Genomic DNA, 144,179 nt, shown 5'->3' with positions numbered 1-144,179 from the left:
TGAGGGTAATGATCTGTGACATTGAACACTGCAGACAATGAAGATCATTGGTTCATCCATGGACAGTGATGAGAGTGTTAGAACTGGTCTGAGTGTCTCTGTATTAGAAGAAAATCCAATCAGCACAGCTCCCTGATTCTGATCACCATCCTGTGCAACTTGCTGTAAAATACAAGGTGTGGAAGGTTAGTGGGGACAGGATTGGGATCCTGATCTTCAGATCAGAGGAAACAAGGTCCATTGAAAGATCAGCATTATTCACTCCACACCCACACTTCAGACCAGACAATGTTTACTCCAATATGCAAATCGGGGTTTGGTTTTTGCCCACGTTGTTGGATTTTGATTCAAATTCAGATACAAATCAGTGGAGTTTGCATCTTACAGGCTTCACCCAGTTACACCCTACAGCTCAGCAAAAGCTTGATCAGAAATTGTCATTTTGAAGAATGTTTTGAAGCAGAGGGAAACAGATGCTAAGATGTTGTCCCCGTGTTCACCACAAGGGCAAACGGCAACTTGACGCAAAATATCGCGAGAGTCAGAAATCCAGAAACCCGCAGACAACATCTCGTTTTCCAAGTCTCCCTGCCCCCCACTGGTCACATAACGAGGTTCAAAGGTCGGGAATCACATGCAATGAAATTATAGTATAGTTGAAGGACTTTCCCACCATTTGTTGTTTAACGGCCTCGCCGCGCCCAACTCGGTGACGCGACGAGACCGTTAAATCTCCCGAGAGGGTTTTTGCAGGGATTGTGGCCAAGGCAGCTGAAATCGGTGATTTCTGAATTTTGATTCCTAAATCTCTCTACTTTGGATTCACAATTCCCTGACGCTCTGAAACCACAGTGCTAACCACTATGCTACCGTGCTGCTTGTGCCTGTCCAAAGCCTTTCGGTGATTTCTGAGTTTGGATTCCTAAATCTCTCACAATTTACACATTTGCGCTCGAACCAAAGCCGTTGAGTGTGTAACTTTCACCTCCCTCAGCATCAACTTGTTAAATTCCTGTGTTGCTGCCATTGAGCCTCGTGATCTCCAGATAGAATTGTAATTTAAATTAAATGAAACTCCACAGACACCTCTGAGCAGTGGTCTGTCAGTATGATAAATCTGTTAGTGTGAATGTGGTCACTTTGCAATGCCATGGGCTGCAGTGACTGTCAATGTCTGTGCTGACAGCTGTTGTATGGATAAATATTGGCGAGAACAGGAGAAACACCAAATAATCCAGAGAGCGTTCGTTCGAGCACAAACCCAGCTCAATATCAGCTGATAAACACAAGCTGCTGGTATTGTAATTTGAAGCCACAATACGATTGGTTCCATGTAATCAGTGTGAGTGTCCCAGTCACTGGTGTTTGGGATCAATCCCTATCAGGAGATCATGCACATTTAGCAGGAGTTTGTAGTTTTATTGTTCACATTCTGTAAAAGAACAAAGTTTCAATCTTAAACATATTTCGCAAAACAATTGAATATGTTCAATGTAAACAGATAACAAGGTACAATTGGTCTGTTTCTATTTAAAGCTGCATTGTCAAACTCTGGGCCCAGGCAGCCATCTTGCCTCCATACACTTCGAGACTCAAAATTCCTTCATTGGAAAGATGGTGACTGAAGCCCAGGGAAGTGCTGTCCGAACTTGGATTGGTTTACATGACTTCTTCAAGGTAACGTTTCTTGAGGTGATTCATCTTATTACTTATGGTAAACAAATTCTACATTTTTTAATGTAATTTAATTTTACATTTCCACAGGAGGGGACTTTCCTTTGGACTGATGGATCTTCAATAGATTTTACTAAATGGAATCTGGGTGAACCCAATAATAATTTAGGAAATGAAGACTGTGCGCATTTTGGATGGAGTAAGTTGATGTTGTGAATTGTGACTGTGTCCTAGGGGAAAGTAATTCCAGGCAAATAGATCAGTGGATGAGATTCTGAGTGGACTCCATGTGGTTGAGTTTTAGACTTTGACAGATCTCTACTTCCTGCCCCTCTGACAGTCACCTTCCAGGTAAAACTGTTTCCTGGGGGAAAGTACATGGGTCACATGCTGTGGATAAAGGAACATTCACTGGGAGTGACACTAAAGTTTCTCCTTCTGCTCAATTGTGCGTCACTGTGGGTTCTGCAGTGATGAGGTTCGACCAAGAGCAGCTTCATAACTGCACATTTACTGAGCTGATCCTGACATGTCCCAGGCCGCAGCCATGCTCCCGGTGAGCAAGACTCCACTCTATGTTTATACAACATTCCGACGCAAAAGATTCAACCTTCCTGTATCCAGCCCTCACTTTACTAATGCACCAAACAGACGTCCACCATTCCGCAGGATTCAATTCCCAGATTGGAGATAATGTAATCGAGACAGATATTTGAAAGCTGAATTCTAATTGGGAATGTTCCAATTGTGTGAAGTTTGTGCAATGGGGAAGGAGACAGTTTAACCCCTGGTGGTGAGGCCGTGCTGTCCACCCACACAGGAGAATCTCACCCAGGGTAAACTCCGCATCTTCACTCAGGAACTGCCCAAACCCACACTAAATATCACCAGGTTTTCAGATTTCAGTGACTCACACACTGGGCGGGATTCTCCAATCCTGGGGCTAAGTGTTGACGCCGTCGTAAACAGCGGAGCGTTTTACGACGACGTCATCTGGCCCCTAGGGGCAGCGATCCTGCGCTGCACAGGGGGCCAGTGTGGCACTGGAACACTTCATGCGGCTCCAGCTGCCGAAACGGGCGCCAGCACGGCCGGCGCGAGTTCACGCATGCGTGTGGGTTGCTATCTCTGCGCCGGCCCCCAGGAAACATGGCGGAGCCCTACAGGGGCCCAGCGCAGAGGAACATAGTGCCCACCCCCGGGTTACTCATGGATTAAGAGATGGTTAAAATGAGAAGATCATTGACACTCTCAAAACAGAAAGAATCAACTAATTAGAACAATAGCTGCTCACTTCACTGAATTCAACCTTTCTTTCTACAGGGAATCAGTTTGTTTGGAATGATGGACCTTGCAATATAGAATATTCTTCCATTTGCTCCTACAAGTTGCCCTATTGCTAGAAGAATCTGCTGATGCTCCGTGATCCTGTCCAGGAGTGGATTCAATGTTTTGATTTGTTTGTAGACACAATCACTGCCTCTGTGACTGTACTTAGTCTCTGAATCAATAATAAATAGAATTGCATCACGAGCTGTGTGAGTCTAGTTTATAGCAGCCTTCCTGTCCCACTGTCGCTTCCTAACCACCCCTCCACTCAATACTCCATGGGGAAGCAGACAGCACAGACTTGGATGACTTTTTAACTTATTCATGTGATAGGAAATTTGCTGACAAGGTCCATATGGATCCCTCTTTGAGAAGGTGGTTGTAAGAACAAACAAAAGAACAAAGAAACGTACAGCACAGGAACAGGCCCTTCGGCCCTCCAAGCCTGTGCCGACCATGCTGCCCGTCTAATCTAAAATCTTTTACACTTCCTGGGTCCGTATCCCTCTATTCCCATCCTATTCATGTATTTGTCAAGGTGCCCCTGATTCCACCACCTCCTCCGGCAGCGAGTTCCAGGCACCCACTACCCTCTGTGTAAAAAAAACCTGCCTCATACATCTCCTCTTAACCTTGCCCCTCGCACCTTAAACCAATGCCCCCAAGTAATTGACCCCTCTACCCTGGGAAAAAGCCTCTGACCATCCACTCTGTCAACAACAAACAAAGAACAAAGAAATGTACAGCACAGGAACAGGCCCTTCGGTCCTCCAAGCCCGTGCCGACCATCTGCCCGACTAAACTACAATCTTCTACACTTCCTGGGTCCGTATCCCTCTATTCCCATCCTATTCATGTATTTATCAAGATGCCCCTTAAATGTCACTGTCGTCCCTGCTTCCACCACCTCTTCCGGGAGCGAGTTCCAGGCACCCACTACCCTCTGTGTAAAAAAACTTGCCTCGTACATCTACTCGAAACCTTGCCCCTCTCACCTTAAACCTATGCCCCCTAGTAATTGACCCCTCTACCCCGGGGAAAAGCCTCTGACTATCCACTCTGTCTATGCCCTTCATAATTTTGTAGACCTCTATCAGGTCGCCCCTCAACCTCCGTCGTTCCAGTGAGAACAAACCGAGTTTATTCAACTGCTCCTCATAGCTAATGCCCTCCATGCCAGGCAACATTCTGGTAAATCCCTTCTGCACCCTCTCTAAAGCCTCCACATCCTTCTGGTAGTGTGGCAACCAGAATTGAACACTATACTCCAAGTGTGGCCTAACTAAGGTTCTATACAGCTGCAACATGACTTGCCAATGCTTATACTCAATGCCCCGGCCAATGAAGGCAAGCATGCCGTATGCCTTCTTGACTACCTTCTCCATCTTGTTGCCCCTTTCAGTGACCTGTGAACCTGTACACCAAGATCTCTCTGACTGTCAATACTCTTGAGGGTTCTACCATTCACTGTACATTCCCTACCTGCATTAGACCTTCCATAATGCATTACCTCACATTTGTCCAGATTAAACTCCATCTGCCATCTCTCCGCCCAAGTCTCCAAATGATCTAAATCCTGCCGTATCCTCTGACAGTCCTCATCGCTATCCGCAATTCCACCAACTTTTGTGTAGTCTGCAAACTTACTAATCAGACCAGTTACATTTCCTCCAAAGCACTGATCCCTGCAGAACACCACTAGTCACAGCCCTCCAATCAGAAAAGCACCCTTCCATTGCTACTCTCTGCCTTCTATGACCTAGCCAGTTCTGTATCCATCTTGCCAGCTCACCCCTGATCCCATGTGACTTCAAATTTTGTACCAGTCTGCCATGAGGGACCTTGTCAAAGGCCTTACTGAAGTCCATACAGACAACATCCTCTTTCTTGAACTGTTTCAGTCCACCTGACGATAGGGTGTGAGTTCTCGGATTGTGATTCTGTGACAGTGAAGGAATCATAGCGTTTACAGTGCAGAAGGAGGCCATTCAGCCCATCGAGTCTGCACCAGCCCCTACAAAGAGCACCCGACTGAAGCCCATGTATCTACCCTATCCCCGTAACCCAGTAACCCCTACTTAACTTGTTTTGGACACTAAGGGCAATTTAGCATGGCCAATCCACCTAATCCGCACATCTTTGGACTGTGGGAGGAAACCGGAGCACCCGGAGGAAACCCATGCAGACACGGGGAGAATGTGCAGACTCCGCACAGACAGTGACCCAGCCGGGAATCGAACCTGGGACCCTGGAGCTGTGAAACAACTGTACTAACCATTATCCTACCGTGATGGAACAATATAGGTCCAAGTCAGGGTGGTGTGTGATGTGGAGGGGGAATTGCAGGTGGTTCACTTGTTGCCCTTGTTTTTCTGGGCAGTGGAGGTCACAGGTTTGAAAGGTGCTGTCAAAGAAGCCATGATTTGTTTTGCTTCTTGACGTAGCATAAGCTGCTTCCTTGATGTACACTCTGACAAAGGAAGGTTCAGACTTGGAGATAGCTTTAACACATTTATTAAACTGTTCACGAGTCTCCTACTTGGATTCGACGCTCCTGTTAATCCTGCTACAGCTACTCAGACTAACTAACCAGTCTGCTACAATCCACGTGTGGGTATGATGTGTTGAATCAACCCTGCCTGTACTCACTAAGTGTCGCCACTGGAAAGAGACACTGTGCTGTGTCCTTGTATATGGGTGTGTGTAATGCCCCCCTGTGGTAGTGTTGCGTCTGGGTGGCTTGGCTAGCCATTGGTTATGTCCTAATCTACTGTCCCATTGGCTGTATGTCTGCATGTCATGATGTCTCTGGTGCTCCCTCTAGTGTCTAGCTAGGTGTAGTGTATTTATATTCACCCCTTGTTTATTTACAGTGATGCATATCACCACAGATGATGCGCATTGCTGCCATCCTGCACTGCTGTTATAGGAAGTGTCAAACAAGCAGGTTGCTTTGTCCTGGAAGGTGTTGGGTCTTGTTGAGTTTGGTTGGAGCTGCACTCATCCAGGCAAGTGGAGATTATTCCACCATATTCCTGATTTATGCCTTGTAGATGTGGACAGGATTTGGGGAGTCAGGAGATGAGGAGGCAATTCCCAACCTCTCAGCTGTAGTTATATGATTGGTCCAATCTTCCTCAGGTATGACTCCAATATGTGGGGATTATTCCCACTGATTCCAATTATACTCGAGCCCTTTGGTCCCAAAGCCTCGATGTGAAGGGCAGTGACCCTCACCTCATCTCTGGATTCAGCTCCTTTTTTATCCGTGTTTGGACCGAGGCTAAAATGAGGTTTGGTGCTATTGCCGTCAGGAGGTAGAGTTACAAAAAATGTCAATCCACAGATCATCAGTTTGACTTTAAGGGTTCAATACAGTGAGTTTATTAATTTCAGTATAGTCCCAAAATCACTGGATCTTTAAAGTTCAGGCCCTGCCTGCTGCAACCTCTGACCCTGATGGCAACCTGAACACCCTGACACCAACATGTCCACCATGACTCCCGACTCTTGTCCCTCTGTCACTATCTGCTGCTCCTACCACCAAAACTGGGCTCCCACTGACAATTCCCGAGGCATTTGGTGAGTTGCCACGTCCAAGGTTATTGCAGAAACTGACAGCTCATGGTTTGCGGTTTAGCATATTACCCTGGATTGAAGACTGGCTGGCTCATCGAAAGCAGAGAGTATGTATAAATGGGTCGTTGTCTGACAGGCAGGATGTGACGAGTGGGGTCCACAGCGCTCAGTGCTGGAGCCTCAATTAATGTACATCAATGACTTTGATGAGGGGCACAAATGTTGTGAAGAAGACATAAAGGAATTAACAGGCCGTTATGGAAAGATTGAGTGAGTGGGAAAAAAATGTGGCAAATGGAATATAATGTGGCAAGAAGAATAAAAAAGCAGAGTAATAAATGAAGGGAAAATAGAGAACAAAAATAAGAGAATAACATCACTCTGTCTGCTCAAACGCAGTGGTTTGAAGTGTATTTGTTTCAACGCCATAAGTATAGCGGCTGAGGCAGATGAACTTAGAACACTTATTAATATTTGGAACTATGTTGTTGTGGCTATCACATTAATGTGGTTGAAGGAAGGGCAGGTTTGGCAGCTGAATGTAGGAGGATATAGATGCTTCAGGAGAGATGGGGGGGATGTAAAAAGGGTGGGGGAGCAGCATTGCTGGTTAAGGAGAATATTATAGTCGTACTGTGGGAGGACACCTTGGAGGGCTCATACAATGAGGCAATCTGGGTTGAGCTCAGGAACAGAAAGGGAGCAATCACAATGTTGGTGGTTTATTACAGGCCCCCCAACTGCCAGTGAGAGAGAGAGGGGCAGATAGGAAGAGAGATTTTAGATAGGTGCAAAAGTAACAGGGTTGTTGTGGTAAGGCATCTTAATGTTCCCCATTATTGACTGGAATTCACTTAGTGCTAGGGATGAGGCAGAGTTTCTAAGGTGTATCCAGGAAGGCTTCTTTTAATTAAAAAAAAATCTTTATTGTCACAAGTAGGTATCCATTAACACTTGTAAAGTAAAAATGAGAAAATATGTCATTTGAAACATAGAAGTCTGGAAAAACCTGACCTGAGGGTACATGAGAAAATGTAGGGAAAAATCCCACAAAGGGTTAACGGCAGCTGCAAAGAAGGTTTTTAAATGCAGATAGCCTTTATCAAACAGGTGTTAAGAAAACAGCTTGTAACAGCTCATGCTGTAAAACTGATGCCTGTCTTTCAAGTTAAAGCAGATTGAACTTTTAGTTACATGAAGAGAAACAATATTTCACACCTTCTTTGAAGTTAATTATTTTAGTAAGCAGCTAAAAAAGAATTGCCAGGATCTTCAGTTGCATTGGTGACAAATGTTTAGGCGTGAAATCCTGCTGACACCAGTTGAATATGGGAAGCCAGAGACGACGTGTCCACGAAAGCACAGGTTAACACCAAATCGGGGTCAGAGTTCCGACAAGCTAAGGGCACTATTGGGTAATAAAGCAACTTTAGAAGTGACAGGAACCAGATGTAACACCCCTCTGGGATCAAATCACTTTTGAACATGACAAGGGAAAAAATATAATCAGAGTTCGATGAACTAAAGTCATTAGAAGTAATTAAGATTAAAGGTACATTGAACAATCAAGAGCAAAACAAAGTTACTTTACGATAATGTCAACCAAAAGATAAAGAAGAGAGATTGTCAAGGCAGACCTGAAGGTCTTTTCAACCAACCAGGAGAATCCAGAAGCAAGATCTTTTTACTTTTTTGTAAAGACAATGATTTTATCATTTAAAAGAAAAAATAATAATAAAATTACAAAGTTTTAACCTGAAACTGTGGATTATTACAAAGTCTACTTTACTTACATAGCAACGCGGGGCCCAGACTACCAGGTGGTAAGTAGATGAAATCTTCTCTGAAGATATGGGTTAACTTGAAATTATAGATTGACCCGAATAGCACCCACCTAAGTCTGCATAGGAGTCAGGGAGTGAGAATCCCTGTTCACCATTTAGAATGTCTTATTGATCCTTTTTAGTATCGGGGGAATTCTAAGAATATTGCTGAGTTTTTTACTTCACACTGCAATGAAGTTACTGTGAAAAGCTCCTAGTTGCCACATTCTAGCACCTGTTCGGGTATACAGAGGGAGAATTCAGAATGTCCAAATTATCTAACAGCACGTCTTTTGTGACTTGTGGGAGGAAACTGGAGCACCCGGAGGAAATCCAAGCAGATACGGGGAGAACATGCAAACTCCGTACGGTGACCCAAGCCCGGAATCAAACCTGGGACCCTGGCGCTGTGAAACCATAGTGCTAACCAATATGTGGGTAGTCCAACTAGGGAAGGGTCAGTACAGGAGCTGGTTTTGGGGAATGTGCCTGGACAGGTGGTTGAGGTTTCAGTGGGGGAACATTTGGGGAGTAGTGACCACAATTGCGTAAGTTTTAGGGTACTTCTGGATAGGGATGAGGGTAACCCTCGCGTTAAGGTGCTAAACTGGGGAAAGGCAAATTATGATAACATTAGACAGGGATTGAAGAATTTGGATTAGGTGTGGCTGTTGGAAGGTAAATCAACAGCGGACATGTGGGAATCTTTCAAGCGACAGTTGATTAGGATTCAGGAAAGTCACATTCCTGAGAGAGCGAAGGATATATATGGGAAGTTGAGGGAACCTTGGATAATGAGGGATATTGTGAACCTTGTCAAAAAGAAAAAGGAGGTATTTGTATGGTCGAGAAGGGTGGGGACAGTCAAAACCCTTGAGGAGTATAAAGAATGTGGGAAGGTATTGAAATGGAAAATTACGAGGGCGGGGAGGGGTCATTAAAAGTCCAGTAGGATTAAGGTGAATCCCAAAGCTTTTTATTAATATGTAAAAAGCAAGAGAGGGTGCAGTGGTTAGTACTGCTGCCTCACGGCACCGAGGAACTGGGTTAGTCCCGGGTCACTGTCTGTGTGGAGTTTGCACAGTCACTGTCCATCTGGAGTTTGCACATTCTCCCTGTGCCTGCGTGGGTCTCACCCCCACAACCCAAAGCTGTGCAGGGTAAGTGGATTGGCCACGCTAAATTGCCCCTTAATTGGAAAAAAATGAATTGGGCACTTTAGATTTTTAAAAAGCAAGAGGTGTTGCTCTTTTTAACCTTAGTCTATTTGCTCTGTTTAGGTCACCTTTGCTCATGAATCGCCAGGTATCTTTATGATACCGCCACGTGGTTCAAGTTCAGGTTATGATTAATAACACAGCACACCGCTTAGTAAGGATTAAAACAATGGTCATTTATTATATACAACAAGCAATATTAATACCCTAATACTACTTTCTATATAATAAACCTATCACTACTGGCCAATACTTAACTTAGGAAGAGCCCACCAAGTCAGGGAAACGAATGGCTTGTCCAATCAAATCTGGCCCGCGGGATTCAAAAGGCTGCTACAGGTCGGTGGCTAGGTGTCTCTACCGGATAGCGATCGCTGGATTCAAACTTACTATACACGGTGGCTGGTCTTGCGAAGGTCTTGAGCAGGCGAAGATGAGAGAGAGAGAGGTCTGAACTTAGACCTTCACTTTTATAGGGCCCAGGGACTTCCCGCCTCCCGGGGCGGCCCTTGACCCTGAGTCCCAAGTGATTGGATTCTGTCCCCAATCTCTGGGGTCGATGTGTCCAATGGTAAGGCGATTCCTCGATCGGGGGGTGGTCGCTCACCTGTCTTTGTTTCGGCCACTGCAGGCGCCGACAGGTCTGGCCCGGTATTCAATTGCTAATATGTTGCAATTGTTCCCAGGGATAGCCGATTTAACTGTGGATGTCTGAATAGATTGGCTGCAAACAGTCCTGAATGCAACTGTGAATACCTGGGTTGATGGGCTGTTGATAGCCCTGAGTATCGATCTGGGCTACCTTCCCAGAGCCGAATATGCAAAACTGTCTGCAGCTGCCTGCTTGTGTCTTCTTGGCTGCTTTTCCCAGCAGTCTTTCGGGTTAGCCGTTTTAAACTGGGTTTTGGCCAGATTAAACGGAACGCAGCCATTTTACATGGCTACAGAGGGCAGCCAGGGAAAGGACAGTGGGGGGAATCTATATGTTGAGCCAGAGGAAATGGGCGAGTTATTAAATGAGTACTTTGCATCAGTGTTCACCAAAGAAAATAACTTTGTGGAAGATGATTCTTGGGTCGGATGTGTGGATAGTCTGGGTCATGTTGACATCAAAAAGGAGGAGGTAATGATTGTTTTAAAAGTCTCTTGGGCCAATGGGATTTACCCCACAATACTGAGGGAAGCAAGGGAGGAAATTACTGGGGCCTTGACTGACATCTGTGTATTCTAATTTGCAACAGGAGAGATCCCAGAGGATTGGAGAATAGCTAATGTGGTATCGCTGTTTAAGAAAGGTAGCAGGGATAATCCTGGAAACTATAGGCCAGTGAGTCTCATGTCGGGAGTTGGTAACTTGTTGGAGAGAATTCTCAGGGACAGGATTTATACCCATTTGGAAACAAATGGACTCATCAGCGATAGACAGCATGGTTTAGTGAAGGGGAAGTCATGCCTCACTAGCTTCCTCGTGTTTTTTGAGGAGGTGACAAAGATGATTGATGAGGAGAGGGTAGTGGATGCTGTTTCCATGGACTTCAGTAACGTCTTTGACAAGGTGTCTCATGGCAGATTGGTATAAAAGGTGAAGTCACACAGGTTCAGAGGTGAGGTGGCAAGATGGAGACCGAACTGGCTCGGTCACAGAAGACAATGAGTAGCAGTAGAAGGTTGTGACTAGTGGTGTTCCACAGGGATCTATGCTGGAGCCTCTGTTCTTTGTAGGATACATAAACGATTTGGAGGAAAATGTAGCTGGTCTGATTAGTAAGTTCGCGGATGACACCAAGGTTGGTGGAGTGGCAGATAGTGTTGAGGATTGTCAGAGGATACAGCGGGGCATAGATAGGTTGGAGACTTGGGCAGAGAAATGGCAAATAGAGTTTAATCCAGACAAATGTGAGGTAATGCATTTTGGTAGGTCTAACAGAGGGAAAATATACAGTAAATGGCAAAACTCTTAGGAATATAGAAAGTCAGAGAGATCTGGGCATGCAGGTCCACGAATCTTTGAAAGTGGCAACACAAGTGGACAAGGTAGTCAAGAAAGCATCCGGGATGTCTTCATTGGATGGGGCAACGTGTTTAAAAACTGGCAGGTCATGCTGCAATTCCATAGAAACTTGGTGAGGCCGCACTGGAAATATTGCACACAATTTTGGTAGCCACACTACCAGAAGGATGTGGAGGCTTTGGAGAGGGTGTAGAGGAGGTTTACCAAGATGTTGCCTGGTCTGGAGGTTGTTAGCTAAGCGGAGAGACTGAATAGATTTGGACTGATTTCATTAGATTGACAGAGGTTGAGGGGTGACCTGATGGAGGTTTACAAGATTATGAGGGGCACGGATAGAGTGGATGGGCAGGCACTCTTTCCCAGGGTGGATGGGTCAGTCACCAGGCTTAAAGTCCGTGGGGCAAAGTTTAGAGGCGATGTGCGAGGCAGGATTTTCACACAGAGGTTGGTGAGTGCCTGGAACGCGTTGACAAGGGAGGTTGTGGAAGCAGATACTTTAACGGCGTTCAAAAGGCATCTCGACAAACACATGGATAGGATGGGTATAGAGGGATATGGCTCTAGGAATTTCGGAGGTTTTGGCCAAGGGTCGTATCAAGACCGCTACAGGCTGGGAGGGCCGAAGGGCCTGTTCCTGTGCTGTATTGTTCTTTGTTCTATTACATAAACTGAGAATGACTGCTGAATTCTGAGGTGCAGAGGGAGCTAGGTGTTCTCGTGTATCAGAGACAAAAGGTCATTGTGCAGCTAATCAAGAAGGCGAATGGAATGTTATCCTTTATTACGGAGGAATTGAACATAAATGTAGGGATGTTATGCCTCAGTTATAAAGGGCATTAGTGAGACTGTATCTCGAATACTGTGCGCAGTTTTGTCTCCTTATTTAAGGAAGGATGTAAATGTATTTGAGGTGGTTCAGAGGAGGTTCATTAGATTGAAACCTGGAATGAAGCGGTTGTCTTGTGAGGATTCGTTGGCCGGGCTGTTCTTGTTTCCATTGGAGTTTGGAAGAGTGAGGGGTGACTTGATTGAAGTGTATCAGATCCTGAACGGTGTTGACAAGAAGGACGTGGAAAGGATCCCAGAACTAGGATTCACTGTCTTTAAATTAGGGATCGCACTTACGGGGCAGAGATGAGGAGGTTTTTTATCTCTCGGAGGGTTGTGCGACGTTGGAACTCTGCCTCAGACTGCAGTGGAAGAGGAGTCACTGAATATTTTTAAGACCGAGGTAAATAGATTGTTCTGAGGGAAGAGAGTCAAAGGTCATTGGGGCAGATGGGAATGTGGAACTCGAAACACAAACAGATCGACCATGGTCCTATTGAACGACATAGCAGGCTCGAGGGGCCGAATGGCCTCCATCTTCTCCGGTTTCATTTATTTGTTTGTGACAGGAATGGGAAGAGACTCTCAGCCTTTGGAGTGTTTGAGCCCTTTGTAAAGTATTATTTAGGAAAAGAGATTCTCCACCTTAGTGCCCATTGCTGCCCTTGTTAAAGGTTTCTAAGTCTTGTGGTGTAATTCTACACATGGACAAGGACACACCCTGGTGATAACTACCTATGTCCCACCCCCTTCCACAGCTGATCAATCAGAGCTTTTCCATGTTGAACATGACTTGTCAGAGGCACTGAGGGTATCAAGGGGGCTGGTTTAGCACACTGGGCTAAATAGCTGGCTTTTAAAGCAGACCAAGGCAGGCCAGCAGCACGGTTCAATTCCCGTACCAGCCTCCCCAAACAGGTGCCGGAATGTGGCGACTAGGGGCTTTTCACAGTAACTTCATTGAAGCCTGCTTGTGACAATAAGTGATTTTCGTTTCATTTCATTTCAATATACTCTGGGTGGAGGAACCTCCATCTTCATCATCAAGAGTAGCTCAGTAATACCACTTCTCAGGTCCTCAGGTGAAGGTGTTAGACTGGGGAAGGCTAATTACAACAGCGTTAGACAGGATCTGGAGAGTGTTGACTGAGCGAAGCTGTTTGAGGGAAAATCAACATTTGACATGTGGGAGGCTTTCAAATGTCAGTTGATTTGAATTCAGGACTAGCATGTACCTGTGAGGATGAAAGATAAGGGTGGCAAGTATAGGGAATCCTGGTTAACGAGGGACATTATGAATCTTGTCAAAAATCTTGTCTAAAAGGCTTAGGACAGATGAAGTCCTTGAAGAATATAAAGCAAGTAGGAAGGAACTTAAGGTAGGAGTTAGGAAGGCTAAAAGGGATCATGAAATGTCATTGGCAAACAGCATTAAAGAAAAGCCTAAGGCGTTTTACACATATGTAAAGAGCAAGAGGGTAGCCAGAGAAAGGGTTGGTCCATTCAAGGATATTGGAAGGAATCTATGTATGGAACCAGAAGAAATGGGAAAGATACTAAATGAATACTTTGACTCAGCATTCACAAAGAGAAGGACTTGGTGGATGAGGAATATAGGGTAGAGTGTGTAGATATTCTGAGTCATGTTGATATTAATGAAGTTGCATCTTAAAAAGCAAAAAGTAGATAGGTCCCCAGGGACTGACGGGAGGCAAGGAGGAAATTGCTGGGGCCTTGACAGTAATCTTTGTATCCTCATTGGCAACAGGTGAATTTCCAAAGGACTGGAGAGCAGCCAAAGTTGTTCCATTGTTTAAGAAGGGCAGCAGGGATAATCCAAGAATTTATAGGCTGGTGAGCCTTACGTCCGTGGTAGGGAAATTGTTGGAAAAGATTCTTAGGGATAGGATTTACTCATATTTGGAAACAAATGGACTTATTAGTGATGGACAGCATGGTTTTGTGAAGGGGAGGTCATGCCTCAATAATTTGATCGAGTTTTTCGAGGAAGTGGTAAAGATGATAGATGAGGGAAAGGCAGTGGATGTTGGATACATGGACTTCAGGAAAGCCTTTGACAAGATACCTTATGGTAGACTGGTACAAAAGATGAAGTCACACGGGATCAGAAGAGAGCTGGCAAGTTGGATATAGAGCTGGCTTGAGCACAGAAGACAGAGGGTAGCAGTAGATGGTTGTTTCCCTGAATGGAAGGCTGTGACTAGCGGCATTCCACAGGGATCAGTTCTGGGGCCTTTGTTGTCCGTGGTGTATATAAATGATTTGGAAGAAAATGTAGCTCACCCCCCGATGAGGAACGCGGAAGTGGCCAAGGATCGAGCAGTGACCACCGTGGAGGTCGGCGCACGGCGCAGAGGTGAGGATCCACCGGCTCCACCCAGATGGCTGTCAAACGTGGTAATGCCATACAGACAGACCCATCCCTCCTACTGACCACATGTCTATTCTCCCCCAGGAACTGCAGCTGGCCCATCTGGGGACCCTCCCCCCCAACTGCCCAAGAGAACAGAGAGGGAAGAAGAGATCTGAGGATGCCACCATGATAATCCCCACCCTCCACCAGCACAGAGACACAAAACTCGGCGGGGGAAAGTAGTGGACATGCTTCTGGGGCACATTCTGGTGAGCACCACACTGTTGCTGATGTACATCTGGTGGCGGCAGGAACACCGAGGCGAGACAGCAGTCGGGGGTCTGCTGGATCCCAGGACCCAGCTGTGTCCAAGTCAGTTCCTGAGCCTCTGGAACAGGTTTACCCGGAGCTGATGCAGACAACAGGGAGCAGCCGTGAGATTCAGAGGGTAATGTCGGCGACACTCCAGCAGGTCCATACCGATTGGAGGAGTCCCAGAGGCTACGAGTGCAGGAGATGGCACCGGCAATGCGTGGCACCGAGGCCAACACCGACCGCAGTGGAGAGCCTGGTGAACAAGGCATAGGTGCAGTCAGTGACAGCCATGGCTGAGGGTCCCGACAGCATGTCCCAGTCGCTGGGGGACGTGACACAGTACCAGGTGGACCTTGGTGAGGTGCTGAGGAGTATGTCCCAGTCTCAGGTGGGCATAGCCGAGGTGCTGCGGATAGCATGTCCCAGTCTCTGAGGAGCCTGTCCCGGTCGCTGAGGATCACCGCCAAGGGCGTCCACACCATGCTGCAGACATTGGGGAGCTGCCACGGCTGGCAGAACCAGATGATGCAGGAACAGCCGGGGTTTGATCCAGCTGCCCTTCTGCCCCAAGGGGAACCCCAGGGCTCTTAGGGCACTGACCGGGAGGAGGGGGCGCTGGGTGTCAAACCAGAGCCATCCTATGGAGTGGCGACGGTGGCCACCAGCTCCCCTGGGTTCCACCCCCTGATAACGGCGCCTCTCGCAGTCAGTACCCAGTACAGTGCGGCATGTGCCGCCGGCAAGTGTGCCGGGGCCCTCTGAGACGCCCTGCCCTTGCGCACCCGGCCGCAGCGGGGCCCCTGGTCACCGGACCCCAGACTCTGTCCCCCAGCCACTCGCACATAATGTTACCTGGAGTGGGCGCTGGTCCCCCGTGCACACACCCACCCTCTGGTGGGGGAGATGTCTCCGGTTACCGGGCCCCAGCACCTGGGTAATCGGATGTTGGCCGTTGCCTCCCACAGTGTTCAGGCATCACGGTCTGATTGGGATTCTGGGTAATAACTCACCTTGCTACGTGGCCGCCTACCCGCAGGAATTTATGGGGGGTTGGTGGGGCAGGCAGGGACCAATGTTGGGACCGCACGGTCCATGGGTTGGCATGGCAAACCTGCGGGCGATGAGACATTCTTCTCCCCTGCGCCCCACCCCAAGCCTAGCCTAGGCCATGGGTGTCCACCCCCCGCATGCTCAGCAACCCCTGCCTCCCCGATGGCGGCCCATCCTGACTGAGGCTGTCCCCCCATGGCTGCCCCACTCCCCCTCCGAGCACCGGGGCAGCAACTCCAGGCCCCGGGCTCTTTGCCTGTGAGTGAAGATGGATACTCACCTCCGCAGGGCCCCGCAGCAGCCCTCCTGCCAGTTTCATGTTTGAACCAGGAGTACTATTCAGCGCCCATGTGACCAGTTGCTGGGGAGGCGGTTAGATCACGGGAGGCTGTTAGACAGGGCGTCGCGCCCGTTAATTGTGCAGAGATTGGGCTTAAGTGGTGATTATTGGTTTCTGGCCATAGCGGGATCCTGATTTCCCTAACGAGAGCGGGCCGGTTAGATGACAAACCGATCGGCGACCAGCGCGGTTCTCGATTTTGACCTCACGTGTGATTTAACGTCCTCGTCGCACTCTCGCTTAAGCGCAACGCGCCCATTAAATCGCGGCCGTAGAGATTAAAATGAAACATAAAAGGGAGGTTTCTGATAAATGTTCTTTTCAGAGTTCAGAAGAGAGGCAAGATGGATACAGAGTACAGCTGAGAAAGAATAGAGGGACAAATGGAAAGTATAAAAATCGATTGCTGGGTAACATATTCGGAACCAAAGTTTGAAAAACATCTAATTGGACAAAGGAGCGGGAAAGGAATGATGGAGCAGTCCGAGGGGGGAAAAAGAGATCTTCTTGTGGAATCAGAGGGTGTGACTGAGATACAAAATGAATACTTTGCCTCTGTCTTCACTGAAAAGGATGTTGGTAAAGTCACAGTGAAGGAGCACAGATTGAGCATCATCGCAGGAACAGACTGAGAATTTTCAGCGACTCAGACAGAGGCTCTTCACAATAATGATGCTGCAGTCAGGCAGCTTGGAATGTTTTTATTAGGTTAAAGGTGTTATATGAAAGTGGATGTTGTGTTGTGAGGCCGCTCACTTTGAGCGGTAATCGTGCAACAATTTTACAAAGTTACTAATTTTCTAATGCTGGAAGTGAAGGTGCTGTAGTTCCAATGTAGACCACCTGGTGACACTGCTGAGGCCAAATGGTCCTAAAGCTCAACACTATCATCTGCAGGCCTCACGCGGTACTGCAAGTTCACTGAATTAGCATCATCAACATTTACAGCAGCAAACTCGACCATTTGGCCCATTCTGAGTCCTGCAGCTCTTAGAAAGAAACATTGAAATGGGACTGAATTATTCTGTCCTCATGGAAACTGAGCTGGAAGGGAGATTTGGGAAATTATGGTGAAGCTTCGATGGCAGTTTCCTGCTCTCGGAGTGGTTCCTTGCCAAGTTGGTGTCCGCCACTTCCTTGGTGGTGGCCTCTTTATGGGAGGTAAATGGACATTTGCAGGGGTGAGGGTCACAGCCTAGGGGATCAGGAGCAACCACAGGCATTCTTCCAGAGGGCTTATCCCTCTCCCCTGAGGCCACTCACACTAATTGTGCCTCAGCTGAAGGAGATGGTCATTGTTCATGCCTCCTTTTTGGGGTTCAGTCGAGCTCTCCCTCACCTCTCTGGGTGGGACTGCTCACTGGATCACTCGGGACCCTCATATTGGGCTTCCCACTTCCCTCATGTACCCGCCATTATTCAATGGATGGGCGTCTGGGAGATAGCATCTGAATAAAATAAATAATCTTTATTGTCACAGGCCCTTCGGCCCTCCAGGCCTGCGCCGACCATGCTGCCTGTCTAATTTAAAACCTTTGACACTTCAGGAGTTCGTATCCCTCTATTCCCTCCCTATTCATGTATTTGTCAGGATGCTCCTTAAACGTCACTATCGTACCTGCTACCACCACCTCCTCTAGCAGCGAGTTCCAGGCATCCACTACCATCTGTGTTAAAAATTCCCTCGCACATCTCATCTAAACTTTGCCCCTCGCAACTTAAACCTATGGCCCCGAGTAATTGAGTATTCCACTCTGGGAAAAGCTTTTGACTGTCCACTCTGTCCATGCCTTTCATCATTCTGTAGACCTCTATCAGGTCGCCCCTCAACCTCCGCTGTTCCAGTGAGAAAAAACTGAGTTTATCCAACCTCTCCTCATAACTAATGCCCTCCATACCAGACAAGATCCTGGAAACCTCTTCTGCACCTTCTCCAAAGCCTCCATCTCCTTCTGGTAGTGTGGCGGCCAGAACTGAACACTATATTCTAAGCGTGGCCTAAATAAGGTTCTATACAGCTGCGGCATGACTTACCAATTTTTATACTAGAACTGGGAGAGGGCATCAGCTCCATGCAGGCGGACTGGATGTTTTCCCGACGGACTTCTGTAAAAGATTTGCGACAGCAGCGGCCCTGCACCTGAGTGAGATGTTTAGAGACTCACTAGGGATGGGCACCCTGCCTCCAACACTAGTACAGGCCACTATATCATTGATACCCAAGAGAGACAAAGACCCAACCGAATGCGGATTCTGCAGACCCATTTCCCTGCTCAATGTGGATGTGAAAATCCTCGCAAAAATGCTGGCCAGGCAACTGGAGAACTGCATACCCGAGATGGTCTCAGAAGATCAGATGGGCTTTGACAAGGGATGAAAATGAACAGCGAACATCAGGCACATGCTGAAAGTGATAATGATCCCATCCAGGGAGGGGACACCAGAAGTGATCATCTCCCTGGACAGAGAAAAGGCCTTTGACAGAGTCGAGTGGAAGTACCTCGTTCGAGGTACCAGAGTGGTTTGGGCTGGGGACAGGGTTCACCTCCTGGGGGAAACTCCAGTACAACGCTCCCAAAGCGAGCGTACGCACCAGCCCTGAATACTTCCAGCTGCACAAGGCAGAGATACCCGTTCTCCCTATTCCTCCTGGTAATCGAGCCATTGATAATTTCCCTCAAAGCGGCAAAAAATTGGAAGGGAATCCAAAGAGGAAACAGAGAGCACAGAGTCTAGCTCTATGGGGATGACCTGCTCCTGTCCGTCTGAGACCCACAAAGCAGCATGGAGGGGAGCTTGAAGCTCCTGAGAGAGTTTGGAGCCTTAAATGAAAGCAGCTTTGACAAAGTCATCAGACTCAAAACGTTAGCTCTTTTCTCTCCCTACAGATGCTGCCAGACCTGCTGAGATTTTCCGGCATTTTCTCTTTCGTTTCAGATTCCAGCATCCGCAGTAATTTGCTTTTATCCAGAGTTTGGCGCCTTCCTGGGCTACAAACTCAAGCTGAGCAAGAGTGAGGTATTGCTGGTGAACCCGAGAGGGGGAAGGGCAGAGCTGGAGGGACTGCCATTCAAGCGAGCCCAATGCAAACTCCGCTATCTGGGGATCCAGATTGCCCACGACTGGACACGGATCCACAGTGGAACCTGGCCAATCTGGTGGAGGAAGTAAAAAAGGACCTGCTGGCAGCATGGCAATGCAGTGGTTAGCACTGCTGCTTCACGGAACAGAGTCGTAGGTTCGATCCCGGACCTGAGTCACTGTCCATGTGGAGTTTGCACATTCCCCCTGTAGAGAAAAAGAAACATGCCCCTCCAAAACGTACAATACTACCACTGGGTAGCCACAGCAGAAAAAGTGTGGGGATGGTGAAAGACCTGGAGACGGAATGGGTGAGGATGGAGGAGAGCTCCTGAACGCCTCCCCCCCCCCACGAGCCCTCGCCATAGTGACTCTCCCATCCCGCCAGCCAAGCGCTCAACAAGCCCAGTGGTGGCAGCCACACTCCGAACCTGGAATCAAATCAGACAGCACCTCGGCTTAAACAAAATGTCCACTATGGCCCCAATCTGCGACAACCACAGGTTCGTGCCAGCCATGGTAGACACCACCGTTAAGAGGTGGAGACAGGACTGGATGGGACCCTGAATGTTAGGGACTTCTACACGGAGGACAGACTAACGGCGTTAGAAGAACTGACAGAAAAACTAGAACAGCCCAAGAGGAATGAACTGTGACACCTACAGACAAACAACTTCCTCCGCAAGGAGAGGACAACATACCCACAGACACCGAGACATTCAATGTTAGAGAAACTACTGGATGTGGGCAGTTTGGGTGGGGGGGAACTGCGGGGACTTGTACGGAAGATTGCTAGAAGGGGCATGCTCCCCTGGAGGAGATACGGGACAAATGGGAGGAAGGACTACGGTAGGGACTCTGGAGCGAAGCACTGAGCAGGGCCAATTCCACCACCACATTCACAAGGCTCAGCCTCCTGCAGTTCAAAGTGGTGCACAGAGCACACCTAACCAGAACCCGAATGAACAGGTTCTTCCCGGAGGTGGAAGACAAGTGTGAACGGTGCCAGGGAGGCCCGGCCAACCACACCCACATGACTGGGCATGCCCCTGACTGGTCGGGTACTGGACAGCCTTCTTTGAAGCAATGTCCAAGGTTGTGGGGGGTGAGGGTGGAGCCAAGCCCGAAAGTGGCAGTCTTCTGGGTATCAGACCAACCAGAACTATTTATGGGTTGGGGGGGGGGGGGGGGGGGGGGGGCGGCACCCTGGTCATTGCCTCCCGAAACACTCGCCGAAGAATCCTGCTCAACTGGCGATCAACAGCCCCACCCAAAGCTGCAGACTGGCTCTCCGACTTGTCGGACTTTCTCCATCTGGAGACAATCAAATTCACCATCCGAGGGTCGAAAGAGGACTTCCACAGAACATGGAAGCCATTTACAAACTTGTTCCAAGACTTGTTTGAAACTAATAACCGATAGGGCAAGGGGGGGAGGGGGTGCACATAGGGGCCACCAAGGCACCAAAGAAAAGGGAAAGGGAGGAAAGGAGGCCGGCGAGGGGCGGGCGGGGGGACAGAAACAGCCGGGATAAATAACGGAGGGGGAGGGTCAATAACAAGGCCACAAAGATAGGGCCCTGTGGCAGGGACAAAGGTACCAGGTCAGAACGGGGGCTGCTTCAGGCCAAGGGGCACCACCCTCGCCCCCCCCCACCACCACCACCCTCGCCCCCCCCACCCCACCCCCACTCCCACCCCCACCCCACGCACCCCCCAATCCCCGGGTGGCAAACTCCATTCAGCAGAACCAGTTGCACCACCTTAAGAGTAAAGGAGAAGAGATGGAGGGCGGGGCCATCTGTCAGGGGGGAAGGGGAGATGGAGGGAGAGGGGTTTATTCCTGTGTAAATACATGATGATCTCTTTCTGTAAACTCTGTAAAAAATCGCAAAAGCCTCAATAGAAAATACATTTTTTAAAATTCCGTCATATCCAGGTCACAATTTGAAAGGTGGAGATGAATCGGCGAACGTTGTCTGGCACGAGTGTGTGAGGGATACCATGTGTGGTGAAGTGTCGCTTGAGCTTGATGACGACTGTGTTACTCGTCATGTTCGGCAGGTGGTCGAGTTCAAACCAGCCGAGATATGAGTCGACAAAGACTAAATGTTGTTTACTATTCCATTCGATTATGTCAGCTGTTGTCAATGACCATGGGAGGGCCAGAACCACATGTGACTACAACGGTTCTTTTGTCGATGTGGCTTGACTGCGATGCATGGTGCACATCTGCAACGTTCCCATTCCACATCTGTGCACATGGAGGGCCAGTACAGTGATTCCTTGACCCTGCACCTGGCAACTTCCAACCCTGTGTGACCCTGGTGAAGCTGTTGGGTGTAGTACCTCTGAAGAATAGTAGGGATGACGAATCGCTGGCCACGCAGGATCAGTCCATCCCGTACGGTCAGTTCACCTCTGAAGGCGAAGAATGTCTGGAGCTCGTGGGGAAGCTCCCTTGAAGATTTTGGCCAGTGCCTCATGATGATGTATATAATAATAACATAATAATTATTGTCACAAGTAGGCTTAGATTAACACTGCAATTAGGTTACTGTGAAAAACCCTTAGTCACCACACTCTGGCGTCTGTTCGGGTACACAGTGGAAGAATTCAGAATGTCCAAATCGCCTAACTGCATGTCTTTCTGAACCTATGGGAGGAAACCGGAGCACCCGGAGGAAATCCACGCAGACACGGGGAGAACGTACAAACTCCGCACAGACAATGACCCAAGCCGGAAATCGAACCTAGGACCCTGGCATTGTGAAGCAACAGTGCTAACCACTGTGCTACTATGCCGCCATGCTGTTGTGCAGTTGTTTGCATTTGAGGTCTGTCTTTGATTTCATGGATTCTGCAGGAGTACAGCACTCTATTTTCATGATGTCTATGTCTTCCGCATGATCTGTCTGGTCACTGATGGGTAGCAAGGATCTGGAAAGGGCATCAGACAAGTTCAGCTCCTTACCACGTTTGCGGAGGATGCTGAGATGGAAGCATTGTAGCTTTAGCATCGCACATTGCACCTCAGTGACTCTCCTTGTTCCTGAAAGACCAAACATCTAATCCATTGTAGCTCCTTCATTTCAAATAGAAAATCAACTCTAACCAGCATTCTGCTTGGTTGCTAACACAAGAACAATCTTTCTTTGCTCTTTACAGTAAGTGCTACATTGTCTCATTCCCATTCTCCCCCTGTCTCTATCTGCAAATAGTAACTCTCTATTTTCTATGTCAAGGAGTGAAAACTGTCACTTAATTTTCAATAGACCTCAGGTTGGGCTTCTTTCCCCTTGCCAACCAGATCCATCTGCTTGTCTCCAGGCAGGGCTATAATAATATCACAATTCCCCTGTCAAGAACATTTTATTTCAGCTTAGGGTCAAGGAGACATTAGAAACATAATTGTCTGTAACACCGTATATATTAATCACAAACAGCCAGTGCACACGGAGTGGAAATAATGAAAAACTATTGGAACGTTGGCCGTTCTCTCAAGATTGCTGAAAACAAAGGAGAGGAAATGACGTCCAGAGTCTTGATCAGATCCCAACCGCAGAACTGTGTTCAGTTCTGAGCACCAACCCTTAGCAGTGATTGGCCCGGATTACGGTACAGTTGAGAATCACCAGAATTGTACCAGGGTTACTGTTAGATCTGAGATAAGCAGCCAGGCATAAGCAGTTGGTTGGAGCACAAAGAGGTTTATTATTACTAACAGTCAAATCACCACCACTCCCCAGAGGGTCTCCTTCCCAGGTTGGGGTTTAGATACTGGAGGGACTACACCTGTTAAGGGGAAGTCCCGCCCCTTTACCGAGGAGGTTCATATCCCCGGAGGGCACAGGTAACCTGAAGGTTCCTATCCTGTGACCTCCGCTGGGGTTACAACACCTACACTATGAGGACAGGTTGTAGAAACTGTTTTTTATTCCCTCGAGTTTGATCTGATCCAGGTGTTTAAAACCAGAAAGAAATTCAATAGGATGGGTATAAAGAAATTATTTTCTCTTCTGTGGGTATCCAAAACATGGGGATTAATCCAAACATTAAAGCTCGGCTGTTTTGGGGTGATGTGAACAAGCACTTTTTCACACAAAGGGCAGTGGGAATCTGGGATTCTCCTTCCCAGAAAACAGGCTGCTGGGTGGATTATAATTTTGAAGACTGAGCTGAATGGGGATGAACAGTGAGGGATAAGCAGTGAGGGTGAGTCAATGGAGTTGAGGCCAAGGGCAGAAGAGGATGAAGAGCTGAATCCTTTTCCCCTTCCAGCAAACCCCTCCTCCCAGTAACTATTCGAAAGTCTTCTTACTGCAAGTGTTAAAAACGTAGAGTGCATTGTGGGAGCTGTTGAGTTGAAGACTGTAAATTTCTTTGATACTGTTTACAAGCTGGGCAGCGGAACAACTGTTCACTTTGAGTTCAATAATCACACCCACTGAACACATACTCAGCCTCCTTGCTGTGTGGAAGCTCAAATGTTTGCACAGTTTGGCCGTTCATTGATCTAATGTGTATTTGGATTTATGAGTCAAATAATGTGATCCTTTCAAGTGTTGCTGCAGGAGTGAGTCTGTCACCTAGACTGACTCTTCAATCCACACTGAGGAGGTGTCACATTGGCAAAGCTACAGTCTTTCAGATGGGATGTAAACATCCCCATGGCGATGGCTGGAGAAGAGCAAATGAGTTTTCCAAGTGTGCCAGGCCCAACCTCCATCAACAAAAATGATGGTAGTGTCACCTGTGAGTTATTTCATTCCCAGTCATCTTGTGTGCAAACTGCCTGCATAATCACACTTCAAAATGTAATTCCTTTGCAATGAGGTTAATTAAATAGAAACCTGGAGCACTGGCTGCATGGAAGAAGCCCATTCAGTCCAGGGGCAGGGGCCCCCAAAGATGCGGAGCATTCTGCACCTTTGGGGCGGCGCGATGCCCGTCTGATTGGCGCCGTTTTGGGCACCAGTCGGCGGACATCGCGCCGTTTCGGGAGAATTTCACCCCAGAAGAGTCATCTGGCCAACTCCCAATTAGGAGCTCACTCGGTCCCTGCCGTAGGTTATGGCACTAAGTGCAGAACAAAGAACTTTTCCTCAATGTGATGAGGATTTCTGCATCGACCAAGCCAAGTGAGAAATGAGCTATCGAGCTTCTGTAACTGTCTCCATTGAATGGTTTGTGTGAGAGCTCAGTCAAATTGAAGCCATGATAAAGTGTGGGAAAGCGTTCCTGTTAACACTGGCTTCATGGCAACTCCTTGGTTGAGTTGAGGTGAAACCTGTGGACGTTCAGACAGGGCAGAGCAACGGAAGGATTTAAAACAAAGGTGTTAGAACAGATACTTCAGATTTTAATCAAAGTCTAAACTCTGTCGTGATCTGTACATCTGTACATACATCTGCACATACACCAGGGACTGCAGACAGATGTAGCAGCCACAGCACCACTGGGGGGCATCAGAGACGGGCATAAAGGGTCCAGCCCAAGGTAGGATCCGCCTCTTTCAGAAGCACAGGGCTAGTGAGCAGCAGCAGCAGACAGAGACAGCTCAGCATAGGCCGCTTACCTTAGCTTCACTGGTCATACCTCTTGACTGTATTGCATCTAGTTAAGCTCTGGAAACAGAACAAACCTACTGAATAAAGTATTTGTGTTAACTGGAAATCTACCATCTTTATTCAGACTTAGAGAATAATATATGATACCAGGAGTGATTTCAGAAAGCTAGCTAGACATCAGCAAGAGAAGAAAAACTTAAACCGGATATTCGACTGTGGAAGACTTTGCAGCAAATGGATCCTCGACGACTAACTGATTCGATGGAACTTGTTGGAACAACCGGTAATTTAAGATATAACTGAAAAATGTTTGAACAGATGTTCCAAATATTTATCACAGCTAATGATTTAAGCTATGCCTCTGATACAATGAAAATAGCCCTACTTTTCTCAACAGGAGGTAATGGTGCTAGAGAAATCTATAATTGCTTTAATTACTTAGAAGATGAAGACAAATCCAAAGTAGAAATCATACTCAAAAAATTTGCTAAATGCTGTAACAGTCAGGCTGGTGAGATGCTGGAAAGATTTAACTCTTGTCAGAGAAATGGAGGGCCCATCTCTGATTTTATGACAAATCTCAAGTTAATACCACAAGGCTGTGATTATGCTGGTTTCAGAGACACTGTGATAATGCATCAATTAATTTCTGGACTATCTCATAAAAATTTGGGGGAAGAACTATTACAAAATAAGCATCTAACTCTAGAATTCGCTGTACAAAAGTGCCTTACTCATGAACAAAAACAAAATCAATACTGTCAGTCTTTACAAACACAGAATCAGTGTCTAGAAAAGAAAATCGGAAAAAACGGCGCCAAAACTTACCACGAGGCAGGGACAGGATTGAAGGACGTTCTGAGCGGCAGCCATTTTGAGGAAGGAGCCGCACATGCGCAGTTGTGCCAAGAGCGCATAGTAAAGGAAACTCGAATTGCGCATGCGCAATCGAGTATGGCCCATGACGTCACTAGCGTCATGACGTCAGAGAACCAGGACCACGCCCACTTAAAAGGGAAATGCACAAAAATGAACAAAAATAAATTTAAAGCTGCAACACCCAATTTTCTTGCCTCAAAAGACAGAACAATGCCCGAACTTCCAACTGCAGTTAAAAATAACTTTCACAACACCCTGGAACAAGCAGTTAGCACCGCCCTAGAAGATGATATGGTCCTTGTAGACTACGACTCAGACGAAGATTTCATCTTGGGAGATGGCTACCCCAGTACCAAATCCGAACCGCAACTGGAGGTGTTGTACAGTGAAGACCCCGACGATGAGTTCTTCGGAATGGGGAATCTTCAGCCCAGCATATATGACATCCCGACTCGTGAGTGCAGGATTATGCTGAGGCCTGATGTCAAGAAATGGAGAGTGGTCCACGCACCACGAAGGGTCCCAGCCTCCACACAAGAAGATGATTTGTTCATTGAACATGAAGAGAACGGTCACAACTCCGAAACAAAAAAACGATGATTTGTCTATCGAACAATACACACAATACTGCTCAGACATGGCTGAGTTATTCGGAGATCCTAATCACAGCATCAACAACACGGTTGAACAGTTTAATACGAGTCTTCTCATGGTAGATGAATCTAACACCATGATGCCATGGCAGATCGTCGATACATTGGATGACAGCAATACCCTAGATGAAGACGACCCATCACGGAGAGCACAGAAATACTCCGTTGAGAGAACACAGATTGACTCTACAGTGAGAACACTGCACGACTCCACAAAGAGAGCAATGACAGACTCCACAGAGAGAGCGATGACAAACTGCACAGAGAGAGCGACGAAGGACTCCACAGAGAGAGCGATGAAGGACTCCACAAAGAGAGCGACACAAGCCTCCACAAAGAGAGCGTGCAAGCCTCCACAAAGAGAGTGACGCAAGCCTCCACAGACAGCTCGGTGACAGACTCAAAAATGGAAGCAAGCAAAGACTCCATAGTGAACGCCATGCATGTACAAGACCATGAAGATCTATCAAGCTTATTTGAGCCACCAGAAGAAGACACTGAATGTCTACCCACTGTATGTGAGACAAGTGACGAAGAAATCACAATTCCCATACAGGATGTGCAGGATCACAGCGAGACTGACATATCTCAGCTCGTCTGCACGGAAGTATTCAATAATCAGAGGACGGCCATCCATGAGTCCAGAGAGACCATGTCAATTGAAATCTTGAAGATTTTGACTCCAGAAGAGGAGCACCAAGAGTCCAGAGAGACCACATCAATAGAAATCTTGAAGATTTGACTTCAGAAAAGGAGCACAAAGAGATCACAGATGATTCAAATGAATCTGAAATGACTCCAAAAGAGGAGCACCAAGAACTCAATGATAATTCAAGTGACCCTGAAATGACTCCAAAAGAGGAGCACCTAGAAATCAATGATGATTCAAGTGAACCAGAAATGACTCCAGAAGAGGAATACCAAGTAAGCAAAGAAGAGGAATCAAATCCACCACAAATGACTGATGTCACCAACATCAATGCAACATCAGATCATTCTCACAATTCTCAAGAAGATATGCTCAATGTAGCAGAGACCACAAAGGACACGGACACGAATAACTGTGACAATAACTCAAATCATCCACATGGCACACTCATTGAGCGCAACAAGAACAACAAAAACCGCACGAAGTACATCAGAAACAAGAACAACAGCAACAACAAAAGCAACAAAAAGCATCCCAGAAACAACAAGCACGACAAGAAAAAGAGCAAGAATAAAAGCGAAAACAACGAAAACAGATCAACAAGCGTGACAAAAAGAACAACAAGAATGACAACAATGAAACAACGATCTGCACAACATGGTACAACTCTGCACGTGAAGGACAATGCCCCAGCACACTGCGAAACACTGACAAGACTGCAAACATGCCAGGGCATGATAAAGAATCTCACAAATTCACATCTGCCCCAGAACAAACAAGCAAAACAGCTTTCACGAACGATGACATACAGAATCAATACCACAAACACAAGGAAAAGTCGAGGTCAGACAATGGTGCATCACAGAATCGCTACCCACAATCAAATGGAACAGGGGAAAAAGGTGTCCACATCATTAAATGGCTCATCAGCAAAGCAGCCAAGTCACGTTCCGACATCAACCTAGCTCTGTTATCGTACCAAGCAACCCCATTGAGCTCAGGACTGTCACCAGCGCAAATGCTCTTCAGCAGAGACATCCGGACAACCCTACCGGCAAAGCAATTCCGAGACCCCGGCAACACACCGGTTCTCGACGACATGTGGGCAATATGCTCCAAACAAAAACTATACTACGATCAACATGCGATCCCACTCAAGCCACTGACAATAGGTGACACCATCAGAATCAGGGACCCAGGAGGCGGATGGTCTGAGTCAGCCACGGTGATCAGGCAGGAGGCACCGCGGTCCTACATTGTCAAATCGTCTGCGGGAGTACTTTTTTGCCGTAACCGCCGGGATCTATTAGAGATTCGACCTGCAACACCAGTATTTCCCACACTGGACTTGACCGAGTCCATTTGTCCACAGGACGTTCCTCGCCACACAACGCCAGACAGTAATCTTGATGACATCACACCATCATCCCGACCACCACCGTTAAGACGCTCCAGCAGAAGCCGCAAGGCACCCGACCGGCTAGATTTGTGACGACACTTCAACGCATGCACAAGACGATTATGGACATTTCTCACGATGGACTCACAACACAGTTAATTGTTTCTGTATTACTATTATCATTTTCACAATGTGCAGATTTGCATATTCTCACCACTTGTTATGTACAGTTTTCTTGAGGCCAGTCTAGAAAACATGTCCAATAAAAGGGGGGGGGGGGAATGTGGTGATCTGTACATCTGTACATACATCTGCACATACACCAGGGACTGCAGACAGATGTAACAGCCACAGCATCACTAGAGGGCATCAGAGACGGGTATAAAGGGTCCAGCCCAAGGTAGGATCCGCCTCTTTCAGAAGCACAGGGCTAGGGAGCAGCAGCAGACAGAGACAGCTCAGCATAGGCCGCTTACCTTAGCTTCACTGGTCATATCTCTTGACTGTATTGCATCTAGTTAAGCTCTGGAAACAGAACAAACCTACTGAATAAAGTATTTGTGTTAACTGGAAGTCTACAATCTTTATTCAGACTTAGAGAATAATATAAATTCCACAACAACTCAGCACAAAGTTCCCAATTTTATTTGACGTCTTGACTATCTCCTGATGTGGGTAGCAGCGTCACAGGAACAGAAAGGTGGAAGAGGAATTACAGTGAGAAAGAGTGTGAAACATAAATAGAGATCTTGAATAGTTTACTTGTGACTGTGCAAAGCATTCGGAATAAAATTGGTCAGTCAAATGCTCATATTGCGGTGAGCTGGTTATGATATAAAAGTGTGAATAAAGTTTTGACTAGGGCAGGACAGGGAGCTATAGCGGGTTACAGTAGGAAGAGGGGTAAGGATGGGTGGCAGAATTAATCAATGATGCAGCTACAACCTGGAACTTAGAAATAATGTGCAAAAGCTGAAACTATTTGTTAACGTTAAGTAATAATTATGCGGCACGGTGGCACAGAGGTTAGCACTGCTGCCTCACAGTGCCAAGGACCCGGGTTCAAATCCAGTCTTGGGTGACTGTGTAGAGTCTGCACGTTCTCCCTGTGTCTGTGTGGGTTTCCTCTGAGTGCTCAGGTTTCCTCCCACAGTCCAAAGATGTGCAGGTTAGGTGGATTGAACATGCTAAATTGCTCCTTAGTGTCCAAAGATTTGCAGGTTCGGTGGGGTTATGGGTTAGAGGTTAGGGTGGGGGTGTGGGCCGAGGCAGGTTGCTCTTTGTGGGTCATTGCGGACTCGAGGAACCAAATTTCCTCCTTCTGCACTGTAGGAATTCTGTGGTTAATAACGAGGATCCACTAATCTATTCAGAGTGTATTGTAAACCACCAAACAATGGAAAAGCGAGGAAAGAAGGGATATGCAGGACAATTAGAGGATAATACAGAAGCAGTGGCTGTTGCGGGGAAAATTTGCATCAGTGCATTGCCGTCACTGCATCCAGAAAGTGTACCTGAGCAAGACACCCTAGGTGTTCAAGTCAAGGCAAGCATCCAGCAGAGGGCAGAGAGCGGAGCTGCTGATTGGCAATTTCCAGTTGAATCCGGTCGGAGTGAGGACAGAGTGACTGCTGGTGAATGAGCGCGAGGAGAGGGGCGGAGACTCAGTGAAAGTGCGTGAGGAGAGTGGCGGAGACACAGGATAAAAGAGCGCGAGGAGAGCAGCGGAGACTCAGTGAAAGAGCACGAGGAGAGCGGTGGGGACACAGGATAAAAGAGCGCGAGGGGAGCGGCGGAGACTCAGTGAAAGAGCGCGAGGAGAGCGGTGGGGGCACAAGATAAAAGAGCGCGAGGAGAGCAGCGGAGACTCAGTGAAAGAGCGCGAGGAGAGCGGTGGGGACACAGGATAAAAGAGCGCGAGGAGGGCGGCGGAGACTCAGTGAAAGAGCGCGAGGAGAGCAGTGGGGACACAAGATAAAAGAGCGTGAGGAGAGCAGCGGAGACTCAGTGAAAGAGCGCGAGAAGAGCGGCGGGGACACAAGATAAAAGAGCGCGAGGAGAGCGGTGGGGACACAAGTTAAAAGAGCGCGAGGAGAGCTGCGGGGACACAGGATAAAAGAGCGCGAGGAGAGCAGCGGGGACACAGGATAAAAGAGCACGAGGAGAGCTGCGGGGACACAGGATAAAAGAGCGCGAGGAGAGCAGCGGGGACACAGGATAAAAGAGCGCGAGGAGAGCGGCGCGGACACAAGATAAAAGAGCGCGAGGAGAGCTGCGGGGACACAGGATAAAAGAGCGCGAGGAGAGCTGCGGGGACACAGGATAAAAGAGCGCGAGGAGAGCGGCGGGTACACAGGATAAAAGAGCGCGAGGAGAGCGGCGGGTACACAGGATAAAAGAGTGTGAGGAGAACGGCGGGGATACAGCTGCCGGAGAAGCGGCCTTCAGATTTTCGGCGGGAACAGTGGCCAGGGGCCTGTCGGGAAGGTAAGTTTTCCTCTTTAAAAACTTCCCTTGAAGAGTGACAGCACAGCAAAGCAGTGACCTGATTGGCTGGTACGGAAAGTGCTCCAATTAGCAGTAGCTGGGAGAAATTTAACTCTTCGTGTGTTGGTAAGTATTGTGATTGGTAAGTAATATCTTTATTCCTTTCACTTATTCATTATTTGATATTATATTTGTAATCAGTTAAGGTAAAGTGTAAAAATGGCAGGAGATCCCAGACCCGTGTTATGCCCCTCGTGCTGAATGTGGGAGTTAAGGGACGCGGCCGATGCCCCTGACTCCTTCATGTGCAGGAAGTGTGTCCAGCTGCAGCTCCTGTTAGACCGCATGATGGCTCTGGAGCTGCGGATGGACTCACTTTGGAGCATGCGCGATACTGAGGAGGTCGTGGATAGCACGTTCAGTGAGTTGGTCACACCACAGATTAGGATTGGTGAGGGAGACAGGGAATGGGTGACCAAAGAGCAGGAAGGCAGTGCAGGTGGTGTCCCCTGCGGTCATCTCCCTCCAAAACAGGTATACCGTTTTGGATACTGTTGGGGGAGATGACTCACCAGGGGAAGGCAGTAGTAGCCAGGCTCATGGCACCATGGCTGGCTCTGCTGCACAGAAGGGCAGGAAAAAGACTGGCAGGGCTATAATCATAGGGGATTCAATCTTAAGGGGAGTAGACAGGCGTTTCTGTGGTCTAAAACGAGACTCCCGAATGGTATGTTGCCTCCCGGGTGCACGGGTCAGGGATGTCTCAGATCGGCTGCAGGACATATTGAAGAGGGAGAGTAAACAGTTAGTTGTCGTGGTGCATCTAGGCACCAACAATATAGGTAAAAAACGGGATGAGTTCCTACAATCAGAATTTAGGGAGTTAGGAGATAAGTTAAAAAGTAGGACCTCAAAGGTAGTCATCTCAGGATTGCTACCAGTGCCACGAGACAGTCAGAGTAGAAATTCAAGAATAGTCAGAATGAATACGTGGCTTGAGAGATGGTGCAGGAGGGAGGGGTTCAGATTTTTGGGACATTGGAACCGGTTCTGGGGGCGGTGGGACCATTACAAATCGGATGGTCTACACCTGGGCAGGACTGGAACCAATGTCCTAGGGGGGGCTTTTGCTAACACTGTTGGGGAGGTTTTAAACTAATGTGGCAGGGGGATGGGAACCAGATTAGGAAGTTAGAGGTCAGTAAAGAGGCAGCAACTAAAGCCAGTAAGGTACTAGATAATAAACTCAATGTGACTAAGGGGAAGAGTAGACAGGGAAGAGATGATGAACGCAAAGGGACAGGATGTCTGAGGTCCATTTGTTTCAATGCGAGAAGTGTAGCAGGTAAGGCAGATGAACTTAGGGCTTGGATTAGTACCTGGGAATATGATGTTATTGGTATTACTGAGACTTGGTTGAGCGAAGGGCAAGACAGGGTATAGATGCTTCAGGAGGGATAGAGAGGGAGGTAAAAGGGGTGGAGGAGTTGGATTACAGGTCAGAGATGATATCACAGCTGTGATTAAGAAGGGCACGATGGAGGATTCGAGCACTGAGGCAATATGTGCAGAGCTAAGAAATAGGAAGGGTGCAGTAACATTGTTGGGACTTTACTACAGGCCTCCCAAAAGCGAGTGTGAAGTAGAGGTACAAATATGTAGACAGATTATAGAAAAATGTAGGAGCAATAGGGTGGTCGTGATGGGAGATTTTAACTTCCTCAACATTGACTGGGACTCATGTAGTGTTGTAGGCGTAGATCATAGAAATCATAGAATTTACAGTGCAGAAGAAGGCCATTTGGCCCATCGAGTCTGTACCGGCTCTTGGAAAGAGCACCCCACCCAAGGTCAACACCTCCACCCTATCCCCGTAACCCAGTAACCCCACCCAACACTAAGGGCAATTTAGGACACTAAGGGCAATTTAGCATGGCCAATCCACCTAACCTGCACATCTTTGGACTGTGGGAGGAAACCGGAGCACCCGGAGTAAACCCACGCACACACGGGGAGGATGTGCAGACTCCACACAGACAGTGACCCAAGCCGGAATCGAACCTGGGACCCTGGAGCTGTGAAGCAATTGTGCTATCCACAATGCTTCCGTGCTGCCCACAAATGGAGCAGAACTTGTAAGGAGCATCCAGGAGAGTTTTTTAGAGCAGGATGTAAATAGTCCAACTCGGGAAGGGGCCATACTGGACCTGGTATTGGGGAATGATCCCGGCCAGGTGGTTGAAGTTCCAGTCAGTGATTACTTTGGGAATAGCGATCACAGTTCCGTAAGTTTTAGAATACTCATGGACAAAGACGAGAGTGGTCCTAAAGGAAGAGTGCTAAATTGGGGAAAGACCAAGTATAACAAAATTCGCCAGGAGCTAGGGAATGTAGATTGGGAGCAGCTGTTTAAGGGTAAATCCACATTTCATAGAATTTACAGTGCAGAAGGAGGCCATTTGGCCCATCGGGTCTGCACCGGCTCTTGGAAAGAGCACCCTACCCAAGGTCAATACCTCCACCCTATCCCCATAACCCAGTAACCCCACCCAACACTAAGGGCAATTTTGGACACTAAGGGCAATTTATCATGGCCAATCTACCTAACCTGCACATCTTTGGACTGTGGGAGGAAACCGGAGCACCCGGAGGAAACCCACGCACACACGGGGAGGATGTGCAGACTCCGCACAGACAGTGACCCAAGCCGGAATTGAACCTGGGACCCTGGAGCTGTGAAGCAATTGTGCTATCCACAATGCTACCGTGCTGCCCCAATTTGAAATGTGGGAGTCTTTTAAGGAAAGGTTGATTAGAGTGCAGGACAGACATATCCCTGTGAAAATGAGGGATAGAAATGGCAAGATTAGGGAACCATGGGTGACGGGTGGAGACTAGCTAAGATGAAAAAGGAAGTATACATAAGATCTAGGCGACTTAAAACTGATGAAGCTTTGGAGGAATATCGGGAAAGTAGGACAAATCTCAAACGCGCAATAAAGAGGGCTAAAATGATCATGAAATATCTTTGGCTAACAGGGTTAAGGAAAATCCCAAAGCCTTTTATTCGTATATAAGGAGCAAGAGGGTAACTAGAGAAAGGATTGGCCCACTCAAAGACAAAAGAGGGAATTTATGCGTGGAGTCAGAGGAAATGGGTGAGATTCTTAATGAGTACTTTGCATCGGTATTCACCAAGGAGAGGGACATGACGCATGTTGAGGCTAGGGGTGGATGTTTAAATACTCTAGATCAAGTCGCCATAAGGAAGGGGGAGGTTTTGGGTATTCTAAAAGGCATTAAGTTGGACAAGCCCCCAGGTCCGGATGGGGTCTATCCCAGATTACTGAGGGAAGCGAGGGACGAAATAGCTGGGGCCTTAACAGATATCTTTGCAGCATCCTTGAGCATGGGTGAGGTCCCGGAGGACTGGAGAATTGCTAATGTTGCCCCTTTGTTTAATAAGGGTAGCAGGGATAATCCAGGGAATTATAGACCTGTGAGCTTGATGTCAGTGGTAGGCAAACTATTGGAGAAGATACTGAGGGATAAGATCTATTCACATTTGGAAGAAAATAGACTTATCAGTGATAGGCAGCATGGTTTTGTGCAGGGAAGGTCATGTCTTACAAACCTAATAGAATTCTTTGAGGAAGTGACAAAGTTAATTGATGAGGGAATGGCTGTAGATGCCATATACATGGACTTCAGTAAGGCGTTTGATAAAGTTTCCCATGGCAGGTTGATGGAAAAAGTGAAGTCGTATGGGGTTCAGGGTGTACTAGCTAGATGGATAAAGAACTGGCTGGGCAACAGGAGACAGAGAGTAGTGGTGGAAGGGAGTGTCTCAAAATGGAGAAAGGTGACTAGTGGTGTTCCACAGGGATCCGTGCTCGGACCACTGTTGTTTGTGATATACATAAATGATCTGGACGAAGGTATAGGTGGTCTGATAAGCAAGTTTGCAGATGATACTAAGATTGGTGGAGTTGCAGATAGCGAGGAGGACTGTCAGACAATACAGCAAAATATAGATAGTTTGGAGAGTTGGGCAGAGAAATGGCAGACGGAGTTCAATCCAGGCAAATGCGAGGTGATGCATTTTGGAAGATCTAATTCAAGAGCGGACTATACGGCCAATGGAAGAGTCCTGGGGAAAATTGATGTACAGAGAGATCTGGGAGTTCAGGTCCATTGTATCCTGAAGGTGGCAACGCAGGTCGATAGAGTGGTCAAGAAGGCATACAGCATTCTTACCTTCATCGGACGGGGTATTGAGTACAAGAGTCGGCAGGTCATGTTGCAGTTGTATAGGACTTTGGTTAGGCCACATTTGGAATATTGCGTGCAGTTCTGGTTGCCACATTACCAGAAGGATGTAGATGCTTTAGAAAGGGTGCAGAGGAGGTTCACCAGGATGTTGCCTGGTATGGAAGGTGCTAGCTATAAAGAAAGGTTGAGTAGATTAGGATTGTTTTCGTTGGAAAGACGGAGGTTGAGGAGGGACTTGATTGAGGTCTACAAAATTATGAGAGGTATGGACAGGGTGGATAGGAACAAGTTTTTTTCAAAGAGTGGGGGTGTCAATTACAAGGGGTCACGATTTCAAGGTGAGAGGGGGAAAGTTTAAGGGAGATGTGCGTGGAAAGTTTTTTACGCAGAGGGTGGTGGGTGCCTGGAATGCTTTGCCAGCGGAGGTGGTAGAGGCAGGCACGATAGCATCATTTAAGATGCATCTAGACAGATATATGAACGGGCGGGGAACAGAGGGAAGTAGATCCTTGGAAAATAGAAGACAGGTTTAGAAAAAGGATCTGGATCGGCGCAGGCTGGGAGGGCCGAAGGGCCTGTTCCTGTTCTGTAATTTTCTTTGTTCTTTGTTCAGTGAGGTTTCTGCAATGTGGCCAGGGCTGTCCTCTACATTACAATGTTCAGAAGGGAGCAGGGCTCGGTGTAATTATACAAAATAAAATGGGGCAAAGAGGTGCTGTAAGGATTGGGGAATGGTATCCATAACAATGAGATTTGAAATGAAAACTCAAAAGAAAGGGGACAGTCAGAGACAAAAGTACTTGGACAACAAAACTGCAAATTCCAAACTGGTATAAAAGGAATAAACCCTGATAAACCCGTAAGACAGATTAAAACAGTGGATGAACAACGTGAGGAGACATTGGTCGGAATTCTCCGGTCAATGTGATTCACTTTTCCTGCTGTCAGTGTATCCCCACGTGGGGTGGTTACCTTGGGAAATCCCATTGAGAAGTGGCAGGAAGATAGAATCCCGTCGCCAGCGAATGGCGCGCTGCCGAGAAACATGTGACTGGGTGACTGGAGAATCTCGCCCTTTGTAACAAGAGTAGTTCAGGTTCTAATCTAGATACTATCCCTTCTATCCTTCTTCATCCATTCATGACATTTCAGGAAACATTCTGCTCCATCTTTTACATTGAACCATGTTTAAGAAAAGTCACAGAAATCTTCGCTTTCCAAATATACATCAGACTGTAGTTGGGCGTTACGTATTCCAGAGGAACCACAGAAGCAGATTTAACTATTCCAAACCTCAGCTCACTTAATTTAAATTCACCCCAAAGGCTGCCTAAAATTTCCCAGCTAAACTCTGAGACCTCAAACCCAAGAGTGTAGATTCCTGACCTGGAATATTACCACATATTTTCCATAGAATGTTGTTCCGTTGTCAGTGAAGATCAGTCTCGATCTTTCTCTCCCTTTCACAGACCTTCCAGCCACATTTTGAATCAGATGATGTGTTCCCATCTTTACGGAAAGTCACTCCACACGGGGATTTATTTTGGAATGAAAGGGTGCTGGATGAATGCAAGTTGTTGTTGTAAGGGCATCATCAGTGCCTCCAACTCAAACACTGCTGGGCGGAATTCTCTCAGCCCAGTGCTGGGCCGGAGAATCCCCACAAACGGCGCGAATCGCGTCACACCACCCCGACACGCGATTCTCTGCAGAGCAGAGAATCGCCACCATTGGCGCTGGCGTGGTTGGCGCGGCACCGGTCGGGGGCCGCTCAACGCAGCCGGCCCACTGATTCTCGGCCCGGGATGGGCCGAGCGGCTGTCGTAAAAAAGCCGAGTCCTGCCGGCGCCGCCCATATCTGCTCTCAGCAGCAACTCGGCGTGGAAGGGTCAGGGGGTGGCCTGTGATGGGGGGGGGGGGGTCCGAGCCCGGGGGGGGGGGGCTTCCGATGTGGCCTGGCCCACAATTGGGGCCCACCTATCGGCGGGCCGGCCTCTCTGGCTGGGGGCCTCCTTTCTTCCACGCCAGCCCCTGTAGTCCTGCGCCATATTGCATCGGGGCCGATGCGTTGAAGGAAGCCACTACGCATGCGCGCATTGGCACCGGTGCCACTGCGCATGCGTGTATTCCGCAGCACCCATTTGACACTGGGATCAGCAGCTAGAGGGGCATGAACCACTCAAGTGTCGTGCTGGCCCCCTGTAGGGGCCAGAATTGCTGATCCTGAGGCCGTGTTGACGCCATCGAGAAATGCGACGGTGTTTCCGACGGCGTCAACTCTTAGCCTCAGGATCACAGAATCCAAGCCAAGCCTGCTGTCACTGACTCAAAGCCCCCTCCTTTAACTGGGGAAAAGCTACACCCACCCTTCATCTGGTGGGTGTATGTAGCAGCACTCCATAGAAATCCAGAGTGTGCCAGTGGTAAGGGTTGACAGGACTGGACAGGAACACTGGGAAGAGAATCACGGAAGTGGTGCCTAATGCTCCAAATCAATACACCCCTGATATTGTAGCTAAATCCAGGAAAACCGCTTCTCAGCATCCACCCTGTCACCACCTTTAAACATTGTTGTCAGTATCAGTGCAATCAGCCCACATTCTTCTCTTCTCTTAGGAACATAGGCCTAGTCTACTCAATCCTCCTCACACGACAATCCCCTTAACACAGGAAGCAGACAAGTGGGCATTTGTTACATTCCCTCTTGGGCAAGTCTGTCCTTCTTGGGCGAGGTGATCAAAACTGTACACAGTGCTCCAAGTGTCGCCTCACAAATGACAGACGTGGGCCGGGAATCTCCTTCCCGTCAGCCCCGTTTTCCAGCACGGCCCCCGCCAGCAGCCAGATTCTCCATTCCCACAGTCGGCCAATGGGGTTTCCTATTGTGGCCACACCCACGACATCGGGAAACCCACGGGTGTGGATGCGCTGCCGGCGAAGCGGAGAATCCCGCCGACGGAGAATCTCGCAGACGGAGAATCCCGCAGACGGAGAATCCCACCGACGGAGAATCTTGCAAACGGAGAATCCCGCAGACGGAGAATCCCACAGACGGAGAATCTCGCAGACGGAGAATCTCGCAGACGGAGAATCCCACCGACGGAGAATCTTGCAAACGGAGAATCCCGCAGACGGAGAATCTCGCAGACGGAGAATCCCGCAGACGGAGAATCCCACCGACGGAGAATCCCGCAGACGGAGAATCTCGCAGACGGAGAATCCCACCGACGGAGAATCTTGCAAACGGAGAATCCCGCAGACGGAGAATCCCACAGACGGAGAATCTCGCAGACGGAGAATCCCGCAGACGGAGAATCTTGCAAACGGAGAATCCCGCAAACGGAGAATCCCGCAGACGGAGAATCCCACCGACGGAGAATCTTGCAAACGGAGAATCCCGCAAACGGAGAATCCCGCAGACGGAGAATCTTGCAGACTGAGGATCCCGCAGATGGAGAATCCCGCAGACGGCGAATCCTGCCGATGGAGAATCCCCCAGACTGAGGATCCCGCAGACGGAGAATCCCGCAGACGGAGAATCCCGCAGACGGAGAATCCTGCCGATGGAGAATCCAGCAGACTGAGGATCCCGCAGACGGAGAATCCCGCAGACGGAGAATCCCGCAGACGGAGAATCCCGCAGACGGAGAATCCCGCCGAAGGAGAATCCCGCAGACGGTGGAAATCCCAGACGGAAAATCCCGCAGACGGAGAATCCTGCAGATGGAGGATCCCGCAGATGGAGAATCCCGCCGAAAGAGAATCCCGCAGACGGAGGATCCCGCAGACGGAAAATCCCGCAGACGGAGAATCCCGCAGATGGAGCATCCCGCAGACGGAGAATCCCGCCAACGGAGAATCCCGCCGAAGGAGAATCCCGCAGACTGAGGATCCCGCAGACGGAGAATCCCGCCGACGGAGAATCCCGCAGACGGAGAATCCCGCAGATGGAGAATCCCGCAGACGGAGAATCCCGCCGAAGGAGAATCCCGCAGACGGTGGAAATCCCAGACGGAAAATCCCGCAGACGGAGAATCCTGCAGATGGAGGATCCCGCTGATGGAGAATCCCGCCGAAAGAGAATCCCGCAGACGGAGGATCCCGCAGACGGAAAATCCCGCAGACGGAGAATCCCGCAGATGGAGCATCCCGCAGACGGAGAATCCCGCAGACGGAGAATCCCGCCGAAGGAGAATCCCGCAGACGGAGAATCCCGCAGATGGAGAATCCCGCAGACGGAGAATCCCGCAGACGATTTTCCTTTCATAAATCCTGCTGACTCTGTTTCACCATCTGCCCTGTCACCACTTCCCCAAGAATAGATTCTTGGAGTGTACCTATTTCTGATGTTGGCATAACTGACTTTGTTCCTTGTTTTTTCTATTCAAACTTTCTTAAACATCAGGGGATTGTTAATGTTTGTTACCTTCAAATCCTTGGGAGACTCCAAGGAATTCTGGAAGATCAAAACCACACCCACGATCACTGCAGCTATCTCCTTAAAACTTCAGGCTGCAGATCCAGGGAAGAGTTGCCACTTAGTGCCATTAATTCCGCCAGAATTATTTCTTTCTTTACATTGATTTTTTCAGTTCATAATTCTTGCTGAACCCTATTGTATCCACAATGATTTTTATGTTTTCGACTTTAAAAGACAGATAGCAAGTATTAGTTTAATGTCTCTGCCATTTTCTTATTCCCCATTATAATTTCATGCGTCCCTGACTCTAATGGGCCCACCTTTGCTTTCACTAACCTCTTTCTGTTTACATGTCAATAGAAATATTCAAAATCTGCTTTTCGGGTCTCTTCCTAATCTACTCTCAAATTCTCTTTTCTCTTTCCTTATCATTGTAATAACCACCACGGGCCATAGGGTGTGGGGCTGATTGTTTTCCCCATGCTCCTTGAGGCATACGAGCTCCCCACTAGGGGTGGGGTAGCTTACCCGTGTTTGTATAAAAGGTCGGCCAGTCTGGAATCGACCGAGTGGGGAGAGAGTGCTCGATGAGGTTCAATCGGCGCTCATGTATATAATTGTTGTAAAATAAATGCCATTTACTTTTGCTGACTTTGAACTCCCTGAGCCTTATTAAAATCAAGTTCTTGGTGTGACTGCTGATTTCTAAAATTCTCAAAATCCTCAGGCTTGCTACTCTTTCTGTCAACATTACAGGTGTCTTCCTTTGATCTAATACCGTCTTTAACTGATCTTATTGGTCATGGGTGGGCAATATTTTCTGTGAACTTTCAGAATGTTTGTTCCAAATTATGTACTATTTCTTTAAAAGCTGCCACTTCAGGACTCCCATTATATTTCCCAGTCAACTGTAGCCAACCGCCCCTCAAACAATGCAGTTTGCTTTGTCACAGTTCAGAACGTTAGTTTTTAATTTATCTAAATCACTTTGAAACTCAATATAAAATTCTGTCATATTCTGTTTACTCTTCCCTGGATGTTCCAAGTGGTGTAGGCCACTGTGGTCTCCCGAACATTCCCATCATACCAACAGTGCATGAGCTCTTTGTTGGAGTTTTTGTTAAGCTAATCTTTAATGCCGTCCAGCTGTTTCCTTCGTAATCTGCTCCTTGCTCTTTTTCCATCACCAAAAGTTATTCATCAACCTTTTCTCATTCCACAGAACGAGATCCAACAGAAAGGGTTTCCTCCGGGTGCTCCAGTTTCTACCCACATTCCAAAGACGTGCAGGTTAGGAGGATTGGCCATGCTAAATTTCCCCTTAGTGTCTAAAGGTGTGCAGGCTGGGTGGGGTTATGGGGATGGGCGGAGAGTGGGCCTAGGTACGGTGCTCTTTTCGAGGGTCGGTGCAGACTCGATGAGCCGAATGGCCTCCTTCTGCACTGAAGGGATTTCTCTGAATAATCTGTTCCCTGCTGGGATTCTGTTAAACTGATACATTGGGCTGGGATTCTCCGTTCCTGCGTCTAAGTGCTGACGCCAACGGAGGATCCGTGGTGTTTCACGACGGAAAAGTCGGCACCACACCCGCATCAATTCTGCTACCAGTGAGGGGCGAGCGCCGGCGTCACGTGAAACACCTGCGGAACGTGCAAATAACAGTGGGAGAATCGCGGGGTTCGTGCTGGACATGTGCAGGGCTGACAAGCTGCAGCCGTGCGTACGCCTACATCCCCGACATACGCACCCATCTCGCCAGAAAAGATGATGCCAGTTGTGCTGAACCGCATACCCATCCACCCCGATCCCACAGCCCACCTCCTGGCCACCCCTCACAACCCCCACAGCGCTGGCAGAAGCACGGCTCTCGGCAAAGTATGGCAGTGCTGGACACTGTCCGCATGCCCTCTCTCTCTCCGCAGCTGCCACGCCAGGCCCACGACCAGTCAGACCACATGTGCCCCGCGCCATAAGGAACTCGGCCCATTCGGAGGCAGAGCATCGCGGGTGGGCCCGATAATTATATGCAAACGTGGCGCGCGTCTCAATGATGCCGATTTGGAGGGGGCGGAGCATCACGACCTGCGGTCAAACAGGCGCCGGCTGTGATTCGGCGGAGCCATTCTCCGCCAGATCACCGTTCCCGATTTTGGTGTCCAGCAACGGAGAATCCCGCCCATGATTTTAAATATAGTTGGCGGGATTCTCCGTTCCTTAGTTTAAGTGTTGACTCCGGGAGAGGATTCATGGACTTTCACGGCAGCAAAACTGGAGCCGAACCTGGACCAATCCAGCGACTGTGGAGGGGCTAGCACCGCCACCACGTGGAACACAATTGATTCCAATAAGAAACAGTGCAGGATTGGCCAGGTCCATGATTGACACTCAGGAGGCTGATAAGCTGCAGCCGCATAGACACATTACACATAATCATCCCAGTCAACAAGATGGCACTGGTTGTGTTGGAGCGCACCCATCCCGCTGATGGTTCGGCTGAGGCCAGAGGGAACCCACGGCTATGGCCTGGGTGGACACCTATATACCCATGGCCCTCAGTTCACATTGGGCTGTCAGCAGCGTGCAAAGCTGCATGGCTGCCTTGCCGGCTGCGCCAATGGCATTCCGTGCCCATCCACCCCGATCTTAGGGTCTTAAAAGAACTGACTGCTGAGAGAGTTGATACATTGGTTTAAATTTTCCAAAATCCCTTAGATTCTGGAAAGTATCAGACTGAAAAATAGCGAATGTAACTCCCGCGATTGAAGAATTGCGGGAGACAGAAAGCAGGGAGTACAGGTTAGTTATCTTCACATCTGCCATATGGAAAGTGCTGGAACCCATTATTAAAGAACTCTTAGAAAGACCCTGTTATATTACAGAGATGTTATATATATATTACTCATTTGTCTCGCCGAGTTGTATTTAACTTGATGATAAACAATCAACGTCTTCCAGTTGATGACAAATTATTTATTGAGTAACAAAATAATATACTTGTGAGTTCTTTTACTTTAATACTTTGACTAGTAATAGACTTAACTAAGATTAGATTAAATTAACAATTAATATAATACACTACACTCTGAGCTGGTCACTTCTATACAAGATCTTTGCCAGGAGTATAGATTAATGTAAAATCATGCCTCCTCAACTTCATCATCATGCTCTGTAATCTTGGTGTCATATCATTGAAGCTTTTCTCTATGATATTTACTAGAGGTCGATGATCAGTCTCAACGATGAACTTAGGTAGACCATACACATAGTCATGAAGCTTCGCGATGCCTCTTATTAATCCTAGGCATTCCTTTTCTATTTGTGCAAACCTGCACTCTGTGGCGGTCATCGTTCTAGAAGCGTATGCTACAGGAATCCAATTTGTCTGGTCGTCTTGCTGCAGTAAGACTGCACCAATTCCAGCTTGACTTGCATCTGTTGAGATCTTTGTGGGTTTGGTTGGATCAAAGAAATTTAAACTTGGAGCTTTTATTAAATGCTGTTTGAGGTCCAGCCATTCTGCCTGGTGGCATGGAGTCCACTCAAACTCAGCATTCTTTCTGCTCAAGTTTCATAGAGCAACAGTTCTTGAAGATAAGTTGGAGATGAATTTCCCGAGGAAATTTACGAATCCAAGAAATCTAAGTACAGCTTTCTTGTCTTTTGGTTGCTGCATTTTCTGTATGGCTGATATATTTTCTTCATCCGGTCTGACACCTTTAGCTGAAATGGTATCACCTAAAAATTTCAACAACCAGGTAGCAAATGTGCATTTGGATTGGTTCATTTTAAACCATATTGATATATTCGGTGAAATACTTTTCTTAGCCTTGCAATATGCTCTTCCTCAGTAGTTGACCATATAATGATGTCGTCCACACAGACTCGAACACCACCTATGTCTTCCGTCATTTGCTCCATAATTCGGTGAAAAATCTCTGAGGTGGAGATGATCCCAAAGGTCATTCTATTAAAACAGTACCTTCCAAAAGGTGTGTCGAATGTACAGAGTAGTTTCTGGAGTTGTCGAGCTGCATCTGCCAAAAACCTTGTGATGCGCCCAACTTTGTGAAAATTTGCGCATTTGACATTTCAGAAGTAATTTCTTCTCTTTTGCGAATAGGATAATGTTCCCTATGTATGTTTTTATTTCGATCTTTGGGATCCATACAAATACTGATATCTCCTAAAGGCTTTTTTACACAAACCAAGGAGCTGACCCAGTCAGTCGGTTGCATGACCTTGGATATTATATTTTCAGATTGTAATCTCTGTAATTCATCTTTTAAACTCTCTCGTAGAGGTGCTGGGACTCTTCTGGGCGCATGGATGACAGGTTTTGCATCCTTTTTTAGCAAAATCTTGTACTGATATGGCAATGTGCCCAGACCCTGAAATACTTCAGGGTATTCACTGAATAACTATTAAATGTCGTCTTCCATTCGCGATGTCTCGTTGTGTTCATGAAGGTTCGTTGAATTAATTGCAACTCCTTGCATGCCAGAGCACCTAATAAAGAAGATTTGTGATCATCCATAATCTCAAAACGAAGTTGTTCCTGCACTTCTTTGACAACATTTAAGTGGCACGAGCCATGTGACACAATCTGATTACCATTATAATATTTTAGTTTGCATGCCGCAGGTGCAATCTCGTAATCTCCTTGGATAGATGAAAGATCCTGGCAATTTAGCAAGTTGGCGGAAGCACCAGTGTCAAGTTTGAATAATATCAGGCTGTTATTCACATGTACTGTCGTTGTCCATACATTGTCGTTGTTAATGAAGTTAATTCGATGAGGAGCCTTTGTTGGTGATTGAAGATCCATTGTAGTTTCAATGATACCAACAAAAAAATGTACTTTCCAGAGAAAAATCTTCATCTTCTTCTGATAAATTCCTTTGTGAATTTTGATTTTCTGTTTTCTCGATGGATCTAACATTGAAATGCTTTTTCTGTGTAGAATTGAGACAAATTGCTGTTGATTTACACTGAGAAGCAAAGTGGTTAAGTTTTGAGCACTTTAAACAATGTTTTCCCTGAGCAGGCCAATTCCCCTTTAAGTGGGCGTTACCACATCTGTCGCACGTCTTGACATTGTTTTCTGATTCGTGAGTGATGTTCGCCCATGCGCAGACTGCTTATGTTGAGTCTCGCATTTCTGAACGACTGCGCATGTTCCGAGTTGGAATGTGCGCGTGCAAGATAGCTCGATCGTGCTTCTTTGCTGCCTGCGACACCATTTTAACATTCTCAACCTTGTGGTGGACTTTCGCGCCCTTTTCTCGCTGATAAAATTCCAAGTATTGGTTTTTACTCTACTCATGTGAAATGCATTTTTCTATAACTATTTTTAGAGTTAAATCATTCTGTCAGTCAGGTTTCTCTTCAGCTTTCGTCGCTTAGTCCATTTTTCTGTAACCGCTCATGAAACCTGAAACGCTCCAATATTTCATTCGTTTGCATTTTGCAATGATCATCAAATTTTGCAACAATCACTCCGAATTTACTTTTGTCTTCGCCTTCAGCATATGAATGAATTATATATTTCTATAGCTTGCTGACCTGCCATTGACAGAAGCAAAGCTATCCATCTAGCTTCAGAGGCTGTATTTAAGTCATGAGCTTCCAAATAGAGTTGGAATTGCTGTTTAAATAATTTGCAATTAAGGTTTAAGTTACTGGTAGTCTTCAGCTGCCTTGCAGCCTGCACGTGGTCCACCGAATCGATTAATATACTTGTGAGTTCTTTTACATTAATACTTTGACTAGTAATAGAATTAACTAAGATTAGATTAAACTAATAATTAATATAGTACACTACACTCTGAGCTGGTCACTTCTATACTCTGGCTGCAATACACACACACACACTTGTTTTGTTATGCTCTTGACGTAGCATAAGCTGCTTCCTTGATGTGCACTCTGACAAAGGAAGGTTCAGACTTGGAGATAGCTTTAACACGTTTGTTAAACTATCAACAATTCTTCTACTTTGAGTCAACTCTACTGTTAATCCTTCTATAGCTACTCAGACTGACAAACCAGTCTGCTACAATCCACGTGGTGGGTGTGATGTTCAATCAACCTTATGTCTGTACTCACTGAGTGTCTCCACTGGAAAGAGGAAAATCATGTGTGCTGTGTCCTTATATATGGGTTGGTGTAATGCCCACCTGTGGTAGTGTCACCTCTGTGTGTATCGTGAATGCCCATTGGCCGTGTCCTATCTTATTGACCTGTTGATTGAATGTCTGTGTGTCATGTCTCTGGTGCTCCCTCTAGTGTCTAGCTAGTCTACATGTATTTACATTAACCCCTTGTGTATTTACAGTGATGCATATCACCACAACACTAACACTAAGAAAGAGCGGGAAACTCCTTAGTGTCGCCATCTAGTGATCATCTGACTGTACTGACTGCACATTAACTAATCATGTATTTACAGAGACAGAGATCACGACAGTCCCAGGAGCAGGTTCACGAGGTGGTCATCCCCCTGTCCAATCCTCATCCACATCAGGTGCCCGGAGATCAGCAGCGTGGGACTGAAGTGCAAACAAATCTGCAACTGAAGGTTTTTCAAATAACTTCTTTACTGAGTTAATTTCTTTCTATGTTATTCATTCACCTAATTTCTGGAAAATGCTTGACACAGTCAGGTATACTGCCTTTAGATTTGATGTATTCCAATTTTTCCTGGCGTCACCTTAGACATTAATATTATATTCCTGGTAGCCAGTTGGTGAAGGATGGAACCGGAGCCCATCTTTCTTCTGTTTTGAGTTATTGATGGAGGGAAACATTACAAGTATATGAAATGAAATGAAATGAAAATCACTTATTGTCACAAGTAGGCTTCAAATGAAGTTACTGTGAAAAGCCCCTAGTCGGGACTTCCGGGTGCGGCGATGACCAGCTAAGTCGCACGTTTCGGCAGCTCCCGGAGGAACGGACTTTTGGGCTCTTGATAGGAGCCCCAACGGCAATTTTAACGGCTAAAAACACTGTGCGGTAAACCAGAAGTGAATCCCCCCCTGGACACAGATGGAAAAAGGAGAGGAAAGCGGCCAGATTGTGGTGGATCCTCTAGAGCAGCGGCCAGGAAGGCAAGCACAAAGCAAGATGGCGTCGGAAGGTGGCAGTTTAATATGGGGCCCTGACCAACAAGAGTTCCTGCGGCGCTGCGTGGAAGAACTTAAAAAGGAGATGAAGAAGGAGCTGTTGGCCCCGATATTACAGGCGATTGAAGGGCTAAAGGAGGAGCAAAAGACCCAGGAGCAGGAGCTTCGGGTCGTGAAGGCAAAGGCCGCTGAGACTGAGGACGAAATACAGGGCCTGGTGGTGAAGACAGAGATGCACGAGGCACAACACAAAAGGTGTGCGGAAAGGCTGGAGGTGCTGGAGAATAATGCCAGGAGGAAGAATTTAAGGATTCTTGGTCTTCCCGAAGGTGCAGAAGGGGCGGACGTCGGGGCATATGTGAGCACGATGCTTCACTCGTTAATGGGATCGGAGGCCCCGACGGGCCCGTTGGAGGTGGAGGGAGCTTATCGAGTTATGGCGCGAAGACCGAGGGCTGGAGAAATTCCTCGAGCCATTGTGGTGAGATTTCTCCGATATAAGGACAGAGAGATGGTCCTCAGATGGGCAAAGAAAACCCGGAGCAGTAGGTGGGAGAACGCGGTGATCCGCGTATATCAAGATTGGAGTGCGGAGGTGGCGAGAAGGGGGGCAAGCTTTAATCGGGCCAAGGCGGTGCTGCACAAAAGGAAGGTTAAATTTGGAATGATTGTGGGTCACACATCAAGGGAAACACCACTACTTTGAAACGGCAGAAGAGGCGTGGACATTTATTGTCGAGGAGAAACTGGAATAAGCGGGCTAGAAAAAGAACGTTTGGGAAAAAGTGGTGGGGTGATTACGTGGGGTGAAGGGGGGGGAAATGGGGGAAGAGATGATTTCCCAAGTTGTTAATCCTGCGACCCTGTAACTTTTCTCTCTTCCCCATGTCGTGGGGGAGGGGGGGAGGGAGGATGGGGAGCTGGGGGCGCCGGCCATTGGGGGCGGGGCCATATGGGAAGCGCGGGCTTTGTTCCCGCGCTATGGTAATCATGGCGGGAACAGGGAAGCAGGAAGGAGGGGGCCTCGCACAGTGGGGGCCGAGGTCACGGGGGGAAGCCGAGGTCGGCCAGAGTTTGCTGACTTCTGGGAGCAACATGGGGGGTGCAATTACGCTAGACAGGGATGTAGCGGGGGGGGGGGGGGGTTAACTGGGTTGCTGCTGCTGGGGAGAAGGGGGAGCGGGTATGGGGTGGGGTGGTCGGGGCGGGAGGGCGCCGTTGGGGAGAGATACGGCTACGTGGGAACCGGGAGAGGAGCTGGATTGAAAAAGGAGATGGCTAGTCGACAAGGGGGGGGGGAGTAAAGAGCCCCCCAACCCGGCTGATCACGTGGAATGTGAGAGGGCTGAACGGGCCGATTAAGAGGGCACGGGTACTCGCACACCTAAAAAAACTTAAGGCAGATGTGGTTATGCTGCAGGAGACGCATCTGAAACTGATAGACCAGGTCAGACTTCGCAAAGGATGGGTGGGGCAGGTGTTTCATTCGGGGCTAGACGCGAAAAACAGGAGGGTGGCTATATTAGTGGGGAAGCGGGTAATGTTTGAGGCAAAGACCATAGTGGCGGATAGTGGGGGCAGATACGTGATGGTGAGTGGCAGATTGCAAGGGGAGGCGGTGGTTTTAGTGAACGTATATGCCCCGAACTGGGATGATGCCAATTTTATGAGGCGTATGTTGGGACGCATCCCGGACCTAGAGGCGGGAAAGTTGGTAATGGGTGGAGATTTTAATACGGTGCTGGACCCAGGGCTGGACAGATCGAGGTCCAGGACCGGAAGGAGGCCGGCTGCAGCTAGGGTGCTCAAGGACTTTATGGAGCAGATGGGAGGAGTAGACCCCTGGAGATTTAGTAGACCTAGGAGTAAGGAGTTTTCCTTTTTCTCCTATGTCCGCAAAGTCTATTCACGGATAGACTTTTTTGTTTTGGGAAGGGCACTGATCCCGAAGGTGACGGGGGCGGAGTACACGGCTATAGCTATTTCGGACCACGCTCCACATTGGGTGGACCTGGAGATCGGGGAGGAAAAAGAACAGCACCCACCTTGGAGAATGGACATGGGATATTGGCAGATGAGGGGGTGTGTTTAAGGGTGAGGGGGTGTATTGAAAGGTACTTGGAACTCAATGACAATGGGGAGGTTCAGGTGGGAGTGGTCTGGGAGGCGTTGAAGGCTGTGGTTAGAGGGGAGCTGATATCTATCAGGGCACATAAAGGAAAGCAGGAGGGTAGGGAAAGGGAGCGGTTGTTGAAAGAACTTTTGAGGGTGGACAGACAATATGTGGAGGCACCGGAGGAGGGACTGTACGGGGAAAGGCAAAGGCTACATGTAGAATTTGACTTGTTGACTACGGGTAATGCAGAGGCACAATGGAGGAAGGCACAGGGTGTACAGTACGAATATGGGGAGAAGGCGAGCAGATTGCTGGCCCACCAACTGAGGAAAAGGGGAGCAGCGAGGGAGATAGGGGGGGTAAGAGATGAGGAGGGAGAGATGGAGCGGGGAGCGGAGAGAGTGAATGGAGTGTTCAAGGCGTTTTATGAAAGATTATATGAAGCTCAGCCCCCGGAAGGGAAGGAGAGAATGATGTGCTTTCTGGATCAGCTGGAATTTCCTAAGGTGGAGGAGCAGGAGAGGGCGGGACTGGGAGCACAGATTGAGATGGAGGAAGTAGTGAAAGGGATTGGAAGCATGCAGGCGGGGAAGGCCCCGGGACCAGACGGATTCCCAGTGGAATTCTATAGGAAATATATGGACTTGCTGGCCCCGCTACTGATGAGAACCTTTAATGAGGCTAGGGAAAGGGGGCAGCTGCCCCCGACTATGTCAGAGGCAATGATATCGCTCCTCCTAAAGAAGGAAAAAGACCCGCTGCAATGCGGGTCCTATAGGCCTATTTCCCTCCTGAATGTGGACGCTCAGATTCTGGCCAAGGTAATGGCAACAAGGATAGAGGATTGTGTCCCGGGGTGGTTCATGAGGACCAAACTGGGTTTGTGAAGGGGAGACAGCTGAACACAAATATACAGAGGCTGCTAGGGGTAATGATGATGCCCCCACCAGAGGGAGAAGCGGAGATAGTGGTGGCGATGGATGCCGAGAAAGCATTTGATAGAGTGGAGTGGGATTATTTGTGGGAGGTGCTGAGGAGATTTGGCTTTGGAGATGGGTATATCAGATGGGTACAGTAGCTGTATAGGGCCCCGATGGTGAGCGTGGTCACGAATGGACGGGGGTCTGATTATTTTCGGCTCCATAGAGGGACGAGGCAGGGATGTCCTCTGTCCCCGTTATTGTTTGCATTGGCGATTGAGCCCCTGGCCATAGCATTGAGGGGTTCCAGGAAGTGGAGGGGAGTACTCAGGGGAGGAGAAGAACACCGGGTATCTCTGTATGCGGATGATTTGTTGTTGTATGTGGCGGACCCGGCGGAGGGGATGCCAGAGATAATGCGGATACTTGGGGAGTTTGGGGATTTTTCAGGGTATAAATTGAACATGGGGAAAAGTGAGTTGTTCGTGGTGCATCCAGCGGAGCAGAGCAGGGAAATAGAGGATTTACCGTTGAGGAAGGTAACAAGGGACTTCCGGTACTTGGGGATCCAGATAGCCAAGAATTGGGGTACATTACACAGGCTTAATTTAACGAAGTTGGTGGAACAGATGGAGGAGGACTTTAAGTGATGGGACATGGTGTCCCTGTCACTGGCAGGTAGGGTGCAGGCGGTTAAAATGGTGGTCCTCCCGAGATTCCTTTTTGTGTTTCAGTGCCTCCCGGTGGTGGTCACGAAGGCTTTTTTCAAGAGAGTTGAGAAGAGTATTAAGAGTTTTGTGTGGGCCGGGAAGACCCCGAGAGTGAGGAGGGGATTTTTGCAGCGTAGTAGGGACAGAGGGGGTTGGCACTACCGAGCCTAAACGACTATTGCTGGGCCGCCAATGTTTCAATGGTGTGTAAGTGGATGGGAGAAGGGGAGGGAGCGGTGTGGAAGAGATTGGAGAGGGCGTCCTGCAGGGGGACTAGCCTACAAGCAATGGTGACGGCACCGTTGCCGTTCTCACCGAAGAAATACACCACAAGCCCGGTGGTGGTGGCTACATTGAAAATTTGGGGGCAGTGGAGACGGCAGAGGGGAAAGACGGGAGCCTCGGTGCGGTCCCCGATAAGAAATAACCATAGGTTTGTTCCGGGGAGAATGGATGGGGGATTTGGAGCATGGCAAAGAGCTGGGGTAGTACAATTGAGAGATCTGTTCGTAGATGGGACGTTTGCGAGTCTGGGAGCGCTGACGGAAAAATATGGGTTGCCCCAAGGGAATGCATTTCGGTATATGCAACTGAGGGCTTTCGCGAGGCAACAGGTGAGGGAATTCCCGCAGCTCCCGACGCAGGAAGTGCAGGATAGAGTGATCTCAGAGACATGGGTGGGGGATGGTAAGGTGTCGGACATATATAGGGAAATGAGGGACGAGGGGGAGATCATGGTAGATGAGCTGAAAGGGAAATGGGAAGAAGAGCTGGGGGAGGAGACTGAGGAGGGGCTGTGGGCTGACGCCCTACGTAGGGTAAACTCATCGTCCTTGTGTGCCAGGCTCAGCCTGATACAATTCAAAGTTCTACACAGGGCGCATATGACTGGAGCATGGCTCAGTAAATTTTTGGGGGTAGAGGATAGGTGTGGGAGATGCTCGAGAAGCCCAGCGAATCACACCCACATGTTCTGGTCATGCCCGGCACTACAGGGGTTCTGGGTGGGGGTGGTAAGGGGGCTTTCGTAGGTGGTGGGGGTCCGGGTCGAACCAAGCTGGGGGTTGGCTATATTCGGGGTTGCAGAAGAGCCGGGAGTGCAGGAGACGAGAGAGGCTGATGTTTTGGCCTTTGCGTCCCCAGTAGCCCGGCGCAGGATATTGTTAATGTGGAAGGAAGCCAAACCCCCGGGTGTGGAGACCTGGATAAACGACATGGCAGGGTTTATAAAGTTAGAACGGATCAAGTTCGTATTAAGGGGTTCGGCTCAAGGGTTCACCAGGCGGTGGCAACCGTTTGTCGACTACCTCACAGAAAGATAAGGGAATGGAAAAGAAGAAGACAACAGCAGCAACCCAGGGGGGAGGGGGGGGGGGGTGGAACCGGACGGACTCTCAGGGATGTCATTGTATATGTATAGACACTTGTTATAGGTAATGTATATTGGATTGTTGGATTGTATCTTTGGAGAGTAACTATTTTTGACAAGGCAGTTGCCACTCAGTTTTGTTTTTGTTTTTGTTTATATATTATTTATTTATTTGTTTAAAATTGGCCACGGTTATTTATATTGCTTTGTTGTTGTTCAAAAGAAAAACTATGTACTGTTATGTTTGGCCACAAAATTTTGAATAAAATATATTTTTTTTAAAAAAGAAAAGCTCCCAGTCGCCACATTCTGGCACCTGTTCGGGGAGGCTGATACGGGAATTAGACCGTGCTGCTGGACTGCCTTGGTCTGCTTTCAAAGCCAGCAATTTAGCCCTGTGCTAAACAGCCTCCTAACCCAACGGTGCCAGTGTCTGTAAATGTCTCTCTATATATGCACAAGTAACAACCCAATCAATGTCCTCCATTTACATGTAATTGATCACAATTAATATACAATTAGCACCTAATGTCCTATTAACTTTGTTACTCTCACTGTCCCTGATGCACTCTGATTATTCAAACCCAAAACACTGCTCTGCTCTAGAACTTTACATTTCTCTTGCTGCTTTTCAACTTGCCCCTTCCTGAATCCTCCCACTTTATTAGTTTAAGGCTATTTGGTGGACACAATTTTCTTATGAAATATTAAAGCTGTTTAGCTGGGTGTATAAAATGTTATGATGTGTTTACTGAAGGATCTATCTAGTCCTCTGCTTACGTTGACTTTGTTTCCAAATACATGATCAACGTTTCCTCTGAAAAGAAGTTGTTCTTTATTGCATCTCATGTTTATTTGGGTGTTCCTCCTGTTTGCCCATTTTCCATCCGGTTTCTTTGGAAAATGATATGTGAGACTGTGAATGGGACTGTTCTCACATCAAAACCATCAAATCCAGACTAAGCTTCCTTCAGAGAAAAGTCTGTCGCTGTCTAGAAACAGACAAGAAAATATCGAATGTAATTTTTAATTCCTCTAGTTTTATTGATCTATTGTGTATCCCAGTGAATATAAGATTGGCCACGGGGTTTGAGCATCGCCGACAAGGTCAGCATTTGTTACCCATCTTTAATTACCCTTGAGAAGGGGGTGGTGAGCCAACATCCTGAACTGCTGCAGTCCACCTGGTCTCGGCACACCCACAGTGCTGTTAGAAGGAGTTTGAATTCAGTGATAGTGAAGGAACAGCGAGATCGTTCCAAGTCAGAATGGTGTGTGTATGGGAGGGGATCCGGCTGGGCTGAGATGATGTAATGTTGATCCCAGATAGAATGATTGCCAATGGAAGATCACGGGCTGAATTCTCCGTTGGCGGGATCCTCCGTTCCGCCGGCAGCCCACCCGTGCCCACGGGTTTCCCGACGGGGTCGGGTAGCCACAATGAGAAATCCCATTGTCCAGCTGCGGGAATGGAGAATCCCGCTGCAGGAGAGGACACGCCGGCCAGGAAAGTGCGGCTGACGGACCTGAGACTCCCGCTTCACATCCCAGTCAAATCCCGTGGCAGGGCTGGAAACTGATATCTTAGCCGGCACAAACAGAAAAACACCGATTTCTATTGTTTTCATTGAAGACAAGACAAAGGGAAAGATAGTCAATCTCCTTCACGCCTGTTAATTGGGTGTATTTCAAGGGAGAAACTTATTAAAATAGGACTGGGGTCTCCTCTACTTGATTTGTTCCTGCAGTTTGATCGCTGCCATTTTGAATCAGAAGATTTTGTTTTTTTCTTTGAACTGAAACTTCTAGGAAGCGATTCTACAGAAAATTTCTAAGTGTCATTTTGAGCGCGTTTGGTGTGGTGCTTCTCGACAGCCGTGTTGGCAAGATCACAGCCCGTATTCAACGGCACTTAGTGCCAAAAATGAGCCTTTCAAGATTGTCGCCATTACTGACTGTCGCACCGTCTGATTCGCCAAACTCCTGCCTCAACCTTTGACCACTTACAAGAGGGAGCTGCTTTAAAGCTGTCCCTCCCCGTCACTCCCAGTCCACACACAAGCATGTCTGCATGCAGACCTACACTACACTGTGGCGGTGCTGATCTGGCCAGGCTTCTTGACCCTGTGAACGGGAGGTGGGCCTCACTGTTCCCTGAGGGAGTCAGAGGACCAGCAGCAGGGTCAGCAGTGCTGCCTGGGGGGCAGTGGCAGTGGCTGTCAGTTCGGGCAGCAAGACAAGGAGGACGGCCATCCAGTGTCGGAAGAAGACCAATGACCTTCACAGAACTGCAACGGTAAGTTACCACCTCTCTCCTGGCATCAGTTCCACCTGCACCCCTCAAATACCCAACCCCCCACCACCCCCCATAAATCACTGGCTGACAACTCGCATCCTCCCCACATCCGATCTTCGTGTTTGTCCCTCAGAACCGCCCGGCACCCACCAGCACAATCCTTTCATGTCCAGGTATGGTGCCCACACATGCAACCTGCAATAGACCTCACCCCCTGACCTATCAAGTGTGCGGCTCACAATGCGATAACTTTGTCCCTGCAAGAGAAGATACTCCATAATAAGTGGGAAAGGGCCAAGGTGGGGAGTGGGATGCCAGAGATCAGAGACCTCACCCTCTATGAGGAACGGGCACTGGAAATTGCGGGGTGGACCGAGGAGAGAGCAGTCACTGACAGCAAGGTGGCCTGGACCACAGTGATGAGGGTTCACTGCCCCTTCACCCAGGTGACTTGTCTCAAGTCAGTTGTTCATGTCAGACAAAATGATCCTTCCCCCTTACTGACCACATGTCCATTCTCTCGCAGGATCTCCCTCCGATGGGGCCGGGCCATCGGGATTCGTTCTCTGCCCCTCCATCCTAGAGACCCCCTTGGAGGAGAGCTCCGAGGAGACCACCATCAAAGCGTCACAGCTATCACCTCACCTTCCACCAGCGCAAAGACATTAGTGGACAGGCTTCAGGGGCACAATCTCGTGAGCACCACAAAGTTGCTGATGCACATCAGGTGGATGCAGCAACATCCAAGGGAGACAGCAGCCAGAGGTCTTCTGGATCCCAGGATTCAGCTGGATCCCAGTCGGATGCCGAGCCTCTGGACAAGGTTCTCCCAGAGCTGATGAAGATGATAGGACACCGCTGTGACATTCAGGAAGGGATGTTAGCGACATTCCAGTGAATGTATAGCCGATTGGAGGAGTCCCGAAGACTTTGGTTGTAGGAGATGTTGCCGACGATGCGTGGCACTGAGGCCAACACTGCTAGGATGGTGGCCGCAGTGGAAAGCCTGGAGCACGAAGTCCACATCTTGAGTGGTAGTGCCCAAGGCCTGGCGCAGTCTGTGATGAACAGTGCCGAGGATCTCGATATCATGTTCCAGTCACAGAGCACCATGTCCTAGTTGCAGGTGGACATTGCTGAGGCACTGCGGAGCAGTCACTGAGGGGCATCGCTGAGGGCGTCGACACCATACTACAGATAATGGGGAGCCACCAGGACTGGCCAAGCCAGAAGACTTAGAGTCATGTGGAGCTCACTCCCGCTGTCCTCTGACCCATGAAGACCCCCAGGGCCCGACGGACACCGTCGGGGAGGAGGAAGCACTGGGGGCCAACCACTCAGGAGACAATGGCGGTCACCAGTTCTTACAATCAGCCCGGCCTGACACCGGCGCATCGACAGGGGGCAGCACGGTAGCATGGTGGTTAGCACAATTGCTTCACAGCTCCAGGGTCCCAGGTTCGATTCCCCGCTGGGTCACTGTCTGTGCGGAGTCTGCACGTTCTCCCCGTGTCTGCGTGGGTTTTCTCCGGGTCCTCCGGTTTCCTCCCACAGTCCAAAGATGTGCAGGTTAGGTGGATTGGCCATGCTAAATTGCCCTTAGTGTCCAAAATTGCCCTTAGTGCTGGGTGGGGTTACTGGGTTATGGGGATGGGGTGGAGGTGTGGACTTGGGTAGGGTGCTCTTTCCAAGAGCCGGTGCAGACTCGATGGGCTGAATGGCCTCCTTCTGCACTGTAAATTCTATGTATCTATGTATCTCTCAAGGGCAGTGGACAGAACTGGGTGGCATGGCAAAGCCTCTGGCACCGATCAGTTGGCATCGACCCTCCACTCCAGGTCCTCCAAACGATGTCCGCCAAGGGCATGGAAAGCAGCAGGCTACCTCCATCTCTGATCTACATCCTGGGAACACACCTAGACGTAGCACTGGACCACGAAAGATCAAGGAGCATTGAGTGGGAGTTCACTATCTGTCGCTAGGGGAAATGGAAATTAAAATGTTTACTTTAAAACATGTAGCACCTGATATATGTGAAGCCTCAGTCACGTTAATCTTCAGAACCGGCCTGCCTGCTGGGCACAGTGACCCAAGATCAAAAGTCCCCGATACAGACCAGGTCAGAGGATGGGTGTGAGCGCTCTGTCAGCAGAAAGACAGAAGTCAGACTTTAGCAGAAATTGAGGAACATCAGAGCGTTCCTCACAGCAAGTGATCATCACTCTCCTGCCTTGTATAGTAACCCACTGACAGTGCCAACACAGGCCCATCACCCTGGGGTGAAGTTACACACGTCCTTGGAGGGTGGAACAGGGTATTTGGGGAGGTTGCGGTATATTGGGGAGGTAGGAATGGGGGGGCAGGGAGATTGGGGGGGGAGGAATTGGGGGAAAGGAGGGAATTTGGGGGAGGGGAGAGGGAAGGAGGGATTGAGGGGAAGTAGGAAAATGGGGGAAGAAGAGAAATGGGGAGGGGGAAGGAGAGATTGGGGGGAGGGAGGGAAATGGGGGGAGATTAAACTGACGGACACAGTCTCGTCCTGTAAGACAGGCCTCTGCATGGGCACCATCAGCCATGACCACAGTGGGCAACCCTTGTCCCCCGAGAGCCAACCCATCATCCTTGGGTTGTCCTCGAAGACACTGGGAATCTCCAAGTGCCCCAGCATGTATCTGTCATGCACACTCCCCGGGTACCGGGCACACATGTGCATGATATGGAGGTGGTGGTCACACACAGTCTTTACATTCTGGGAGTGAAACCCCTTCCTGTTAATGAAGGGCTCTCCCTGATGCCTCAGTGCGTGCAGGACGACATGCCTGCCATCGATTGCCCCTGGAACTGGGACATCCCAGCGATGGAGGAGAATCCTGCAGCCTTGGTGGGCCTGGTCCAGCTCAAAGGTGACAAAGTCTGATGCCCGGGCATACAGGGCATCAGTGACCTCCTGGATGCACCTGTGGACTGTAGATTGTGAAATGCCGCACAGGTCCCCCTCGAGCCCTGGAATGAACAGTGGCATAAATGTCTGACCGCCTCAGCGGCCACCAGCAACGCTGGTTCCACACACTTACCCTTTGGTTGTGAGAAGATCCATAGAAAACGGTGCCAGATTCGTCGGGTCCCTGATTGGCACACTTGAGGCTCACACGCCGAAGCCGCACTTAAATGGTTCCCCCTCCCCCACCCACATACCGTCCCAGTCAACAAGATGGCTGGAAGGAGATCAGCACCACGGTTCAGGGGCGCTGAGCTGGCCACCCTCATGGACGCCGTGGAGGAGGGAAGGATGATCCTGTACTCCGGGCCGGGAGGAAGGCCGCCAGGCGCTGCCGTTCACCGTGCCTGGGCACTGGTGACAGAGATTGTTAGTGCCGTGGACAACATCGCCCGGACTGGCATGCAGTGCTGGAAGAAACTCCTCGACCCCCTCAGGGCGGCCAGGGCGAGCCGGCTGCTCCGTCCCTCCATGCCACGAAACCCCATCCCCCCACACTCCCGTAACCCGGCCCCCATGTGCCAGCACCCATGCCAGCTGCCATGGCCGGGTGCCCTGGCCACTGAGGCCACCATATACCCAACCCCTGGGCTGCATGTGACAGACCCTCTAACGGTGTCGTTGTCTGTATTTGCCCCCCGCCCCCACCCCAGGAAAAGGCCGCACACAACTGCCGGGAGCGGGAGAAGACCGGAGGGGGGCCAGTAGAACAGTATCGAACCTCAGTGCTAACCACTGCGCCACCGTGCCATCCCCAGAGCGTTTCATGTGTAAGGAGGAATTGAAGGAAATTAGTATTACTCCAACGATAGTGTTGGAGAAATTAATGGGATTAAAAGCTGATAAATCCCCATGGCCTGACAACTGATATGAAAGAAAAAGAAATGGCAATGGAAATAATGGATGTGTTAGTTGTCGACTCCCAAAATTCTGTCTTGAACATATAGGGCGGGATTTTCCGACCCCCCCCCCCGCCGAGTCGGAGAATTGCCGGGGGGCGGCGTGAATCCTGCCCCCGCCGGCCGCCGAATTGGCGGGGGCGGGAATCGCGCCGCGCCGGCCGGCGGCTGCTCGCAGCGGGCCCCCCAGCGATTCTCCGACTCGCGATGGGCCAAAGACCCGCTCATTCTATGCAGGTCCCGCCGGCGTAAATTGGAATAGGTCCCTTACCGGCGGGACCTGGCGGCGCAGCGGGCTCTGGGGTACTCCCGTGGATTTGGCCCCGTGGGGTGCTCCCACGGTGGCCCGGCCGCGATCGGGACCCAAGGATCCGCGGGCGGGCCTGTGCCGTGGGGGCACTCTTTTCCTACGCGCCGGCCGTGTAGGCCTCCGTGATGGCTGGTGCGAAGGTGAACCCCCCCCCGTGCATGCGCAAGAATGACGTCAGCAGCTGCTGACGCTCCCGCGCATGCGCGGACCCGCACCGGCCGGCGGAGTCCCTTCGGCTCCAGCTGGCGCGGCACCAAAGGCCTTCCACGCCGGTCGGCAGGGCGCAAACCACTCCGACGCCGGCCTAGCCCCTGATGGTGCGGAGGATTCCGCACCTTTGGGGCGGCCCGACGCCAGAGTGGTTCACGCCACTCCGTCCCTCCGGGACCCCCGCCCCGCCGGGTACGGGAGAATCCCGCCCATATAGAGAGCTTATGGGTTTGGAAGAGACGCAAACCGCGGAGCTGAAGCAAAGGTGGGAGGTGGAGCCTGGGGGAGAGATAGAGGAGGGCCTCTGGGCGGAAGCGTTCGGAAGGGTCAATACTACCGCAACATGTGCCGGGCTCAGCCTGATCCAATTTAAGGTCGTTCACTGGGCTCACATGACAGTGGCCCGGATGAGCAGATTCATTGGGGTGGAGGACAGGTTTGTGAAATGCGTGGGGGCGGGGTGGGGGCGGGGTGGGGGGCAGGGGGGGGGGGAGGGGGCAGCGAACCATGTCCATATGTTCTGGGCATGTCCAAAACTGAGGGGATTTTGGCAGGGCTTTACTGACGCCATGTCCACAGTATTAAATATGAGGGTGGCAATGAGTCCGGAGGTGGCGATTTTTGGGGTGTTGCAGGATCCGGGAATTCAGGAGGAGAGAGAGGCGGATGTTCTGGCCTTTGCTTCTCTGGTAGCCCGGAGACGTATATTGCTGGCATGGAGGGACTCAAAGCCCCCAAAATTGGAGACCTGGCTTTCAGACATGGCTGGCTTCCTCTGCCTGGAGAAAATTAAGTTCGCCATGAGAGGGTCTCTGCTGGGGTTCACACGGAGGTGGCAACCATTCGTCGGCTTCCTTGCAGAGAACTAATCGTCAGCAGAAAGGGGGGGGGGAGCGGATTAGGCTAGCGATGGTTAGGGGGGTAAGTAATGGCAAGACCTGTGGGAGAGGGAGGTGGAATTTGCACTTTGTTTATATTTTTCCTGTTATGTATATTGTTGATTTAGTTGCTTTGAAATGCCAAAGAAATACCTCAATAAAACGTTTATTAGAAAATAAAACGTCCAAAATTCTGTAGATTCTGGAACAGAATCGGCGGCCCGACGTTGGAACGGCGTGGCGGGATTCGCGCGCACCCCCGGCGATTCTCCGACCCGGCGTGGGATTGGAGAATCCCGGCCATGATATGTGGTGACTGTCCCTTTAAGGGCAACACACCTGGCTGGGTGACCAATTGGGGGTCAGAGTGGGGAATCTTAGGTGGGAGGCATTCCAAAATTAGCAGCAGGCATATTGCTGATCTTGTTGATCATTGTAAATAAATATTTTGTTGTTCACTGATGAAAGTCTCTGAAAGTGCATTATTACACCATAACAGGACACTTCAAAAATATCGACTGGATTAAACAAAGTGAACATGGATTTGTGAAAGGGAAATCCTGTTTGACAAACCTACTGGAGTTTTCTGGGGACGTACAGTAGAACAGATAAGAGAGCACGAATGGATGTTGGGCATTTGGGTTTTCAGAAAGCTTTTGATTAAATCCCACAGAGGAGGTTAGTGTGAAAAATTAAAGCGCATGGGATTGGGAGTAATATATTGGCCTGGATTGAAGATTGATTTGCAGACAGGAAACAGAGAGTTGGAATAAATGGGTCTTTTTAAAAAATGGCAGGCAGTGACTAGTGGGGTCCCACAGGGATCAGTGCTTGAGCCCTAGCTATTCACAATATATATCAATGATTTGGATGACGGAACCAAATGTAAGATTTGCAAGCATGCTGACAATGAAACGTTTGGTGGGAAGATGAATGGGGAGGAGGATGTTAAGGGGATTCAAGGTGATTTAAACACGTTGAGTGAGTGGGCAAATACATGGCAGATGCAGTATAATGTGGATAAATGTGAAGTGATCCACTTTGGACAGAGAAACAGAATGGCAGAGTATTATTTAAATGGTGATAGATTGGGAAATGTTGATGTACAAAGGGACCAGGGAGTCCTCGTACACCAGTCACTGAACGCAAACATGCAGGTCCAGCAAGCGGTTAGGAAGGCAAATGGTGTATTGAACTTCATTACAAGAGGGTTTGAATGCACAAACCTGGGACGGCAGGATTGTCATATGAGGAGAAAGTGGGTTGATTGGGCCTGAATTCACTGGTATTTAGAGAATGAGAGGGGATCTCATTGAAAAGTATAAGATTTTGACACGGCTAAACAGGTTGGATGCAGAGATGCTGTTTTCTCTGGCTGGGGGTCTGAAATAGGGGGTCACCATCTCAGGATACGGGGTCGGCCATTTAGGATGAGGAGAAACATCCTAACAGAGGGTGGTGACCCTGTGGAATTCTCTATCAGAGAAGGCGGTGGATCACTGACTATATTTCAGAAGGAGATAGATAGATTCCTACACAGAAAAGGTGTCTAGGGGTATGGGGAGAGTGCTGGGGCGGGATTCTCCGCTCCCACGCCGAAGTGGCCACGCCGTCATGAACGCCGTCATGGTTCACGACGGCACGGAACGGCCCCGGTCCCGACCGATTCAGGCCCTGACAATGGGCCAGTATCGGGGCCGCGTCATCTACACGCGCCAGGCCTTGTCGCCCGCGGAAAAGCGGCGCCGCATAGATGACGCGGCCGGCGCCGCATAACGGACGTCATCCGCGCATGCGTGGTTGCCATCCTCTCTAAGTCCGCCCCGCAAGAAGATGGGGGACGGATCTTGCGGGGCCGCGGAAGGAAGAAGGTCCTCCTTCATAGAGGACGGCCTGACGATCGGTGGGCACTGATCGCGGACCACCCCACATTCCAGGTGAAGCCCGGTGCAGGATCCCCCCTCGCCCCCCCCCCCCGCCCCCCACAGGCCGCCCCCCCAGCGTTCACGCACCGCTCACGACTGCAGCGACCAGGTGTGGACGGCGCCGGGGGGAACCCGCCGTTTTGGCCTGGCCGCTCGGCCCATCCGGGCCTCAGAATAGCGGGGGTGCCGGAGAATTGCCATTTTCGGTGTTTCCGGCGATTCTCCGGCCTGCGGCCCGCGAAACTCGACCGGGCCGTTCCCGCCGCTTGGGAGAATCACGGGAGGTCGTCGGACCGGAGTCCCCGGAAATTTTGGCGGCCCAGGCGATTCTCCCAACCGGTGTGGGAGTGGAGAATCGCGCCCCTGGAGTATGGTGTTGAGATAGAGGATCAGCCATGATCATCGAATGGCGGCGCAGACTCAAAAGGGCCAAATGTCCGACCCCTGCTGCTGTTTTCTATGCTTGTATGTTCATAACCATTACTGCAAGACAGCCTGAAACATCCTGACGTTTGCGATTTAAATCATATTTTCAGATGATTCCCATTGCAGGGCAATTGCCCAAAGGAAGTTTGATCTTCCCGGACAATTACTGTGCAATTGTCACCTGGGGACCAGTGGGGGTCGGGTGGGTGGTATTCCAGCACATTGTTAAGGAACGGCTGATTGGTAAATGCCAAGCTGCCCAAATCGCAAAGGAAAACCCGAAACAGCTGCCAAAACGTTCCAATTTGTATATTATGAAGAGGTGCTCTGAAATCAAGAAATGATGTCTCCCACAAATTGTGATGATTTATAATGTAATAAATGACTTCAAACAATACAAGCTGATTCCCAGACGCTGGTTACCTCCAATCTCTGATGTTAGAACAACACAAGTGCTGGGCTGACAGTTCTTGGCCTCCAGGCCCTCCACTTGGCTGGATTGTACCTCACTTTTGAATGTCCTGAAGTTAAAAGAGACTTGGTTTTATTCCTCTACTTGAAAACAACCTTGGCATCTGCTTACATAATATATAGTTCACACATTGAATTGAGGCCACAGCTTATAATCTTTTCAGCCTTTGCCTGTGAGCTACAAGCCACACAAGTGTTTAGGCCAAATGTTTATTCTGTTCCCTAGGTCTGTTGTAGCTTGTTTATCTTAATCTAGCAACTTCTATCAAAAATGCAATAACATATCCAGTTGTGTGTTCCACAGTTCCTATAAGACTATAAGACCATAAGACACAGGAGCAGAATTAGGCCACTCGGCCCATCGAGTCTGCTCCGCCATTCAATCATGGCTGATATTTATCTCATCCCCATTCTGCTGCCGTCTCCCCATAACCCCTGATCCCCTTATTAATCAAGAACCTATCTATCTCTATCTTAAAGACACTCAGTGATTTGGCCTCCAAAGCCTTCAGCGGCAAAGAGTTCCACAGATTCACCACCCTCTGGCTGAAGAAATTCCCCCTCATCTCTGTTTTAAAGGATTGTCCCTTTAGTCTGAGATTGTGTCCTCTGCTTCTAGTTTTTCCTACAAGTGGAAACATCCTCTCCACGTCCACTCTATCCAGGCCTCGCAGTATACTGTCAGGAGGCATTGCTGGCTCTGTACTTTCTTCATGTGTTTGGATGTCAAATTTTGCTAATGTTTTGGAAGGTTAAAGGTGCTATATAAATACAAATTGCTATTGCATGTGTGGACGATGGGCTGAACAAGATCGAGCTGATTGTTGAAACCTGCCACCATTATCAAATAGCTGCAGACAGTCATTCACTGGAGGAATGTTTGCCTTGAGATACTGGACAGCTCGGTACCTTTATACATAGAATTTACAGTGCAGAAGGAGGCTACCCGGCCCATCAAGTCTGTACCGGCCCTTGGGAAGAGCACCCTACTCAAGCACACACCTCCACCCTACCCCCAACACTATTACTTCGAAACGCCTGAAGAGGCGTGGACCTTTGTACAAGCCAAAAAGTTGGACTCGAACTGAGGGTTTGTGAGGGTAGGGGGGATGTTTGAGGTTTGATGTGTGATGGTTGTTGTATATAGGGGGTCAATCACGCGCAGGAAATGTTACATGGGCTGGGGGAGAGAGACAAGGCCGCGACAGGAGCTGCGCCCGAGGGGGCGGAGCGGGCTTTGGAAAGCGCGGGGTGTTTTCCCGCGTGCGGGAAGAAAGGCGGGAAGGGGAACGAAGGAATGCATATGGATTGGGAGACTCCCACGCGGGGAGGTCAATGGTACAGCGGGGGAAGCCAGGGTCAGCAGGCGTCAGCTAACATACGGGAGTGACATGGGGGGAGCAAAAACGCTAGACAGGGGTCTAGCGGGGGGGAAGGGAGGGGAGGGGGGGAAAAAAGGGTTGCTGCTGCACTGGCCGAAAGGGAATGGGACACAGTAGAGGTGGTCGGGACGGGGATCCCCCCTCTGGGGGACTGGAGGGTGAGGGAGGCGTGGACACGGGACTGGCCCAGAAAAGGAGATGGCTAGTCGGCGGGGCGTGGGTGGGGTGAGAGCCTCTCCAATCCGGCTGATAACGTGGAATGTGAGGGGCCTGAATGGGCCGGTGAAGCGGGCTCGAGTGTTTGCGCACTTAAAGGGACTGAAGGCGGACGTGGCCATGCTCCAAGAGACACACCTGAAGGTGGCGGACCAGGTCAGGCTAAGAAAGGGATGGGTAGGACAGGTATTCCACTCGGGACTGGACGCGAAGATTAGAGGGGTGGCAATATTGGTGGGAAAGCGGGTGTCATTCGAGGCCAAGACTATTGTAGCGGACAATGGAGGGCGATATGTAATGGTGAGCGGTAGGCTGCAAGGGATGTGGGTGGTGTTGGTAAACGTATACGCCCCGAACTGGGATGATGCAGGATTCATGAAGCGCATGTTGGGGCGCATTCCGGACCTGGAGAAAGGAGGCCTGATAATGGGAGGGGACTTCAATACAGTGTTGGATCCAGCACTAGACTGCTCCAAATCAAGGACTGGAAAGAGGCCGGCGGCGGCCAAGGTACTTAGGGGGTTTATGGATCAGATGGGGGGAGTGGACCCATGGCGGTTTGCAAGGCCGTAGGCCAGGAAATTTTCTTTCTTCTCCCATGTACACAGAGCCTACTCCCGGATAGATTTCTTTGTTCTGCGTAGGGCGCTCATCCCGAGGGTGGAGGGGACGGAGTATTCGGCTATAGCCGTTTCGGACCATGCCCCACACTGGGTGGTACTGGAGCTGGGAGAGGAGAGGGACCAACGCCCGTTGTGGCGGCTGGATGTGGGACTGCTGGCGGACGAGGTGGTGTGTGGGAAGGTGAGGGGGTGTATCGAAAGGTACTTGGAGGCCAACGACAACGGGGAGGTGCGGGTGGGGGTGGTATGGGAGGCGTTGAAGGCGGTGATCAGGGGAGAGCTAATTTCCATTAGGGCTCATAGGGAGAAGACAGAGGGTATGGAAAGGGAGAGGTTAGTGGGGGAGATTTTGAGAGTGGACAGGAGATACGCAGAGGCCCCGGAGGAAAGATTACTTGGGGAAAGACGATGGCTCCAGACGGAGTTTGACCTGTTGGCCACAGGGAAGGTGGAGGCACAGTGGAGGAAAGCGCAGGGGGCGACCTACGAGTATGGGGAAAAGGCTAGTCGGATGCTGGCACACCAGCTCCGTAAGAGGATGGCAGCGAGGGAAATCGGGGGAGCCACGGTTCGGAGTGCGACGAAAATAAACGAGGTATTCAAGGCCTTTTATGAAGAGCTGTACAGATCCCAGCCCCCAGCGGGGGAAGAGGGGATGAGACGATTCCTAGATCAGCTGAGATTCCCGAGGGTGGAGGAGCAAGAGGTGGCTGGTTTGGGGGCACCAATTGGGTTGGAGGAGCTGAGCAAGGGTTTGGGGAGCATGCAGGCGGGGAGGGCCCCGGGACCGGACGGATTCCCGGTGGAGTTCTACAGGAAGTACGCAGACCTGTTGGCCCCGCTACTGGTGAGGACCTTTAATGAGGCAAGAGAGGAGGGGACCCTGCCCCCGACAATGTCGGAAGCGACAATTTCTTTGATCCTAAAGCGGGACAAGGACCCACTGCAATGTGGATCGTACAGGCCGATCTCGCTCCTCAATGTGGATGCAAAGTTGCTGGCAAAAGTGCTGGCGACGAGGATCGAGGACTGTGTCCCGGGGGTAATCCACGAAGACCAGGCGGGATTTGTAAAGGGCAGGCAACTAAACACCAATGTGCGGCGGCTCTTAAACGTGATAATGATGCCATCGGAGGAGGGAGAGGCGGAGATAGTGGCAGCTATGGACGCGGAGAAGGCCTTTGACCGAGTAGAGTGGGAGTACCTCTGGGAGGTGCTGCGCAGGTTTGGGTTCGGGGTAGGGTTTATCAATTGGGTTAAGCTCCTTTACAGAGCCCCGATGGCAAGTGTAGTGACGAACCGGCGGAGGTCGGAGTACTTTCAACTGTACCGAGGGACGAGGCATGGGTGCCCCTGTTGTTCGCATTGGCGATCGAACCATTGGCCATGTCATTGAGGGAGTCTAACAAATGGAAGGGGGTGGTCCGAGGGGGAGAAGAGCATCGGGTGTCGCTATATGCGGATGACCTGTTGCTGTACGTGGCGGATCCAATGGAGGGGATGGTGGAGGTCATGCAGACTCTAAGGGAGTTTGGGGAGTTTTCGGGCTATAAGCTCAATGTAGGGAAGAGTGAGCTCTTTGTATTACAGGCGGGGGACCAAGAAAGAGGGATAGGGGACCTACCGCTGAGGAGGGCGGAGGGGAGCTTTCGGTATCTGGGGATCTAGATAGCCAGGAGTTGGGGGACCCTACATAAACTGAATCTGACGAGTTTGATGGAGCAAATGGAGGAGGATTTCAAAAGATGGGACATGTTACCGCTCTCGCTGGCTGGTAGAGTGCAGTCGGTCAAAATGGTGGTCCTTCCGAGGTTTCTGTTTGTGTTTCAGTGCCTTCCCATCGTGATCACTAAGGCCTTTTTTAAGAGAGTAGGCAGGAGTAATATGGGGTTTGTGTGGGCGAATAAGACCCCGAGAGTAAGGAGAGGGTTCCTGGAACGCAGTAGGGACCGAGGAGGGTTGGCGCTGCCAAACCTGGGGAGCTACTACTGGGCAGCAAATGTGGCGATGATCCGCAAGTGGGTTATGGAGGGAGAGGGGGCGGCATGGAAGAGGGTGGAGATGACGTCCTGTAAAGGAACGAGCCTGGGGGCGTTGGTGACGGCACCGCTGCCGCTCTCGCCGACAAAGTATACCACGAGCCCGGTGGTGGTGGCAACGCTAAGGATCAGGGGCCAGTGGAGACGGCACCGGGGTGCAATGGGAGCATCGGTGTGGTCCCCGATCAGGGGTAACCACCGGTTTGTCCCGGGGAAGATGGACGGGGGATTCCAGAGCTGGCATCGGGCGGGGATTGGAAGAATGGGGGACCTGTTCATCGACGGGACGTTTGCGAGCCTAGGGGCACTGGAGGAGAAGTTTGAGTTACCCCCGGGAAATGCCTTTAGATATATGCAGGTGAGGGCTTTTGTGAGGCGACAGGTGAGGGAATTCCCGTTGCTCCCGGCACAAGAAGTTCAAGATCGGGTGATCTCGGGTGTATGGGTCGGGGAGGGCAAGGTGTCGGAAATACACCAGGAGTTGAAAGAAGAGGGGGAAGCGCTGGTCGAAGAGTTGAAGGGTAAATGGGAGGATGAGCTGGGGGAGGAGATCGAGGAAGGTCTGTGGGTTGATGCCCTAGGTAGGGTTAATTCCTCCTCCTCGTGTGCCAGGCTCAGCCTGATACAATTTAAGGTGGTCCACAGAGCACACTTGACGGGGGCGAGGTTGAGTAGGTTCTTTGGGGTAGAGGACAGATGTGGAAGGTGCTCAGGGAGCCCGGCGAACCATGTCCATATGCTTTGGTCATGCCCAGCACTGAAGGGGTTCTGGAGAGGAGTGGCGGGAGCAATATCTCAGGTGGTGAAAGTCCGGGTCAAGCCAAGCTGGGGGCTAGCAATATTTGGAGTAGTGGACGAACCGGGAGTGCAGGAGGCGAAAGATGCCGGCATTCTGGCCTTTGCGTCCCTAGTAGCCCGGCGAAGGATCTTGCTAATGTGGAAGGAGGCGAAGCCCCCCAGCCTGGAGGCCTGGATAAATGATATGGCTGGGTTCATAAAGTTGGAGAGGATTAAGTTCGCCTTGAGAGGGTCTGCGCAGGGGTTTTACAGGCGGTGGCAACCGTTCCTAGACTATCTCGCGGAGCGTTAGAGACAGGTCGGTCAGCAGCAGCAGCAACCTTGGGGGGGGGGGGGGGGACGTCCTGGGAGGGGGGCGGGAGAGGGGGGACTGCCTGGGAGGGTGGATGAGCAAGAGATAACATGAAGGGTTGGGGAAACTGGCACGTACGGGTGAGGGCCAGTGTACAAAGCTGTGTAAATATATCATTTTGCCATGTATATATCTTGCTCTGCGCAATTTCTCGTTTTTTTTTTGTTACGGGGGGGGGGTTATTGTTTGTAAGGGAGAAAAATTGTGTTAAAAAACTTTAATAAATATATATTTTTTTAAATTAACTAAGAACTAGACTAGTGCCGAGACGTGTGCTAACTGCTACACTGCCCACAAGGCGGCCCCTTATATACGGCTCCCAGATGGGCGGAGCATGAGGTGGAGTTCCCCAGGGTTCCAAGCCCGGTCTTAAAGGGGACATCACCTTACATGATGACAAGGGTACAGTGTTACAGTAACCGTTCATCACATTCACCCCCTGTTTAAAAAAGAGTCCAGCAGGGGTGAAGTGCCATCATAAGTCCATCCGTCTCGGTGGCCAGATCGTCCTCATCGACCTCCTCAGTTTGGGCGGTGGTGCGGCGGCCGCTAGTACGGCGGACACGGACGTCCTGGTTGAGGGTACGTCCGGGAGCATGGCGGTCGGAGCTTCGGTCCGAGTCGGGGCAGGGGAACAGGGCGCGGGGAGAATAGATGGGGCCGGGGGTAGCGGTGCAGGCGCCGGCTGGGTATGTAAAGGGGGGGCGCTAGGGGGGGGGGCGCGGTAGGTGCTCACCAACGGGGTTGGGGCCGGGAGGGGGTGTGTTGTAGGGGGTGCCGGGTCCTACAGGGGAGAGGTGCGTAAAGGAATGTCTGTAGTGGGGGATCCAGCGGGTGCCAGATCCCGGAGGGAAACCGTACCTTGCCTGCAGTCGGGGTACTCGACGTAGGTGTAACTGGGGTTGGCGTGGAGTAATCGGACCTTTTCGACCAGGTGGTCTGTTTTATGGCTCCTCATGTGCCTCCGGAGAAGAACAGGTCCCGGTGCCGTCAGTCAAGGTGGAAGCGAGACCCCGGAGGTAGACTTCCTGGGGAAGACAAACAATCGGTTGTGCGGGATCTCATTCGTGGCCGTGCAGAGGAGCGACCTAATGGAGTGTAGGGCGTCAGGTAGGACTTCCTGCCAGCGGGTAGTTGGGAGACTTCTCGACCGTAGGGCCAGAAGGACAGCCTTCCACACTGTCGCGTTCTCCCTCTCCACTTGCCCGTTTCCCCACGGGTTATAACTGGTCGTTCTGCTCGAGGCGATGCCTTTGCTGAGCAGATACTGACGCAGTTCATCGCTCATGAACGATGTACCTTGGTCGCTGTGGATATAAGCGGGGAAACTGAACAGAGTGAAGATGCTGTGCAGTGCCTTAATCACGGTGGCTGAGGTCATGTCGGGGCAGGGAATGGCGAATGGGAAACTGGAGAACTCATCGATAATGGTGAGGAAATAGGCATTACGATTGGTGGATGGGAGGGGCCCCTTGAAGTCCACGCTCAGTCGCTCAAAGGGCTCCGAGGCCTTCACGAGCCGAATCTTGTCTGGCCGGTAGAAGTGCAGTTTGCACTCCGCACAGATCTGGCAGGCCCTGATCATGGCCTTGACCTCCTTGGTTGAGTAAGGTAGGTTGCAGGACTTGATAAAATGGACGAGCCAGGGAACCCCCGGGTGGCAGAGGTCATTGTGGATGGCTTGCAGGTGGTCGTCCTGCGCGTTGGCACATGTGCCCGGGACAGGGCATCTGGGGGCTCGTTGAGCTCCCCTGGACGATACTTGATATCGTACGTGGAGGTGGAGAGTTCGATCCGCCACCACAAAATTTTATCATTTTTTATTTTGCCCCGTTGCGTATTATCGAACATATAGTCGACTGACTGTTGGTCGGTGACGAGGGTGAACCTCCTACCGGCTAGGTAGTGCCTCCAGCGCTGCACAGCCTCCACAATGGCTTGTGCCTCCTTCTCGACTGCAGAGTGTCGAACCTCGGAAGCGGTGAGGGTCCGAGAGAAGAACGCTACTGGTCTGCCTGCCTGATTGAGGGTAGCAGCCAGGGCGATGTCTGATGCATCGCTCTCTACCTGGAAGGGGATAGTTTTGTCCACCGCGCGCATAGCGGCCTTGACGATATCGGCCTTGATACGTTTGAAGGCCAATTGAGCCTCAGCCGAGAGGGGAAAAGTGGTGGTCTTTATTAGTGGGCGGGCTTTGTCCGATTACTTGGGGACCCACTGGGCGTAGTAGGAGAAGAGCCCCAAGCACCGTTTGAGGGCCTTGAGGCTGCGGGGGAGGGGGAGTTCCTTAAGGGGGCGCATGCGGTCGGGGTCGGGACCTAGGACCCCATTTTCCACGACATAGCCGAGGATGGCTAGCCGGGTTGTGTGGAAAACGCATTTTCCCTCATTATAGGTCATGATAAGGGCTCGGGCGGTCTGGAGGAAATTTTTGAGGTTAGCGTCATGGTCCTGCTGGTCATGGCCGCAAATGGTGACATTGTCCAAGTACGGGTATGTAGCCCGCAAACCGTACTGGTCCACCATTTGATCCATCGCCCTTTGAAAGACGGAGACCCCATTTGTGACGCCGAAGGGGACCCTGAGGAAGTGGAAGAGCCGGCCGGCTGCTTCAAAGGCAGTATAGGGGCGGTCTTTTGGTCGGATGGGAAGCTGGTGGTAGGCGGATTTGAGGTTGACCGTGGAAAATACTCGGTATTGGCCGATCGGATTTACCATTTCCGCGATGCGAGGAAGGGGGTACGCATCAAGCTGCGTGAATCGGTTTATGGTCTGGCTATAATCCATGACCATCCGTTTCTTATTCCCGGACCGGACTACCACCACTTGTGCTCTCCAAGGGCTGTTGCTAGCCTCGATGACCCCCTCTCCCAGTAAACACTGGACCTCTGACTTGATAAAAGTCATATCTTGGGCACTGTACTGCCGGCTCCTGGTGGCGACTGGCTTACAGTCGGGAGTGAGGTTCGCGAATAGCGAGGGGGACCCATTTTTACCAATTGGCCAACCTTCGGAATCCACGCCGGCTGACCTTCAGGACCCACGCCAGCCGGCCTTCGCGACCCACGTCGGCCGACCTTCGCGACCCACCATTTTCTCTTATCTTGTTTGCTGCTGACGAAATGGAGGAATCCCAATCGCGCCCAAAGCTCGTGATGGCGACGTTCAGGGACCGTGACCTGCTCTCTCCCTCCCTCAGGCAGGAAGATTACATCCAAATTTATTTTTAATGTTCTGCGTCTCCGATTGCGCGAATTCACGGTCTTCAGCCGCAGCTGCCGGCTTTTCTATTCAACTTTTATTTATTTTTTGTAATTGTAACAATGTTGTTGCACGGCTCATTTAATCAAAGAGACCAAAGCCCATGTCATCGTCAGACTCTTCAGATTCCTCCTGTTCTTCAGCAGCATCAGGGGCAGCAGTGGAAACAACTGCTGCAACAGCTGGGACACTGCTACCAGCACCAACGTTGCAGATCAGACTATTGATGTCAATATTAGCCAATGCCTTGGCAAACAGACTTGGCCAGAAAGGCTCAATGGTCAGACCAGCTGTTTTAATCAGGGCATTGAGTTTGTCTACGGTGACAGTGACCTCGTCGTTGTGCAGGATGAGCGCACTGTAGATACACCGAGTTCCGGGGTGGAGGCCATGTCGCTGGATTTCTGCGGGTGTGTCCGATGGTGCTAGTCGCCGGAGGGAAACTCAGCTTTAGCTTCGTTCAGAAGAACCGAGCACTTCCGAACCGGGCAGAGAGAGCAGCAGCCAGCTTTTAACTATGCCGGCTGCAAGCGGCCTTTTTACCATATAAAAAAAATGCGGCCGCACTGTGCATGGGTGCCCGATCACTGGTGCGCATGCGCAAAGCTCTGCGCATGCACACTGATGTGCAGGCACGCACGCGTACTGCGGCCGCATTTTTAAAATTTGGTAAAAAGGCCGCTTGCAGCCGGCATAGTTAAAAGCCGGCTGCTGCAGCTGTTGCGCGTGAATTTGCGGAATCGGGAGCGCTGCGACGGACGGCTCCGCGACACACGCTCACGACCCACCTGCGGGTCGCACCCCCGACTTTGAAGATCACTGGTCTATAGTACACTCCCAACATTGTGATTCCACTCTTCTTATTGCTGAGCTCCACCCATAATTCCTCACTGCAAGATCCCTCCAATGTGTTCTCCCTCAACACAGCTATGATCTGCTCCCTAATCAGCAATGCAACTCTCCCACCTCTTTTGTTTCCCCTTCTGTCCCGACTAAAACAATGATACCCCGGAATGTTAAGCTGCCAGTCCTGTTCCTCTTTAACCTTTCTCCTTTCTTGCAATTACATCATAGTTCTATGCAGTAATCCAGGCTCTCAGTTCATCTGTTTCACCTGGTATACTTCTTGCATTGAAACAAACGCACTCCAGACCTACTGTTCCGCTGAGCTCTACACTTCCCTCTGCCTGCTCTTACTCTGCGCTGTTTTTCACAGTCTCACTATTTTCCCCCAAACTCTACATTTACCGGCCTGCAGTTCCGGTTCCCATCCCCTTGCCACGTTAGTTTAAACCTTGACGAACAGCACTAGCAAACCTCCCGTCCAGGAGATCTGCATGTCATGATATCCATATTAACATATCATGGTGCAATCACATACACACACTGATGGACAGGTAGATGGACCAATCAACACACACACAACATCACAGCCAATCACCAGTGAGAGCACACACACTATAAAACAGGGAACACCACAGTTCCCGCTCATTCTACCAGGAGATAGCTCAGAGCACAGAACTCACAGCGTGCCACTCAGACATACACCATGTGCTGAGTGCCTCACTAAGATAGTGCTAGGGCTGGGTCCACAGGTTAGCTGGTGAAGTACGAACCACAGCCAGAAGTTAACAGTTATTATTGTGCAGAATAATAAAACAGAGTTGTAGCATCTCAAGCGTGTTGGTTCATTTGTGTATCGGAACATCCAACACGACACTGCACTCACACTTTCAAAGTGTAAAGGCACTTACAACAGTAAAAAGTGCTGAGAGTGGCGACCAGGGAGAAAAAGTGGAGAGAATGGAGCTAAGAATTCAAAGCAGAGAGAACAGAGACCTGGGATTGCAAAGCAGGGAAAACTGAGCTGATTGTTTAATGCTCTTGCTATACACTGTATTCACTCACTTCCACTGAAAGTGTCGGCTGAACTGGCTGGGAGAGTAACCAACACAGAAAATGTCTCAGGGATCTCGAGGGAAGGTCTCGTAGATCCTGGGGGAGGAGATCTGGAGGTAGGAGGACACAGAGGCAGCTAATGTGGTGCATGTGGGGGGAGATCGCTCAGGAGGTGACAGCCAGAAAACTATCAACTGGACTTTGCTCCCACGCTGAAAGAAATTGAAGGACTTACCATGAATGATCAAGGTAAGAGCCCAACTCAAACACACACTTGCCAGTAACTACACCGCATTACAATTGAAATACATATCATCCTCAGTCTAACTATATATTGACACAAACATTATAAATTAATATTTTATATAACACATCTTCATAACATCTCCACCTCACAAGGGCTGAACCATGACTTGGAGATACATTTCATTACACAATGCCAAATGATAAATAATAAAATAAATAAGAAACACGTACACGCGTTCATTCTTTAAGTTTGATACAACTGCTGTAGAATAATGGGTTTACAGTTAGTGATATCAGCAATCATGTGTAACAGACTAAGATAAGATGGAGTAGTCAATTGAAGAGAGGGATGTTCTTCCTCGGAGCTTGTTATAGAGTTATTGAAGTAGTTTTGAAGAAACCGACTAATTTAGATGTGAGTGATTCAGGAGCAGAGGAAATTTTCACAAAATAGATTTTCCTTTAGATTAGCAGCAAGTTACCTGGTCAGAGCATCAGCTGTCACATTGTTTCTCTGCAATCTGGGTGTTCTTCAACTGATGGGATTGCAAAGACAAACTCCACTGAATTTGCCTGGCATAAGATTAGAGGGTCGTGGTCAGAATATGCTAAAGTCTCTGGGGCAGATTGTCTGATTCTGAGGCTAAGTGCGGCAGTTCCGTGGCATTTTACGTGGAATAATTAACCGGCGCCCCCTCACCGATACTGCGACCGGTGAGGGGCTAGCAGCCGCGCCACGTAAAACTCCCGGCCTCCACAAAATAAACGGCCGGAGAATTGCCGGGTCCATGGCAGCTCATGCAGTACAACATGGCGTCGGCCATGCGCAGACCCTACCTGCCAGATGGTGCCGCCCTGGACACCCTCTTGCCACCCCCACCAGTTCCCCCAGGATTCACGGAAGCCCCCCCTGCCAGTAGCATGGCTCCCAGTCCACTCTGGCGGCGCTGGACACAGTCTGCAGCCGCCATTCCGAGCTCCCGCACGACTGGGACCACACCTCCCCTGCGCCGTCGTGAACTCGACCCATCGGGGGAGGGCCTTCAGGTGACGCCGTTTTGGAGGGGTAGAGCATGCAAAACCCGCGTAAAACAGGCACCGCCCCCAATTTCAACGTAAAAACAGATTCTCTGTCCGATCGCCGATTACGTAATTGCCGTCGGGAAATGGAGAATCTCACCGTCTGTTTCTGTGACAGACATATCCTTCAAAAGAGCAGGAGCAGCACGGTGGAGTAGTGGTTAGCACTGTTGCCTCACGCCGCCGAGGTCCTCGGTTCGATCCCGTCTCCGGCTCACAGCCTTGTGGAGTTTGCACATTCTCCCCGTGTTTGCGTGGATTTCACCCCCACAACCCAAAGATGTGCAGGGTAGGTGGATTGGCCACTCTAAATTGTCCCTTAATTTGAAAAAATTAACTGAGTACTCTAAATTTATTTTAAAAGAGGGCGGCATGGTAGCATGGTGGTTAGCACTGTTGCTTCACAGTGCCCGGGTACCGCATTCGACACCCGCTTGGGTCACTGTCTGTGCGGAGGCTGCACGTTCTCCCCGTGTCTATGTGGGTTTCGTCCGGGTGTTCTGGTTTCCTCCCACAGTCCAAAGACGTGCAGGTTAGGTGGATTGGCCATGCTAAAATTGTCCCTCAGTGTCCAAAAAAGGTTAGGTGGGGTTACTGGGTTGTGGAAATAGGCTTAGGTAGGGTGCCCTTTACAAGGGCCGGTGCAGACTTGATGGGCCGAATGGCCTCCTTCTGCACTGTAAAGTCTATGATTCTATGAAAAGGTTGACGAGCCAGTAATATCTCAGAGTATCTTTCTCCACAACAGAGTCCAACTTTTTGGTGTCAGTTTAACTATTGAAGAAGTGCTTCTTTGGCCTCCCTGTGTGTGTCCCATTTTCTTGGAGCAGGATGTCACCTGTCCCCAGACCATGAATATCAAGAACTACCTTGAAGGGCTGGTTGAAGTTTGAGGATGCCAGCACTGGTTCATTGGTTAAGATGGCATCCAGCTTCTCAAAAGATGCTTGGCACTCCCTTGACCAGACAACCCTTGTTCTTCCTGTAACAAGTCCGTCAGTGGAGTGGCCATAGTCCTGAAGGTTGGGGAATATTTGTGGTAGATGCCACACAATCTTAAAAATCACATGATTTCCCATTTAGTCTTGGGTGAGGGGATGTCCATTAATTCCTGCACTAATGCTATTCTTGTAAAAATCTGTCCCTGACTGACTATATCCCGAAGTAGATTATCCATACTTTTTCAAACTCACTCTTTGCGGGATTTACCACCATATCAGCTGACTGCAATTTTCCAAATAGGGCTTCCACCTGTTCCAACTGATCCCTCCAAGTGTCACTGTGTACTATGAGGTCAACAAGGTAAAGTACACAGTGAGAGAATCCGGCTACTACCTGGTTTGTTTACCCTCTGGAATGTGACCAGAGCATTTCTTAGTCCAAATGCCATAACTCGGCATTGGAAAAAAAAGTCTGGGATGACCAGGTTGAGATATCCTTAGGGCGGCACGGCAGCACAGTGGTTAGCACTGTTGCTTCACAGCTCCAGGGTTCCAGGTTCGGGTCCCAGCTTGGGTCACTGTCTGTGCGGAGTCTGCACGTTCTCCCCGTGTCTGTGTGGGTTTCCTCCAGGTGCTCCCACAAGTCTAAACGACGTGCCGTTAGGTAACTTGGATATTCTGAATTCTCCCTCTGTGTACCCGAACAGGCGCCGAATGTGGTGACTGGGGGATTTTCACAGTAACTTCAATGCAGTGTTAATGTAAGCCTACTTGTGACACTAATAAAGATTATATTATGATTGGCCCAGGGTGCGGATGGAATCTGCCAGCCTTCAGCAGATCTATTTTTGTTATAAATGTGGCAGTCCTACCTTGTTAATGCAGTCCTCCAGTTGAGGAATTGGGGAGGAATTTGCCCATTAACATTTCCACAATCAATGTAGAGCTTGGCTCAGTGATCAGGCTTGGGCACGAGCATGACTGGTGAACTCCAGCTCCTTGGGTTAAGTTCAATCAGATTGTTTTCCAACTGGAAACTGCATTTCAGCTTTCACCTGGGCAAGTTTCTCAGGACATGGGTGATAAGGATGCTGTGTTATGGGAGAGGCCAGGCCTACATCTGTGCCGTGTCTGGTAAGGGTCATGCACTCCAGTATGTCCCTAAAGGCTCCTTTCAACACTGTGAACAACCCTGTCAGCTCTCATCTTTGTTCTGGTTTTATCTAGCAGAGCACGATGTTTAATCTCATTAATAGTTCAGTGTTAGCTAGCCAAACAGTAGAGTATCGGTTCAATATCTGACATTATGCGTAGAGGTTCGTGGGACCCACACAGTGGGACACATCTGGCACCAGTGGGTACCTACACACAAATTAGAAACACATTGTCCCTCAGATGAAAGAGGCTTACAGAGCGTCTCTGAAGGCCAGAGATCTGTCCTCAGACAAATCCCTCGCTCAGTTGAACAGAGACTCAGAAGGAATAATTGAGCAGAAACACACCGGCCTCTGTCCAGAAGCCAGCATTGCTGCTCCCTCTCCTGCCACTGCACGATTGCCCTGCCAGCTGGGTGGCACAGAATGCTGATGCCCATGCTGAGATATCAACCTGAGACACGGCTACCATTGTCCGCAACCTCTCGAGGGAGCTGCAGGAGGGCATTTGACATGCGTTCTTCAGATTCTCAGTAATTGTTCACCTTACCCGCTGATGTCACTGAGATTACAATTTGTAGAAGCACCGGTTTACCAAAGAGCCCTTGTACAATAATAATAATAATCGCTTATTGTCACAAGTAGGCTTCAGTGAAGTTACTGTGAAAAGCCCCTAGTCACCACATTCTGGCGCCTGTTTGGGGAGGCCGGTACGGGAATTGAACCCCCGCTGCTGGCCTTGTTCTGCATTTCAAGCCTGCTGTTTAACTCAGTGTAAATAACCTCAAAGCAGAAGCTATCGGCGAATAGTTTAATATTTGCAGCTGCTGTAGATTGAGTCATGTTTCCATTGTCTTTGTTCTAGATAAAGACTGATGATGTTATTTGTATTATGGTGGAATCAGTGACCATCTTCATGATGGAAGGTGAAAGGTGAAGTTGCCATAGTCCCAGATGTCCATAGGCTGCTTTCCTCTTTGAGGGAGAGAGCTGACTGGTGGAGGTTTAAACGAAGGGTCACCACACCTCAGGCGAGGGGCAAGGTTGGGAAGATAGGGTCTTCATGAATAACCGCAGCTGGTGCAGGAATTGAACCCACGCTGCTGGATTTATTCTGCATCACAAACCAGCTGTCCAGCCCACTGAGCTAAACCTTCATGATGGTCCTCCTGGGGAAAGGGTTAAAATAATGAGTGCAGCTGATGAACTGCCTGATGGACTCTAATTCATGGAAGATAAATCGGTGCAACTGTGCCCCAGAGATTGGATCACGTCTTTGAAAAAGGTTCTTCAATGAGATGGTGGTGAGTGTCCCTCCCAGGTGTAGACCATCTACATGGAAGCCTCTGGTCCTCTTCCTGGTCCCCAGTCTCTCCTCCAGCTCCTCCTCTTCAGTATCTTCATTCTCCTCCTCTTGCTGTTGCCCTTGATGATGATTAATATGCGGGGTTGTGAGGAAAGATGTTTTGGTGTGGACTGAAAGAGGACAGCTTTTGAACAGAGCTAACACAGGATGGGCTGAATGGCCTCTTGTGTTGCTGTTAAATTTAATGATTCCAGGTTGTACAACCAGCAGCCACAGTCAGCTCTGCATTGTCATTTACAGTCAAGGTCACATTGACCATAAACCTCTTTCCCTCCAGCCTCTTCCAGCCTGCCACAAGGGATTTGTAGATTCAGTCAATCCGGATCCCGACTGCCTCAAACCGCAGTGTTTTCTCTGCTGAGCTTCCTTGTTGTGTGATTGCAGAGTTGTTGTTTGTTTTGGCTCCGTCACAGTTATAGCTCATTTCATAAGTCCCTTGTTCCAAGGAACCCAAACTAGTTTCATTGTGAGATTTCGTCAACTGATAATCATTGTTCACAAAGTGTTTATTTATGAAAACATTTCACTTATAATATTTACATACAGTAGCAATTGGCATGAATTATTTGCACTACTGAATCTTAAAGGTAGATTATACAAATGCACGGCAATAATTGCTGTGTGTTTAAATAAGAGAGCACAGCATCTGATCTCTTTCATGGATTGCTAATTGGACAGGAGGGGGTTGAATTTGGGAGCTGTGCAGCCCTCCCTCTGCCTCATCCTCACTGTCCCTTTCACCCTCCATTAGCCTGACTGGCTGACAGAGCTGTGCTTGTGTATCTTCCTCCTGACTGTGGGATTGGTTCAGCAGGTTGATGTGAGACAGTCTGGATGGATGGATGGGTTTGTTTATTGTCACGTGTACTGAGGTACAGTGAAAAGTATTTTTCTGCGAGCAGCTCAAACAGGTCATTTAGTCCATGAAAATAAAATAAAAGAAAAAGAAAATAAATAATAGGGCAACACAAGGTACACAATATAAATACATAGACACCTGCATCGGGTGAAGCACACAAGAGTGTAGTATTAATCAGGTCAGTCCATAAGAGGGTCATTGAGGCGTCTGGTAATAGTGGGGAAGTAACTGTTTTTGAATCTGTCCGTGCGTGTTCTCAGACTTTCGTATCTCCTGCCCGATGGAAGAAGTTGGAAGAGTGAGAAAGCCGGGTGGGAGGGAGCTTCGATTATGTTGCCCACTTTCCCCAGGCAGCAGGAGGTGTAGATGGAGTCAATGAATGGGAGGTAGGTTCGAGTGATGGACTGGGCTGTGTTCACGACTCTGATGTTTCTTGCGATCGTGGGCTGAGCAGTTGCCCTAGCAGGCTGTGATGCAGCCAGATAGGATGCTTTCTATGGTGCATCTGTTAAAGTTGGTAAGAGTCAGTGTGAACATGCCAATTTACCTTAGTTTCCTGAGGACGAATAGGCGCTGTTGTGCTTTCTTGATGGTAGCGTCGACGTGGGTGGACCAAGACAGATTTTTGGTGATGTGGACCACAAGAAATTTGAAGCTGTTAACCATCTCCACCTTGGCCCTGTTGATGCAGACAGGGGTGTGTACAGTACTTTGCTTCCTGAAGTCAATGACCAGCACTTTAGTTTTGCTGGCATTAAGGGACAGATTGTTGTTGTTGCACCACTCCACTAGGTTCTCTATCTCCCTCCTGTATTTTGACTCGTTGTTATTCGAGATCCGACCCACTATGGTCATGTCGTCAACAAACTTGTAGATAGAGTTGGAACCAAATTTTGTCTCGCAGTCATGTGTGTAGAGGGAGTATAGTAGTGGGCTTAGTAAGCAATCTTGCGGGGCCCCAGTATTGAGGACTATCGTGGAGGTGTTGTTGTTTATTCTTACTGATTGTGGTCTATGGGTCAGAAAGTCGAGGATTCAATTGCAGAGTGAGAAGACAAGTCCTAGGGTTTGGAGCTTTGGTATGAGCTTGGCTGGGATAATGGTGTTGAAGGCGGAGCTGTAGTCGATTAATAGGAGTCTGATGTAGGAGTCCTTGTTGTCGAGATGATCTAAGGATGAGTGTAGGGCCAGGGAGATAGCGTCTGCTGTGGACTGATTGCGGCGATATGCGAATTGCAGTGGATTTACGCGTTCTGGCAGTATGCAGGTGATGCGCTTCATGACCAACCTCTCGAAGCACTTGATCACGATTGATGTCAAGGCCACCGGACGGTAGTCATTGAGGCTCGTTGCCTGGTTCTTCTTTGACATCGGTACGAAGCAGTTGGGGACCTCAGAACGGAGTAGGGACAGGTTAAAGATGTCCGCGAACACATCTGCAAGCTGGTCCGCGCAGGCTCTGAGTGCACGTTCAGGCATCCCGTCTGGACCCGTTGCCTTCCCAGGGTTCACTTTCAGGAAGGCCGATCTGACTTCGGAAGTTTTGACGGTGGGTATTGTCATAATATACACCAGTATATCATGGTGCAGATACACACACACACTGATGGACACACAGCGGGACCAATCAGCACACACAACACCGGACTTCTGGTTGCGGCTATGCCGAGGTAGGTCGCACGTTCGGCAGCTCCCACCGGGAACGGACTTTTGGGCTCTTCAGAGGGGCCCCAATGGCAATTATTTGATGGCTCCCAGTGTGGGAAGGTGACAGCAAGGTTCCCCCGACATTATATGGATTGGATCAGGAGTGGAGCAGTTAAAAAAGTGATCCTGGTGCAGCGGAAAGTGCGAGGGAGGAAAAGCAAGATGGCGGCGGGTGGAGACCAAGCAGCATGGGCGCAGTGATCGCAGGAGCAGCAGGAATTCCTTAAACGCTGCTTTGCGGAGCTGAAGACAGAAATGCTGCCGCCAATGAAGGCGACGATTATGAAGCTTGTGGAGACCCAGAGGCCCAAGGATCCAGGAGGTGCGGCCAAAAGCCTCGGAGAACGAGGACAAAATCTTGGGCCTGGCAGTGAAGGTGGAGGCGCATGAGGCGCTGCACAAGAGGTGGCAGGAAACATTTGAGGACCTGGAGAATAGGTCGAGGAGGAAGAATCTCCAGTTTCTGGGTCTCCCTCCCGGAGTGGAGGGGCCCGATGCCGGGGCATACATGAGCACGATGCTCAATTCGCTGATGGGCGCGGAAGCTTTCCCGAGGCCCCTGGAGCTGGATGGGGCTCATCGGGTCTGGCAAGGAGACCCAAAGCCAACGAGCCGCCAAGGGCTGTAGTGGTGAGGTTCCACCGCTTAAAGGACAGAGAGTGTGTCCTGAAATGGGCCAAAAAAGAACAGAGCAGCAGGTGGGAGAACACGGAGATCCGTATTTACCAGGACTGGAGTGCGGAGGTGGCTAAGAAGAGAGCTGGTTTTAACCGGGCGAAGGGGGTGAAGTTCGGGATGCTGCAGCCAGTGCGATTGTGGGTCACGTTCCAAGATCGGCACCACTATTTTGAAACGCCTGATGAGGCATGGAACTTTATCAAGTCTGAAAAGTTGGACTCAAACTGAGGGTTTGTCGTGGGGGGATGTTTACTGTGTTTATTCTGTTTACTGCGTTTGGGGAATGTTCTTTTTGTTTTGGTGCTGGGTGGGGATGTGTAGAAGGAACTTTAGTTGGCGGATTAGTTGCCTTAATACCCCGTATTCCTTCTTAACTGGCTGCTTGACTATATTTCATGGCAATAGGCACTTGGCAAAGCATGATGGATATATTAGCTTTATTTCAGTCAAGAAGTTCTGCATGTATTAGGCAGAAGGTCAGACTATGTAAACAAGTGCACAGCTGCACATTTTGCTGAGAGTAGACAATTATTATTGTTCTTAGGCTGGGAATTCAAGGCCTGCTGTTTAACGCTGCTCGCCTTTCTGTGTCTGGGCTTATCAAAGGAATGCCTCGTTTTTTCTAAATATTGCTTATTAAACCATATAAAATACTGCTATACTCTTGTAAGGTGGGGACAATTAGAAGGACGGTGGTCACTCTAACTCCCTCCACGAACTTCGTGTTATAATAAAAGACCTTTTGCGAAATCTCGACGTGCTGGCTAGTTTTTTCCACAACAATTGGCGTAGTCGTGCAGTTTCCCTAATTTAACGGGAAGCGAACCCCGAAACAGATCTCTAAACAGGACTCTCTCCGCTGAAAGGGAGAGAGCCATAGCGCGACCCCAGCTGAAAGGGGGGTCTGCGGCTTGGCAGCCTTAATTACTGGCCAGTGACTCATGCTAGGAGAGCTATCTTAGTTAATAAATTAATGATAGCTGCATGGGAAGAAAAAGGTGCCTTAGAGACTAGAATTTAAAAAAAAAGACTTTGAGATTCGTGAAAGGATAAACACCGGTGTGCGCTCCCTGGAGTATTTGTAAATGATTTCTGCGGTTGTTGTTATTGTTATACATAATGTTCTAAAGTATTTTGCAGAAGGAACGATGAGCACTAAACTCGCCGCTCCCTCACAGGTCGTCCCGAAGCCTCGGTAAAGATATCCGGAGCGAGAAAGAAGGTGAACTCCTTAAAGAGGACAGATAAGGGAGTCAAAATGAGTAAGAAAATGAAAAGAAACAATCGTAAAGCAACGGAATGAGGTAGGAAAACCTATATGTCCCGCATAGGAATTTAATGAAGTTGACCCCCTTTCGGAAAAAAAATAGGGGAGTAAAAGTAAATAGAAGATTACGGTAAAAGCGTAACAGATGAGTTCCTGGAGAGAAAGGGAATTCAGATTTTCTGCAGCCGTGAGATAAGGCTAACGGTTAACTGTGATATTTGTGAGCTGTGAGAATCTGTGTGTTTTGTTTAACCAATTAATTTTAGTCAAAGCATGAAGTAGGTTGTATTTTTTATTGTCTGTCTTTGTGAGTCAAAGATTATAACTTAAGTGATTTTTGTTGAGATTTCTCTAATGAACGGAAACATTGGAAATTACGATCAGTTTAAAAGAAAGAAAGTGCCTTTACGAATAAAAGTAATTGAATATGAATAAGTTTTTAGATTACGTGAAAAAACGTAAATGGCATCATGCCAAGTTCTCCGCCCCTTAGATTCTGCAGGAAACATTAACCATTTCAGCAGACAGTTGATCTTTTCTGAATTGACAAAGAGAAAATATACGTCTCTAAGAATAGCTAATGCCTATAAAATCAATCATTGGAAATTGACTTAAATGTGTGCTATTTATAGCCTCCTCCCAGGAGATGTTTTGCTGCTTTTAAAATACTCTTATGGTGCATCTTGGCCAGCTTTAAAAGACGGAATCGCGGTCCCACCTGGTATAAACGGGGACTGGGCTTACAATGATGCTCATTTAAATGAAAGAAATTAGTCCCTTGAACACTGGTTAGCAAATAGGGGGAGAGAGGCTATCATTCAAGGGGCCAAGGAGCATTTAACCCCCAGGAAGGTGCAGACATTATTGAATTGCATGCTACCAGAGCATGCACAAAGTTACAAATTGATTAATCTCACCTGGCAAACACAGCCATGGACGACAGCGGTTACCTCCTTGGTGAACATGGACCGGGAAGGACTGTTCATGGCCCCCAAAGATCAAAAGCCTAGAATCACAGGGCAATTCTACCAAGGAAAGGGTGTGCACGGTCGTGGTCAGCAGGCCAGCAGGGGGCAGAGAGGTAGGGGTAGAGGCAGGGGACAGTGGCAAGGAAGAGATAGATCCCAGGATCAATGTAGGCGATGTGGGGCAAAGGGACGTTGGGCTCATGATTGTAACTTTAATCTCCAGGAAGGATGCGCCCCACTCGGAGACATGCCCCCTCCCCCGCCTCCATTTACGTACACTGACCCGAACCCTAACCAAAACCAATAGAGGTGCCACGGAGAAAAGGTGATACAGGCGGCTATGATCAGACTGTCCAACTCAATAAGAGACAAACCCATGACAACGGTTAAAATAGGAGATCATTATGTGGACCTGCTGGTCGATACCGGCGCTACTATGTCGTCTGTGCCCCCCCCTCCGTGGAATTAACCCCCGGTGAGTCCTCTATTGTCACTGTGGGAGTAGCCGGCATTCCCATGACTGAGCCATTATCACGCCCGACTAACCTGGAAATTGACGATATCCCCTTGGTCGATACTATGATTATTTCAAAAACTACGCCCCTCCCTCTGCTTGACAGGCAGACCCTCTGCAAATTAGGGGCAATAATTCATTGCACTAACAAAGGCATGTTTATGGAACTGCCTCAGACACGTACTCATCAGTTGTTGAATTTAATAGCTTCTGACCAAGAGCCAGATCGCTCTGTGTCTGTGTTATATTGCTGGCAGCTGGACATGAACCCTTACAGCACCATTGTTAAACAACTGCAGGAAGCATTGCAAAAGATTACTGACCCTTGGGCGCAGTTATTAAAACACCTGATAGAGTCCAGATGAGAGAATCTAGTGACCCATTGCACGGCTTGGTATGCTCGTGAGGATGAGCACGCATACAATTTATAAACGCAAAGTCACTTAGGACAGCAGACATCGTTGCATGTCACTCCTTTTTATTTTTCGGTGTTGTGGGATTAGGAATGTTAGTACAGTTGACCTATAGTCAGAGGGACCTTTTTAGGATGGGTTTAACTTCAGAACCCCATTTAACATTGGCCGTAAGACATCCCGCTAAGGCAAAGCAAATAGGAGAAGTGATCAAAGCGATTTATATTGAAATGGATGGACAAAATTGCCTGATAGAATTTTATGGCAAACAGGAGGGCAAAGTGACCTGGAAAGAGGAGCAATGGCCCGCTACATTTGAAATACAACTACCTCCCCGAGAGAGCCATCATTTACTCACTTCAATCCTGGCCCAGGTACTGGCACATCTATGGGCCCAACGTAAACATCATGTTGGAAAAGTACATTCTGCCCCAGTGCATAGGGTGCAGTTACAGAAGAACGTTGCCCTGCCCTGCCTAAAACTATACAGGTTGGCACCGGAAACAGAAAAAGGGATAGAGGGAGTGATCAATGTACTATTACAGCAGGGGTGCTGAAGAGAACAAAAAGCCCCTGTAACCCCCCTAAACTCCCCATTCCAAAGGTAGGAAGACCCAACGCGTGGTGGGTTGTGCAAGATCTTAGAGCCATCAATAAAACTGTTATCACTATTGCTCCATTGGTGCCGGACCCAAATGTCATTTTGTCTTCTACACCACCAACAACGGATACTTTCTCAGCCGTTTTCTCCATACCATTGCACCCGGAAGTCAACATCTATTTGCTTTACATATCGGAATTAACAGTATTAAAAGAGACTTGGACGAGTGCTAGTTGTCTGCAAGCTCAACATTCCCTCAATATGATGACAATTTATTGATAGCCTCAGAGGGAGGGCTTGTTTGTCAACAGAATACCCTTTTGTTATTGACACATCTGGCAAAAAGAGGGCATAGGGCCTCAATGGACAAGCTGCAATTCTGTCAGGAGACAGTTCAGTATTTGGGATTTCAGCTGCAGCAAGGACAGCGGAGGCTTGGGTCTGAAAGAATACAGGCTATAGCAAGGGTTCCAACTCCGCGTACAAAAAAGGAGACCCTCACTTTCCTCGGCATGGTGGGCTATTGCAGGCAATGGATACCGGACTTTAGGGAGATGGACGCGGTACTGCGCACGGCTACCCTACAGGATGCCCCTTCAGTTGTTACCTGGACCCCAGAGAGCGCCCCTTCCTTGGGACTTCCTAATTACGCCAAGCCCTTTACTCTTTATGTGAATGAAGCAGGGGGATTTGCAACAGGGGTCCTGATGCAAGAGCATTGAGGAGGGAAAAGACCCCTTGCCTATTACTCGGTCGCCCTATGTGCAGTGGTAAAGGGTATGCCAAGTTGCTTAAGAGCAGTAGCAGCCACGGCCGCCATAGTAGAAAAATCAGTACCCCTTGTACTCGACCACCCGTGTACAGTATTGGTTCCTCACTCTGTTTTGCTCCTGCTTAATTCATCCGCAACGCAGCATTTTTCTGCATCTCGACGCATTGGGTACGAGGTAATCCTTCTCTCTAAGACTAACGTTGTCTACAAGCGAGCGCCAGCTATCAACCCTGCTACACTCTTACCCGCGCCCTCGGATGAAGAACATTTGTTTCATCATGACTGTGTACAATTGGTTGAAGCCACCACAACCCCTCGCCCTGATTTATTGAGTCACCCACTTGAAAATCCAGACATCATTTTTTTTACTGATGGGTCCGCGAACCGACCAAATGATATAACCCTCCTGGCCGGCTACGCAATAGTAACTCCATTCGAGATAGTGGAAACTTTTGCTCTGCCTTCGGGAATGTCTGCCCAAGCGGCTGAATTATTCGCGCTTACTCGGGCATGTATTCTAGCAAAGAGTAAGACAGTCAACATTTACACTGATTCTCGATACCCTTTTGGGGTAGTACACGATTTTGGCCAATTATGGAAAAACAGGGGGTTCATAACTTCCTCCGGCCAACCTATTAAGCATGCTAAATTGGTTTTAAATTTATTAGATGCTGTTCAGCTGCCCAGCAAAATAGCTGTATTAAAGTGCGAAGCGCACACTACCGCAGACAATGGAAATCTCCAGGAGAAACAGATTTGCTGATAAAATAGCTAAGGAAGTGGCTCTCAATCAGCAGCCACAACTAGAAGCTTCTGCAGTTGAACTTCCGTCCACCATAACAGAACCAAAGTTAAAAAAAAGGCACAGGAGCAAGCTTCTCTACAGGAGCATCACTCTTGGCTAAAAGCAGGTTGCTATCAAGACAATTTTGATAGGTGGATAAGGGCTTCGAAAATAAACCAAATGTATGAAGCTCTCAGAGAAATTATACTTTTGGAGGAGTTTGAAAATTCAATTCCTGATGTAGTGAGAACTCATATGGGAACAGAGGGTTAAAACTGCGAGATTAGCAGCAGAAATGGCAGATGATTATGAAATAGTTCATAAATCAAAGCTTGGTTTCCAATATCAGTTTCAGCTTGTGAGGGATAGAAACTGGGGACATGAGAAATACTCAAGTGGTAAAGGTAAAGGTGATCTGATGGGAGATAATAAGGAGAGTGTACCTCAGATTAAAAAAGAAATCCAGGAGGGTGGAAAAAAAGTGAAAAGTTTAAAATGTTTTCACTGTAATAAACTAGGCCATGTGAAGTCACAGTGTTGGTGGTTGAAGAAAAGCACTGGGAAGGCTGATGTGGTAAAACAGGATAAGACTGTGGGGTTTGTTAAAGTGGTAAAGGAAAGCCCAAGTGAAGCGAAGGAGGTGCAAAATATTGTACAGCCTGATCAAGAGGTGATTGATAAGAAGGTGCCAGATCTTTTTAAAGAATTTACTTGTGTGGGTTAAGTTTACTCATGTGTATCAGGAGGAGCAGGTAATGAAGTCACAATTTTAAGAGATACGGGAGCTAGTCAATCTTTGATGGTTGGAGATGAGAAGTTATGTAGTCTGGGAAAAATGTTGCCAGAAAAGGTGGTAATATGTGGAATTCAGAGTGAGAGTAATGTTCCATTATATAAGGTAAGGTTGGAAAGTCCAGCGAAGAGTGGTGAAGTGGTAGTAGGAGTAATAGAGAAACTATCTTGTCCAGGAATACAGTTTATCTTGGGTAATGATATAGCTGGATCGCAGGTGGGAGTGATGCCTACTGTGGTTGATAAGCCAGTGGAACATCAGACAACTGAAGTGTTGAAGGACGAATATCCTGGGATTGTGATACCAATGGGTATTAACAGTGACAGGGGAACTCATTTCACTAGCAAATTGACCAAAGCCCGAACAGAAGCCATGGGATTTGATTGGAAATTGCATATCCCGGGCGTCATTCTCCGACCCCCCGCCGGGTCGGAGAATGGCCGTTGGCCGCCGTGAATCCCGCCCCCGCCGAAGTCTCCGAAGGGAGAAAAGTCGGCGGGGCGTTAATGGCGCCGCTGCCGCGGAGAATGTCACGGGTCTGCGCAAGGCAGCCGATTTTCGGCCTGCCGATATTCTCCCTTCCGGATGGGCCGAAGTCCCGTCGACGTGATGACCGTTCACGTCGACGTGAATCAAACCTCCTTTTCATCGGCGTGACCCGGTGCTCCAGGCTCACGCCGACCAGCGAGGAGGTGAGTGACGGCCTGGGGGGTTGGCTCTGGGCAGGAAATGGCGTGGCCGCAGACTGATTGCCTGAGGAGAGGTGTGTCTCGGCTTGTGTGTGTGTGCGGCGATGGGGGGGTGGTTAGAGTAGGCTGGGCTCCGGGGGAGTGCCGGGAGGGGGTCCGTGCCGGGGTGGAGGTTGGGGGTTGTGGAGGGGGTCCGTGCTGGGGTGGAGGTTGGGGGCTGTGGAGGGGGTCCGTGCCGGGGTGGAGGTTGGGGGGGGGTCCGTGCTGGGGTGGAGGTTGGGGGTTGGGGAGGGGGTCCGTGCCGGTGTGGAGGTTGGGGAGGGGGTCCGTGCCAGGGTGGAGGTTGGGGAGGGGGTCCGTGCCGGGGTGGAGGTTGGGGGGGGGTCCGTGCCGGGGTGGAGGTTGGGGAGGGGGTCCGTGCCGGGGTGGAGGTTGGGGGGGGGTCCGTGCTGGGGTGGAGGTTGGGGGTTGGGGAGGGGGTCCGTGCCGGGGTGGAGGTTGGGGGGGGTCCGTGCTGGGGTGGAGGTTGGGGGTTGGGGAGGGGGCCGTGCCGGGGTGGAGGTTGGGGGGGGGTCCGTGCTGGGGTGGAGGTTGGGTGTTGGGGAGGGGGTCCGTGCCGGGGTGGAGGTTGGGGGGGGTCCGTGCTGGGGTGGAGGTTGGGGGGGTCCGTGCTGGGGTGGAGGTTGGGGGTTGTGGAGGGGGTCCGTGCCGGGGTGGAGGTTGGGGGGGGGTCCGTGCTGGGGTGGAGGTTGGGGGTCGGGGAGGGGGTCCGTGCCGGTGTGGAGGTTGGGGAGGGGGTCCGTGCCGGGGTCGAGGTTGGGGGGGGGTCCGTGCTGGGGTGGAGGTTGGGGGTTGGGGAGGGGGTCCGTGCCGGGGTGGAGGTTGGGGGGGGTCCGTGCTGGGGTGGAGGTTGGGGGTTGGGGAGGGGGCCGTGCCGGGGTGGAGGTTGGGGGGGGTCCGTGCTGGGGTGGAGGTTGGGTGTTGGGGAGTGGGTCCGTGCCGGGGTGGAGGTTGGGGGGGATCCGTGCTGGGGTGGAGGTTGGGGGGGTCCGTGCTGGGGTGGAGGTTGGGGGTTGTGGAGGGGGTCCGTGCCGGGGTGGAGGTTGGGGGGGGGTCCGTGCTGGGGTGGAGGTTGGGGGTTGGGGAGGGGGTCCGTGCCGGTGTGGAGGTTGGGGAGGGGGTCCGTGCCGGGGTGGAGGTTGGGGAGGGGGTCCGTGCCGGGGTGGAGGTTGGGGGGGGGTCCGTGCCGGGGTGGAGGTTGGGGAGGGGGTCCGTGCCGGGGTGGAGGTTGGGGGGGGGTCCGTGCTGGGGTGGAGGTTGGGGGTTGGGGAGGGGGTCCGTGCCGGGGTGGAGGTTGGGGGGGGTCCGTGCTGGGGTGGCGGTTGGGGGTTGGGGAGGGGGCCGTGCCGAGGTGGAGGTTGGGGGGGTCCGTGCTGGGGTGGAGGTTGGGGGTTGGGGAGGGGGTCCGTGCCGGGGTGGAGGTTGGGGAGGGGGTCCGTGCCGGGGTGGAGGTTGGGGAGGGGGTCCGTGTCGGGGTGGAGGTTGGGGGGGGGGGGTCCGTGCTGGGGTGGAGGTTGGGGAGGGGGCCGTGCCGGGGTGGGTGATGGGAGGGCAAATGAGTTGGTCCACCTGGCCAGGTGCCAGCCTCCAACAGTTGGACCCATGCGGTCCATGCCACCTGGCTGGGGGGAGGAGGGGATATGGGCAATGATGACATGTCGTCGTTCCCCTCCCCCCCACCAGGCCGTCATGTTTTCAGACCATCCAGCGATGTTGGCCGCCGTGGTGGCAGCCGCTCATGTCTATGTTGCCCTGGATGAGGAGGAGGAGGAGGAGGAGGAGGAGGAGCGTGCCAGAGAGGCGGCGCAGGCTGCCGCAGAGGGGCAGGCGGCAGCCGCCCAGGCTGGAGGGACACCTGACCGACAGGACGAGGAGGGGGAGGAGGACGTCGCGGCCCCACGGCAACGGAGGCACCCGAGGGCGCCCCGTGTGTACCGGCCCCGGCAGTCATACCAGGACCTCACGGACCGGGAATGCAGGAGGAGACTCCGGATGAGCCGGGAAACCGTGGCACACATCTGCCACCTGCTGGCACACCTGTCACCGCGTGGCACTGGCGGGGGACACCCTCTCCCCGTGTCCGTCAAGGTTACGGTGGCCCTGAACTTTTATGCAACGGGGTCATTCCAGGCACCGAGTGGGGACCTGTCCGGCATATCGCAGACATCGGTGCATCGGTGCATCCGGGCAGTGACAGATGCCCTTTATGCCATGGCGCACCGCTACATCCGCTTCCCCGTGGACCGGGCCAGCCAAGATGCCCGGGCCGTGGGCTTCTCTGCCATTGCCGGGTTCCCCATGGTCCAGGGCGCGATCGATGGGATGCACGTCGCTGTGCGGCCACCTGCAGATAACAGGGCCGTGTTCACTAATAGGAAGGGGACCTATTCGATGAACGTACAGGTGGTCTGCGACCACCGCGTGATGATCCTGCACGTCTGCGCCCGTCACCCAGGCAGTGTACACGACTCATTCGTGTTGTCGCGGTCATCCATCCCCGGCATGTACGAGGGACGCCATCCCCGGCTGAGGGGCTGGTTGCTGGGCGACAGGGGCTACCCATTGCGATCGTGGCTGATGACGCCTATACGGAGGCCACGCAATGAGGCGGAGAACCGCTACAATGAAACCCATGTAGCGACAAGGGGAGTGATCGAAAGGTGCTTTGGCGTGCTGAAGATGCGTTTCAGGTGCCTGGACCTCTCTGGGGGCGCCCTCCAGTATCGGTCAGATAGGGTCGGCCGCATCATTGTGGTGTGCTGCGTCCTGCACAACATAGCCCAGCAGAGGGGCGATGTGCCGCAGGCAGAGGAGGGCGGAGTGGAGGAGCAGCAGGAAGAGGCCCAGTCCTCCCCAGATGAGGGGGCTGGGGGCAATGGTCAGGGCAGACGGGGTAGACACAGACGGGTGGCTGTCCACCGTTACCGGCTGGCCCAGCGGGCACGGGACAGACTGATAGACGCCCGCTTCACTGACTAGATGGGCGTGGGAATCGGGTAGTATGGCCACAGACCGCACACCATGACAACAGCCGACCACCCACACCCCCCACCCATCCACCCACCCAGCACCCTCACCCCCCTCCCCAACCCCACACACCCCACCCGCATGCACACCACCCCCCACCCCCAATTGCCGATCCACCGGCGGCACAACGGGCCGGGCTCACCCAGTTGCGGGTGGACGCGTGTCTATCGCAGGCCATGGAGAATGATGACAACCCGCCTCCGATGAGCTCCTGGCTCTACATCGTTGGACTATGTCTGACCCATGGCCACAGTACCACCATCCACCCGGACCATCCCTGCATGCGGCTGTGACACTGCAGCGCACGGTCCCGTCCTCTGCCCGGGGGATGTTGATGGCGGCCCAGGGGGAAGGGGGCAGACTCACCTGGGGCTGAGGTAAGACCACCCCTCACACACACACTTGCGCTCAACGTACATGACACCCCTGCACACTTTGGACAGAGCACAAAGGCAGCTTCGGTAGGTGTAACATTGACTTTAATAACCAAAGGAGTTCATGCACGTGCCCTAGCGCCTAAAACTCATCTGTGCCCTGCACCCGTGCCAACTTACTCAGTGTCTAATTGTTTGGCCTTACCGGCCCTTTGACTACGTCTACGTGGTTCCCCAGACGGTACAGCAGAACTGGAGGTGGACTCCTGTGATTCCTGCCCTCTGACACTGGATCCCTTTGGCGGCTGTTTCCTGGGGCGTCCTGGCCTAGATGGGCCAGGCTGCGGCCCGGGCGACTGGGATGGCGAGCTGCCAGCCTGTCCTGCCCGTTGCCCACCCGATGCACCTGGGACGGAAGGGGGGGAGTCCGAGGTGTCGCGGTGTACCGGGACCTCCCCTACAGAGGGAGCCGGGACGGACCACACCGCCTCCTCCTCCCTCGGGGTGCCCGATGGCCCCCAGGCCTCTACATGGGTGGGGGATGCGAACGGACTGGCCATCCGACGCGCCCCCGACATCTGGCGCTGCCAGTCCTGGAGGCCCGTGCTGGTATCGACAGGGGTCTGCAGGTTTGCAGCCATGGAGCCCAGGGGGTTGTCGAACCCTGTCTGCGACAGTGCGACGCCAGCTCGCACATGGCCACTGGCGCCGATGCCCTCAGCGATGGCCTGCTGAGACTGGGCCATGGCCTGCAGAGACTGGGCCATGGCCTGCAGAGACTGGGCTATGGCCTGCTGAGACTGGGCCATGGCCTGCTGAGACTGGGCCATGGCCTGCTGAGACTGGGCTATGGCGTTGAGCGCCTCTGCCATCTGGCGCTGGCACTGGCTCATGGCCTCCTGTGAGAGGGCAGCCATTTCCTGGGCCACAGACGCCGCCTGCACGGAAGGCCCCAGGCCTCGCAAACCGTTCCCCATGTCTGACACTGTCGCACCCATTGCGTCCACCGCGGACGCCACCCGTGCGGTGTCAGCCTGGGTGGCACGCATGACCGGGACCACTCCCAGCTCCTGGACGCGGGTGGACTCCTCCACCTGCGACCGCAGCCGCCGCAAGCCACCCGTCACCCTATTCGCTCGTCTCCGTGTCGGTGGTTGCATCGGATCTATGTGTGGGTGTGGTAACTGCAGGAACCCGGGATCCATCTGGGCGGCAGATGTTCGCTTGGCCTGGGCTGCCCTCCGACCGCCCGGTCCCTCTGCTGCTCCTACCTCCACCTGCTGTACCGGGACGGCTGTGTTGTGCGCACCAGTGAGTGTACCAGACGCCTCATCACTAAAGTGCCCAACCGTGGTGAGTGTTTCTGCGATGGTGGAGGGTGTTGGTGACAGCAGTGGCGTTGTGTCATGCTCTTCGTCCCACTCTGAGTCCATGGCACTTTGGGGTGGGGGTTCGTCTCCACCCATCCACTCTGAGTCACTGTCCGGTATTTCGTCTTCCCGGGTAGGGGTGTCCTGGGTAGTGCTGTCCCGGGTAGTGCTGTCCCGGGTAGTGCTGTCCCGGGTAGTGCTGTCCCGGGTAGTGGTGTCCCGGGTAGGGGTGTCCTGGGTAGTGGTGTCCCGGGTAGGGGTGTCCTGGATAGTGGTGTCCTGGTTAGTGGTGTCCTGGCTCGGATGTGACGGGGGCCTGTGGCTGCCCCCCTCATCGCTGGGTGGTCGCTCCCGCACGTGACGGGGGTGTCGTCTCCCTGTTGCTCCAGGTCTCTCCGTCTCCCGTGGTGTGCGAGAGGCATCCTGCGGGCGTCGCATGCTGGAGGGTCCGGGTCTCTCCGTCTCCCGTGGTCTCCGAGGGGCATCCTGCGGGCGTCGCATGCTGGAGGGTCCGGGTCTCTCCGTCTCCCGTGGTCTCCGAGGGGCATCCTGCGGGCGTCGCATGCTGGAGGGTCCGGGTCTCTCCGTCTCCCGTGGTCTCCGAGGGGCATCCTGCGGGCGTCGCATGCTGGAGGGTTCGGGTCTCTCCGTCTCCCGTGGTCTCCGAGGGGCATCCTGCGGGCGTCGCATGCTGGAGGGTGCGGGTCTCTCCGTCTCCCGTGGTCTCCGAGGGGCATCCTGCGGGCGTCGCATGCTGGAGGGTGCGGGTCTCTCCGTCTCCCGTGGTCTCCGAGGGGCATCCTGCGGGCGGTCTGCATCTGCGGGGATGGGTGCCTGGACGTTTGGTCCTGCGATACACAATGAAGCATGCATGGTTAGACATCAGGCAGTGATCAGGTGATACGGGAGAGGGGGATATAGGGGAGGGGGGATATGGGGACGGGCTGTTGGTGGCTCACTTGCTCGTGGGGCCCCAACCTCTGCATCAGCAACCTCCCGGTCCTCAGGTCCGCCAGCCAGTTCCAGGGCCCTTTCCTCGTGTACGGTCAGTGGCCTCTCATCAGCGGGCCCTCCTCCAGTCCTCACATGCTCCCTGGTGTTGTGTGCGCGCTTCTCCTGTGGGGGGGGGGGGGCGGTGGCAGGGGTAAAAGGCAACAGTGTTAGGCAGGTATATGAATGCACGCCATCGGTTGCGCGTGCATTGCAGAGGTTAAGGTTAGGGCTGGATTCACTTGGGGATATGGGGGATATGGGAGAGGGGGGGATATGGGGGAGGGGGGGATATGGGGGATATGGGGGAGGGGGGATATGGGGGATATGGGGGAGGGGGGATATGGGGGAGGGGGATATGGGGGAGGGGGGAATATGGGGGATATGGGGGAGGGGGGATATGGGGATATGGGGAGGGGGGATATGGGGGAGGGGGGAATATGGGGGATATGGGGGAGGGGGATATGGGGGATATGGGGGAGGGGGGATATGGGGGATATGGGGAGGGGGGATATGGGGGATATGGGGGAGGGGGGATATGGGGGAGGGGGGATATGGGGGATATGGGGGAGGGGGGATATGGGGGAGGGGGGAATATGGGGGATATGGGGGAGGGGGGATATGGGGGATATGGGGGTGGGGGGATATGGGGGAGGGGGGAGTATGGGGGATATGGGGGAGGGGGGATATGGGGGATATGGGGGAGGGGGGGATATGGGGGAGGGGGATATGGGGGATATGGGGGATATGGGGGAGGGGGGGATATGGGGGAGGGGGGGATATGGGGGAGGGGGGGATTTGGGGGAGAGGGGATATGGGGGATATGGGGAGGCTCACCCTGCCTGCTCTGACGAGGTCGTTCACCTTCTTGTGGCACTGGGTGCCTGTCCGTGGTGTTAGGGCCACAGCGGTGGCGGCCTCTGCCACCTCCCTCCACAGACGCCGGCTGTGGCGTGGGGCAACTCTGCGGCCGTGCCCGGGATACAGGGCGTCCCTCCTCTGCTCCACCGCATCCAGGAGCGCCTCCACATCGCGTGACTCGAACCTCGGGGCTGAGCGATGGCCAGCCATCAAGTCGGGTGTTGCGGTCGGCTGTTCCGGTCGGGTGGGGGGGAGCTGCGCGGCCTTATGAGCCGTCACGCCGTGCAGCGCGTATGACGCTGCACGGCGTGAACCACTGCGCAAGCGCGGATCCCGTTACGTCGCTGCTAGCCCATTTCGGGCCGCAGACTATCGGTCCATTTTTATGACGTGACGCAAGTGGGATTTGCGCCGTTTTTTGCGCCGATCGGCGGAGTTTCCGCCGATAACGGAGAATTCGCCCCCCATATCAGCCCCAATCCTCAGGAATGGTGGAAAGGGCGAATGGAATAATTAAAACTGCAGTTACAAAAGTGTGTCAACAAAATGGGCTGCTATGGCCGGATGCCATACCCATAGTAATGTATGCCCTGAGAAATCAGAGAAATCGTAATACGGGTTTAACCCCGTACGAGAAAATAATTGGGACGTCCTATGACAACTGGAACTAAACCCCCAATGACTCCAGCGGCAGTAGCCATAATATGGGTAGGTGAGGCATCACTAAAGTATGCCCAGGCCATGTGTGAAACTGCTGGGGAAAAAAAAGCAAAAAAAAACATGGAAAGGTGCAAAAGAGGGAAATACACACCCTTTAAACCTGGAGATCAAGTGTATGTGAAAGCACTAAACAAAGATTATTTTTCTCCCAGGTGGAATGGACCCTACCAAGTGCTGCTAACAACCCGAACAGCCGTTAAAGTAAAAGAAAAGCCACGCAACTCGGTGTAAACTACATCAGACGGAACTTTGCGAGTACTAGCGAAACGCTGACCTGAAGAGAATGACACCGTTGATGTTTTTATATATTTTCATACTAATCCAACATCATGTAGAGGGTAAACTGATCTTTCAACCCTTGACTTTTGCACAGCCTCTGCTACCACTGCCAGCCTCTGGCTGCTATTGAGTAAAGAGTCAAGAGTTCTGCTCCTTTCCCAAAACCCCTTAAATTTACTCACTGTCCCAGTATGCACCACACTCTGGGTAATGAATTTCACAGATTCAGAGCCCTTTGGGAGAAGTAGGGCTTGATTCTTCTGCCTCACGTTCCGCAAGAACGCCATGGGTGCGACCCTGACAATGGAAAAGTCATTGACCTCGAGCGGGATTCTCAGGTTGCCGGGCGAACGTAGCCGGAGAATACCGCCAGTAGTTTCTCCTCAAATCTATTTTAAATTTGCTCCTCCTATCCTGAGATTATGACATCTTGTTCTAGAATGCCCCACAAGAGGAAGCATCCGCTCCACGTCTACTTAACCATACCTTTTATCATCTTGTATACTTCAATTTGATCACCTCTCATTCTTCTAAACTCGAGAGAGTATCGGCCTAAACTGTTCAATCTCTCTTCATTCGACAAATCTCTAATCTCTGGAATCAATCTAGTGAACCTCCTGTGAACTGCCTCAAATACCACTACATCTTTCCTCAAATAAGGGACCAAAATTGTGCACAATACTCTTTTAGCTGTGAATGCCAGCATTCCATTCGCTTTCTTTATTGTCTGCTGTACCTGACATACTAGTTTTCTATGAACGAGGACCCCCAGATCCCTTTGCAGCGTAGCACCACAAAGTCTCTCCCCATTTCGATAATAAGTTGCCTTCCTATTTTTCCGTTACCCTTATCTACGTTAAACTCCATTTGCCACATTTTGGCCCACTCTCCCAACTTATCTATATCCATTTGTAAGGTTATTTCCTCTTTGCAACTTGCTGTGCCACCTATTTTTGTGTTGTCTGCAAATTTGGCTATAGTTCCTTCTCTCCCTGTTTCCAAGTCGTTTTTTTAGATTGTGAATAGCTGGGGCCAAAGGACAGAACCCTGGGCCACCCCACTAGTTACATCTTACCATCCAGAAAAAGACCCATTTATCCCGACTCTCTGTGCACGATTCTCTCCCAAAACATTTTGAAGTTAATTTATGGCGGGTTTTTCAGGTTTTCCTGATGGCTCTGCCGGCGAATTCCCCACCACTATTCAATAACACTTCATTACTATGTCTAGATAAACGTCTAAGTACCCATGCCTCATTGTGTATCTATTCGGCCGGATCAAAGTTGACGCAAGCCTTTTTACCTGCTTGTGTGGCATGGGAGACTAAAGTGCTGGCCCAGTCAGCGGCGTCGAAATTAGCGCAATCTAAATCTCTAAATGCGGCTTTAAAATGTATCCAGAGGCGACTGGCAAAGGCAGTCGGATGTTCTTTTTCCTCTGTCTGCATTTATTGGAACCATTCACAGGATCCCCTTTATTGTGACCGATGGCAGTTAATATGTCTTCCTTCATTTCATCTAAGGTTCCACCCCGTACATTTTGGGGCGCAGGTTGAGCTGATCGTATGGATTGGCCAAGGTTCATAACTATTAATTTTACCTCTTCTTGTTCATCTGAACCGTACATAATTTTCTGTTGGCGAATCGCTTCAAAGAAGCTATGTGGGTCCGCAGTGGGCTCAAATGTTGTGATTTTGTTACACGTGTCCCTTAACTGGGTTACTGTGAGTGGGGTGGTGTAGGTAATAGCAGGATCTACGATATTCCCGATCCTTCTTTCCGTAGTGACCGGATTCATTGGTACCGGGGCAGTTTCACTACTCACTGGGGATGGTGTGACCTGTGCAACCGGGCCTCTGGGTGCGGCTGGTACATTTATTCCTGGGGTTGGCAGTGGTTGCTTTCAACTCTCAGTTCTCACTATATACATTAGAGCACTTTCCTGTAACTCCTCCCAATCAACCATCTCTTCTTCCTCTGTCCCTACAGTCCCGAAGGTACACACAAGTCCCTCTTGAACTGAAAGTAATGAATGGAGTCTCTCTCTATTTCTCGCTGGCATTTGGTGTGGTTAACGCTAGTTAGCCGTTGCTCCTTGGTGGACTGATGGAGCACTTTTAAAGCTGCCTGCAAATTGGCATATTTGGTTTCTAACTGGGCGACCTTCTGTTCGGCCTCCTCTCTTACCGAGACAGCACGTTGTGTGTCCTGGAAGGCCTTGTCATACTGGGTCTGGTAGGTGCTAAGATGGATTATACTAGACTGGTGAGCACGTTTAACATCCGCGATCTCCCTGTCCTTAGCGGCTAACTCCTCCTTCTCCACTAACTGACCATGGAGCGTCTCTAGGCCCTCCTCGGTTCCTCTTAACCGAGACAAGCAGCACACTACGGCCATTGGCTTTTTAAACTTCAACACATTCTTCTTATAAATTTTGCATAAATCATCCCACCAGGTTTGTCCTATCTTCCCCGGACCTGACTCGGTGTTCGCACAGAAATTTACCCATAGGGGCCATCCTTTCCCCTTTTAGTATTTCCTCAGCACATCCGCCAGTAGTGGCCTCTAGCAGGTGCGTGTTTCTGTATAAGTTGTTTGCAATATACACAAGTTGTGATCTGTCTGTGTTCCAACCTGACCACAATTCCCATCATCCTTGTGGGCACCCATTTTAGATGGCCACAATAGTCAGACTCTTTTTCCCAGGGTGGAAGAATCAATTACTAGGGGACATAAGTTTAAGGTGTGAGGGGAAAGTTTCGAGGAGATTTGCGAGGGACATTTGTTTACACAGAGGGGGGTTCTCGCTGCCGGGGGAGGTGGTGGAAGCAGATGCGATAGCGATGTTTAAGAGGGATCTCGACAAATACATGTAGAGTATAGGAATAGAGGGATACGGACCTCAGAAATGTAGAAGGTTTTAGTTTAGACAGGCATCATAATCGGCGCAGGTTTTGAGGGCCGAAGGGCCTGTTCCTGTGCTGTATTGTGTCATGAGAGAGTACCTTTAAGAAATGGGTGTTTATAAATGGGTATGTATATAAATATCTGCAGTGATAGTACCTTTAAGAAATGGGGTTTATTACTGCAGTGATGTCAGAGAGTGGGTGGAGCTGGGCTGTCTGTCCGCTTTTTATTTTCATTTTAGGCTGTTTGCTGCAGTGTGTGTTTTAGTTTCGTTTTCAGAGCTGAATAGCTGCAGTCACAGCTAGAAGGTGTATTAGAGTCTCTCTCTGTAATCTAAAGAATGTAAATCGATTCTGGTGATTTAAAACTAATAACTGCTCGCAGTAGTGACTTTAACCTGATGTGCTTCTGTTAAAAGGTGTTTTAAGTCTTATGGATGTGAAAAGGAAAGTAAGAATTACTTAGTGTTGTATTCTTTGGGGGTTGTATTTGAATTAATGGTTGCTAAGTTGTTCACTGTATGTTTTAAAAAGGTCAACTTGAGTTCATAGAATAAACATTGTTTTGCTGTAAAAAATACTTTTCCATTAACTCCATGGTACACTTTGGGGTTCTCTAAAACCTGGCCCATAACAATTGCTCTTTGAAATATATATTGTTAAAAAACAAAGAGGTACATTTAATTTCAAATAGATGATACATATAAACATCTCATGTTGTCACAAGAACTCACATTACTTCCCCCATAAATAAGGGACCATGTGCAAATACAGTCTTTCCAATCAGGCCTCAATTCTGTGGGAATTCTCACTTCTCGTCCAATCATTTCTGCCCTTGAGCCAATTTCACCAGTTTCTATATTCCAGCTGAAGTTCCTGGGCACAGTTTGCACTGACAAGGTGCTCATCCACAACTGGTCATTCACTGGGGTCATGGCAGTTCTATGGCATGAATGGTAGAATCCTTACACTGCAGAAGAAGGCCATTCAGCCCATCACGTCTGCACATACCCTCTGAAAGAGCACCCGCTGAGAATCCTTTCTTTAACCCTCTAAATGGTCTGGTGGACTCTGGCAACACTGCGATAATGGGTCTTGTCCAATCCATAATCCCCTTCCCTTCCTGCCTTCTCCCCTCTGCTCTTTTCAGCTGTAAACAACACAGAGTAACACAGTCACTGCTTTATTTTCAGAGATCAGCTCCAACACCAGAATCTGTTCAAAGACTGTCAAACAGAAAACGTCCACTTGTCGAAAATCTTGCTTGGCTATTCTTTATGCAAATTCTTTTTTTCGAATTAAAGGGCGATTTAGCGTGGCCAGTCCACCGACCCTGCACATGTTTTGGGTTGTGGGGGTGAGCCCCACGCACACACAGGGAGAATGTACAAATACCACATGGACAGTGACCCAGGGCTGGGATTGAACCTGGGAAGTTGGCGCAGTGAGGCAGCAGCGCTAACCACAGCTTTTTGCGAATGCTCAGTGTGTTCTGAGCTGCCAAACAGAAAACACAGGCTCACCACGCCTGCCACCTGCACCCACGCCCAGTGTAGGGCAGCAGGTGGCAGCCTCATTCCCACCCCGAGGTAGAGGGTAGCTCTGAAAGCGGTGCCAATTTTGCTGTCAGAGAAGACCACCGATTCTGTCCCGGTAGCGACACCGGTTTGATCCTATGGCCACGCTGTGCCGGAAAAGCAGATCTCCGCGCGCAGCATGGTCCAGCCACGTGCCCACGCCTCCCACACCCTCCAGTCCCCCAGGCGGCGGACGCCCGCCCCGACTACCTCTCCTACTTCCAGCTCCCCTTTGGCCAATGCAGCAGCAACCCAGTTCCCCTCCCCCCCCTCCCCCCCGCTAGATCCTCATCTAGCCATTTTGCTCCTCCCATGACTCCTGCTGACCCCGACGTCTCCCGCCATTCCATCGACCCCCCAGTGTGAGAATCCCCCCACCCCTTGGCAGTCAGTGTGCGCTCCTCTCCAGCACTGCCCTTCCCCCCTGGCCCCGCCCCCATCCTTCCCTAGCGCAGGAAAAAGCCCGCGCTTTCCGTCTGAGCCGGACCCGCCCCCTCTGGCGCAGCTCCATTTTACGGCCTTACCCCAACTCCCCATCCCCGGGCCTCCACCCCCCCCTCTTCCTCCGCGGGGCCCTGCCCCTCCAACACCGAAGACCACATTCTCCCACAGCCCCCACATCAAATCCATTCACCCATCCTGTAGAAGGCTATTCCTAATGGTGGTATCATGATTCCCAGCATTTGTGCCCATGTCATAACACTGCGTGTCGTCCTGTGATGGGGATGGTCCTTTAGTTGTTGGACGTGATGTACATAAGGGACTACGTATCCCAAATAGCAGGAGCCCTCCCAATTTTCTGGTAACCATAGGTACGCCTTGCGTCCACAGATAAAGTATGTGTGGTTATATGCGGTCAGGTATCCTTTACTATCAGTCATCATTAGTCTAATCGGATTCCCCCCCGCAGGGGCCTCCATTAGTACGATTTTCAACCGCTGACCAGCCAAAGATGAATAGCCCTTTAACTATAAGGCGGGGCATAGGGGGTTGCCAATTCAAGGTCTGGTCGCACTGACTTGTGCCAACTGGGTAGGTCCCATATGTTTTATGTTTCCTAAAGCATATGCTACCTTTTGGGACTCCAGTATAATTGGGAAGGATCAAACAGGGCGGCTGGCGTGTCACATTAAATCTAGGCCCCCACCATTCCTCAAACCTATTCATATTGTATCCAGCTAATCTCCAATCGAACATATTCTGTGTATCTTCCCCACGTCCTGTACTATTTTGTCTTAGAGCCCATTCTGCTATCTCGTTACTGGTGAATGGGATAGGTCGCACAGGGAAGCCCTCCTCCAAGCATCTGGGAATTTGTGTACAAACCCAACAACTGAATTTATTTACCCTCTCTGCGTATGAGTGGGACATGTATGTCAAGGTGTTAGTGTTCAGTTGGTGAGGTTAGTTCACCCGCGGTGTGATTGAGGACAGTCCCCAAGTTAGGACCAATCAAAAGCTCATAGTTCATAAGGTATAGGAGCAGAATTAGGCCATTTGGCCCATCGAGTCTGCTCCGCCATTCAATCACGGCTGATTTCATCCTGGCCTTAACTCCACCCTCCTGCCCATTCTCCATAACCCTTGAACCCATTACCAATTAAAAATCCTGACATGTAAAGGGGTTGCAGGTGGCACTTGTGGTGGTGATAGTTTTGTGTAACGTGCTTTTATTTAACTGCACTTCTCCATTGGCCATACGATCCCCTTTCAGAAAATAATGGCGGATAGTCATATCCTGGCATCTTTATTCTAGGTTCAGTCAGATATTTTTTTTTCTCACTCACCCCTTGGTTGATGCAGAATTTTTTTTTTCTTCTTCTGGAAAGGTTGTATCTTTCAACCCTTGACTTTTGCACAGCCTCTGCTACCACTGCCAGCCTCTGGCTGCTATTGAGTAAAGAGTCAAGAGTTCTGCTCCTTTCCCAAAACACCTATATTTTCCTTGAACACACTTTACACAAAACTATCACCACCACAAGTGCCACCTGCAACCCCTTTACATGTCAGTGTCAATTATTGGATACTTAACATCAATTTGACATGTAATTGGAATGTCTCTTAACACATTCCTAACATCCGGGGCCCTGGGTATCCTACTGTCTCTTTGCGGACAAAGTGTTTTATTTGTAGGTGTCTCATTTCCTTTCCAGTCAGTAATTCCCATTCCTCCGTTAGTTTGTTTAGCGTCGCTAGTCTGTTTCCTAAAAAGAGTCCCTAACTATCAGCGTTCCCCTGTCCTGTCTCCACTTTTTAAAGGTGGGGTCTAGCATGGCTGGTGGGAACCTGTGGTTTCCACAGATGGGGGCCATGGGGGACACCTTGGTCAGCCCAAAATGTTGTCTTAATTGGTTCCACGTTTTCAGTGTGGCCGCTAACACTGGGCTGGATATGTATTTTGCTGAGGGAGATGGGAGTGCTGCCGTGGCTAGGACCCGGAGGGCTCTTCCACCTGCACCCACTCCGAATTGGGTTTCACATTGAAGCCCCCCCATGCCGCCGGGAAACCCATGGGTGGGGGTGAGTTGCCAGCAGGAAACGTGACTCTCAACGACCGGAAAATTCCAGACATTCTCGGATTCTCTTTCTTCCCCTCCATTTGAAAGACAAGTTATTGCGATTTCTAGACGGCCGCAGGTTCCACGAGATTGATTAAGGTGTATATAAGGTGTATTATACAGTGAATGGTAGAACCCTCAAGAGTATTGAAAGTCAAAGAGATCTAGGAGTACAGGTCCACAGATCACTGAAAGGGGCTACACAGGTGGAGAAGGTAGTCAAGAAGGCATACGGCATGCTTGCCTTCATTGGCCGGGGCATTGAGTATAAGAATTGGCAAGTCATGTTGCAGCTGTATAGAACCTTAGTTAGGCCACACTTGGAGTATAGTGTTCAATTCTGGTCGCCACACTACCAGAAGGATGTGGAGGCTTTAGAGAGGGTGCAGAAGAGATTTACCAGAATGTTGCCTGGTATGGAGGGCATAAGCTATGAGGAGCGATTGAATAAACTCGGTTTGTTCTCACTGGAACGAAGGAGGTTGAGGGGCGACCTGATAGAGGTATACAAAATTATGAGGGGCATAGACAGAGTGGATAGTCAGAGGCTTTTCCCCAGGGTAGAGGGGTCAATTACTAGGGGGCATAGGTTTAAGGTGAGAGGGGCAAAGTTTAGAGTAGATGTACGAGGCAAGTTTTTTACGCAGAGGGTAGTGGGTGCCTGGAACTCACTACCGGAGGAGGTAGTGGAGGCAGGGACGATAGGGACATTTAAGGGGCATCTTGACAAATATATGAATAGGATGGGAATAGAAGGATACGGACCCAGGAAGTGTAGAAGATTGTAGTTTAGTCGGGCAGTATGGTCGGCACGGGCTTGGAGGGCCGAAGGGCCTGTTCCTGTGCTGTACATTTCTTTGTTCTTTGTTTGTTCTTTGTATGCTGTACTGTTTTGGATTTGTCCGATAATCTGACACCACAGCAGATGCGCCACTCTTTTCTCCACAATGTTTTCGTCGAGCGGGTCGCTATGACAACGTTCTTGTGCCACAATGCCAACTCCTGACACCATGTCAAAATGCTGAGTTCTAGTGACTGGTACCAGGGATTTCTAACAACAATAGTTTGTTCAGTACTCCGAATACCTCTTACTTTATTCCACTCGGCCCACACTCCGGGGAGATAATAATAATCTTTATTATTGTCACAAGTAAGCTTACATTAACACTGCAATGAAATTACTGTGAAAATCCCCTGGCACTCCGGCACCTGTTCGGGTACACTGAGGGAGAATTCAGAATGTCCAAATTCTCTAACAAGCACGTCTTTCGGGACTTGTGGAAGGAAACTGGAGCAGCCGGAGGAAACCCACGCAGACGGGGAGAACGTGCAGACTCCACACGTTCCACAAAGTGACCCAAGCCGGGAATCGAACCTGGGACCCTGGTGCTGTGAAGCAACAGTGCTACCCACTGTGCTACCGTGCTGCCCAACAGAGTCAAAGGAGGAAATTCATACCAATCTCTTTCGCCATTGCAAGGCCCTGTGGATATGTGATAGGAGTCAGTTTCTATTCCCTCAACCTTTCAATTGTGTCCTTGTCATCCCGCAGATCAAGCTGGGTGCCCACCAGGATGATGGGTGAGTTTGGACAATGATGCCTCACTTCAGGATACCACTTGGCACGGATATTTTCAAAAGATGCTGGGCTCACCAGCGAGAAGCAGATTAGAAAAACGTCTGTTTGAGGGTAGGAAAGTGAACGCAGACGATCAGAATCTTCTTGTCCAACCGTGTCCCAAAGCCCCAGATTCCACAGGCTTCCCACCAACCATCACATTGGCAGAATAGTTGTCAAAGACAGTAGGGATCTATTCTCCTGGTAAGGCATTGGTCATGTAGCTGATGACCCAGCTGGTCTTACTCACCCCGCCATCACCGACCACCACAGACTTTATCGCCTGCATCGGACCCACGCTCCGTCTGCCTCAGCATCGCACTGAGGCGATAGTGTGGCTATGATTGGATGGATAAGCATGGAATCAGATGAGTGCAGTCCCAGCTGCGTGCGAGCGGAGACGTTGGAAGAGGATTGTGTGGTCACCCCTGTCAAAGACAGCTGAAAGTTGAGAAGGATGTGAAGCGAATGTTTACCTTTCTCACAGTCGCATCAGATTTGACTTGTAACATTTATATGGGTTGCTTCAGAATTGTTACAGGGGCGGAAACCTGGTTGGAGAGATTCAGGGTGGAATTCCAGGAAAGATGGAGCAGACTCTGGGGGTGATTTTGGAGGTCAAGGGTTATATTTTGAGGAGAGGGGTGATGGTGGTAGACGGAAGGAGAGAGGAACACAATCAGAGAGAGAGAAGCCTTAATGATCTTTGTTTATTGTACAAATAACAGCTCAGCCTCACAAAATATTTACATGTAACACATTTCCTGGTTAGAAGGGATCACCAATTTGAATACAAGGCTATTTGATGTTTTAACAAATCCTGGCAGTCTTTAGAATAATTTGACTGCTGCACATTTCCAGCTGAATGTAAATATGTGAAAACTTCCTCATTGATTGTTTTTCTGGACCTGTTTAATGTTGTTCACTTTTAACTTGGAAAAGCTTCTTGAGGGAGAGTCCGGGGCTTTTTACAAATGGCTGCTTTTCTGCTTCACTGGGTGATGTGGTTGTCTCCTGGAGCTGCCTGTGTTTGAGTCACAGGGGTCTTGTTGAACTCCAGTCCTCGCCATGTGTCTGGTCGACAGGTGGACGGAAGTTATAGAGCGGGATTATGCAGAGGCTGACACCGAAATCGCAGAACGCGATTGGGAGGAGAATAGGTTCCGACGCTAAAATCGCGGCGGGTGCCGATTTGACGCCAAATCACAATTCACATCACCTCGACAACGCGTCAATACGTTCTGGCATGCACGTACAGTAAACACCGTTTGAGTGTCATTAGCGGGCCCGACCCGGTATTCTCCGGGGCTTCCGCGATGCTCTGCCTCCGATGGGCCGAGTTCCCTACGGCACGGTTCACTTGTGCTTTTAATAATCGTGAAACCAGTGTCTTGGCTGCTGAGGGAGAGAGAGGGCGTACGGAAAATGTCCAACACCGCCATGGTTTGCTGACAGTTATGCCACTGGCGGGAGGCTTCTGCCAGGGCCGGGGGGAGTAGCGACGGGTGCCCGGGAGGTGGGCTGTGGGATTGGGGTGGATGGGCACGGAACACCACAGTCGCAGCCAGCAAGGCAGCCATGCAGTTGTGCACGCCCCTAACAGCCACTGTGAACCTAGGGCCCAGGTCGTATAGGTATTCCCTCAGGCACCCCCCCCCCCCCCCCCCTCCGCCTGGTGCCCTCTGAACCCAGCTGACCATCATCTGTCTGGGCCCGCTCCAGCACAACCAGTGCCATCTCATTGGCTGGAGTGTGTGTGTTTGGGGAGTCTAATATGTATTTGCAGCTGAAGCTTGTCAGCCTCCCGTGTGTCAATCACAGACCCGCCGATTCCCCACCGTTTTTCATTGGAATAGATTGTTTTCCACGTGGAGCCGGCGCTAGCCCCTCCACAGTTTCTGGATCGATCCAGGTTTGGTGCCAGTTTTGCTGTCGTGAAAGTCCACAAATTCTACCCCGGCGTCTCAGAAACGAAGAACCTGCCAATAATTCCCTACTCATCACTGAGTAAAGGAGGAGTCTGGAGCCAGTCTTTCCTTAACATTGGCTTATTCACATAACCCAGAGAACACAGGCAGAGACATCTTTTGACTCCCCCATGACAGGTGGAATCCAGTTCTTATATATACTGAAGAATAATGCCCCAGCCCGTTCCCCAATTCCCCACAGCTGCTCACATTTACAACTGGAACATACACCTCAGTGTGGCAGAATTGCAAATGTAACAGCGCAAAGGTTTAAGATGTGGCAGTAATTCATTCTGGACTCCGGATTGGTTCCTACCCACCATCACCACCCCACACCCTCCACATTATTGTAACTCATCTCAAATTGGGCGCTGGATAGTCACCCATCCCACAGGACCCAGTTTAAACCACATCATTGCTTGCCAGCAGTGTATTTGGAACATTCCCACAATTACAATCACGTCTACACAGCTGCAATTGCTCCGATATATTTAACCTCCGTTTGCCACACCAAACCCTTTCATACATTTAAATACGCAATTAGGTCAAATCTCAGTCTTTGGTTTTTTCGAGAAAAGACCTGTGTTCTTCTAAATCTGAAGAGAACATGGATTCCGGAATTATTCACATTTCTCCAAGTGTTGTGAAATCAAGATTCTATTCAATTTTTAAAAATTTGTTCATTGGATGTGGGCATCACTGACTAGGCCAGCATTTATTGCCCATCCCTAATTACCTTTGTTCAAAGGGCATTTAAGAATCAACCCACATTGCTGTGGGTCTGGAGTCACATGGAGGCCAGACTGGGTAAGGATGGCAGTTTTCCTTCCCTGAAGTTCATTAGTGAACCAGATGGGTTTTTACAACAATGGACAATGGTTTCATGGTCATCATTGGACTTTTAATTCCAGATACTTACTGAATTCAAATTTCACCATCTGCCATGATAGGACTCGAACCCGAATCCCCAGAGAATTACCCTGGGTCTCTGGATTACTAATCCGGTGACAATACCACTGCGCCACAGTTTTCCCAAGAGTTTAATACATCGAGCTGGATTGGAAATCGCGGGATTTCCCAATGTAATGATCCTGTTTCTTGACCAGCAATGGCCGCCAGCACTATTGATGACAGGAAGTGGTGGATTGACGAGAGTCAGACCTGCTGACTACCTCAGTAGGCCTCAGGTGGAGGCAGAGGCAGGACGACGCTGAGGCGGTCAAGTTAAAAAGCTACCTCCTTCACTGTTACATTGAGCCCAATTCTGGGAGCTGATTGTGAGGCCCCTAATCTTCATCCTGCTACTGACGACATACTCCATACCCTTCCCCTCTCCCAATATACCCCTTAAACATCCCCACTACCACCCCTCACTCTTAATATCCCAGAATCAGGAAATGTCTCTCTTTTTTTTTTTTTTAATTTAGAATACCCAATTCATTTGTTCCAATTAAGGGGCAATTTAGCGTGGCCAATCCACCTACCCTGCACATCTTTGGTTTGTGGGGGCGAAACCCACGCGAACACGGGGAGAATGTGCAAACTCCACACGGACAGTGACCCAGAGCCGGGATCGAGCCTGGGACCTCGGCGTCGTGAGGCAGCAGTGCTAGCCACTGCGCCACCGTGCTGCCCATTCTCTCATTTCGAAAGCCCCCCTCACATGATTCAGGCCTGAGTTGGGATGAAGAATCCGGCCTATCTTGTCTGGTATTAAAGGTCACATCCCAGTTAAATATATCCCAATAGTTCTGTGAAGGATCATTTAGATCCAAAACATAACTCTGTTTCTCTCCACAGATGCTGCCAGACCTGGTGAGATTATCCAGTATTTTCTGATTTTATTCCGGATTTCCAGCATTCACATTATTTTGTTTTTATTAACATCCATTCTTCAAGTTAATCAATATCTTTCTGTAGCTTCTCGCGGTCATTCTCCAGAATAAGTACGCTCTCATTTAGGTTTAATTTGCTAATTTTGAAATTGGAATTCTGATTCCAGACTCCAAATTGTTTCTGTAAATTCTGAACAACTTTGGTCCCCAACACGTCTCGCTGTGTGACACCTGGACCGATTCAGCAACTGTTAAGGGACTAGTACATTCGCCACGTCAATTCCAATCAATTCCAACGTGTAATGGTGTGGGATTCGCTAGATTGGCGATTGACACTCACTCCCACCCTCACCCTCATCCCCACCCTCACCACTACACCACCCCCAATGCCCCCCCCCCCCCCCCCCCCCCCCCCGCCCTGGCCCACGCTTTGTCTTGTGCCTGGCAGGACCTGCTGGAGATGGGGGCGAGTCCATCCGGTGTCTCACGCCCACACTCAGTGCCACAGCCGGAGCCCCCCCACTGTGTGCCAACCAGTAATGAGGAGAGCAGCAAGGACGGCAGCCCTCAGCAAGAGATCCAAGACACCCCGGAGCTCAAATCCGGGGATGACACTGATTTCCCATCACAGCTGTCTCCATCACCCTCCACATCCCAGAGACACTCACCTCGGTCGGGCACTTTGGTGAAGAGGCTCCTGGGACACTATCTGGTGCACACCACACAGCTGCTCCGGTACATCAGGTGGAGGTAGGAACTCCCGAGCGGGCAGACAGTCGGAGATCGGGCCAATCCCAGGAACTAGCTGTCGTCCAGACTGGTTTCAGGCTTCTGGAATGGATGGGCCCATCTCTTGTTGAGATGCAGTTACAGAGCCAGAGACTACATGAGGGGATGTCGGCATCCAGCACCTGAAGGTGCAGTTGGAGGAGTCCAACCGTGTGCAACAGAAGGAGGAGGTTCCGACCATGCGCGACACGCAGGCCAACACCACACGGGTGTCGTCCGTGGTGGAGGCCTTTGGGGCGACGGCTTTGGCCAAGGATCAACATGTCCAAGGCCTGGGAACTTCTGTGCAGGCGGTGGCCGAGGCCCAGGACAAGGCTGCCCTCTCACAGGCAGCCATGTGCCTGAGCCCCCTGGACATCGTAGCGGCGCTCCTCAGCATGGCCCAGTCACAGAGGGCCATGGCTGAGAACGTTGGCGGCATTGCCCAGGCACAGGCTGACGTAGCACAGACACAGGGGAGGGGGGGGGGAGGGGGGGGGGGGGGCTGGGCCAGGCCCAGAGGGAGATGGTGCAGTCACTGGCTGATGTGACACAGGCCCAGAAGGTGGTGGCACAGTCATTTAGTGATGTGGCTCAGTCCCAGACAGCGATGGTCCACTCCCGGCTACGAGCCTGTAGATCCAGGCCAAGACCTGAGTGATCCTCCAGGACTGGCACTGCCGGGTGGTGGGGTGCATAGGGGTTAGCTGCGTCACACCCCTGTCCCATGGAGTAGCCCGGGGGCGATCGGGCACCCCGAGGGAGGAGGAGATGATGGCACCCGTGCCCATGACTCCGCAGGGGAGGTACTGGAACACCACAGCACCTTGGAACACCCCCCCCCCCCCACACCACCCCCGCCTCCTGTCCCTGGTGCATCTGGTGGGCAGCACAAGGTGGCACCATGCCACTGGGACACCTAAGGAAAGGCACCAGAAGACGCCCGCCAACAGGGACCCAGGCCGCAGGGCAGAATCACAGCAGGCCGCCTCCCTCCTCTCCTGATGTACCATCTGCAGATCCACCTAGACGTAGCATTAGGGCCCTTAAGGTCAGATATTTAGACACCAGCTTAGTCGCCACAGGTGCAGGGCACAGGTTAGTTATCGGGGTTAGGTCATGTATCCGCAAATATTTGTGCACATTAAGCACGCATTAACACTGTTACAACCTACCTCGATGCTATGTCAGATGGGTGTGAGGAGTGGGCTGGTCTGGGCTGGTCAGAGAGAGTGGCTGCGGGGGGGTGGATAGGTGGACATTGTGGGTGGGCTGGCTCCCCATCCTCCCCCCTGACCGTTCCCACCACCGTCACCCAGGGATTCAATGGCACCGTGCGATGGAATGGGTAGCTCGCCAGCAGGGATCACCCAGGTGGACGGTGGAAAGTGCTACCGTGGGCAGGAGTCAGACATTGTCAAACGATGTGGAGCACCAGAGCTCATCACAGAGCGGGGTTGTCCATACCCGGTGTTACTGCCAACCCAGTGCCTGCACACTGTGGTGCGGCACATGTGCATCATGAAAGGGGTTGCAGGCGGGGAGAATGTCGCCCCTCTGCTGCACGCTGTTGTGGAGGAGGCAGCAGGCCACCACGATGTAGGCCACTCCAGAGTGGTCCAGGCACCTGAACGCCATCTTCAGGAAGCCAAAGCAACGCTCGATCAAGCCCTTGGGCATGGGTGTCGTTGTAACGGGTCTCGGCGTTGGTCTGTGACCTCCGGCTATGGCTGCAGTGGATAATCTCTGTCGCTCAGGAGCCAACCCTCAGCCGGGTGGGGCACCTCGAACATGTGAGGAATCGTTGAGTGTGCCAAGATAAAGGAGTCGTGCACACTGCCTGGGCATCTGGCGCAGACGTGCATGTTGTGCATCTGATGGTTGTGGTGTTGGGTGTTCTAACACACAGAAGAGCCAACACAGTTGCATATGGTACAACACTTGTTTATTTAAACTCACTATTTACAACTTGGTCTTTGCACTCTGCACGTGGGGGGCTCCCTGCTTGTGGTGTTTCAACAGCTCTTTCATGCTTCCTTCTCCCCAGACCTACTGACCTCCAGGTGTCGTGCTCGTGCTTTTTATGTGGTTGGTGTTCTTGTCTGTGATTGGTTGTGGTGTTGTGTACTCTGATTTGCCTGTTAGTGTGTCCATCATGATGTGTGTGTTTGAATATCATGACATCCCCCCTTTTTACAAAGATATGTGCCTACGTGGTAATAAATATGATCGTGACGTGAGTGCATCTAAGAGTGTGTGTGTGTCGTGTGCAGCATGTGTCTATGACGGAACTATGTACATGGGGCGATGTCGAGTGCGTCACATGAATCCAGTTGTACCATAACATAACAGAAATGCGAACGAGAGAAGAAGAAAAAAAAATTTTGAACAGTTGTCCAGTCAGACGACATCTGGAACGATAAACAACAACAGGTTATCATGTAAAATTGTCCAACTTATTAAACATATGAACTGTATTATAAGTCCATTCTAATGGGTTTGCGACGAATTCGGGTTGACCGCCTTAAGGGTGGATCAAGAACCACCGGCTGCTGTGCAGGCATGGCCATGGGTGGCGATGGAAAGGGCGTGATGTGCGGCAGCTCCACAAAGTCATCCTCGGAAGCCTGTTGAGGATCTGGCGTGTTGTGTGGCTGTGAACGTGGAAGTCGGCGAAGGGCGCGCCGATTGCGGCGACGCACGGAACCATCCGGCATGCGAACCAGGAACGAGCGGGGAGCCACTTGTCGGAGGACTTCGGCCGGTGCTGACCAGCCACCATACGGTTGATGGACGCGTACTTTGTCTCCGGAGGACAGGGGGGGCAGGTCCGTCGCTCGTGTGTCGTACCGACCTTTCTGGCGATCACGCTGCAGTTGCATGTCCCGAAGAACCGCCTCATGGTCTGTTGTCGGTGCCAGGACGGAAGGTACCGTCGTCCTGAGGGAGCGACCCATTAGTAGCTGCGCTGGCGAGAGGCCCGTGGATAACGGGGCCGATCGATAGGCCAGCAAGGCAAGGTTAAAGTCCGATCCGGCATCAGCCGCCTTGCACAGGAGCCGCTTTGCGATGTGGACACCCTTTTCAGCCTTCCCGTTCGATTGTGGATGCAGAGGGCTGGATGTCACATGAGTGAAACCATATGCTGCGGCAAAGGACGACCATTCACGGCTGGCAAAACAAGGTCCATTGTCTGACATGACAGTCCTTGGAATGCCATGGCGAGCAAACGTTTCCTTGCAGGCCCCAATGACTGCGGACGACGTCAGATCATGGAGAGGCATGACTTCCGGGTAGTTTGAGAAGTAGTCTATAATAACAATGTAATCTCTGCCGAGCGCGTGAAATAGGTCAACACCCACCTTCGCCCAGGGGGACGTCACCATCTCGTGTGGTAGAAGTGTTTCCGGAGGTTGCGCCGGCTGAAACCTCTGACAGGTTGTGCAGTTGAGCACCATGTTGGCTATGTCTTCATTAATACCCGGCCAATATACCGCCGCCCGGGCCCTTCGTCTGCATTTTTCGACACCCAAGTGGCCTTCGTGTAGTTGACGAAGAATCATCTGGCGCACACTGTGTGGAATGACGATCCTATGCGATTTCATAAGGACCCCGTCTATATTGGTGAGATCATCTCGCACATTGTAAAACTGGGGGCACTGCCCTTTTAGCCACCCTTCCGTCATGTGGCGCATCACTCGCTGCAGCAGAGGGTCAGTCGCCGTCTCTGCGCGTATGTGGGCCAGACAAGGATCATCAGCTGGCATATTTGCTGCTGTCAGAGTCACGTGTGCCTCAATTTGACGCACGAACCCCTCCGCATCTGGTGGTGTGCTCACTGCTCGGGAAAGAGTGTCCGCCACTATGAGTTCCTTCCCCGGAGTGTAGATCAGTTCAAAATCGTACCTCCTGAGTTTGAGTAAGATGCGCTGGAGGCGAGGAGTCATGTCGTTCAGGTCTTTGTTAATGATGTTGACCAGGGGGCAGTGGTCAGTTTCGACCGTGAATCGTGGCAGGCCATACACATAGTCGTGGAACTTGTCCAGTCCAGTTAACAAGCCCAGGCATTCTTTTTCGATTTGCGCGTAGCGCTGTTCGGTAGGGGTCATGGCTCGTGAGGCATACGCAACCGGGGCCCATGATGACGTGCTGTCTTTTTGCAGGAGTACCGCTCCAATACCAGATTGGCTGGCGTCTGTTGAGATCTTTGTAGGGCGAGTCGCGTCAAAGAAGGCCAGCACTGGTGCCGTGACCAGTTTGTGCTTGAGCTCCTCCCATTCCTGCTGATGCGACTGGTGCCAGTTGAATTCCGTCGATTTTTTTACGAGATGGCGCATGTTTGTTGTATGAGAAGCCAGGTTGGGAATGAACTTCCCAAGGAAGTTGACCATGCCCAGGAATCTTAAGACAGCCTTCTTGTCAGCCGGTCGTGGCATGGCTGTGATGGCGCTAACCTTGTCTGCATCGGGACGGACCCCGGACCTTGAGATGTGGTCCCCGAGGAATTTCAGCTCCGTCTGGCCGAAAGCACACTTCGCACGGTTGAGACGCAGGCCATTTTGCCGTATGCGGGTGAAGACACGTCGAAGACGATGCATGTGTTCCTGCGGAGTGGTGGACCAAATGATGATATCGTCCACATATACACGTACCCCTTCGATGCCTTCCATCATCTGCTCCATAATGCGGTGGAATACTTCAGATGCCGAAATGATGCCGAATGGCATCCGGTTGTAGCAGAATCTGCCAAAAGGGGTGTTGAATGTGCATAGTCTTCGGCTGGCCGGGTCCAGTTGGATCTGCCAGAATCCTTTGGACGCATCCAATTTAGTGAATATGTTGGCTCGCGCCATCTCGCTGGTGAGGTCTTCTCGTTTTGGGATGGGATAGTGTTCCCGCATGATGTTGTTGTTCAGATCTTTTGGATCTATACATATACGGAGCTCGCCAGAGGGCTTCTTTACACAGACCATGGAGCTGACCCATGGCGTGGGCTCCGTGACCTTGGATAGGACCCCTTGGTCCTGAAGAATCTGCAGTTGTGCCTTGAGGCGGTCTTTGAGAGGCGCAGGAACCCTGCGAGGTGCGTGAACGACAGGGATGGCGTCCGGTCTGAGTCGAATCTTGTACGTGTGTGGCAATGTCCCCATGCCTTCAAAAACCTCCTGGTTGTGAGCGAGGAGGGAATGGAGATTCGCGTGGAACTCAGCATCCGGGAAGTCGGATATCTCATCTGGAGAGAGAGACATGATGCGCTGTACCAGGTGAAGGACCTTACACGCTTGTGCGCCCAGTAACGAGTCCTTTGATGAGCCCACAACTTCGAAGGGGAGTGTGGCCGTGTACCCCTTGTGAGTCACCTGTAGCTGGCAAGATCCTACGGACGGGATAACGTTCCCGTTATAGTCAACCATCTTAAGCCGGGATGGTGTGATGAGTGGTTTGACCTTCATGGCCTGGACTGCAGAGTAAGCAATCAGGTTGGCGGATGCGCCGGTGTCCAGACGGAAGGCGACGCGCGATCGGTTGACCGTCAGGGTGGCACACCACTCATCGTCTGGATTGATGGCATTGACCTTGTTGACATCAATGACGGCAACTCTGAAGTCATCCTGGTCATCTGCATCACTTAACTGGAAGTCTTGATGCGTGGGCTGGACGGTCCTGACTCGTGTGCGAGGTTGTCGAGGATGCGCCGGATCCATGGGTTGAGCCGCACGACAGCGGGCTGCGTAGTGGCCTATCATGGCACATCTGTTGCACTGTTGGTATTTTGCAGGACATTGCCCTTTTAAGTGTAGACCTCCACACTTGCTGCACGTCATGACGTCACGGCGTTCGTTGCGCCACTGCGCATGCGCAGTGCGATCTTGCGGTGGGCGCGCCTGCGCAGTGCGTCCCTCGTTGTGGCCGTTATTCTTGGCGCGCACCTGCGCGGGAGACCGCGAAAAGCGCGGGAAGCGGCCGCTGTCGTCCGGGCCGTGGGGCGGGAAGAAATCGACGGCCTGGATGCGTTCAACGTCGTGGGCGGCCTGGCTTGCCGATTCGACGGCTGGGGACCCCCTCCGTGCCAACTCGGACGCCTGGAATCGGGCAAAACGGCAGGTCGCATTTTCATGGAGGACACAGGCTTCCACAGCAGACGCTAAGGTGAGGCTCTTTATTTTAAGAAGCTGCTGGCGTAGGCCACTGGAGGCAACGCCAAAAACAATCTGGTCCCTGATCATGGACTCTGTGGTGGTGCCGTAACCGCAGGACTGCGCTAGAATCCGGAGGTGCGTCAAAAAGGGTTGAAAAAGCTCCTCCTTACCTTGCAGGCGTTGCTGAAAGATGTATCTTTCGAAAGTTTCGTTTACTTCAGTTTGAAAGTGCTGGTCCATTTTGAGGATGACCGTGTCATATTTGGCCTGGTTTTCGCCTTCCTCGAACACCAGTGAATTAAAGACATCATTTGGGTGGGGGCCTGCGTAGAAGAGGAGCATTGCAATCTTCGAATCATCCGAGACATTCTGTTTTTCGGTGGCACGGATGTACAGGTCAAATCGCTGCCTGTAGAGCTTCCAGTTGGTGCCTAGGTTCCCCGTGACTTGCATCGGCTGCGGTTTGCCGGTGTGGTCCATGTCCAGAATGGCAGGTTGGTAGGCAGGTATCGATCCACTCCTGTACCATGTGGTGTTGGGTGTTCTAACACACAGAAGAGCCAACACAGTTGCATATGGTACAACACTTGTTTATTTAAACTCACTATTTACAACTTGGTCTTTGCACTCTGCACGTGGGGGGCTCCCTGCTTGTGGTGTTTCAACAGCTCTTTCATGCTTCCTTCTCCCCAGACCTACTGACCTCCAGGTGTCGTGCTCGTGCTTTTTATGTGGTTGGTGTTCTTGTCTGTGATTGGTTGTGGTGTTGTGTACTCTGATTTGCCTGTTAGTGTGTCCATCATGATGTGTGTGTTTGAATATCATGACAATGGTCACATATCAGCTGCACGTTCATCGAATGGAAACCCTTTCAGTTTATTTAGAGCGGCCTTTCATCAGCCAGTGCTCATAGGGGGACATGCATCCCGTCGATCACCCCGTGGACATTCGGCATCCCGCCGATGGCGGCGAACCCCACCGCCCGGGCATCCTGGTGGTCTCGGTCCACTTTGAAGTGGATGTGTTGTGTCGACTGGGCATATAGGGCCTCAGTGATGGCACGGTGCACGTGTGCACTGAGATCTGTGAGATCCAGGTCAGATCCCCACTCGCCATCTGGAAGGACCCCGTGGCGTAAAAGTTTAGGGCTACCCTCAACTTGACAGCCACCAGGATATCTGCCAGATGCACCATGATCTGGCAGATATGTTGCACTGACTCCCTGCTCAGCCGGACTCTTCGACGGCATGCCTGGTCCGGCAGGTCCTCGAATGACAGGCGCAGCCTGCACACACGAGGCGTCATGCAGCGCCTCCTTTGCACTTACTCCTCGCCCTGTTGGGCAGCGGCTCTCCAACCTCGGCATTTCCCTCCTGTTCCTCTGGGGCACACTCCACTGCTGCAGCCTCCTCCTCCTCGAGCAGCTCCAGCTCGTACAGTCGCAGGGCATCCCCGAGGGCTGTGGCAACGAGGACGAAGGCCACCTTTGTTGGTTGAATTCCAATATCTATGGTCTACAGGGGGTGAAAGGCTGACATGTGAAAAATGAAATGAAAATGAAATGAAAATCGCTTATTGTCACAAGTAGGCTTCAATGAAGTTACTGTGAAAAGCCCCTAGTCGCCACATTCCGGCGCCTGTTCGGGGAGGCTGTTAGTGATCTTCAAACTTTTTTTTCGGGGAGCCATTTTTACCAACAGGCCAACCTTCGGGACCCAACCCGGCCGACATTCGCGACCCACGCTGGCCGACCTGAGTGACCCACCATTTTCTCTTACCTTGTTTGCTGCTGATAAAAATGGAGGAAATGGTTTTGGGTCCCTTTGGCCCTCGTACACACACCTCCAATGGAACCTGTTGGATGAAGGTGAAGCCTTCCGGTGTCGGAAAGTATGGAGTCTCCATCTGTCCAAAGTTCAGCATTTTTTCCTGCAAAAGTTTAGCAAATAAAACTCCCTCGAACTTGTAAAAAAAAATTAAATAAATGAAATAAATGAAAAAAATAAAAATTAAATGAATAAAATAAATGAATAAAATGAATAAGCCCCCCCCCCGAACTTGTAAAACAAAAAGCTGCAACCGTTTTAAAAAATAGCGGCAGTACTGCGCATGCACGCCAATGATCGTGCGCGCATGCACAATGCGGCCAATTTTTTTTACATGTTCGCGGCCATTTTAATGGCCGCTTTCAGCCGGCGTTATTAAAAGCCGGCTGCTGTGGGGGGATTTGCGCGATCGGGAGTGCCGTGAAGGACGGCTACTCGACCCCCCCGACACTCACCCGCGACTCACCCGCGGGTCGCGCCCCCGACTTTGAAGAACACTGGCTTAGTGCATACCTCCCGTGCCCAACCAGGTCCAACAGGCACCATGGGGACTCTAGCCCTGGTGACCATCCCTGCTGCCAGGAGTACCATTGGCTGACACTGCCTTTGCCAGGGGTGCGCTCCGGCAGCCGTTGCCCAGTGTCCCCGTAGGGCTACACTGGGCCTTGCCTTGGATGGGCTGCCTGATGCCCGGCCGGCGTGTGACAGCTGGTTGGGTGGTGGGAGGGTATGTCGGATGGTGAAGTGCGGGAATGAGGGGGTAGGGGCACCTAAGCTCCCGGTGTCAAGGGGCCAAGGTGGGTGGTCAGTGTGTGCAGCAAGATGGCTGACTTGCAGGCTGCGGCAATGGCGGTCCGTGCCTGGACACCACCCCAGTACATTCTCACTGCTGCCAGTGTGTGAAGCAGATCTACCATTAAGGTGAGGTATGGGGAAATAGATGGGGTTCAGATCTATTACAAAAGGGATCGGATTATCTGATATACGTTCTCATTTTTTGAGGGTATCATTTCTATATTTTGAGTTCCTCGTCTCATTATAATAATGAGAAAATTCTAAATGTTCTCATTGATCGTTAAATCCTAATTTCTTCAATTGGTTAATTTACAGTCTGATTAATGGGTTTAGGAACAGTGACTGCAGTTTCCATTCCTCACTGAGGCGTTACAGAGCCACGTTACACAATCTCAGGTGTGGCACAGTAAATATTTGTAAATCTTCCAGCATCTCCTGTTGGCTCTCAGCCACTAATTACTCAGTAATTATTTTGACATCATTAATGGTCCAGCCAATTGGATTTGATTTCAATGATTCCATTGGTCTTCGGTCTGCTCTATATATTCACAGTCGCATTTGAAACCTCATCACATCAGACAGCTGGGAAAGAGAGAGGTAGGAATGGGAGCTGAAAATTCCCACCTTTCATTGGAAATCTTAATGTTAATGTTGAAACTTTTTTATATTTCAGATTTGAGGAAAGGAACTTCACCACAAACATAATGCTGTTTGGAGTCTTGTTGTTGGCTGCATTATTCACCAGTGCTGTAGCAGGTAAACAGAAATGAAAACAGAAAATGTTGGAAATAAACACATCAGGTCTGGCAGCATCTGTGGAGAGAGAAACAGAGTGGACATTTTGAGTCTGACTGACTTCTTCAGAGCTGAAAAGAGGTAGAAATGTGATGGCTTTGATACTGTTGAAGAGTGAGGGTGGAGTAGATGGAGCAAAACAGAAGACCAGGTGTAGGCAGGAGTTCAGGAGAGATTCCACAAAGATGCCATGGACATGAGACAAAGGGAGTGGTAATGAGAGTGTTAAAGACTAAAGCAGGTGTTAATAGTAGTATAAAGGTCAGAATGTGTTAATAGCCAAACAAGGGTCAGCAGTCACTGACAGTAAAACATAGGAACAAGTTAAGGACTGGGTCTGTAAGCAGAGGGGGGAAAGAAAAATAAATATTTCAAAACGGCAAAGAGAGATGATGGTCTGAAGTTGATGAACTCAAATGTTAAATCCAGAAGTGCCCAATCGGAAATGAGTTTGTGTTGGGCTTCATTGGAACATTAAAGCAGGTCGAGGACAGAAATGTGAGCGAGAGACCAAAATTGTGAATGAAAATGTTTGGAGGTCATGTTTCTGAATTGAGCAACAGTGATCCGCAAGGATCACCCAGCCTGTGTTTAGTCTCCCCAAAGTAGAGAGACCACATTGTGAGCAGTGAATGCAGTCGACTAACTTGAGGCAGATGCAAGTTAAGTGTGACTTCACCTGGAAGCAGCGTCTGTGGCCTTGGTTAGAGAGGAGGGAGCAGGTAAAGTGGCAGGTGGTTCACACCCTGCAATTGCATAGCACGGTAATGTGGGAAGGGATGAGGTGTTGGGTTGAAAGAGGAGCGGAAGAGGGTGTCACGAAGTGGATGGTCCCTGTGGAATGCTGACAGGAGAGATGAGGGGGAAATTGTGTTTGATGGTGGCATCATGCAGGAGTTGACAGAAATGGCGGAGGATGATCCTTTCAACGCGGAGGCTGCTGGAGTGAAAAGTGAGAACATGGAGAAGCCTATCATGGTTATGGGAGGGAGGAGAAAGGGTGAGGGAAGAATTGCGGTAGATGGTCGGACTCATTGAGGGCCCTGTCAGTGATGGCCGATGTCAGGGCAACAGTTCTCAACGAAAAGATCAAGGAAAGAAGAAGGGGTCCAGGTAGCTGGAGAGTGGTGGCGACGGGTGAAAGGATCCAATGAACAAGGGGGAGGATTTCTGCCCAAAGAGGTGAGCACGGAGATGAAGATGATGGAAGAAGAGTTCAGCTTCGTGTCGAGCCCAAAATTCATTGAGGTGAGGACAGAAAGTGATAAAACGGAGTCCTTAGCTGAGCACAAAACATTGAGCATCAGAGAGGAGAAGGTCAGAGTGCACAGTGAATACACGTCAGAGCTGGCATTAGAAGAAGGGATGTGGTTAGAGAGACGGGAAGATCTGGAAGGATCCAGGTGGGAATTGATCTGGTAAAGTTGTTGGAAAATTGCGTTCCTTAAAATATGAAAGATAGAGAACTAGTTTAATGTCAAGGTGTCAGTGAGATGATGAATGAGATGGAAATGGGACAAGACCAGCGTTTGGAATAGGGTGAGTTGGAGCTGCTGGAGAGATGCTGGTAAACTGATTCTATTAGCTCGAGAAATCAATGGCTGCTAACAAAAATAAAGATTAAATTGGCAGCACCGGAGGGTGTGTCCGGATAATAGAACATGGCAATTTGGGAACAATCAGACTGTCCCGGATGACTACACCTCTAGGAAGTGTCTCTTGCCTGAGACACAGCAGCTCAGAGTCATTGAGCTGAAGTGTGGGCGCAGGAGAGGGCGCCCACAATGCGTGGCACCGGTGCCCTCAGTGGTCCTTAATGTGCTTGGCCCTCCTAGCTCTACCGCTTCTTGGTGTTTCCCCAGGATGCACATCTGAGGCGGTGGCATCCAGCTGATTACCTCGACCCATGGCCTTCGATGCCCCTGGCGTGCGTCCTCTGGGGGCTCTGAGGCAGGAGGGCCCCGGTTCACTTGTCGGCGGCACATGCACAGCCATGCCGCCCAGTCCCGTGTGCTGGCTGCGAGACACAGCTTCATCAGGCGGGTTTGGCTTGCCACCCAGCGCCGTCTACTCCAGGTCGGCTCCAATAGTGCCCTGGGTTCACCTTGGGATGGAGGGGCAGTTGGTTTGAGCCCCAGATGCCCCTGCATCATCTGACTCTGCCAGCCCTGGCGGTTCCCCATGGTCCGCACCATAGTGTCAATGCCCTCAGTGACTGGGACATGCTCTGCAGTGCCTCAGCCTTGTCCATCTGTGACTGAGATAAGGTTTGTGCGCCTTGGCCATGCCCATCTGAGAGCAGGACATGTCCCGCAGAACCTCATCAAGATTAGCCTGGTACTGGGTGACATCTCGCAGCGAGGTAGCCATCCTGCTGACACCCTCAACCTAGGCCGTCACTGACAAAAGAACAAAGAAAATTACAGCACAGGAACAGGCCCTCCGGCCCTCCCAGCCTGCGGCGATCCAGATCCTTTATCTAAACCTGTCTTCTATTTTCCAAGGATCTACTTCCCTCTGTTCCCCGCCCATTCATATATCTGTCTAGATGCATCTTAAATGATGCTATCGTGCCCGCCTCTACCACCTCCGCTGGCAAAGCGTTCCAGGCACCCACCACCCTCTGCATAAAATACTTTCCACGCACATCTCCCTTAAACTTTCCCCCTCTCACCTTGAAATCGTGACCCCTTGTAATTGACACCCCCACATTTGGAAAAAGCTTGTTGCTATCCACCCTGTCCATACCTCTCATAATTTTGTAGACCTCAATCAGGTCCCCCCTCAACCTCCGTCTTTCCAATGAAAACAATCCTAATCTACTCAACCTTTCTTCATAGCTAGCACCTTCCATACCAGGCAACATCCTGGTGAACCTCCTCTGCACCCTCTCTAAAGCATCCACATCCTTCTGGTAATGTGACGACCAGAACTGCACGCAGTACTGACTGTGCGACGCCTTGGATCCTTCACTCATGGTGCCCACGTCGTGCACCAGGCTTTCCACTGCAATCGCCACCGGAGTCATGGTGCCACTCATTGCCGGCACCCTCTCCTGCACCCGTAGACTCTGGGACTCCTCCAGGTGGCTATGGATTTGCCGGACTGACGCTGACAACTCCCTCTGAATGTCCTGACCACTCTCTATCATCTTCATCCACTCTGGGTAACTCTGTTCCAGAGGCTCAGCATCAGGAGGGACCCAGCTCGGTCCAGGGATCCAGCAGCCCTCCGACTGCTGTCTTGCCTGGGGGTTCCTGCCTCCACCAGATGTGTATCATTAGCAGTGTGGTGCTCACCAGATTGTGCCCCAGAAGCCTGACCACTAACATGTCACAACAAGGTGTGTCTATCTGCGCTGGTGGAGAGTGGGGATGACAGCTGTGCCGTGACTATAACAGTTGAATCCTTGGAGCTCGCCTCCGACGTGTTCTCCTCAGGGTCAGGAGAGCAAGCCACCCGGGATGTGCCGGCGCTGTCGAATGGAGGACCTGCGGGAAATGGATATGTGGTCAGTGGGAGGGATGGGTCAGTCAGTAAGGCAATCACTACTCATGTTTGACAGGTCCTCTGCGTGGGGCCCGATGGTTCCTCACCTTTGCGACATCTGCCAGCCTCCGGGTGGGTGACCACCCTGTCCTTGGCCAGCCCAGTCACCCCCAGGGCCCGCTCCTCGAAGGAGGTGAGGATTCTCAAGTCCGGTACCCCACTGCCAGTCTGGGCCCTCTCCTGCTGTTTATGGGAGAGCTTTTCCTGAGGAGACACAGAGGGCATTGTTAGCCACACACGTGTTTCACAGTTGTGAGGAGGGGCGTGTGAAGGAGGATTGGGGTGGAGGGACGGTTGAAGGGGGATGGAGGGAGGGTTGGGTGTCGCCTGGGGTATGCTCCCTTGGGGGGTTGGGGGAGTGGGACGTTGGTGTCTATTCACTCCTGCTGCCCAGTGTAGGTCGTTGACCTTCTTCCGACACTGGAGCGCAGTCCTCCTGGTCACATTCCTCATGGCCTCCACCACGTCCAGGAACCTCCCCAGGTCAGCATCCCTGGATCTTGGGGCCGGTCTCCTCAGCACCAATGTTGCGAGCTGGTTGGTGCTGGCTGAGCAAGTGCAGCTTAAGTGCTGCTCGACCTTGTTAGTGGGGAACTGGAGAACGCGGTGCTGGCGAATCAGCTGGCAAGCCGGCATTCAGGGCGAGAAGCCCGTGAGGCCTCATTAAGTGGACCAATTAAAGTTGCATAGCATTGCCGGCCTCGACGGGCCGAGCACCGGGAAACACGCGGCAGTTCCAGCTCGCTGCAGCATTTGGACATTTTTCAGGAAGGTCGCCCCTGTGGTGTGTTAGTGGAGGGTTAATGCAGTAAGGTGAAAAATCCCACTCGCTGGTCAGGTCTCGTCTACCATGTGCTCAATTCCTAGTCCCAAGAATGAGAAATGAATTGTGAATGTTGTGATTATTACAGTTTTGTTTTAATTTGCAGCTAAACCTCCTCCGTCGGTTGAATTGGAGAAAAAGGCAGAGGTGGAGCAGGACCTTGGGAAACGTGGTCTCTCGGGGAAAGGACTTTGTGGTGATGACGTGTATTATTTTGGCCATTGCTACAAATTTGTTTCTGATGAAATGACTTGGGCAGATGCTGAGGTAAGACCCTGAAATCTTTGTAAGTTTTTCAAATGTTTGCTCCTCAATGTTTCTAAAGCTGATCAAACATCAGAGGAAAGAATCTTCTTGTTTGTGGCTGGACAGTTGGGATTGACTCAGTGTTTCATCACCTGGGTAATATGATCTACATTGGATTCTCCATTAACACTGAACATTGAACACTGCAGACAATGAAGCTCATTGGTTCATCCATGGACAGTGATGAGAGTGTTAGAACTGGTCTGAGTGTCTCTGCATTGGAAGAAAATCAAATCAGCACAACTCCCTGATCCTGATCACCATCCAGTGGAACTTGCTGTAAAATACAAGGTGTGAAAGTTTAGTGGGAACAGGATTGGGATCCTGCTCTTCAGATCAGAGGAAACGAGGTCCATTGAAAGATCATGGGCAGGATTCTCCGTTCCCCGATGCCTATTTCGTATTCGGCGAACGGGTGGAGAATCCCTTTTTACGATGGAATCAGGGCGGCGCCTGTTTTCACAAACTCTGCCCCCTCCAAAACAGCATCATCAAGGAGCGCACCGCACGCCTTTGGGACGGCCTCAGGACATCACCTGAAGCCCTCCTCGATGCTCCGCCCCTGATGGGCCGAGTTCCCAACTGTGCAGGGGACGTGTGGTCTCAGCGATCAGTGACCCGGCACGGTGGCTGCGGGCTGTGTCCAGCGCCTCCACAGTCGGGCGGGAGCCACGCAGCTGTCCCGGGGTGGGGGGGGCTTCGGCAAGGGCGAGGGGCCTGGTGCGGGTGACCAGCGGGTGGCGAGGGGGTGTCCAGGGGGGCACTATCTGGCATGTCGAGTCCGCGCACGGCTGGCGCCATGTTGTACGGCGCGACCGCTGTAGGTCATTGTCGTGCAAATGCACGACCACGGACCTGGAAATTCTACGGCCGTTTTTGTCGTGGAGACCTGGCGTTTTATGTGGCGCGCTGCCAGCCCCTCACCGGTCGGAGGATCGGTACTGGGGCGCCGCCAATTGATTTGGCATAAAACGCCACGGATCCTCCGGACATAGCCTGGAAATTGGATAATCCGGTCCCAGCTGTCAGCAAGGAATGAAATGCATAGCTGTTCAGCTGAGTGTTCAGACATTTTGAAAATCCCTCAAGATGCATCTAATATTTGGTTCGGTTTGTTGATAATTTACATTCTCGGGTCACTTTCACTGGGTCGGTCATGTCTGTCAGGTCAATTAATTTTTTCCCTTCCTATTGGACAATGTCCTTCACATTTATTTTTTTTAAATATTTTTATTTGCCATATTTTCCTCATTTTCACCATACAGAACAGAATCAGAACAAACCCAACAATATAAAGCCTACAACATAAAACATAGAACAGAAAAGAAAGATGTCCCCCCCTCACCCCACCCCCTCCCTCCATCCCCCCCTTAGCATTCACCGCCAACCAACTCCTGAAAATGCATAATAAACAAACCCCAAGAATTGTAGAAGCCCCTCCTTTACCTCCTCAACTTAAACTTCACCTTCTTCAGGGTCAGAAACTCCAGCAGGTCCCCCGCCACGCTGAGGCACAGGGTGGAGAAGTCGGCCTCCACTCCAAGAAGACCCACCTACAAGCAAACGTCTGCCCCCGCACCCACCTGCAACTCTGGTCGGCCCAACACCTCAAACATGGCTTCTAGGGGACCGAGCTCCAGATCCGTATGCAAACCCCCTGAGATTGTGCTAAATACCTCCCGCCAATACCTTTGCAGCTTTGGTAGGACCAAAACATGTGCACGTGGTTTCTGGGGCCCCTCCCACATCGCTCACAAACACCCTCCGCCCCCTCTAAACGGCTCATCTTTGACTTTGTGACGTGCGCCCGATGCACAACTGTATCAGGCCCAGCCTCACACACAAGGTTGAGGCATTTATCCCCACCCAGCACCTTAAACCACAGTCCCTCTTCCGTCACCTCCCCCAGTTCTTCCTCCCATTTCACCTTAATCCCCTCCACAGACACCCTGCCCTCCTCCAACATCCTTCCATAATTCACCGAGACAGCCCACTTCTCCAACTCCCCTGCTGACAGCACCGCTTCCAACAACTCGGAGGCCGGCGATACCTTCCTTGCAAAATCCCAAATGCTTTCCCTGCGCCAACCAGGGTGCAGTGCTCTAACTGTCAGATGTGGGAGATCCGTGGCGCTTCCAGCATTCCGGTTAACTACGTCTGCAGGAAGTGTAACCAATGGCAGCTCCTCACAGGCCGCGTGGTTTGGTTGGAGCAGCAGTTGGATGCACTTATGAGCATTCAGTTGGCTGAAAGCATAATAGGTAGGAGTTATAGAGACCTGGTCACACCCAAGGTGCAGGCAGACAGATGGGTGACCACTAGTAAGGGCAGGCAGGCAGTGCAGGAATCCCTGAGGCTGACCCCCTCTCTAACCATTTTGGATACTGTTGGGGGGGAATAGCTTATCAAAGGGAAAACAACAGCAGCCAGAACAGTGGCGCCACAACTGGCTCTGTTGCTCAGCAGGGGAGGGCAAAGTGCAGGAGATAGAAAAGGCATGTAAAAAAGGCAATATTACAATAATCATGGAGCAATATTACAATAATCATGTGCAGCATGGTAGCATAGTGGTTAGCACAGTTGCTTCACAGCTCCAGGGTCCCAGGTTCGATTCCTGACTTGCGTCACTGTCTGTGCGGGGTCTGCATGTTCTCCCTGTGTGTGTGCGTGTGTTTCCTCCGGGTGCTCCTGTTTCCTCCCACAGTCCAAAGAAGTGCAGGTTAGGTGGATTGGCCATGATAAATTGTCCTTCGTGTCAAAAAAGGTTAGGTGGGGTTACTGGGTTACGGGGGTAGGGTGGAAGTGTGGGCTTAAGTAGGGTGCTCTTTCCAAGGGCCTGTGCAGACTCGATGGGCCGAATGGCCTCCTTCTGCACTGTAAATTCTATGATTCTATGACTTCAATGCGCAGGTGGACTGTGAAAATCAGGTTGGTAGTGAATCCCAAGAAAAGGAATTTGTGGAATGTCAAAGAGATGTTTTTTTTGGAGCAGGTTGTGACAGAGCCAACTAGGGAATAGACTAGATTAGGGAATTTAAGGTGAAGGAACATTAGGGAGCAGTGACCACAATATGATAGAATTTACCCTGCAGTTTGAGAGGGAGAAGCTGGTATCAGATGTAACAGTATTACAATTAAATAAGGGTAACGACAAAGACATGAGGGAGCAGCTGGCCAGAGTTGATTGGAAAAGGAGCCCAACAGGGAAGACAGTGGAACAGCAATGGCAGGCGTTTGGGGGGTTATTTGAACAGAAATTCATCCCAAGGAGGAGGAAACATGCTGAGGGGAGGACAAGGCATCCATGGCTGATAAGGGGAGTCAAGGACAGCATAAAAGCAAAAGAAAAAGCATACAAAGAGGCGAGCATTAGTCGGAAGCCAAAGGATTGGGAAGCCTTTAAAAGCGAGCAGAGGACAACTAAAAAAGCAATATGGGGGGAGAAGATGAAATATGAGTGCAAGCTAGCTAGTAATATAAATGATGATGGGAAGAGTTTTTTCAATATATAAAAGGTAAGGGAGAGGCAAAAATGAACATTGGCCCACTGGAAATGTGGCTGGAGAAGTAATAATAGGAAACAAAGAAATGGCAGACAAACTGAATAGTTACTTTGCATCAGTCTTCATGGTGGAAGACACCAGTGGGGTGCCAGAGCTCCAGGAGAATCAGGGTCACAGGTGAGTGTAGTGGCCATCACTAAGGAGAAGGTTCTGGGGGAACTGAAAGGTCTGAAGGTGGATAAATAACTTGGACCGGATGGACTACAACCCAAAGTTCTAAAAGAGATAGCTGAGGAGATTGTGGAGGCATTGGTGATGATCTTTCAGGAATCACTGGAGGCAGGAAGGGTCCCAAAGGACTGGAGCGAGGCTAATGTAACACCGCTGTTTAAGAAGGGAGGGAGGCAGAAGATGGGAAATTATAGGCCGGTTAGCCTGATTTCAGTCATTGGCAAGATTTTAGAGCCCATTATTAAAGATGAGATTGCGGAGTACTTGGAAGTGCATGATAAAATAGGACTGAGTCAGCACGCTTCGTCAAGGGGAGGTCCTGTCTGACAAATCTGTTAGAGTTCTTTGAGGAGGTAACAAGGAAGTTAGACAAAGGAAAACCAGTGGACTTGATTTATTTAGATTTCCTGAAGGCCTTTGACAAAGTGCCACATAGGAAACTGTTAAATAAGTTAAGAGCCCATGGTGTTAAGGGTAAGATCCTGGCATGGACAGAGAGTGGGGGAAAAGGGGTCTTTTTCAGAATGGCAGCCAGTGACTAGTGGTGTGCCTTAGGGGCCTGTGCTGGGACCACAACTTTTTACAATATACATTAATGATCTGGAAGAAGGAACTGAACGCACTGTTGCTAAGTTTGCAGATGATACAAAGATCTGCAGAGGGACAGGTAGTATTGAGGAAGCAGGCGGGCTGCAGAAGGACTTGGACAGGCTAGGAGAGTGGGCAAAGAAGTGGCAGGTGGAATACAATGTGGAAAGGTATGAGGTTATGTACTTTGGAAGGAGGAATGGAGGCATAGACTATTTTCTAAATGGGGAAATGCTTAGGAAATCAGAGTCACAAAGGGACTTGGGAGTCCTTGTTCAAGATTCTCTTAAGGTTAACGTGCAGGTTCAGTCAGCAGTTAGGAAGGCAAATGCAATGTTAGCATTCATGTCGAGAAGGCTAGAATACAAGAATACTTCTGAGGCTGTGTAAGGCTTTGGTCAGACCCCATTTGGAGAATTGTGAGCAGTTTTGGGCCCCGTATCTAAGGAAGGATGTGCTGGCCTTGGAAAGGGTCCAGAGGAGATTCATAAGAATGATCCCTGGAATGATCACTGTCATATGAGCATTCTGGGTCTGTATTCGTTGGACTTTAGAAGGGTGAGGGGAGATCTTCTTGAAACTTACAGGATTCTGCAAGGCCTGGATAGAGTAGACATGGAGAGGATGTTTCCACTTGTTGGAAAAACGAGAAGCAGAGGACACAATCTCAGACTAAAGGGACGATCCTTTAAAACAGAGATGTGGAGGAATTTCTTCAGCCAGAAGGTAGTGAATCTGTGGAAGGCCGCATAAAGCTGTGGAGGCCAAATCACTGAGTGTCTTTAAGACAGCGAGATAGGTTCTTGATTAATAAGGGGATCAGGGGTTATGGGGAGAAGGCAGGAGAATGGGGATGAGAAAATATCAGCCATGATTGAATGGCGGAGCAGGCTCGATGGGCCCAGTGGCCTAATTCTGCTTCTATGTCTTATGGTCTTATGGTCTTAATCCCCGTCTCGTCCCATCTCCAAAACCTTGCTTCCATTCTCCCGGCTCCAACTGATGATTCCACCTAATCGGCATCCCCCCTGACCTGGTCCCCAGATTAAAATGTTGGCTAAACTGCCTCGAGATCTTAAAAGTGGCCACCACCACCGGACTCACCGAGTACTTACCCGGTGCCATCGGGAGGGGCGCCATTACCAGCGCTCACAGCCCCGAACCCCTACACGAGCACTCCTCCATATTAACCCAGTGGGTCTCCCCCTCCTTAGTCCAGCCCCACACCTTCTCCACATTCATCACCCAATAATAGTATAATAAGTTTGGGAGGCCTAGACGCCCCACCTGTCGCCCTCTCTGCAAGACCACCCTCCTCACCCTGGCCACCCCCCCCCCCCCCCCCCACCCCCCAAATAAACAAGGAGATCAATTTGTCTACCCACCTGAAGAAGGATTTCAGCAAAAAGACCGGCAGGCACTGAAATTGGAACAAGAATCGCGGTAACACATTCATTTTAACTGTCTGCACCCGCCCACCAATGACAGAGGGAAGTTGTCCTACCTATCCAAATCGGCCTTCACCCTCCCCACCAAACTGGTAAAATTATACCTTTGGAGCCCATCCCAGCCTGAGCCACCTGCACCCCAAGGTATCTGAAGTGAGTTGCCGCCAGACAACATGGCATCCCCTACCCCGCCCGTACCCCCTTTAGGGAGACCATGAAATACTCGCTCTTGCCTTGGTACAATTTATATCCGAGAATGTCCCAAATCTTTGGAGCAGACCCATTATACTCCACACAGATGTGCTCGGCTTTGAGATGTACAATAACAGAGCATGGGCTTATCGGGATACCCAATGCTGCACCCCCCTCACTATCCCTTTCCACAACCCTGAGCTCCTTAGTGTGATGGCCAAAGCTCTATTACCACTGCAAACAGCAGGGGGGACATAAGACACCACTGCCTCGTACCCCGGTGCAGGGCAAAGTACCCAAATTCATATTATTCCTGCGAACACTCGCCATCGGCTCTTTGTACAACAGCCGTACCCACGCCACGAACATCGGTCCGATTCCAAATCTTTCCAATACCGCCATCAAATATCCCCACTCTACCCGATCAAATGCCTTCTCTGGGTATCACCACCACCTCCATCTCCTTTCCCTCCGCCAAAGTCAGGATCACATTTAGCAACCTCCTCATGTTCAAAAACAGCTGCCTTCCCATCACAAACCCGGTCTAATCCTCTCCTTATCACCTTCGGGAGACACCCCTCCAGCATTGCAGCCAGAACGTTTGCCAATATCTTGGCATCTGCATTCAATAGGGATAAGGGCCTATAAGACCCACACTCCACTGGGTCTTTATCCTTCTTTAACAGCAGGGAAATCTAAGCCTGCCCCAACGCCTGTGACAGGACTTCCCTACCTATCGCCTCCTCAAACATCCCCACCATCAGCGGCGCCAACCGATCCTTGCACTTCTTGTAGTACTGCACTGGGAACCCATCAGGTCCCACTGCCTTCCCTGGCTGCATCCTCCCAATTGCCTTCTTCACTTCCTGCTCCAATACCAGCCCCTCCAGCCCTGCCCTATCCTCTTCATCCAACCTCGGGTACTCCAACCCGTCCAGGAACTCCCTCATCTCTCGCTCCTCTCCTGGTGGCACGACCTATATAAATCCGATAGACTCTTCAAATACTTTATTGATCTGCTCCGAGGCCACCACCTGCTTCCCCATCTTATCCCACACCTGAACCATCTCTCTCGCCACGGCCTCCTTCTGGAGCTGGAGCTGCCTTCTCATAGACCGTCCCCCTTACCCTTCTCAACTGGCGCACCGCTTTCCCTGTGGGCAACTGGTCGAACTTCGCCTGACGCTCCATCCTCCTAGTCAAGCTGGTTGTGTTTGGGTTCCCCGCATACCTCCTATCCACCTCCAGCATCTCCTCTATCAATTTCTGGTGCTCCTCCCTCTCCTCCTTGTCCACCTTAGCCTTGTACAAAATCTACAAAATCACCCCCCCCCCCCTCACTACTGCCTTTAGAGCCTCCCAAACTACCGACTGCGAAATTCCCCTGTATAGTTAATCATAGATTATCATAGAATTTACAGTGCAGAAGGAGGCCATTCGGCCCATCGAGTCTGCACCGGTTTTTGGAAAGAGCACCCCACCCAAGGTCAACACCACCACCCCATCCCCATAACCCAGCAACCCCACCCAACACTAAGGGCAATTTTGGACACTAAGGGCAATTTATCATGGCCAATCCACCTAACCTGCACATCTTTGGACTGTGGGAGGAAACCGGAGCACCCGGAGGAAACCGACGCACACACGGGGAGGATGTGCAGACTCCGCACAGACAGTGACCCAGGCCAGAATCGAACCTGGGACCCTGGAGCTGTGAAGCAATTGTGCTATCCACAATGCTACCGTGCTGCCCCACACAAATTCCTCAATCACCTTCCCAATCTTATCACAAAAGCTCCGATTCCCCCAGTGACCCCACGTCCATTCCCCATCCCGGCCTCAGAGCCATCCCCTTCTCCAGAACCACATCCACCCAATGCGGCGCATGGTCCGAAATCAATATCGCTGAATATCCGACCCTTTGACCCCAGCCAATAACGCCTTCCCCACCATGAAGAAGTCTATTCTCGAGTACACTTTATGTGCCGGGGAGAAAAACGAATACTCCCATTCGCGCGGGTGCTCGAACCTTCCCTCCTCCATCTCTCTCATGAGCCCAGCCAGCGCCTTTGTCCCCCCTGCCCCCCAGACTGGGTCAGCGAGCACAGCTGCGACCCACCCACCTTTGGCTCATGCACCATATTCCAATCCCCCCCCATTATTAACTCATAGGTATCCAAATCAGGGAATGCACATAGAACCCTCGTCACAAACCCCACATCGTCCCAGTTGGGGCCATATATACTCGCCAGAGCCACCAACCTCCCCTCTAACGCCCCGTCACACCTGCTCCCCTGATCCGCCACCACCTTCCCCATCTGAAATCTCACCCTCCTGCCCACCAATAGCGCCACCCCCCTGGCCTTGCTCTCAAACCCTGAATGGAAAACCTGGCTCACCCAACCCTTCCTAAGCCTCATCTGATCTTTTACCCTCAGATGTGTCTCCTGCAGCATTACCGGTCGGCCTTTAGACTCTTTAAATGTGCAATGACCCTCGACCTCTTCACTGGTCCCCCAACCCCGTCACATTCATTGTTACTATTCTGACCGAGGGTCTCTCACACCCCCGCCCTCTTATCCGGCATCATCATAACACCCACAGCATTGGGCCGACTTCCTGATGGCATCGGTCGCGTGTCCTCACAGTTTTTGGGGACCTCGCGTGGCGGTTGCAGACTGTGTCCAGTACCGCCACAGTTGGGGGGGAGAGGGCCATTCCACTGGCCAGGGGGCTACGGCGGGGACTGGGGAGGACTGGTGGGGGGTGCTCTGGGGGCGGTGAGGGAGGTTACAGGGGGGCACCAACTGGCAGGCCGGGTCCGCGCGTGGCCGGTGCCATGTTGTACGGCGCGGCCGCCACAGGTTGCCGCCATACGCATGCGTGACCACGGACCTGGCAATTCTCCATCCGTATCTGCAAGTAAAGCCGGGGGCTTTACTTGGCACAGCTGCTAGCCCCCCACCAGGCGGAGCTTTGTTGTGGGGGCGCCGACGACTTTTTCATTGTAAAACTAGACGCTTCGTCCGGACATAGCCTCAAAATCGGAGAATCCAGCCCTAAGTGTTGACACGAACGCAGAATTTGTGGACTTTCACGACACCAGAACTCGTGCCGCACCTGGACCGATTCTGTTACTGTCAAGGGGCTAGCACCGGCGTCACGTGGAACACAGTCGATTCTAATGAGAAACGGTGCGGGATTCGCATGGTGCCATGAGGGCCGCTAGCCCTGGCACCTGTCCCTGATACAAGGGGTACCGTCAGCTGGCACTGCCCTCACCAGGGGTATGCACCAAGGCCCCCGTAGGGCCTGCTGTGGCCGTTGCCCTGGGTGGGCCGGCGGCGGGTGGCGGCCGGACGGGGAGGGGGGGGGTGGCGGGTGGTGGGGAGTGGGTGTGGTGGTATGGGGGAACCCATACGGCCGGTGTCACACTGCAGAACCAGGGGCCACGGTGGATGGTCAGCGGGGTGTGCAGCAAGATGGCTGCATCTAAGGCCGTGGGTAATGGCGATCCGTGCCTGGACTCCGTCCCAGTCCCGTGGTGGGTCACCCCGGTCACTCGGCCCATTGCCTGTCACCCCCCCATTCACCCGGCCCTGGCAGAGGCCCTCCTCCAGCCCGGCCAGTGTAATGCTGGCAGCCCACAGTTACTTCTCTCTGTGTCCTCCCGACTCCCTCTCCTTCATCAGCCTCCACGCCGGTTTCACGATTTATAAAAGTACAAGTGAACCACACCGTCAGGAACTCGGCCCATCGGAGGAGGAGAATCGCGGAGAAACCGGGTTGGCCCGCTAATGATATGCAAACGGTGCCTAATGTACATACATTGCGGTAGGCATTGGCGCCACTGTCGAGGTGATGGAGAATTGCGATTTGGCTCAAATCAGCGCCCGCCGCGAATTTGTCATCAGAACCTCTTCTCCGCCCAATCGCATTTCCCGATTTCGGTGTCAATGGAGAATCCCGCCCTTTGTTTCTCACCATTTAAAAAAGTCTTTGTTCGGTCCAAAGTGAATCATCTCATTCTTCCTCACATCAAGCTCCAACTGTCAAAATCCCCCCCCCCCCCCCCCCACACCACCAAATCCCCTCCAACCAGCCCCACAACACCCTCCTCCAGGTTCCCCTACTAAACACCCCCTATCCTTCCTCCCAGAACAGACACAGCACCCGCTTGGTTCAACAATGACAGGGATTTCACAGACCATTGTCCAATCAACATTCACAGTTGCTGGAATCTCTCCAGTTTTGACAAAGAATCATCGAGATGAAGACTTCCGGCGATGGCCATGGAGTGAGCAGTCGCACATTTAGTGGCTCCCGCTCAAGGTGTTTTTTTGGGGTCTTTTCCCCGCCTAAAGGGCGAAGTATTTGAGGGTAAAGGGTACAGGAGTGCCCGGGGAAGCTATGGCTGGTGGATGGATCCACGGACAAGGAGTGGGTCAAGAAGGAAAGAGCTGCGGGAGCAGGGGAGTCTTCGTGGTGCGCCACAGGGTAAGATGGCGGAGGACAAGGGGGCTGCTCTGCCTACCCAGTGGTCAACGGGGCAGTTGGTGGAGTTCCTGAAAAATAAGTTGCTGCAACAAAGGAAGGAGGACCTGGAAGAGCTAGCTAAGGTGGTGAAACCGTTGAGATCTGGCATTGAGCGAGTGGAGCAGAGGCTAGAGTCCCAGGGCCGGACGATCCAGAAAGTGAAGGAGACGATGGGGGAGCACGAAGATCAATTGTGCTCATTGGTGGCTGAGGTGTGAGTGATGAGGGAGAGCCAGAAAAGGCTGAGGGAGAAGGTGGAGGATCTGGAGAATCGCTCCAGAAGGCAAAACCTGATTGTTGGGCTGCCTGAAGCATTGAAGGGGTGGAGGCTGCGGGGTATGTGGCAAGGATGCTGGAGAAACTGATGAGAGAGGGGGCCTTTGATCGGCCTCTGGAGGTGAAGTGACCCACAGGGCACTCAGGAGGAGGCTGCAGGAGCGGGTGAGCCGCTGAGGGCGATGGTGGTGCGGTTGCACCGCTTTCTGGACGAGGAGAAGATTCTTCGATGGATGAGACAGACCAGGAAATGTTCCTGGGAGGGGAACGAGCTGCGGGTGTACCAGGACCTGGGAGCAGAACTGGCGAAGAGGAGGGCTGGGTTTAACTGGGTTAAGGCTTCCTTCTTTGAAAAGGGGGCAAAGTTTGGAGTATTGTACCCGGCCTGCCTGTGGCTGACTTTCCAGAAATGAGAGCTTCATATTGACCTGTCAGAGGAGGCGATGCAGGAGTGTGGGAACATTGAACCTTGGAGGAGTTTTGTGTGTAATTTAAAGGTTTTGGTGGTGGGTTCTTTGGGGCAGGTTCTCACTGGGAGCAATGATGGTGAGTGTGCCTTTTGTTATTCTTTAGGGATTGATGGTTGGGTTTGTCGAGGGGAGGGGAACTGGAGGGAGGAAGAATGGTTGGAGGCCTTCGGCGGGGGTCATAATGCTCTCTGGGCGGGCTAGTTAACGGGAGTGAAGTGGGGGGTTGCCAAGAGGAAGGCATGGGGGGGGGCCTGGAGTTGTTTTATTGTTTGAGGGTGGGGGAGAGGGGGTGGGGGTGGGGGGTGGGGGGTCAGGGGTAGGGTTGCTGACATCGGTGTGGTTGGTGTGGCGCAGTTGGGAAGAGATTGATGACAGTGGACAGGCCTGGAGGGTCAGGTGACGCAGGCCGGGTCAGGCTCAAAAATGGGTATGGTTGATTGGCAGGGAAAGGGGGCAGGGAGCCTCTGACCAGGCTCATGTGGAACGTAAGGGGGTTGAATGGGGCGGTTAAACGGTCGCGTTGTTCACTCAGGGGCTGTCTAGCACAGGGCTAAATCGCTGGCTTTGAAAACAGACCTAGGCAGGCCAGCAGCACAGTTCGATTCCCGTAACAGCCTCCCCGAACAGGCGCCGGAATGTGGCGACTAGGGGCTTTTCACAGTAACTTCATTTGAAGCCTACTTGTGACAATAAGTGATTTTCATTCATTTCATTTGAGGAGTTTGTGGCTTTTTTGCAGGAGACGCACCTGAAGTTGGGGGACCAGACGAGGTTGAGAAAGGGATGGGTGGGACAGATGTTTCATTCGGGACTGGATATGAAGACGAGGTGGGTGGCGGTGTTGGTTAATAAGCGGGTTGCGTTCGAGGTGGGGAGTATTGTGGCAGAAATAGGGGAGGTATGTGATGGTTAGTGGATAGTTGGAGGGGATGTGGGTGGTTCTGGTAACGTCTATGCCCCAAATTGGGATGATGTGGAGGGGTTGATTATGGAGGGGGAGGGGGGCAGATTTTAATATGGACACAGATTCGAGCTTGGACCGGTTGAGTCCTGAGTTGTCAAGTGTGTCAACAGTGGCGAAGGAGCTGAGGGGTTCATTGAGCGCATGGCAGGTGTGGACCTCTGCAGCTTTGGAAGGCCGAGAGTGAAGGAGTTTTCATACTTCTCTCATGTGCACCGATTGATTTTTTTCGTGTTGGATACGACGTTGGCCGACTCGGAGTATTCGGCGATTGTGGTTTCGGGTGGTGCTGTCGGCCCGAAGGTTGTGGGACTGGCAGCAGCACCTGAGGCTGCAGGGTGCCTCGGTGTTGTGGGGGGAGTTGGGGGAGTTAAGGGAATTAAAATTGGGAACGCGGGATGTGAGGAAGGACTGGCATCAGGGGAGCAGTGTGGAGTGGTGGCGGTTGGTTGTTTACTGGATTGTTCGGTTGTTCTCTGATTTGTATATATGCGAATGCCTTGAATAAGAATATTTCAAATAAAGCGTCATCCAGACTCAAAATATTAGCTCCTTTCGCTCTCCACAGATGCTGTCAGGCCTGCTGCGATGTTCCAGTATTTCCTGGTTTTATTCTCAGATGCTGTGCTGCATCCGACCTTCGGGCAGCTTCGTGGTTTTCTGACAGCCTGACAATTTGTATATTTTTTTCAGCCAGTGTTTCAGATCTGAAGCTGTGGTACTTAGAGTGGACGATGAAAAACTGTTTAACACACCGAGTCTGGGCAGCCCTCAGCCCTGAACCCCAGCTCTTATCCCTCCCTAGCACACACAACCCCAACACCGTGTCCCCCCGCCTCTGTATCGAGCCCGAGGCCCTGAGGTTTAGCACTATTTGCACCCTCTGTTGGGCCCACTCAGCCCTTGTCAGCAGCTGATGGACATCTAGCAGGAGGTGATTGTTTTATTGTTCACATTCTGCTAAAGAATAACATTTAACATTAAACATTTCAGAGCAACAAAATGAAATAGTTTCAATATAAAACGGTAACAAGAAAATAACTGTTTTTGTTTAAAGCTGTATTGCCAGTCTCTGGGACCAAAGAGCCACCTCGCCTCCGTACACTGGGAGAAACAGAATAAATTAATTGGGAACATGATAACTGAAGCCAAGGGACAGCTTGTCAATACTTGGATTGGTTTGAGTGACATCTACAAGGTAACATTTCTTGAGCTGCTGCATCACATTTTTTATGGTGAAATTATACATTTCTAAATAATATTTGACATTTCCACAGGAGGGAACTTTCCTTTGGTCTGATGGATCTTCAAACGATTTTACATTCTGGAGACTGCAGCAACCTGATGATTTCAAATCAGTGGAAGACTGTGTGCATACTGCGCAGTGTAAGTTGATGTTGCTAAATGTAATGTGCCTTGTGGGAAAATAATTCCGGGCAAATAGATCAGTGGATGAGATTCTGAGTGGACTCTATGTGGTTGAGTTTTAGACTTTGACAGATCTCTACTTCCTGCCCCTCTGACAGTCACCTTCCAGGTAAAACTGTTTCCTGGGGGAAAGTGCATGGGTCACATGCTGTGGATAAAGGAACATTCACTGGGAGTGACACTAAAGTTTCTCCTTCTGCTTAATTGTGCGTCTCTGTGGGCTCTGCAGTGATGAGGTTCGACCAAGAGCAGCTTCATAACTGCTGCACATTTACTGAGCTGATCCTGACAGTTCACTAGTGTTTTTTAAAACCGTGAAAGGCATCATGGCTGTTGAGGGAGAGAGAGAAGGTAGGACCCAGAGAGGAGCGACTGTGGTCTGCAGGCCCGGACACTGGCCGTGCTAGCTGGGGTGGGTGGGGCTCTGCCAGGGCTGGGGGAGGGGGTGGGTGATGGGGGAACATGCTGAGGTGATCCCCCACAGGACTGGGGCGGTGCCCAGGAACGGATCGCTATTGCAATGCAGCCATCTTGCTGCACACCACACTAACCACCCACCTTGGCCCCTACTTCTGCAAAGTGACACCAGCCGTATGAGTGCCCCCATCCCCCACTACCGCACGCTCCACCCCCCCCCCCCCCACAACCCACCTGGCCACCACCCACCTAACAGGGCATCCAGCAGGCCATCGAGGGCAACACCCAGATTAGCGCCTACAGGGGCACCTGGCGCGGCCACGGAGCGTAGGGCAAGGTAAGGGCAGTGCCAGCTGACAGTGCCCTCAGCATCAGGGACGGGCACCAGGGCCAGAGACCCCATGGTGCTGGCCATCGACAGAGCAAGGGGTGTGGGGATGTAGGGGGCATGCGTGGGCAGAGCCCACAGTGCCAACTAGGGCCACCATTGGACCTGGTTGGGCAGGAAGGTACGCACCATGCTAAAATGTTGGCTTTTCACCCCCTCTAGACAATGGATATTCAACCAGCAATGGGGGCCCTGCTGCTGGTCGCCGCAGTCCTGAGGGATGTCCTGTTGTGTATGAGCTGGAGCTGCTCAAGGAGGATGAAGCTGCAGCAGCGGAGTGTTCAGTCGCGGAGTGTGCCGCAGAGGAATAGGAGGCAGCTGCCCAGGATGGAGATCCGGCCCCCCAACAGGTGGAGCAGGTACCAAGGAGGAACCGCAAGAGGCCTCGTGTATACTGACAGCACCTGTCATTCGAGGACCTACTGCACCGGGCATGACATCAAAGACTCCGGCTGAGCAGGGAGACAGTGAGACATATCTGCCAGATGATGGCACACCTGGCACCGTGGGGGAATGGGGGAGGACACCACTCCTGGTGGCCATCGAGGTGAAGCCCTGAACCTTTACGCCACAGGGTCCTTCTAGGCGCCAAGGGGGACCTGTCCGGGATCTCACAGGCCTCGGTGCACAGGTCCATCTGCGCCATCACAATGACCCTGTATGCCCAGAAAGCTCAATATATCCATTTCAATGTGGACCGAGCCTACCAGGATGCCCAGGCAGTGGGGTTCGCCGCCATCTCCTGGATACCCCGGGTCCAGGGGGTGATCGATGGGATGCATGTCCCCCTACGTGCACCTACAGAGGACAGGCCGCACTACACAAACCAAAAGGAGTTCTATTAGATGAACGTATAGCTGGTCTGTGACCAGCAGCTGTGCATCATACACGTCTACGCCCGATACCCGGGCAGTATGCACAACACCTTCAACTTGGCAGACTCAGCGATTCCTGACATGTTCGAGGGGCAAACCCCCCCCACTTCCCTGGCTGGGGGTTGGCTCCTGGATGACGGGGGTTATCACCTGCGGTCGTAGCTGATGACGCCTATCCGGAGGCCACAGACCGACGCGGATAACTCCCTGTGCTCCATGGCCATGAGTATGTAGACCCATGGTCGAGACCAGAGCGGGCCTCCAGGACTGGCAGCGCCAGTTGGCGGGGAGCCTCAGGGTATGGCTCCGTTCGCACCCCCGTCCCATGGAGTAGCCCGGGGGCCATCGGGCACCCCAAGGGAGGAGAAGGTGACGGGGCCCGCACTGGTGACTCACGCAGGGGAGGTACCGGAACACCGCAGCACCTCAAATTCCCCCCTTGTCCTGTCCCGGCGCAAATGGTGGCCAGTAACAGCGCCATCTCTCTCTGGGACTGGGCCACCTCCCTCTCTATCTGCACCACGTCGGCCAGCGCCTGGCAATGCCGCCGACGTTCCCAGCTATGGCCTGCTGTGATTGGGCCATGCTCAGGACCATCTCTACAATTTCCAAGTGGCTCTGGCACATGGCTACCTGTGAGGCAGAAACCCTGTCCTGAGCCACGGCCACGGCCTGCATGGAATGCTCCAAGCCTTGGACATGCTGATCCATAGACAACACCCCCGCCCTCCAGGCCTCCATCGTGGATGCCATATGTGCGGTGTTAGCCTGGTGTGTGTGGGGAGTGAAGTGTGTCTATGTGGCTGCAGTTTGTCAGCCTCCTGAGTGTCAATCGTGAAACCAGCGAATCCCGCACCATTTCTCATTGGAATCGATTATGTTTGGTCCAGGTGCGGCGCCAGTTTTCCTGTCATGGAAGTCCATGAATTCTGCACCAGTATCAACACTTAGGGAGCGAGAAGACAAAAATGGCAACTACCAGGTGCCAAACAGCTTCTGATGCAACCGGCCTGCTCCCTTGGGCGAATTCGCAACCAATTATCATCAGTTAAGCCCCATTTCCATACAATCAATGAGAGCCACCCGTCACCAAATGGCCTCCTGTTATTCAGCGGCATCCCCAGCAAGTCCTCACGCTGGCGAGGATTAGTACTCCTTTTTAAAAGCCTCAACGGAAGGAATTCTGTGGGGAGCCGAGGAGGTGAGTAGCCATCTCTGCTCGCAGGCAAAGAGCCCGGAGGTGCTGAGCTTGTCACCCCAGTGCTCGGTGGGGACGGGGACCCTCAGCTGGGGGTGGGGGGACCCAACGCAGGGTTGGGCTGCCATTGGGAGCATTGGTGGGGGTGGGCGGTCGCTAGGGTGGGCAACCGGAGGAGCAACCACTCGCTGAACCTCCATGCCAATCCTGGGATCATGTATATCCATTCCGGTGGCAACTCATGCCCCTGCCAGTCTGCCCCCGGACTACCCATAACCCCCACCGGCTGCTAAGGCATCTGAGGTGCAGCTGAAAACTATTGCCAATCGGCAATTGGCAATCGTGGTTAAGTGAGCACTTCGCACAACCCAAGTGAATCCCCGTGGGCCATGTAGCCTGTGGGAGTCATTGTCTGGTATCCCATGACACATGGATACTGTCCCTGAACACTGCGGGAGGCAACACCACACTCGCAGCAGCTGACATCCGAACACCCAGGGCATGGAGTACAGCTCCAACGAAATGTCCACGGTCGGAGGGTGGGTGGGTGCCATGGGCAGGGGGCCAGCACCCGGTCCCGGTGGTGTGAGCGGGTGTCCGGAGTACAGGGTCTGGAGCCCGCTGTGGCCCGGGGTACGTGGGGAGGGCGTTCTGAGTGGGGTGGGGGGGGGAATCAATGGAGGAATGGAGGGTCCTGGGGTGGGAGCCATCGCTGTTTGTCAGTCCTCTCCCTCTCCCAATGCCTTACAGATATTGAACGCTATGGTAGAGATGTTGAACGCAGAGGTTGCCCCAGTGGTGCTGGTGCTACGTGGTGCGGCCAGACACCAGAGAAGGCGGCAGCAGCAGCATCTGCAGATGTTTGAAGCGGCAGCCCATGTGCCAGACCCAGCCCCACACACTGAGCACCCGGCCGCCTATCAGTCCAGGTAGGGACCTCCTGACGGTCCAGGGTGTACTGGCGCCGTTGGTCATTCAAACAAATGACGGACAGCGCGTGCCGCAGGAGGCTCCACCTCAACAAGGAGACGGTACGACACCTGTACCATATCCTCGCGGACTTGGCACCAGGTGGAAGAGGAGGACACCTGCTCCCAGTGGCCATCAAGGTTGCTGCTGCTCTAAACCTTTCTGCCTCGAGATCATTCCAGGGCTCGAGAACAGAACTGTGTGGTATCTCACAGGTCACAGCCCACAAGTGCATACAGCAGGTCAGGAATGCCCTGTATGCCCAGGCGGAAGACTGCATCGTTTTTGACATGGGCCACGCCCAACAGGATGCCCGGACAGCAGGTTTCTCCACCATCGCCGGGATGCCCCAGGTCCGGGGGTAATAGATGCTGCGCATATCGCAATGCACTCCCCGGGCCATCTGGGGGTGGCCTATGTTAACCGAAAAGGGTTAACGTACAGCTCGTGTGCGACCACCAATTGCAGATAATGCATGTGTGTGCCCGCTTCCCGGGGAGTGTGCACGACAACTACATCCTGGGGCAATTGGTCATCCCTGCCCTCTTCGAGGAGCACCCCAGGATAGGCGACTTCGGGGATAAGGGATGTCCGCTGAGGACCTGGTTAATGATGCCAGTAAGGAGACCGGAGACTGAAGCGGAGACCCGGTACGAGGCCCATGTGGCCCCTGGTGGGTTATTGAGCGGTGCATCGGACTCTTCAAGATGTAGTTCCGATGGCTCGACCGCTCCCGTGGTGCCCTGCAATACACCGCCCGGAGGGTCGCCAGCTTTGTTGTGTACTCCACAACCTCACACAGCAGCGGGTCAACGAGCTGGTGGTTGGTGATGAAGAACATGTGACCACCTCGGAGGAGGAGGATATTAAGGGGAGGTGGACGAGGATGAGGATAATGAGGAGGTGCTGGACCAGCAGGGGCTGGAGGATGAGGCCAGGGAGGAACCGGAAGCCCAGTCGGAGGCAGCAGGACAGGCGGCGGCGGTGAGGGTCCGGCAAGCCCAGAGGGCCAGGGAGGCCCTCGTACTGGCCCAATTCACCAAGGCCATGGCCTGATCCACCATCGCAACCTTAACCCCCCCCCCTCCCCCTCCCAGGTTATGTGTCACATCTCACCAGGCTGCTGGGACTGTGTTGGCACTGTCCGTGGGTCATTGTCGAGGGCAGGGGGGTGATGATAACCCGCAGACAGCTGGGCACTGGTTCTCCTCAATCTATGCCATAGTCTGACTCCTGCCTGTCTGCTGAGTACTTGCTCACACCCATCACCTGCACGTGGCAATGCATTGCGGAAAAAGTGACAGAGGCTTCCTACTGGTTGTGCACAAGGGTGTTTATTATTCAATATGGGCCCCCACTCCCCCAATGGTGCAACCCCCCCAAACCCATCCTCTCACTCCCCACCCACCCCTCACCCCCTACCTACCCCGTCCACTCCCCCGGTGCCCTCCGTGATTCTCGGTGTGCTTTTCCTTCATAGATCTACCAGTGCATCTAGTTATGTCCCCAGGGTGCACATCAGAGGTGGAGGCAGCCAGCTGTCTATCTCGTCCCAGGCAGCACTGGCTGCCTTGTGGTTCATCCTCCGCGACCCTCACGGGAACAGGACATCCTTCCTGGCCTCCACCACGCCCAGGAGCCTCCCCAGGTCAGCATCCCTGAATCTTGGGGCCGGTCTCCTGGGCACCATTGTTGTGAGCTGGCTGGTGTTGGCTGAGCAAGTGCAGCTTAAGTGCTGCTCGACCTTGTTAGCGGGGGGCTGGCGAGCGCGATCCCGGCGAATCAGCTGGCGAGCCGGCATTTGGGGCGAGAATCCCGTGAGGTCTCGTTAAGTGGACCAATTAACGTTGAATAGTGTTGCCGGCCGCGCTGGGCCAAGCGCCGGGAATCTCACAGCAATTCCCACTCGCTACAGCACTTGGAAATCATTCCGGAAAATCAAGCACTTGGACTCAGGAATGGAGAATCCCGCCCAGCATCTTCACTCAGGAACTGTCCAAACCCACACTGAATATCGCCAGGCTTCAAATTTCATGAACTATTGAACTAATTAGAACAATCCCTCCTCACTTCACTGAATTCAACCTTTCTTTCTTTCTTTCTCCAGCTGGTACTTGGAATGATCTGCCTTGCAGTGTACAGTTGCCTTCCATTTGCTCCTACAAGCTGCCCTGCTAATAGAAGAATCTGCTGATGCTCCGTGATCCTGCCCGGGACTGGATTCAATGTTTTGATTTGTTTGTAGACACAATCACTGCCTCTGTGATTGTACTTAGTATCTGAATCAATAATAAATAGAATTGCATCATGATGTTGTGTGAGTCTAGTTTATAGCAGCCTTCCTGTCCCACTGTCGCTTCCTAACCACCTCTCCACTCAATACTGCATGGGGAAGCAGACAGCACAGACTTGGATGACTTTTTAACTTATGCATGTGATGGGAACTTTGCTGACAAGCTCCATATGGATCCCTCTTTGAGAAGATTGTTGTGAGCCGTCTTCTTGAACTGTTTCAGTCCACCTGGCGATAGGGTGTGAGTTCTCGGATTGTGATTCAGTGACAGTGAAGGAACAACAATATAGGTCCAAGTCAGGGTGGTGTGTGATGTGGAGGGGGAATTGCAGGTGGTTCACTTGTTGCCCTTGTTTTTCTGGGCAGTGAAGGTCACAGGTTTGAAAGGTGCTGTCAAAGATACCATGATGGTTACTGCACTGCATCTTATAGATGATGCGCATTGCTGCCATCCTGCCCTGCTGTTAGAGGAGGTGTCAAACAAGCAGGTTGCTTTGTCCTGGAAGGTGTTGGGTCTTGTTGAGTTTGGTTGGAGCTGCACTCATCCAGGCAAGTGGAGATTATTCCACCATATTCCTGATTTATGCCTTGTAGATGTGGACAGGATTTGGGGAGTCAGGAGATGAGGAGGCAATTCCCAACCTCTCACCTGTAGTTATATGATTGGTCCAATCTTCCTCAGGTATGACTCCAATCTGTGGGGATTATTCCCACTGATTCCAATTTTACTCGAGTCCTTTGGTCCCAAAGCCTCGATGTGAAGGGCAGTGACCCTCACCTCATCCCTGGATTCAGCTCCTTTTTTATCCGTGTTTGGACCGAGGCTAAAATGAGGTTTGGTGCTATTGCCGTCAGGAGGTAGAGTTATAGAAAATATCAATTCACAGATTATCAGTTTGACTTTAAGGGTACAATACAGTGAGTTTATTAATTTCAGTACAGTCCCAAACTCACTGGATCTTTAAAGTTCAGGCCCTGCCTGCTGCAACCTCTGACCCTGACGGCAACCTGGACACCCTGACCTCAACATGTCCACCATGACTCCCAACTCTTGTCCCTCTGTCACTACCTGCTGCTCCTACCACCAAAACTGGGCTCCCACTGACAATTCCTGAGGCATTTGGTGAGTTGCCACGTCCAAGGTTATCGCAGGAATTGACAGTTCATGGTTTGCGGTTTAGCATATTATCCTGGATTGAAGACTGGCTGGCTCATCGAAAGCAGAGAGTATGTATAAATGGGTCTTTGTCTGATTGGCAGGAT

The 144,179-nt window shown here is 51.0% G+C and overlaps 2 protein-coding genes across 2 annotated transcripts in view; both read left to right on the top strand.

Annotated features, from left to right (window-relative positions):
• LOC140387663 (C-type lectin lectoxin-Enh6-like) overlaps positions 1-3,204 on the top strand; it is a 3,513-nt gene extending 309 nt beyond the window's left edge. Inside the window, exons 2-4 of the mRNA XM_072470856.1 lie at positions 1,537-1,677; positions 1,765-1,873; positions 2,998-3,204. Of these exons, the coding sequence (XP_072326957.1) occupies positions 1,615-1,677; positions 1,765-1,873; positions 2,998-3,077 (252 nt within the window). The 5' untranslated portion in view covers positions 1,537-1,614 and the 3' untranslated portion in view covers positions 3,078-3,204. The remainder of the gene's footprint in view (positions 1-1,536; positions 1,678-1,764; positions 1,874-2,997) is intronic.
• A 79,133-nt stretch (positions 3,205-82,337) lies between these two features.
• Positions 82,338-142,931, top strand: LOC140387662 (C-type lectin lectoxin-Enh6-like). The gene is made up of 6 exons (XM_072470855.1): positions 82,338-82,503; positions 118,344-118,426; positions 122,944-123,104; positions 136,406-136,546; positions 136,626-136,734; positions 142,731-142,931. Exons 1-6 carry the CDS (start codon positions 82,499-82,501, stop codon positions 142,799-142,801), a joined length of 570 nt encoding a protein of 189 aa, XP_072326956.1. The 5' UTR covers positions 82,338-82,498; the 3' UTR covers positions 142,802-142,931.
• Positions 142,932-144,179: the final 1,248 nt, after the last annotated feature.

Source organism: Scyliorhinus torazame, chromosome 13 (genome assembly GCF_047496885.1).
Source record: "Scyliorhinus torazame isolate Kashiwa2021f chromosome 13, sScyTor2.1, whole genome shotgun sequence".
Lineage (NCBI taxonomy): Eukaryota > Metazoa > Chordata > Chondrichthyes > Carcharhiniformes > Scyliorhinidae > Scyliorhinus > Scyliorhinus torazame.
The sequence above is the reverse complement of the archived record's forward strand: the minus strand, read 5'-3'. Positions and strand labels throughout refer to the sequence as shown.

Coding starts and splice junctions, on each gene's coding strand:
- LOC140387662 (XM_072470855.1), top strand. Junction 118,427..122,943: donor ATTCACCAGTGCTGTAGCAG/GTAAACAGAAAT, acceptor TTTAATTTGCAG/CTAAACCTCCTCCGTCGGTT. Junction 136,735..142,730: donor CTGTGTGCATACTGCGCAGT/GTAAGTTGATGT, acceptor TTCTTTCTCCAG/CTGGTACTTGGAATGATCTG.